This window comes from Argiope bruennichi, chromosome X2 (assembly GCF_947563725.1).
Source record: "Argiope bruennichi chromosome X2, qqArgBrue1.1, whole genome shotgun sequence".
Taxonomy (NCBI): Eukaryota; Metazoa; Arthropoda; class Arachnida; order Araneae; family Araneidae; genus Argiope; species Argiope bruennichi.
Window position 1 is genome coordinate 74,810,347 of NC_079163.1, and position 144,179 is coordinate 74,954,525.

General features: G+C 29.6%; 3 protein-coding genes across 4 annotated transcripts in view; 1 reads left to right on the top strand and 2 right to left on the bottom strand.

Moving 5' to 3' along the window:
* Positions 1-4,463: 4,463 nt before the first annotated feature.
* On the bottom strand, positions 4,464-80,476 carry LOC129960462 (diacylglycerol kinase theta-like). Its single transcript, XM_056073911.1, has 21 exons — positions 80,033-80,476; positions 67,220-67,299; positions 58,801-58,903; positions 57,967-58,055; positions 55,941-56,072; positions 55,470-55,635; positions 55,280-55,372; positions 55,073-55,167; positions 53,994-54,060; positions 47,793-47,937; positions 47,068-47,210; positions 40,172-40,236; positions 37,861-38,011; positions 35,619-35,803; positions 34,003-34,127; positions 31,622-31,879; positions 24,072-24,272; positions 23,310-23,465; positions 23,043-23,208; positions 8,296-8,394; positions 4,464-5,751 (listed from the first exon to the last, which is right to left on the bottom strand). Exons 1-21 carry the CDS (start codon positions 80,223-80,225, stop codon positions 5,662-5,664), a joined length of 2,802 nt encoding a protein of 933 aa, XP_055929886.1. The 5' UTR covers positions 80,226-80,476; the 3' UTR covers positions 4,464-5,661.
* A 23,962-nt stretch (positions 80,477-104,438) lies between these two features.
* On the top strand, positions 104,439-104,885 carry LOC129959801 (uncharacterized). The gene has a single exon (XM_056072692.1). The coding sequence runs from the start codon at positions 104,439-104,441 to the stop codon at positions 104,883-104,885; it is 447 nt and encodes a 148-aa protein (XP_055928667.1).
* Positions 104,886-124,419: 19,534 nt separating this feature from the next.
* Positions 124,420-144,179, bottom strand: part of LOC129960195 (mediator of RNA polymerase II transcription subunit 26-like) — a 22,042-nt gene continuing 2,282 nt past the window's right edge. Inside the window, exons 2-4 of one of the 2 annotated variants that reach the window (XM_056073417.1) lie at positions 133,833-133,907; positions 133,381-133,606; positions 124,420-129,914 (exon numbers count right to left, since the gene is read on the bottom strand). In XM_056073417.1, coding sequence (XP_055929392.1) covers positions 128,277-129,743 — 1,467 coding nt within the window. In that variant the 5' untranslated portion in view covers positions 129,744-129,914; positions 133,381-133,606; positions 133,833-133,907 and the 3' untranslated portion in view covers positions 124,420-128,276. The remainder of the gene's footprint in view (positions 129,915-133,380; positions 133,607-133,832; positions 133,908-144,179) is intronic. The other variant, XM_056073416.1, reaches the window with a different exon arrangement.

The window sequence follows — 144,179 nt, forward strand, 5'->3', positions numbered from 1 at the left end:
TACTCATTTTTATAAGAGACAATGTTTGTCTCATAATAAAAAGTGATGAACGCAACGCAGTGGCTTTCAGTAAGACAATACAATTAAATGGCAGCAACCATTCTAGTGATTCTAACTTATGTTAGTTAAACAATTAACCTGAATAGAATGGGTTCAACTATAATGAATTTATACCACAGACATATTATATACGACGCAATATTTGTTTAAACAGAACTTGAGTACAATATACTTATAAAAATCACGCATTCAAATCTACAAAAATTAAGAGATAGATAAATATGACATTACCATATTTAGGTATTGCAGTATTTTCCATCACTTGAAAATCAATTTGCATTTAAAATTAGCAATAAATGTTACTGACTGGAGAGATGAACAAAATGCAATTTGGAAATATAATAACAATAAACTTAATGAAATTTTGAAAAATAATAACAACAAACTTAATGCAATGCCAAAATATAATAACAATAAACTTAATGCAATTTCGAAATACAATAACAAAAAAAAAAAAAAAAAAAACATAAATGTTTAGTTTAAAAGTATTTCAAAACTAAGGCACATAATATGAATGCATCTTTCAGCTCAATTAGCATCAAATTTAAATTAGCCACAATTCCTCTAGTGGTGAAATATAATTTTCAGGAGAAACTAATTACATATAATATAATAGTGAATGACAAAAATAATTTCAAACGTTTTAAAGCATGGAAAAAACAGAGACGCTTGAAAAAAAAAAAAAAGAGTAATGATTGACTAGGCATGATTTGCACAAGTGAGAGCACGCCGCTTCACATATATGACAACAGACACAAGTGAATTCATCTAAAAATTTTTAAAAATACTCTAAATGCAGATATAAAATAAACCGTTTCCGGTTCAATATATGAACAAATTATGTAGGTCACTTATCTTAAGTTTTAATAATGAAAGGCTAGATAATCACACAATTACTTTCGCATTTGTGAAAAAATGGCACAACTTAATTGGAACATACATTGTTAGGTATGAACAAATTATGTAGGTCACTTATCTCAAGTTTCAATAATGCAACACTAGATAATCACACAGTTCCTTTTGTCTTTGTTAAAAAAAATAACACTTAACTGAACACATCCAGTTAAGTATGAACAAATTATGTAGGTCACTTATCTCAAGTTTTAATAGTTCAACAGTAGAAAATCACACAATTACTTTTGTTTTTGTCAAAAAATGACAAAATTGAAACACACACTGTCATGTATGAACAAACTATATAAATCACTTACCTCAAGTTCATTTCTGTAAATAATGTTAAGTTACTTACTGTCTGTATAGGTTAAGTAATCACGCAATTACTTTTGTTTCGTCAAAATATGACACACACACTGACAGGTATGAACAAATTATAAAGGTCACTTATTTCAAGTTTTAATAATGCAAGGCTAGAAAATCACAAACATTTTTGTTTCTGTCAAAATATGACAAAACTTATATGGAAAGCACACTATTTGGTATGAAAAAATTATGTAGGTCACTTATCTCACGCTTTATGTAAATATTGCAATGGTAGATAATTACATAATTACCTTTGTTTCGTCAAAATATGAAAATACTTAAATGGAACGGACACTGTTAGGTATGAACAAATTATATAGGTCACTTATTTCAAGTTTTAATAATGCAAGGCTAGAAAATCACGATCATTTTTGTTTCTGTCAAAATATGACAAAACTTATATTGAACGCACACTATTTGGTATGAACAAATTAGTTAAGTCACTTATCTCAAGTTTTAATGATGCAAGGCTAGAAAATCACAAACATTTTTGTTTCTGTCAAAATATGACAAAACTTATATGGAAAGCACACTATTTGGTATGAACAACTTATGTAGGTCACTTATTTCACATTTTATGTAAATATTGCAATGGTAGATAATTACATAATTACCTTTGTTTCGTCAAAATATGAAAATACTTAACTGGAACGGACTCTGTTAGGTATGAACAAATTATATAGGTCACTTATATCAAGTTTTAATAATGCAAGGCTAGAAAATCACAAACATTTGTGTTTCTGTCAAAATATGACAAAACTTATATTGAACGCACACTATTTGGTATGAACAAATTAGTTAAGTCACTTATCTCAAGTTTTAATAATGCAAGGCTAGAAAATCACAAACATTTTTGTTTCTGTCAAAATATGACAAAACTTATATGGAAAGCACACTATTTGGTATGAACAAATTATGTAGGTCACTTATCTCACGTTTTATGTAAATATTGCAACGGTAGATAATTACATTTGTTCCGTCAAAATATGAAAATACTTAACTGGAACGGACACTGTTAGGTATGAACAAATTATATAGGTCACTTATCTCAAGTTTTAATAATGCAAGGCTAGAAAATCACGAACATTTTTGTTTCTGTCAAAATATGACAAAACTTATATTGAACGCACACTATTTGGTATGAACCAATTAGTTAAGTCACTTATCTGAAGTTTTATGTAAAGATTGTAATGGTAGATAATCACATAATTACCTTTGTTCCGTCAAAATATGAAAATACTTAACTGGAACATACACTGTTAGGTATGAACAAATTATATAGGCCACTTATTTCAAGTTTTAACAATGCAAGGCTAGAAAATCACACAATTATTTTTGTTTCTGTCAAAAAATGACGAAACTTAAATGGAACACACACTATTAGGTATGAACAAATTATATAGGTCACTTATCCCAAGTTTTATGTAAATATTGTAATGCTAGATAATCACACAATACTTTAGTTTTCCTCAAAATATAACAATACTTAACTGGAACACACACTGTTAGGTATGAACAAATTATGTAGGTCACTTATCTCAAGTTTATGTAAATATTACAACGCTAGACAATCACACAAACACTTTTGTTTTCATCAAAATATGAAAACACTTAACTGGAACACACACTGTTAGGTATGAACAAATTATATAGGTCACTTATTTCCAAGTTTCAATAATGAAACGCTAGAAAATCACACAATTACTTTGGTTTTCGTCTAAAAATGAGAAAACATAAATGAAACACACATTGTTAGAAATGGACAAATTATGTGGGCCACTTATCTCAAGTGTTTTGCAAATAATAAAACACTAGAAAATCACACAATTACTTTTTTTTTTGTCAAAAAATGACAAAACGTAATTGAAATACACTGTTAGATAATAATATAGATTATTATGGTATCTTATTTTTAAAACAGAAAAAGCATTTGCAAATAAAATCCCTAACACACTTCAGTTTCATAAGATAAATTTCGTGATGTATACAAATCATAAGCATATACAACGCTTTTTAGATATATCTATGCAAGAAACAGTAACAAGCTAAATTCCCCTCCTTTGTAGTACAACAAATTTTCATAAGCAGAATTTCTTACATTAAAAATTCTGAATATTGCATATATACAAACCATAAAACTGAGCTACTATTTAAAATGATATTATGCAATACATATAATTTATGATTTTTCACTCAATTGAGCATCAAATACAAGAGCTATTTTAATGTTATTGAAATTGATAGATTATAGGGTAAAAAGCTTTCCTCATAATTACTAACTAGATAGTTTGAATTCTCAACTGGTTATAAATGTGTACAACAATTTAGAGACATTTTAACAAAAATCAATTTACTTCCATAATTTAAATATAAATTACTATGTGATTAAGAAGAAATAGTTACGAAAAACTATCAAAATCAAATTTCATACATACACAATAAAACGAACAAAGCTAATAACAGATGTATAAAATAAATATAATTTTACTTCAAAAATAAGAACTTATTCTAACAAAAATCTGAACAAGATTTCTCACAGCTAAACTATCTACATTTTAAACATCTAAGAGTAGATAAAGTTCATAATTTTTAGAATCCCTTTCATTAGAGATTTGACTAACGATGGCAATACTGAGGTTCACATGTTTATAAATAGATTTAAATAGACTTAAACAACTATATAAATAGTTTAAACACACAACAAAGACAAAAAAAAAATCTGTAAATTACATCTGTTCTCCTTTACACAAAAACGAGAAAGATGCACTACCAAAGAAATATGGCAGTTGACTAGTGCAAACATTTGGCATATTAGAACTTAATCTATAAAGTTCATAATATACAGTAAAAACTGTCAATTTACAATAAATATGTTAATTACAATATATGTGTGCATATTTGTATGCATATACATACATTTATATGATGTATATATACATTGAATATTAATATACATGCTTATGTAATGCAGTAGCTTACATAATACGTATATATACATACATATATTTATGTATGCATACATAGATATTGATAGATATACACTCACATACATACACAAAGAAATTTCATTGCAACTTCTCTTGCATGAGTAAAAAAATTTCTAGAATTTGCATACCAGTAAGTAAGCAATGCCACCAAATTAATTTTGTTCCTAGCTCAAATTCAAATTTTAATCAATGACATAGATAGAGAAGTGGAAATTTCTAACTTTGTATAACATGTGTATGTATAAATATAAATATATATACATATATATATAATGGGTGTATAAAAGCTTCAGAGTACTTTTCTATTAGTATTAAATTTGAGCAAGTAATATAAGTGCAAACAACATGTGAAACTTGTGGGATTAAAAAAAGAGGTTTTGTAACTTGAAAATATCAGCTGCATATCCTTCGGCATTTAAGCTAGAGAAATGCAATTTTCAGTAATATTACTCCAAAAACATAATTAAAACTGTTATATATAAGTACTTTAATTCCATCAAAGAATCGCCAAAATAAAAATACTTAAAATGGGTTGCTTTAATAATTTTCATAACTACTTTAATGTAACAGTTTGAACTAAAAATTATAGAATAATAATTTAAAAGGACTATACAAATTTAAAAACATGAGCATAAACAATTCCTTCTGGTTACTATATAAAATGTGTTGAAAGATTTCAATGAAATTATATCTGATGTACAATTTTATCAAGTGTAAAAATATATAGTTGACAAAGGATACTGACTTGATACTTTCAGGAAGCAGTACATCAGTACTGTTATGACGACTTTACATCCATTGCATAGCACAAAGAGAAAAGTAAACTGAGTTTTCCATACACCCACCATATATGCATGTACATTGTACCTTTTCATGAGCTAGTAGAACTAATATAACAATGCACTTCCAAAAAATTGCAATTACCAGCAGCACTTTAGCTGCAAAATATCACAAAAACTTTCAAAAAGCCTTCAAACACTTTTTAATGTAGAAAACTAATAGAGAACAAAATGATTCTCTGAGATAAAATAAAACATCATAGCATATATAACAGGATATTTTCTATTTGAGTTGAGTATTTGTAATTTGCAACTCGATTAACATTAAAATATCTTCTTAAATAAACATATATATGAACAGAGTAATAAACCACTAACTTTCATACTTGACGATGAGGTATGACTAGCATGGTATTCTTTAACCACTGTTGGCCTTCATCTTTTGTATATGAATGTTTATTTAAATAAAATCTTATACTATTTTCTGCAACCCATAAGATGCAGAAATGGGTTGAATGCTAAATAGGGAGCACTATACTTTGAACAGACATTAGAATAAAGTTCAGGATAAAACATTACTCTTCTGGCGCAGTTTTATCCGTTGTCGATGCTAAAACTGGTTCGGTATTTCTTCTCTTCATTTTGCTTTTCCGTAACATTGTGGCCTGAAAAAGAAATACGAATTTCATCGTATGCAAACAGCCATACAAAAAATGCTATCATAATAAATAACAGTTTCTTGTTAAGTTCAAACTCTTGAAAATTAACTTGGACAGATTCATAGATTCCATGTTATACTGGGTGAGTTTGTTTTACTCTGTCAAACGAAAGAGGGCAATAGAAGAACCCAAATGGATCATAAAATACTATAGCAACTATGCCATTTATCTAACAATTTGCGAGTTATGGTGGATAAATGAATATAAATGATTAGTATTTTTTACCAATCGGTAAAAAATACTAATTAAAAAAATTTCAACTCACTAAAACACAAAATAAGCATATAACTTGAAAAAGCAGGGAATATCTTATAAGATGACAGCATTTTCATAGGAATATTTGGATTTAAAACCGAGCTACATATGCCGAAACTTTGTCGAAATGCAAAATCGATTAGTCGCCAAACAGTCTAATACTGAATATCGCAAATATCTTTCTAAAACTACAATTTGTCAAATTTACCAAAAACTTGTCCATTCCATCATCTTTCGAGTGTACCTAGAATAAATCATATGAATGTTGAAGATCAGGAGAAATATAGTTTTTTAGTGCAATACACAACTAAAATCGGCGTTCGTCAAAAAGCAAATACGCATGGGGCCATTTTCACTCCTTGTTAATATCTCCTGTCCACCTAAAGCCTGTTGTTTTAATTATGGTCAAGAAAGAAATTTTTAAAACCAAATAAGAAAAGTGCCATTTTATTAAGTTATAAACACAATGGAAACAAACCGACGGCCATTTTCATATTTGAAAAATTTCTTATTAGCGAATCTGTAGACCTTCCATTTAGAACACATCCTACATTCATTTGCCTACTTTTCGAAGAGTGCTGATATCAGTAATGTATAGCATACTAAAGATTAAATTTCTCCTGAATTCGAATAACGACTCAGTAGTTTATTGTAGACTCATTCGAAAGCTAGTGGGATGTACAAGAATTCTGATATTAGCCCAGTCTCATGGCCTTTTATATGTTCCGGAATCAAGGCAAAGAAGATTTCAGAAATATCACCTTAAATCGCGCCTTAATGGATTTATCGCCAAAATTCCCGAAGATACTAAAATCATACATTTTGTCGCCAAATTGTCACCACGATCGGGGGGTCATTAATCCGGCATCCGTACAATAACTAACAGAACTATCTACGCTGGAAAGCAATTCGTGAAAATATTCTTAATCTATATCAGTTTTGTATACCTGATGCAAAGTATCATGTTGAAATAATATCACCCAATTTTAGCATGAAGTACCCTTTTTTGAAGGGTATTTTAAGCCAAAGAAGAAATCAAAATCGCAAATGAAAATCATATCAGTTGCATTCAATAAAGTAGTGCACCAAAGAAATTACCATAAGTAATTTTTGTTTTATGGTAAAAATGAAAGTAATTAGAATAAGTTTTCACTTTTTCAGATTGTTATGCATATAAATTTATTTCTGCTGTGATAATCTTAAAGCGAGAATACCGACGAAAAATTAAAAACTCAGACAATTATCCCCAGTGACATATTTTCATCAGTTATAAACTGAGTGTATTAAACTCATTTTTATAACTCTATGAAAAACAATGAATGAGTTATCATTAATTAGCTATTAGCAAAAAAATCCCACATTTTTTTTAATTAATTCATTCATTCTAACAATTTTAAAGTAACTTCAAAATTCTTTCGAAGATATTTTGTTCCAAAGTTTAGAAATCAAACAAGAGCATTTAAATTTCAATACTACAATCTAGTTATGATACATAAAAAATGAGCTATTAATTAACAACGAATTAGAATTTAATTTAAAAGGAAATGATGACCAAATAAAAAAAATTAATATTTAGTTTTGAAGCAATAAACTTGACCTCTTGAAATTATTACTATAAGTAAAATTATAGATCTGTTATTAGAATTATATTATAGCGAAAACAATCTTAAATAATGAAATTTTAATTAGAAAAAACAAATAGTAAAACTAAGAAAAGAAAGCAATTTTTTAATTGATGACCTCAATAACCTTTAAAAAGACTATACGGATAATATTTAATTTATGCCTCATTATATAAATTTTTAATGTCTGATTTAAAGTTGCAAGGTAATACGGAATTTTCAGCTTACTTTTACAGAGTGAAAACATAATACACTGCTATCTAAGGCATCTTCTTTTAAAAACCACTCTTTAAACTTATATAAATTTGTTATTTAGAAGTTTATTTTACTAAGAATTGAGAATTTTCATTTCTTGCACCACCTTTAATAAAATAACTTAAAATATTTATTAAACAGCGATATAAAATGTTTTCTCTTTTTAAGTATAAGGAGGCGTACAGATGATACAAAAATGTGCACACAGAATGTTACTAATTACATTTTAAAATTACCTTCTTAAAAAGCAAACAACAAATTTAAAAGTAGTCATTAAAACACTTTACATTACAAAGCATTTTATAACTAATAATATCTATTTTTATTCAAGGCAAACACAAAAACAAATAAAACAAACCTTGAGAGCAGATCTCAGAACAACTACTTCACATGGACTTTGTATCCATGGCTCACCATCAACTTGGATTGGTACTTCAGTATTTAGACGAATTCGTAACTAAAATTTTAAAATGACAGTCAAAATTCAAATAATGTATAATTCACAATACTAACACGAAAATTCACTTTATATATGCTTTTTTTATATATATATAATTGCATTAAATCCAGTTCAATTGCAGAAACCATATTAATAGGATAAGTATTAATATCTTTTTTTCGTAAGAAGCGTGAATTTGCCAAACAATAACCAGCAGTATTATTTTAAGATTCGGAATTAATTGCATTAAATACAGATTTATTTAACAGATTTAATTAACTAATCTAAAGATGGATGAAAATGGAGAATTAGGGTTCTCAGTAAACATCAATTTACACACACACACACACACACACACACACACACACACACACACACACACACACACACACACACACACACACACACACACACACACACACACACACACACACACACACACACACACACACACACCTTTCTGTTAATAATGCATACCTACATACATACATCTCTATTAATAAAGATGAACAATGTATGTGAGCGCTGATGAATGTTACAGGCCAGACCGCTTGACTTATAGCTACCAAATTTGACATATATATATTGGATAGTGTGAATAAGCAGTTATGAACGATTCTTTTTTTAATTTTAATTAATAAAAATTAAGCTGAATTTCGGTGTTTTCATCCGCGCGATAACTTTTGAAAATATTATTGCACAAAATAACGAATTTTATATCTTTTAAAAAATTAAATAATTATCTTTTTAATGATTACCAATTTAATACGCGCACAAAAATATATTACCCTGAAATTTAACCCGTTTTCATTGTTCCGTCATATATTTAACTGTGTGATTTTCTCCTATTGTTGAAAGCTAAAGGAGAAAGATTGTTTAATATCTGTGTAGGTGACAAAATAAATAAAAAAGTGACGTAACAATAGCGCGAAATTAATAAGATAGATGAACCAGACATTAAAAAAGATTTAAGTACAAAATAAAGTAATACAATTAGAATAATACGGTTTTAATGTTAGACAATTTGATAAAACCAGTGGATGTAAGTTATATCTAAACGATTTATCTGGACTTTAAAATAACTTCTATGCCCGCTGAACCAGCTGGTCGTCGGAGGCGACTAGTGTATATGTACAAGCATACACAAAAACACACACACCTAAAATATGTTCACACATGTATAAATAAAATGTATATATTTTTTTAATTATTTTTTCCCATTTATATTCAATTTAAAAATTTCTCTAGCCTTTCAATTACGCGGGTTTCCCATGCTTCTCACGATCTAACAGCTGTGACCTAAACTACTGTCGAAGCAAATCTTTTGAAAGCGAAATTAGAATTGAAACTAAACTCCATTTTAGAGGCTGTCATTTAATTTATCGCAACCTTTTTCTGCTTACATATTCTTAGAGGCGCCGCGTTTCTCTCGAATAGTCAAGGCATATAATTGTTCATAACAGTATTTGAAAACTACATTTAAGGTTCATCCTTAATTCAATTTTACAATAAACAGAGTTATGGCTTTTGATTTTAAAAACTGCTTGGCATTGCAGCAAAACAATCATTATCTAAAGTCTCCTATATATTTTTTCTATTTATCCGTGTTCTAAAATTAATCATTTTTTAATCGCTCGAACACAGGATTCGCATTAACTTCTAAGTTGTGTGGATGCTTATTTTTCCATATTGTGTCGAAAACGCATCTAAAGTAAATATTTTATATTACTTTACTTCTCTTTTAAAGTTAAACGAGTTTTGATTTCTTTCACACGTTTTCTACCTTCCTATTCGGACTACAACTGGTGTATGGTCATAGTTTGAACAAAAACTCTCAAAATTAATTTTTAAGATGAAACCCTTTCTGTAAAAATCATGAACGAATAAAATTTAGTATTTAAAAAATGACTATGTGTTCTTTCTCAAGGAAAAAGGTGTACATGTTCAACAAAAGGTCCACAGTGATTGTCTTTGCAAACCAAATACTCCAAACGATTTCGAATATCATCGAACAAGCTTGTTCGTTATTTTTGAATTTCTGTTTTACTAGTTTTGGATCTTTACGTCTGTAATTTCATCATCATGCGTTTTTTAAGGTAGATGAATACGTTAAAAAGTCGATTTTTGCAAAAATATGATTAATTTTTTTATTTAATACTCTTAATGTTTGAACAGTTTTCTTTATAAAACCATTTGTATTTTGCTTTTAAGTCCACTTTCAGAAAGTTACACGGACCTTTATATTTGTATTTATATACATTTTAATGCTGTTTTACGCCTTTAAATTATATTCTCTAAAGTTCTAATCTTAGGTAAAATTTTCTAAAAAGAAACTTCATAAATTAAAATCTAATGCATATTTTTTGTTGTTGTTCAAATTTGATATAATAATTTCTCAATATGTTCTGCAGTTCCTGAACTAGAGTATAAGTAATTCATTCGTTCAGAAATATCTTATAGTTATTTTAATGTTTCAAAATGCAAAAAACATTACTTGTCAGTCGAATATTTAAAGAATGTATAGAAATACAGCTTATTTTTTAATTCAAGAACTAAGTAATAAATTTCTTAAACTATTTGCAAAAATTTAAACAAATCATTTGATAAATCTCTAAATTAAGTGATTTTTACTTTATATCTCTTTTTAGTCAAAATAATAATAATAAATACATAATTAAATAAAATTAAATTAAAAGGCTTTTTTTTTTTTTTTAACTTTTGTCCAACTGATAAATTTTGGTTTCACAGATGTTTTTTCAATCTTTTTTATGCAAAAATTAAAAAAGAACTCAACCCGAACATAGTCCCATACCTCAATACAATGTACAACAGTAACATTAACAAAATGCAACTGCTACAAATAAATACCGGAATTTTAAAAATTTGTCCCGCCTTTTACGAGATGGGATTTTAAAAATTTCTGATTTGTTCAGCAGCTCTTTACCTTTCTTCGAAATTTTTTTTAAATTTAATTTTCACATTTGAATTTTTTTGTTTGAGTTTTTAGTTTCTAAGCAATGTTTCTAATTTCATTGTGCATTATAAATTTTTGAAATTGTAAAATAATTAATTTTGAGAAAATGAAAGTTAATAATATAGCATTTTTTATATTTAGAAATTGAGAACAAGACATTTAAAATTTTTGGTGATCTGTAAAGACCTAAAAAAAGTGTAATGCTGATAAACCAATTTAAATTAAAACGTTTTAAATTATTACTATTCTGAAAACTTCCATAATTAATTATTTGATATTATTATTAAGAATTACTATTTGTTTGAAAGATATATTAAGCCTTTGATTGGCAAATGGTGAAAAGTAGAAGTAAAAAAATAATTGCAGGTGCACATACTAAGGAAGATGAGATAACGGATTTATGTTTTCATAAAAATTTATTTTAGTCAACTAATTTTAATTCAATTATTACCCATAAATCTGCATAATAAAAGATATTCTTACAATATCCATACAAAGCATATGGAGGCGTAGATATCTAAAACTGTAATGTTTTCACTTTATCCGAGTTCTAAAAATTATTATTTTCTAGTCACTTGGACTCAGACTGCATTTAAGCTTTTGAGTTGCACCCACTCTTATTTTCCCTCACACGCGCTGAAGCCATATCCATTAAATTGCCTTCTTGAGTTATGTGATTAATTTTTCCGCGTTTTTTGTTTGTTGTTGCTCTATTCAAACTACGCTGATACATGGTCCTGTTTTAAAAAAAAAAAGAAAAAAAAAAAGCTCTTTTCTTGAAAATCAAGAATAAGCAAAAACTAATATTTAAAGAACGCCATAAGTGCTTTTCCTTTCGCAAGAAAATATGTCACACACACACAGATTCAGGCATGGATTAAGGGCTAGGGGCATTAAGCGTGCATCAAGGGCCCTAGGCTACATTGTGTGTGCGTGCGCGCGCGTACGTGCAATGACATATCATTAATCTGTTTTAAATTCTAAATAAATTTCTAGTTTTTTTTTCTCTCCTTGAATTAGCCCATAATACTTTATTCTAAATTTTCTGTTACATTCTGATTCAAACCCACTTTTTAAATTAATTATTTCCTCAAAAATTAATCCTCTCAAAAGTGGATGAGTAACAAAAAATTACTTAACTCAAAAGATAACTCAAGATTCAAAAGCAGGGATAAAAATCCTTTAGCAAGGTTTTTATAATATTGGTCCCTTATACTTTATATTGCTTTATAATTAAATATAATTTATATCTAATTAAAAATGTTATTTTAATTACTTTATAATCTGTACGAAAATTTAAAATTTATATTTTGAATTATTTTATAAGGAAGATATTGAAACCAAATCTCCAGAAAACGGCTCGTAATTGCAATTCTTTCAAATTTCAGTTTACCAAAATGTGCAATGTAAAACTGCTTATATAGAGATTTTTAAATTAATATTAATAAAATTATCTAGTTTTGGAAGTTAAGGAGGGGAAATAGAGACCAATTAATCCGACATTTCCAAGTTGATCATAACGTAATGTAAAAGCCCTTCACTCTGATGCGGCTATTATCCCTCTCTCTTTCAAGATTTCAGTTCTCTCTTTTCTTCCTTCTCTCTTATGATTCACAGAGAATGCGATTAGCACATAATCAAGCAAGGGAAAGATTTTAAGTAATCTGTAATACCGCATTTTCTTGCCAGTGATGTCGTCATATAAGTCGAAAATGACTGATTAGTGTTTGAGAAGAAAAAATTTCAGCAAGCACTTTCTGATATGCTTAAAATCAATGGCGTAGCTAGGGTTGGGCAGGCAGGATGAGTGCCCTGAGCACCATCAACAGGGGTGCAAAATTGTGGAATATATATATATATTATATATATATATATAAACTCTAATTTCAATTTAATTTATTTACAAAGTTATCTTAATTTAGCCCATAGTAAGTTCATTCCCTTATTTCTTGATCCAATTCCACTTTCTCTACTTAATTAATTCAAGAGAAGCTTTATAAAATTGCTGAATCGGCAAAATTCCGACACATTCTCCGCGTGAAGGGATAGAAAAATGCCCAGCAAGCACATTTTTTTAAAAGATCCCTGCGTTTCCCTTCCTTGTGATTGACATCCGTCAGAAATCCCCATCAGAATCTTAATATATTAGTACTGTAAAAAAATATTTTCCCTATCCATATCTCATGTTACATAAGACGAGGGATAATTTATCTCTCGCTTCTTCCCGACTACTGCTTTTGTGCCGCACTGTGACGGACATGCCATGTCCGCGCCTTCTTGTGAATAATCATGCGTGCTTCTCCTATATGAAATAAATCGACGTCACGAAATCAAAAGTCTTTTCACTGTCTTCAAAACTGCATTCTGCTTCACATAAAATAATGTTTACATATTAAAGAGTCGACCGGATAGTTTGCTGTGACAAATTGTCAAATGAACTAAAAGAATAAAAATTATATCCGCGAGAAAAGAAAATGAATCATGCAACAGCTCTTTGTCGACACTCTTCGTTGCGGCCAGCCGTCTACAGTCTCCCGTGGCATAGTTTCGCTGCGTCGTTATACGCCAGCCAATGTGATTTTGGAGCCAACGTTTGTGCTCCATATCGCCATGTGCATGCTCCTTATATCTTCAAGGAGTTGGGGCTCCTTGTCATCATAAAAAATTTTCTGGCTCCTTAACTGTGCTGAACAATTCCGAGCTCTACGTCATTTCCTTGTTATATTATCACTACAATATAATAATCGCCTAGTTTACTCACCAGTGGTCTATAGTGCCAAATTGAATCAACCAGATTTCCAAAATATCACTTGTGTTTTACATTATCACAAAACTCTCCAGTAGTCAACAGTGCCTTGCCCACGTCTCCGCTTGTAAATAATTATGCTTTCCCGATGGATTAAAATGAATTTTAAAAAGATAAATTTTATCTTTAATGTCTTCAAACCTGCATTCTGCTTCACATAAAATAATGCTTATATTATATATATATATATATATATATATATATATATATATATATATATATATATATATATATATATACATACAGTAGACTCCCGATTATCCGCGGGCGGGTTATCCGCGCCTGCCGCACAAAGTTTTTTTTTTTTTTTTTTTTTTTTTTTTACTGATTTTTTCAAAAAGGTGTAGTTTTACAGTTATGCTTTTGTAATTACATAATACATTACAGTATTAAAACAGTACATATGTATTAATTTTTCTGTGTATCCTTGACGCCTCTCGTAAATACAAAGCACTTTTCTGTTTTCATTAACAAAATGCATTTTAGGTTAGTTTTGAGTGATATACTAAAATATTAAGCGTTAGTTAAACATTTCCTGCTGTTTATTTTACGTTTTATTGCACATAAAACGATTTTTCAAAGTTGGAATGACTGTTTTCTCTTTTGCTATACCCGGTTTTAGCTTTTTTCGGATTATCCGCGATTTTTGTTATCCGCGGCGGCCGCGCCACCCAATTCCGCGGATAATCGGGAGTGTACTGTATATATATATATATATATATATAAAGCATTATTTTATGTGAAGCAGAATGCAGTTTCGAAGACAGTGAAGAGAGTTTAGATTTCGTGACGTCGTTTTATTTCATCTTGGAAAAGCACGCATTATTTACAAGCAAGAGCGACGAGTAACCACAAAACACAAAACGACACAGAAAGGAATGAGGGAAAAGATTTCTCCACAGTGCTTATAAACAATGAGATTTCGATAGGGATTTTCGCTACACGCGTCGAAGAGACAGGGGAAACACGGGGATCTTTTAACAAAGAATGTGCTTATTGGACATTTTTCTAGCCCTTCACGCGGAGTGTAGGAAAGTTAGGCTTTTAGTCGTTTCAGCAATTTTACAAAGCTCTCTTGAATTAATTAAGTAGAGAAAGTGGAATTAGATCCTGAAATAAGAGAATATTTTAGAATGGAGTTACTATGAACTAAATTAAGATAAAACCTTGGAAATTAATTAAATTGAAATTAGTTTAAAATATCATCACAATTTTCCCCCTACCGCAATACGTGGAAATGCGCCTGGACCCTCGACACACAGCCATACCTTACAGTGGTATTCAAGTAAGAATAATTAAAATTTAAAGGCATATTAAAAGTGATACCAAGCTTCCCTTGCCTTTACATTAATATAAAAATCATTTTGAACAAGATTATGTAAATCATAAAAAAGATAAAGTAATATCTGTGAAAATATTAGATGAACTTACATATTCAACAACACCAAAAATAATAATATTAAAATGTGCAATATGAAAATGATTTTCAGCAGAAACTCAGTCTATTGTCTCTCAGTCTGTAAGATTGTCTCTATATGGTGACGAATGACTCTAAAGAATACTTGCACACAGTGTCCTTTAAACAGCAGAAGGCTCACCAAAATTATCAAATTGAATGTAAAATAATGGAATAACAAATTGAACATATATAAAAATAATATATCATCATAGTTCTGATTTTTGTATGTAACACCTGAATCTGAAAATAATATGAGATTCAAAATACTCTTATTATAAACATTAATACTCAAAACAAATGACATAAAAATGTGTAATTTTAAAAGGATAAAAAACTTTTAACTCACTAGTTTGCCAATTAGTGGTGACTAGTTCAACCTTGTCCACCAATTTCTAGTAGTGGGTGAAACTTAATGACCCAAAATTAGAACATCAAGAAGGGGGACGTAATTCTTACTCTCTTTCTACTCTCATCCAGGAATATTTATTTCCACAGTGGAGAACAACATATCCAGGATAAAAATAGAAAGAGATAGAAATTAATTGTGAGGTTGACCCTATACTCACATCTCAATAAGACTGATGTATTTTAATTTATGTTGTGATGGCGCCTATTATATCATCATCATGAAGAAAAGAAAAACTGACTCTTACAAGTGGAGACAATGGGCCAACCTAAGTTGGGGATTATGTGGAAGAAACATGGGAAATAAAAGGATTTTTTTAAATTATTATTCATGACAATTTTAATTTTTCTGGTGGATAATATGCTTGATACATGGACAATATCAGTAGCTTTGTTTGTTAATGCATTTGGTTTAGTTATTTCATAATTTACATCTGAAATTTTAGTTACTATTTCATATGGACCTGAAAATACTGGAGATAATTTTCTATGATATGGGTAATTAAATTCCTCATACATTACAATGTCACCAGGTTTGAATGGAGAATCTATAAATCTAGCATCATATCTTATTTTATTTTATTTTTATCATGATGTTTTATTGTATTATCTTTAGCTAATTTTCTGGCTTCTTCTACTGGAGGATAGAATTGATTTTGAGTTAAGGGAGGAGAATAAGGTAAGGTGCCAAATAACAAATATGCAGAAGGAAATTTTGTAACTGAATGGGGTGTTAAATTATATTTATTGATTACTTGTTCTAAAAGTCTATTCCAATGAATTTTAGTAGGAGAATTGACCTTGCTCTTTAATTTAGTTACTATTGACTGGTTAACTTTTTCATATTTCCCATTAGTTTGTGGCTGATGTGAAGATGTTAACAGATGCTTGACACTGTAATTTCTGCGGAAATGTTTGAATTTAGATGAGGTAAAACCCCATTTCTATCGGTTAATAATTTGAAAGGAACCTGAATTTGGAAAACTTTCTTTAATACATTAATATAAGTTTCAGAATTTTCAGTTATGGAAGGAAAATCCCAAACATATCTAGTCGCATGATCAATTAATATATGAAGAAATTTTTTAGTTGAATTGTAATAGTTAAATCCACCAACAGTATCAACAGAAAGACATTCAAAAGGATGATCAGTGGGGGGCACAGCCTGTAAAAGGCCATTTTTTTGGTGCTTTTTTTTTATTTAATTGACAAATATCACAATGTTTAACAAAAAGTGCAATATCTTGAGTAATAAGGGGCCAATAATGCTGAGGAGTAATTAAATTTATCATTTTTTTTAGTGCCTGGATGCCCACATTGTTCATGAGCGTTTTGCAAAACTTTTCTCCTAAGAGAAAAAGGTACAACTATTTTAAACAAATTTTTCTTTTTAATTACAAGTACATCATTAATATTTTTATATTTAGTATCACCTAAATTGTTTACATTTTGACAGTGTTTTGTCTCATCTCATTCCAATAAATGCACAGAATGCTGGACATACTGAGCAGTAGGATGCCTTGATAACATATCAGCTTCAACATTAGCTGTCCCCTTTAAATATTTAACTTCATAATCAAACATGCTTAGTTTTAAAGACCAACGAAATAATCTTCCCCTTAATTTTTTTACATTTTAAAGCCACACAAGAGCAGCATGATCAGTACGAATTATGAATTTTTCCCACATAAATAGTAATAAAATTTATCAAGATCATCTGCTATTGCTAAACATTCCAACTCAGTTATACAATAATTTTTTTCATAAGAACGTAAAGTTCTTGAATGATAAGATAAAGGATGTAATTTATCAGAACAGTTAGGCTGTTTTAGAATAGGTCCAATGGCTACCTGAGATGCATCACAAAAAACATGAAGAGGTAAATTAGGGTTATATAGTTGTAACACTGGTTTAGTTACCAATTTATTTTTTTAATATTTCAAAAGCTTTTTGACAGTCTTCTGTCCATTGCCATGGTGTATCTTTTTTACGAAGATTATTTAAGGGTTCTCTAATTTTAGCATAAGAATCAATAAACTTATTATAAACATTTACAAAGCCAAGAAACCTTCAAGTTGTTTAACATCTTTTGGAGGTTGTAATTTTTTAATACTTGCACTATTATGATTATCAGGAGAAATGCATTTAATTTAATGTTTTCTTTTTCACATACTTGAAATCTTTTTTAAATGATCATAGTGTTTCTCTAATGAGTTAGAGAAAATTACTATGTCATCAAAATAGTGACATGCAAAATTTGAAAATTTATGTATATTTAAAATTATACGAATAGTTCTATTGAATATAGCAGGTGCATTTTTTAAAGCCAAAAGGTAGGACTTGAAATTCATATAAAAATTCAGTAGTTACAAATGCCAGTTTAAGTTTATCTTGTTCATGCAAGGGTATGTGCTAATATCCAGATGCAAGATCCAAAGTGAAAAAACTTTAGCAGTACTTAATTTATCTAATAAGGTATCTATTCTAGGGAGAGACTCTGCCTCAGATTTGCAAAGGGAATTAATTTTACAATAATCAATACAAAGACGGTTTTTTCTATTTTCATCTCTTATATGCTAATGTTACAGGGGAGGAACAATTACTAGTAGATTCTATTATTAAAGCTGCATCTAACAAATTTTTAATTTGCTTATTTATTTCAAATTCATCAGTAGCAGAGGTTCTATAAGCCCTTAGTGAAACTGGTAAATCAGATGTTAAATTTATTCTAGGGGGTTCCATTCTTATTTTACCAACATCATATTTATTTTTTGCAAACACATGAGAATATTCTGACACCAGAGATAACACATGTTCAGATACTTTATTTACAGTCAGAGGAGGGAAAAATTTTTCTGAGGTATTCATTACCTTGACCTTATTATCACTAGTGTTATTATTTTCAACAATGTGTAAAGACATATAATTATTATTGGTATGCAAGTTGGTAATAATTTTTTCCATTTTGAAATATTTTATTTTTGTTACAATCTATAATTAATTTATATAAACTACAATCTGGAAATCTTAAAATAATATATGGTAAAGGATTGTCCAGAATATATAATATGATTTTCTTATTTATTTGGCCAATTTTTAAATATATGTCACAAATTTGGGTTAATTTGAACATTCCATGTGCTTTTCTGATGTACATTTTTTCTTGTCAAGTTAAGTTTTTTTACAATATCTGAAGATATAATTGAAAGAGTGGATCCTGTGACAATAATAATATTTACATTACTATGAGGGTTATAAACATTGTCCAAGTTCGCTAGACTTGGTAAAGTTGAGATGTGTCCGGACACTAATAATTGTCATTGTAATGGGTCAGGGGCCTCATTAGAAGAAATTGGTCTCATTTTAGAATTTTCAAAACAACCAAGAGGGACTTCTGTGCACGGGGAAGTCAAATTGGCTGTTATTGGAGCATTGGTCATAAACTGAGGTTGATAAAAGGGACAAACTTGTGTCCAATGATAAACCTTTGGAATACCTATTTGAGTACAAATTCTACATGGAGAAGATGGTAATCTTTGTTGATAATGCAAATTATGATCATAGTTATTGAAATTATTGGGACGTGGCCTTATTGAATTATGATAATTTTGTCTCAAATTATTGTGAGCTCACGGAATAAAAGAATTTTGAAATCTATAATTAAAATTATACCTAGGTGTAAAAGGTGCTGGTTGCCTTACTCTGATTCTGGTTTCATTATACCTGCCTGGGTTTGGTTCTGAAGATTCTTCCATTTTTATAGTTTAGTTGTTATTGTAAACTATTCTGTAGGGGTACAAGGAGCTTTCATGCTTACCAATTGTTTTAGTTGAGTTGGCAGTCCATCAGAAAGACTTTCTAAAATCAGTTGTGGATTAAGGACTAACTATCTGCCATAATTTAATTTTTGATGACAATAATCAACTAATTTAGCATTTTTTTAATCAAATTTCAATTGTGAAAAGTCAGAAAAATTAACAATGTTGGGTTGAATAAACTGTTCAGTTAATACACAACATAACTCACCAAAATTATCAATATTTAAGCATTTATATAATGTGTTTAAGCTGACCCTTTTAGAAATTTAGCAATATTTTTAATTTTCCCCAAGTCATTTTTCTTATTCTCTTGACAAATTTTGTTAAAATATCCCAACCATAAATCCACTTTCATCCCATTTTTGGGATCAAAAGGGATTATGGAGGGTTCCTGGGCTATCTGATCATTTTCTTCCTAATCAATTTTATTTTCTGAACTTTGAGGGCTAGACACATTTGTTTTATCTTGGTCAGTCATTTTTCCAGATCTTAACAACATTAAAGTATATTTCAAATAAAAAACAAATTTATGCATAAAATTTAAAAAATAGATTTGATAAAAAAAGACTAAAAATTCAATACTTTAAATAAAGCTATAAAAATACTATAATACTATAAAAATTTAGTTTGCAATAATTCTAAAATTCAAAAAAGAAAATCAAAAGAAAAGAAAAAAACACAATATAAATCTTGATTTTCACCCATTGAGCCAGGAAACGTTAAACTTTTTTTAATAAATCATCACTTTAATTAATCACAAAAATGCAATTTTGTGTACTGGAACTGCCACTGAAGACTACGGCAGGTGACTATTATTTTGGTGATGATAATATAACAAGGAAATGACGTCGAGATTGGAATTATTCAGCAGAGCCAGAAAATTTTTTATGATGACAAGGAGCCCCAACTAATTGAAGATATAAGGAGCACGCACATGACGATATGGAGCACAAACACAAGGGTATCTATTGAACAACAAAGCGGGAATGAGGTCACATCGACAATGAGGTAACATGACGGAATGCAGGGGATATTGCATCGGTTGGCATGGAACTTCGTCACGGCAAGGGAGCTTCGTCACTGCAGTCAGCGTGACGGTCGAAGCAAATGGCCACACCAGTACGGAACCATCTTCGATGAATGGCGAGCTGCGGAGACGCAATGCAACGACGGTCTCACCCGTGGATTTAATTTTAATTCTTTTAGTTCATTTGACAATTTTTCACAGAAAACTATCCTTGTCGACTCTTTAATATGTAAGCATTATTTTAAGTGAAGCAAAATGCAGTTTCGAAGACAGTGAAGAGAGTTTCGATTTCGTGACGTCGTTTTATTTCATCTTGGAGAAGCACGCATTATTTACAAGCAAGAGCGACGAGCAACCACACAACACAGAACGACACAGAAAGGAATAAGGGAAAAGCTCTCGAACATTTTATCCCTGGTCTTATATAACCTGAGATATAGATAGGGAAAGTATTTCTTCATTGTGCTTATATACAATGAGATTTCGCAAGGGATTTTAGCTACACGCGTCGAAGAGACAGGAGAAACACGGGGATCTTTTACAAACGAATGTGCTTATTGGATATTTTTCTAGCCCTTTCATGAAAAGACCATAAATAAAAGAAAACATTCATAATAAAATTTCTTAGCATTGAAATTAAAAGCAAAATAAAAAATCTTTTATATGAGGGGTGAGGAGTGAATAGAGTAACAAGCTATTAATTGGATATATTTGCTACTCTTTTAGGCTGGAATGAATTTATTTCAATATGAATTCGAACCAGAAACTGACTTAAAAAGCAAAATTTTAAGTACATGAAACTGAATTAAGTTATCATGAATGGTTCAATCTAAGTAATTTAGTTCCAATTTTTGAAGTATGGAATGAGGATTTGACATAAATCTGTTAGACGCAAAGTATTTTATACGATACCTTTTTAAAACACATTCCTTTCATATATGATTTCAAACCTCGAAAAAGAAGAAAAAAATAATTTATAAATAGATTGTGATAATTCAAGCAGAAAAGGAAAAGTTGCTTCAATAATACTGATATGAACATTTAAATACAATACTTCATTTCTACCTGTAGTTAGAATCAAATTAATCAATAACTCGGTAGAGACAATAACTATTTATTTGATAATAATAATCGAAGCAATTTTGTTAGGAAAAAAAAAGTTATTTTTCATTTACACAATGAATTTTAATATATTTTGATAAAATTTAAAGTAAATATTTATATTCGTGAATTACAGATTCAATTTCAAAAATTCATTCTCTGAATTCAAGGCATATTAATTATGGACAAACATTCCTTACACTAATTAATTAGGTAAGTGAAATCAGAGAAATTATAAACCACAATTATTGTAAATAAAATTACAGCAAAAGCTTACAAAACACTGTAATTCTAAAACAACATGGTGAGTCCAAATTTACAAGTTTTTACATTGCCCTTGAGAGCTTCAACTCCAAGGAAAATCATTAAACTTAATTCTCCTCTCCCTATATTTGTATATATTGTAAGAGATCAGCATTATTGCTTTATTGCCATGATAGTTTCTTCGCTGGAAAGAGATTTATAATAATTCTTAATGCATACTGAATCGGTGTAAAGCTAATGAACCTCAACCATGATAATAAAAATTAAAGTTCTAGAAAATGCAAGAATCATTTCTATTGGGAACTGATACAGCAATCCCTTTACAGAATTCCAAGTGATACCATGCCCTATCAAAAAATCTAGCCAGGTTGAAGCGACCTAATATAAACCAGCAGATGATGAGCAGTATTAATGTTTTGTATTTAGTGATTTGTTATCTGCCTGTGTAGTTAAGTGTCTACATACATTTGATATACATTTCTCTCTTGATATACATTTTGACTGTACTTATGATGCCCATGATCTGTGCTTTCAGGAATATTCATGAAACATTGTTTGCCATTAACCAGATGTTGGATTTATTTCATCGTACATCCATCAGATGATTTTCATAACAATATATACTTATTTATATTGTAGAAAATTACAGCTCTTAATTTCATTAATTCAAGATAGACTAACAACGTATCATATACATCAAAAACTAAATGATGGTTTTATAAACTGAACAACTATTAATAACACGACATCTAGTGATAAATGCATTTTGAAAAAAAAAATACAATGAAAGGACTAACGAAAAATAGTCTTACATGGCCGCCTTGTGCAATGCGAATGGCACTTCTTAATCCACTTTGTATTTGGCCCATATGTACAACACCCATTACACCAACTACTTCCAGCATTCCATCATAATGTGTTGGTTTAGAAAAACTATCTTCTCTTTCCGGTCCCCATGGATTAGCACCAGATCCCCAACTGCAAGAAGCGTTTTTTTTTTATCGCAGTTTTCTTTCCTTTTTTTTTTTTTTTTTAAGAAAAGAAATACAATGCTTTCCTACAAATGTTCACATACATACCTCAAAATGTTAAGAATTATTATTCCCTCCACAGGAGGCAAGTCTATGACTTTACCATCAACTTCTAATCTGATTTCTTTATGCAGATCTTTCCATGTTTTTCGACTCACCATCTTTCTTAGACCCATTTTTACATAAACGCCTTTGTTATGCAATCTAAAAAAAAAAAAAAAATTTAATGTAACATAAAACAGTAGTACTATATATGATGGTGAACTTATAAATAAGTGATTACCTAATATGTAAGGCAGCCTTCAACATTTTTATTAAAAAATATCTTTTATGAAAAAATAAAATAATAAATTAAGATTTTTACTGATGAAACATATACATAATTGATTGTTTTTATTAAATATTCCATATGATGTGAACTTATTTTCATTTAAAAATGGGAAAACCAATATAAATTTAAGGGCTAGTGCAAAAACTGCTTGAAATGGAAGAATTTTTGCTTCCAAAAAAACAGAATTATAGCTCTTTTTACTCGTTTGAAAACGACTTCAACAGAAAATTGTTATTATTTAAATTTCTGCTACAATAAGCATTTGTTTTTGAGAACAATTCTTTGAACCAAGGATATAACATTGAACATATCCTTTATTTTATAATCATATTACTATGCTTTCAGAAAAATAATAATGAGCGACATTTTTTTTTTTTTTTTTGTTCAAACAAGTACAGAATTTTTTTTTCTTAATTATTAATTCAAATTAATGAAATCAATACAATTTTAATAAAAGCTTAAGTACTGTCTAAATTTACCTGCTATTAAACTTGTTTGGGTTTTCCTCTCTTGCATTGTGAAAATCCAGACATAAATCAGCATCTATGCCAATTCCAAAATAATTGTTCATCACAAAAATTGCCGTATTATCTTCAGATGTAGAGACTGAACTATTAGCCACAGCCGTGACACCACCTTTATCATCAGGTTTATCATCTGTGTGGAAAACAACTGTCCACCTTTAAAGTAAAATATGGTATGTTTGATAAATTATATCCAAAATTTGGTTCATTTTTTAATTTATCACTACTAATAGTCCAAAACCGAATACAATGTTAACAATAATATATAGAAAATATTTATAATTACTAGTCAAAAATGCTATATTATTAAAAAGGAATGATAATTTTTAAAAATAATATCCAAAAAATAAAATCTTGTACAAATCTGCAATATTTTTCTGGTTCTGGTCTCATGTGTTACCTCACAAGTGTCAAGGAATGCATTATCCTTGGTGTGTGTGTGTGTGTGTGTGTGTGTGTGAATGTGTGTGTGTGTGAACAAAACTGAATTAAAATAAAATCAAGATTCATTTCTGGATCATGAGAATAGCATTTTTGGACGACTTTACACCGCAGGAGGCTGATATGCAGGGAGTAAGATGAGCAAATTTCTAGAGTTCTTTGATAGACCAGACCTTCATCCAGTTAGATGCATGTTTATAAAGCTGTTTTCGATACCCTTTTAAAGCAGTTGACTGAGAAATTCTCTTCAAAAAACGATGTGAAGTGTTTTCAAGATTGTGAACTTTACTCAGTCAATAACGTTGAAGTAGGGAACCAAATAGTAGTGTGTCATATAGCACACCTCCTTTTAGAGGAAGTTCCTTCCTTTTCAAAAAAAAAAAAAAAAAAAAAGTGATGAAGCTTCTGCTGCATCAAAAGTTGTTGCATCTCCTTTGAAAGAATCCAAACTGACTATGCTTTCAACAATATCAACCCCAGCATTTCATGAATCAAAAACCGAACCTAAAAAATTTGAAAGGAGGAAAACATGTACATACAACAACAGATAAAATTCTGACAAGGGTTTGACGGTTTTCAAACCCGGTTTTAAAAAACCGGTTTTTTAAAGTAAATTTGTCACATTCGAAAACCGGTTTCTAAATTAAGAAAACCGGTTTTAAGAATTCATATTATTATGTAAAAATTAATTTTGAACTTATTTGATTTGCTATTCATTCTATGCAACGGGCAGCAACACACATTTTTTCAATGTTGCAAGTTGCGTTGGCCAGTGCTTGTGCACTGCACAGTTGCGCCTCGAATTCGTCAATTTATGTTTTTCATGAACATCACTTTTCCCTTTTTTTTCTAGGTGAAACAAATGTTTGATAAAGTTCATCTCGTCGGATGTTTTGTCTCTCGGTATGAAGTCGGTACTAATAGAAACGTCAGCAATTTGACTGGCTCGTTTCGAAGAACGGGTGAAAGGAATAAATAATTCACCGTTTTCTGCTTCTTGATCACAGTATTTAATGATGTAATGAGTAAGTCGGAAGTTTGTGATAGTTTCAAAAAGTCCGGGATAGACAAGGCAATCTGAAATCATTGTAATAAAATGTTGAGCTGCAAAGGATCATCTACGGGAAATCATTGTAATAAAATGTTGAGCTGCAAAGGATCATCTACGGGCAATCTACATAATCATTTGAAAGCAGTTCATAAAATAATTGTCGGAAATAATATAATTGTTTAGTTTCTTGAAGACCCTGAAGAAAAACTTACAAATCCAAAGACACTGAAAGCTGAATTTTCATTATTTGAACAAACGAATAAAAGAACAAAAAACTTAGATTTGTAATTTGATGCCAAACTCAGTAACTAGTGAAAGAGTATTTTCAATTTCAGGAATATTGTGTCCAAAATAAGAACGAGACTTAGCCACCATTCAGTGGATATTTTATGTTTTTTAAAATCCTATTTTCTTAGGAGAAATTAAAATTAGTGAAAATAATATAAATATTATTTGTAATTTTTTCAATTTTCATTATTTTGTGTAAATAATATGTATATGTAATCTTTAATTTCGTTTTTTATATTTTGACTTTGATATTGATTTTGTTTTTTGTTATTTTATATAAATTAAAATAAAATAAAAAAGAATAGGGAAAAATAATTATTTTTCTTATTCAAATTTTTTTTTTTTGGGGGGGGGGCAAAAATTCGAAAACCGGTTTTTTTTTTTGGAAATTTCGAATTTGAAAACCGGTTTTTCAAAAAGTCGGTTTTTGTATAAACCCTAGTTCTGACTGCAGATATATTTACAGTCCGTTTCCGTGAAGAGTATTCACGGTATAAAATGAAGAAAGCATTCGTTCTTTCAAAAACTGTGGTAGTACTATAAGTCAGAAGAAAAATTCAAAGAAAGAATGGAAAAATTCAAGTATCGGTGATAAAAAGTATCCGGACACGTGTAATTACTCGTAATTTATTATAATCATATTCAAGAAAAGTTCCATTCGTTTTGGACAAATATTCTTAGAAATATGTATATTGCATTCGCAAAAGGGGCTGTGAAATGCTACACCATTTTATCTAACCAACATATTAAAAAGTGATACATTTCATTTACTGATAAATGCAAGTCAATTTTTCCCCATGCTTTTTGGCAACTTAATGTTCAACACCAATGCTTTTTGAATATGAAAGATATCATTATAAGAGACACAGTCAGAATATAAGCGAGTTACCAGCATAGAACATAAATCAGAACATCGTTCTAAACATTTATTTATTTATTTTACATACATTAAATTTCTATTATTTTAACATTTTTTAAGTAGTTAAGCTACTGATGCATCACATACTTTACTGCTTACAGAGTTGAAAACAAAATTTGAAAGCAGATATAATTATAGGAACAATAATTAAATATATAACTACAAGAATAACTGTTCGATTGGATGCCTTTAAGTACCAGCTAAATAATCGAAAATTCCTATTCAAATCTTTTTTATTGAACGCAATAACATTAGTTCAAATTAATTAGCATTAAAAATACAGCATTTATCAACCACAAACACAATAAATAGAATAATAAATAAGAGTTAATAAATAAGAGAATAAAATTGATAAATAAGAGTACCAGAAACAACATAAGTATACTTAGAAGTTTAAGAATAGATACAGGTTTAATTTTTGGAATCATTGCTAAAAGTTTAAATTTCTATTTCAAAAGGTGTAAGAACTGCATTACAATTCATAACAGAATCCTTTGACAAATCACAATTTTCATTTAACTGAGGTGAAATAATAAAAATAATCCCAAATATTTTAAACGTTACTTATAATTTCTCGTTTTTCTCTTTAAGTATGAATTCTTAAAAAAAAAAAAAAATGAAAGTAACTTAAAAAGGAATTTCATCTGCAGTCTTATTTTGTAACAAAATGTTTTTGTTTTACTAAAAAAAAAAAAAAAAAAATTCTTACAAAACCTTATTTTTCAAGAAGTTTTTTCGTTTTGTCATTCAAGTAGATTGAAATTATTTTTAAATTTCATTTGAACTGCTTCGCCCTTTTATTTATATGTCAAGTAAGAAATGCATAATTATATACTGTGAAAATAGTGCTTATCTAAAATGCTTATCAATGCTTCATGAACCATTACTTTTCATCTAAAAAATATAACTAAATCTGCAATCGAATAATGTCTTGATACCTGAATTCAACTCCGTTTATGGCTACATACAATGCTATAATAATTACAATTACAGCAGATTAATTTTATGAAATTTCAATCTTCAGTAAGAAATCTTGAATATATAAAACAAATAGAAATGGCCCTTTTCTTGTAAATAAAACATGGAGTTCGTATGCATTAATTATAAAAAGAACAAATTTGGTCACAATGTTTGTAAAATTAAACATTTGCAATCCTACAAAGTATTTATTAGAAAATCAAATACACATTTTTTAGTTATTTCTAATACTCTGTAAATATTATAATATGAGCCAATGTGTAAAAATTCTGGTTTGCCACAAGGACAATTACTGCTGCTGAATTTTTTCATATTTTCTTACTTTACTGCAAGATGGAAAATATTTTATGCAAAAAAAATGCATGGCCAGTAGCTTTTAAATGCCAAATAAAAAGCTGTTGACATTTTGAAATACGTGAATGCACCCATAAATGTATCTTTTTAGAGGCAATACAGGAAACTTAATACAGGCTCATAAGAATGTGGTGAGATTTTACATGCTCTCATAAAATAGCTTTGTCCATTAATTCATGCCCTAATTTAGGTGTGTTACTATTTAAAAATTTTTAAACTCGTAATATTGAAAAATTATATCATATGTCAAACTACATTTTAAGGAAAAATATGTGTGTAAATTTATAGAATACATTATACTTTATAATTTAAAAAATTCAGATAAATAATTATTTCTCATAATATGAATATAATTCTTGAATTTTATTCTAAGAGTAAAGGGTAAAAATTGTGTTAGCTCATAATTAGTCTAAATCTATTATTTTCAAAATTAAGTTTGGTTTCTGGGAATAACTTTCGACATAATTCTGAAATAGCACAATGGAAATTGATGTTGCCGTTGTTAATTTTGAAGTTGCTTCTCTTTTGTTAGATGACCCCTTATGAAATTTTATTTCTAAAACCTTAAAGAATATGCAAATTCCATTCAAGAGATACCTTTTATAATAATCGTATAATCTGCTACACCAAAATAATGCTGTTGGTCCTTTGTTTTTCTGCAGCAATACAAGTAGTAAAATAATTCTGAATAATAGGATTTTATGCATCCACATTTCACAAGCAAATTCTCTTAAAAATTTAGAAATTCAATCTAAGCTGTTATATATTTCTGCTCAATCCTCTATTGTAATTGAGTTTTGATTTATATAAGAATACTTTTTCACATTTGAAATTGTGACTTATTTTTACTGAAGATTAAATTACTTTAATCCAAGGAACGTGTGCAATCGCTTCATGAGCGCGAGATGGAACGTCTCTTTCATAAGTGCAAGAATAATTAACACTGAGTATAAGAGCTTTAGTTAAATAAAAGTTTTAGCTTTACCTTTGGGAAAGTGAAAAACTAATTTTTAACAACAGTTTTAACTTTCTCATTTACAAAAAGAAGCTGTTGTATGAGATCTCAAGATTTTGTTAAATCAGTACATTTGACTTTTCAGACTCTGAAAAAAAAAACTCCCTTCTTTCTTTAGTTTTATTATTATTTTTTAGAATTAAGTGCATTTGTAAGGGAAAAATAATTCAGGAATAATACTAGCTAAATAGATAACATTTGAAACCTGTCCATAAACGAAAACTGTAGATTTGCAGCAAATTTTTGGCTGTCAAAAGGAAGTAAGTCAGAATGCATGTCTGCAAGATAACTAAAAAACGCTTCAAGTTAGATAAATAAAATTCAGCATATGTTTTTTTTTTTTTTTTTGTTTTTTTTTTGTTTTTTGTTTTTTTTTTTTTCAACTAAAATTCTAGATCTATAGCAAACTTTGGTCCAAATCTGTCAAAGAATGGAATGTTTGCCTATTTGCTCATACATGAGTACATTAATTCAGAGAGTCTAAAAAAGCATGCTCAGTAGAGTCTAAAAACGCATGCTCAGTTCTCTTCACTACATTATGAAACTGAACACACAACATATTGCATTTTGCTAGGAAAGAAAGAAGTTTAGGAGGGACAATTCTCTTTTGATCCGAATAGAGTTGCTGAGAGAATAAGTTTTCCGAAATATCTTTTGCAGCACTCTTAGATTTTGAGTTGAACAACTGCTGCTGGTTATGATCAATATTTAAAATAGAGTATTTAAATTGTGTTGTACAATATAAAATATTTAATTTGCTTACTGTGTTAGTAACCAAAAATTCCTTCCAATAATATAAGGATATTAAAAAATGCCAAATAATTCTTCATTTTAAATTTAATTGGTTAATCAAATTCAGGTGTTTAAATCAAGAATTTACAGTACAATCGATATATGTGTCTAAAAAAATGAATTATACAAAATTCGCTACCTCAGAAATGTTTCAAAGTTTACATGGGATATAATATCGATCACACTACATCTGTTATAAAGCTTCTACACTTGCATAATCCAATAATTTTTAGGGTTTTTTTTTTTTTTTTTTTGCATTATATTAACAGCTAATAACAGTATTATTCTTAATCTCATTAACATGTAATTCCTTTGAAACAATTAAAAATTTGCTGAAATAAATTCAAATGAAACTTGCATACATAAATTTTATAACGAAAATAATTACACAGAACCAGAAAGTACATATTTTGTTTTTAAAAAATGAAAGCACATAATTAGGAAGAATTTCTAAGTTCATACATCCCATCCTAAACTTTATTCAACTAAATGTTCATTTGATTTTTATACAATATATTCAGTGGTGGCTAATCAGCTCAGAAATTAGCTGAGCTGCAAAAAAATCTATCAAGAAATATCAATTTAAAAAACTACTTTACTCATAAGTAGTTTAACATTTTTAATTTAAAAGCTAGAAATAAAATGTTAAATTTCAAAAATACTTAATAACTAGTATATAATATAAGTTCATTTTAAATGTGTGAATACTGAGATGATGATTCAATATATGTATCACCTGTCATACATTTCCGTCTTCATCCAGTCAGCTCGATAATACTTGCCCCAAAATGAACGTAAAATAAATTGTGCAATAAATGATCTGCAAAGTTCAATGTTTTTTTACAAGTAATAATTAATAAATAGTTTAATGTTTTTTGTAAATAATGAATACATCCTTATGAGAATTTCCACCTAAATAACATATTTGAAAATAATCCACATATTTTTTTTCGAGGAGTGACACTACAATGGAGTGACCTTACAAAAGAAAATGAATATCCAATAAACCAGATGTATTCTGTCTATACAGGAAGAAGCAGAGCCAAAACTCATACATGGCCAACGAGAGATTGAAAATAAAACTCTGAGCACGAAGGGGAACTTTAGATGGGAATGAAAGAAAGAAGGAACCAGTTTGTCGCACTTCAGACTGTCATTCATCTAATTGCAGCTCTAGGGCCTCTAAATTTAAAGCAGCATAGAGTTGCTCTTGGTTGCCAAATCAATCAATGTGAGCAGTGGGCTTTAACAGACTGTTCGTCAACAGTTTCTACCTACTTTCATAATGCTTGTTGTTTCATTTTCTATCTTCTTTCCGTGTTTTTATTGCCCTTTTTCGATTTTTCTTTATCATTGAACTTTCGGAACGAAAAGTAAACAAAGAGCATCGAATTTTAAAGAGGAAACAGTAGCAAATTAGATTTTTAAAAATGAAAAAGCAATGTTTAAAAACGCTTTCAGGGAGGTTGCAGCTCAACAGACCTAATGGACGATTCACCACTGATTGCATTACAGTACTCTTTTAAGAAACAGGTTCATCCCGAATGTTGCTTTTACGCATTTAATTTTTCTGTCACATGCAAGCTTATTTCAGTAAGAATATGAATTATCATCCATAAACCAAAAATGTTAAAAACTAATCCTGCATAACAAAGAAAAAAATTTACCTGTCCAATCTTATCTCATCAGCTTCAATTATATCTTTTAGAAGTGTAAGAGGATCTTCTCCACCTGTGTATCCAGGACCCCAACGTAAAACTCGAGCAAGATCATTACCAGTTCCTAGAGGAACAATTGCACAAGGCGGAGACTGGCATTCTGAATCTTGTCCAACATTATCCAAACACTGCAGCACCCAGCCTACGGTACCATCTCCACCACATACCAAAATTTTATAATCTTTTACATGTCTAAATACGTACAATCTGCAAAACAAAATGCAATATAAATTGCGAAAATCAAGTTGAAACTTATTATCAATATAAAATTTAATCCTATAATTCATAATATACCTGCCTTGAAAGATACATATCAAGATGCAGCGGAAGTTAGGTTTCCCATTACTTTACACATATCCTTGTATCGATATATCATATTTATTACATACTAGTATATATGCTCAAAAACCAGATATTTCTCGAACAAAAATTAATACAATGAATGATTGTTATTAGCTTCTGCATAATTTATGACAGAACAAAATGCCTTTTCAATCCATTTATTTTTAATTTCTTTTCCATTTTCAATAAGTCCAATTTTCATAATTAGTTTTAGAATATTACTAGAGTAAATAGACTAGTTTTCACGATTAGTCTTATTTTCTACTTTAGTCACAGATTTAAATATATATATATATCTTCTGAATTTCTAATGTATTACTTTAAAATATAAGGATTACAGAATGAAGGAAGTTGAAATAATCTAACAACTGTTAGGAATAATTCAAGATTTTAAGCAAGTAAAAATATTAGAACAATTTTAAATGGTTATACAATTAAATTCTGAGTAATAAAACACATTAAGATTTATTGTTTAGATCCTTCACAACAAATATGTTAGTTCATTAATAAATTATCTTCCAAATAGTAAGCTGCACTTTGTTAGCAATGCCGGCACATTAAGAACGATTTCACTGTAACAGTAATTTTATTCCATTCATTATGCAAAATAAGCTATATTAACAGGACCAATGAAATTAAGACTACATGATGCAATTAAATCTAAAAACCATAAAAAAGCAAACACTTCAAAGTTTTAGATGCATTTGGTTTGATACCTTAATTTTAAAAAATGAGTTTTAATAGAGATTAATTAACAGTGGCATCTATGCACGCCATTATCCAGAATAAAATTTTCTAGCACTGAAATTATTATTCCTTACTATTTAGTTATTTGTTCTTTGGAATTTATAGAAAATGCTCATAATAAATACTGACAATAATTTTTTTTTTTAAAATGTAAGAGAAAATAGAGTTAAAGCATAAAGATCAATATAATTTAAATGTCTTGTTGTTGATGTTAAATTAACAAAATTCTCAAAATCAAGACACATCAGAAAACTCAATCATTCTGTTCTTGAAAAATTATTTAAATAAAGAAGAGACAAAAATCCACGTGATTTCAATTAAATCATACAATAAACAAAGATAAGATTTTAAAAAAGATTAAAAAAAAGCAAATAATCTTGTAGAATGGGAATTATAATGTTTTTCGCACATAATGTTTTTAAATCTTAATTTAATCATTTTCTTTTTAGGAGTTAAAAACTATTAGCAATAATCAAATATGTAACTGAAAATGAAAACACATTCTCATTAACTGTCTTGCAGCACTGAAATTAGATCGAAATTAATTTGAAATTATAAATAGAAAAATGTACTCTGTTGATAACACTACTGTTCAAGGGTCTGTTGTTTCATTACTTGTTGCGTGTACAGGCTATGCAGACAAGTGGCATCAATTCGCTTAAATGCTTGTTTTGTTAGAGGCAAATTAGGATATTTCTATAGAATATATTCATGAATGAATGAGTGTTAGAGAAATCTGTGAAATTATTAACAATAAAATAGTTCAATTTATAAGTTCAAGAGTAAGGAAAGAAATTTAAAGTGTGAGTGTGATGCTTTTTAAAAAATGACTTGATGCAACAAATAGAAATAACTGATTTCCAAGGAAAAATATATAATGACAAACACATTAAAAAAAGGCATAAAGACTTTCTCAATCAATTCAATTAAATTTGCTTTGCTTTTTATATAAAACAAAGCTTAGTTTGTAGGTTCAACAAATTATTTTAAAAATATATTATATCAAGAAAGATTCAAGTTTAATGTCAGATAAAGAATATTTTATATAAAGAGTTTCCTCTTTCTCTTCCCGTATTACCCGACAGTTTCAATTATTCGACATCAGCAATAATCGTTCATGATAAATAACTATCATATCTCATATTTGGAGAAAATTATAATATATAAACAGATTTTTTTCGCTTAAGTTAAATACAAAAATAATGAAAATGAATTACAATACCAATTAACTATAAACGTACCCAGGAAGTGGACCGCCATTATCCAAGTCATACACTTGATAAGGATTCAGAAGTTTTCGAAATGAGCAAATGAGTTCCAATCCTTGACAACCTCCACTTTTCACATTAACAAACACTAATAACGGCTGAAAAATAAGAATTATTACAACATTATCATATAAATGGAAACTGTAAAGAAATTCTTAATTCAATAATAATCATTTTGTCATATACACTTAAGCAACTAAAACTATGCAGTAAAAAAAAGAAGGCATAAAGAAGAGATAATTACACAAGTGTCTTGGCACTAGTAATTACACAAATGTCTTGGTATCATTTTTTCAACTAAATACCATGAAATACAGATATGCTTTTATTTATTCTTTGTTGTATAATCAAATTTTGAATACAGAAAACAATATACAAACAATATGTTTCAAAAAAGTACAACAAGCATTTACTTACTTAAATATTAAAATTAAACAATTTCAGCTGCAAAATTTCATCTAATATGGTAAGCAATTGCATGAAAAGATTTCGGCTTTTATAGAGGTTGATAATAAAAAGTTAATAAACAAAACGGAAAATATTTCTGAGATATTATTTTTTAGAAAATCCTTCTTCCCCCTCCTTTTTTAGAAAATCCTGTCAAGATTACACGCACTGCTTTCTTTCAACAGAATTAATTTAATTCAGGGAAGTTGAATCAGTCACTCCCTTATTTTTTTATACCACCCCATGGATGATGAATAAATTTATATTAAATAAGAAATGCAACAGCAAGTTAGTTCGTATATGACCAAAAGGGATAACAAACCTCATCTTCCAATGAATTGAAAAGGTGATAAGAACTCTCATGTTTTGCAAAACAAAATTCTTCTTAAAAGGATATGCAGATTTCATTCATCCATAATCGAAACACTAACAATATGAAAGTCTAAAATTCGTTATAACTGCTAATTTATAGAAAAGGCTTTTGAAAAAAGATCAGACTAACCTTAGCTTTTAATACTTTAATTGCATATATAGCATCACTTTACTTTTAAACTTTTCAAAGATTCACAGGACACGCGGTTAAACTGGTAGAAAGTGTAAAAAAGCAAGAATACACTTACTTTAATTAATACTAGAATTTAATATGGAAAGCCAAGCAAGAAGTGTTGAAAATGATGAAAAAATGTTCAAGACGGAAACGTAAATGCAAAACAATACTCAATTTTTAATTAAAAATAATAAAAAAGCAACTAATAAAAGACAATTTTCTGATTAAAATTACTATGAAATCTAACAAAGAGATTACTTTCTACTCTCACTGTAGAAGTACAGCATAATACTAAGAAGGATTGATTACAGCAAATTTCCTAATAATGATATGTGTACAAATATTAACATTTTTTTTCTACACAAAAATAAAACTGTTTGCAACTTTAAAGTTATTTCTTTACAGAACAAAACCTTTAATCACCCTTTTTTTCTGCCACTACAGCATTCTGTCAATACATTTAATCTAATCACATACTTTGAATGAAAAAAAAAATCTTCAAAATATGTATTACTTTTGTACATTTTAATTAATCACATGAATAAATATGATGAAAATTAATGTCAATTTATAATAATAATATAAAAATTCTTACTCTAGTTCCTTCTGGAATCATTTCTGGAATTATATTAGGCAACAGAAGAACTAACAGATTTTTATCTTCATAACTAGTTTCTCGCAACATATAAAATGCTTTCACAGCTATATCTGCATTATCATAGGTCATTATGAGAGATCCATATTCATAATATATGGGACCAATTTGACGAAATTTGTAAGCTGGAAAATAGATGACAGAAAAATAATTCTGGATAAATTCAATAAATAGAAAAGTTTGCATCAAATAATTCAACACAGAAATGTACACAAAATATCTCACAACTATTCAAGTACTATGAATTTTTCCTGGTGATTGAAAAAAAAAAGAAAGAAACAAATTAGTTAGATGCAAAGTAATCAGTGAAGTATGAAAAAAAATTAAATGATTGTACAATGAATTAATGCATAAATTTCTTTGAAAACTTATGAATCAAATACATATGAAAATTCTGCAAACACATATAAACATGCCATTTAATTTGCACAGTCAATAAAAATAAAAGACTAAACATTGTTGGTTATTCAGGAATTAGTACTCAAACGTTAACATTAAAACTCTCTGCAATCTTAGAAAAATTATCTCTAAAAGTTGAAACATTTTTTGTTTATGAAAGATGACATATTCGTATTGAATTTTTAACGTGAATCTAATGTCAGTATCCATTCTGAAATACTAATTTAAGTGTCCCAGATTAAATTAGCTCGTCTGAGCCCCTACAGGATCATTCGCTCAAACAATTGTTCAGATTTTTCAGATGCAGTTATGGCGATTTCAATTTTTATGCGAATTTTTAATGCGTTCTCACGATTGTGAATACAGTGATGACTCTTTCGAACTGGGAGGCAGTTTTGTTATGAATTTTGCGGAACTCCTTGAAACCATTCAGCAAAATCAGGTTTGACTTTTTTTTATTTTTTTATCGCCCGATTCGTTTTAAATACGGATTTTGAGTAACTCATTGTTTTAAAAAAATTCTCTAATCTATTTTAAAGACGCTGCCAGCGTCTCAAACAATTAACAACCCATTCAATGAACTCAAGTACAGTAAATTAAACACCATCTCGCAGCTTCAGAAGATTGAATGTTCCCGCCAGAGAAATGTATTCTATTCTTTCGCGCAATTACAGAAATCTCGCACATACTCATTAGCTTCAATTCGGAAATCTCATGGGGATAAAAAACAACTGTCTCTCAAAACGAAACTGGCATGATCTATAAAGAAAAAAGGGATGAGTTTCCACATTACAGTCTTGTTTACGGAAGCTATGAATGACTACGATCTTTTATTCTTCCCATCTTTAGATATCGGCATTTTTTTTTTTTTTTGATAGGGAAAAAATAACTAAAAAACTTAAAATTCCCAGCATTTTCCCAGTTTCTTCTGTCCATTTTTATATTCCCTGTGTTTTCCCGGTAGCGCGGCAATCCTGACAATGCAGGTTATCTTTCACACATGAGCATCTATTCCATAAAATTTATTACATCTACAGGTAACTGGATACATTACTTTGACTGCTTCTGGTCCTGTAAAGAAAGGATTCAAATTCTGTCCCTATCATGTTTGCACTTAGTGAATTATACAAAAGAAATGTTAACAACCGCAACACATTCGCTTGACCTACTAGCTTATTAAAAGTCATATTTCATCTCATACAAGTTTTCTTTATTCGTAGTGTTGTACAATGCAATGGTGGGTCTTTTTTTCTCGTTCGATATTTGACCACACACACATTATATAACTTTTTCTTCAATTTTGCCTAATTGCAATGGGCCAACTGGGATTTAAATAATTACATTTGAATAAGTATTTCAGAATTCTGTTGATGTTAATGATAACAATGATAATTCTTCATTGTTAAAAGTCAAGTACTTTTGTAGCAAAAAATTCTTCATTTATGTATTAGAACTTCTCATACAGAAATTATATGCAACTGAATGAAAGAATTATGTCAGATACAAAATGTGCCGGATTATACAAAAATAATAAATGAAATAATGGATTTACCTTTAAAAATGTTTAAAAAGAGCACATAAAAAGATTAACCACTGAAATGAATTTCTTTTTTCAAATAATAAGCAGTCTGTTAATTAGAGGAGAACTTCATATTTCAGCGGTTATTCTGTTTTATTTACTTAAATTTTGTTTCAGATATTTCCCAACAGAAAAATAAATGGGTTCCCTTATAGAAAGCAGCATATAGCATATTAAAAATAATAATAAATTTGTCATACTTACGTTTACCTAACTTGTCAACAAGTATCTTTTCATACTGTCGTTGATTTAAATTAGGAGGCAAATTACCAACGAAAAGAGCCACATTTGAACTAGAAACATTTTCTTTCTTTTGCAGATAAAATCTGGTTAATTCTTTCTGCCGTATAGATTCCTAAGAAAATAAATTTCTAATTATAAAATATAATTGAGCCAAAAAATAAAAAAGTGAGAGTTTCAAGAGTTAATTCTCAACCTGTTGTATCCAAGCATAAAAATAAAAGGACTGCTGATTGCATAAAACCAATGATCTAAAGGGTATGCTTTTTATAATGAAGCATATAGTCAAGAAGTATAAGTTTTTTTTTATCATAATATATCACATAATTTGTAGGCACAATTATTTAGGTAATAAAATGTCAATAAGTTCAGAACACTAGAATGTTTACTCACATCAATAAAATTTAAAGCAAAATTTCGTATTTATAACAAAGAGCAGCAAAATTCCAATTATGAACCATTCAAAGTTTGAACTTATAAATTAAATTAACATATTATGATGACAACAAGATTATCAGTTCCAAAGTAAACTAGTCAGAACTATGGTATTAAGTAGTTTTTGTCTTGAAAATACATAGTCCAGTCAGATTAATGTGATCACCTATCAAAATCCAGAATAACTACCTTTCGCAGAGCGGACAGCTGCGAGACGTGCAGGAAGAAAGTCAATTAGGTTCCTGAAGGTGTTCATTGGGATGTTGAGCCATGCCAAGTCCAGTGCCGTGGTCAACTGCGCTAGGTTACGTTTGTGAGGATCCATAGTGCGAACAACCCGATCGAGGTGATCCCACAAATTCTCGATTGGGTTCAAGTCCGGGGAATTTGCTTGCCAACTGAGTACGGTAAATTCAACCTGGTGCTCTTCGAACCACGCATGTGCAATGCGAGCTTTATGACACGTCGCATTGCCCTACTGGTAGATGCCATCATCCTGAAGAAATACAATTCGCATGTAGGGGTAAACGTGGCCCGCAAGGATAGATGCATACTTGTGTTGATCCATCGTGACTACCAGAGAATACCACAAAACATTCCCCAGACCATAATACTCCCTCCTCCAGTTTGGACCCTTCCAGCAATTGCAGCAGGGTGTTTGCTTTCAGATGTTTCCCGCCATATTCGCCAACGTCCATCAGTGCGATGGAGCATAAAACGAGATTCATCAGAAAAAGCCACCTGTCTATACTCAGTGGAAGTCCAGTTTCGATACTGGCGTGCAAATTCCCGCCTTCGTCGCCAATGAACAGCAGTCAGCATAGGTGCATTAACCAGGCATCTGCTGCGGAGGCCCATACGTTCACTAAACCATCGTTGTGTAGGCACTGCTGGTAGACCCTTGGTTCCTCTGGGCAGTCAATTGCTCAACGGTTACACTTCTATTCGCCCAAACCGTCATTCACCTTTGCCATATATGGCCAGTGGTGCACCACATTTGTCACGTCGCTATTTTTGGATAGTGCCATTTTGCCCTGCACGGTATACTTTAACCACGGCAGCCCGAAAACAGAAAAAGTGGAAGAAGTTGGTTGATGCAATTTTGGAACTTGCATACAAAGTTTAGAGACAATAACATATGTGAAAACAAGATTAGATTTTACTCTAAACGACGTAAGTAAAATTGAAGACTTAGTCAAACTGCATTCCAAGTGGTATTAATTTTTTAAATGAAATTTTTATCATGATATAAGTTCTGTATTTAAGAAAGAACCTCAAACACGTTTAGCATTAACATCACTATAAAGTAAGTAATCAAAAATAGCAAAAGTGTTTTATAGAAAGTTCAGAATAGAAGACAAAATATTTGTGAAAAAAGTTCAGATGATGAAGAAACTTTTACAGTGTCATGACTTAGGCGAAAATTACTTTAACCCATTATTATTAAGGCCTTGGGAGAATAAAAGAACAATTCAGATAACTTCATTTTGTTATTTAAAAAGTCCTTAGGAAAAAATCTGCCACCATAGCTCACACGTTTTACGATTTGAATTATGTAAAAATATATATGTGGCACAGGCAGCATGAAGAATTTAATGAAGATGAAGAATTTTGTTTTAATCTCAGGAACCTAACCTATTACACAAGTTTTTGTCACATAAAATATGAATTTGCATAGAAGCATTTTTTTAGGAACCTAACAACTATATTATACAGGCGTTATAGTGTTCTCAAATGTCGATTCACAAACCACACAAAATTATCGTTAGATCTGTGCAAAAAATAACTAAACCCTTAAGATGAAATTAATATAACTAGTTAAATAAATTTGAACTATTACCCTAGCTATATTCTTCAGTAATTCCCAAGGTCCTTCTTGATTGTCCATAGCTCTTTCGTGGACAGCTGAAAAATTATTATTTTTTGTATTAAAACAATTTAACAACAAATAAAAAAAATTGCATCACTAAGGTAACTCCAGAAAGTTTTATAGTCAGAAACATAAAGCAGAATACAAATAAAAAAAAAGTAAATCATGCCAAATTCTAAATTAGGACAGTAAAATTTTAACATATTTGTAGAATAAAGTTCAAAAACTTTTAAGGATACTTTCAGCTAACAAAACAGGATGAAACTCAGAATGCTATTTTTGGCAGAAATTAACTGATGATTGTGAATACAAAGTTCTTAACATGCTTTAGAATGAGAAGAAAAATCTGTAAATGTCTGAAAGAAAATCCTCACAATTATCAAATAAATGACAAAATTAGGTTTTTAAATAAATATAGAGTCCTGCACCTCTTCAGCATCAAAGGACAAGTGGTGATGGTTATGAAGTGTTACCATTACATGTAAGTTTAAAATATAATATATTAGTGTAGTTGATAAACTGAAAAATTGTTTCACTTCAGTAAGAAATTGTGCTCTTTTGAGAATAGAGTATATTTTCTGAAGAGACAGACAAAGCCTTAAGTTTTAGAGGCTTGGTTTATCTGATCAAATTCCCTTGCATTTTACCGGTTTTTTTAGACGATTTTTAAATTCCATGCGTTTTTCCGAATTTTCCTGTTCTCCCGGCGGCGTGACAACCCTGCCTTCTACAGTGCGGTAACAACAAACCATGTATGACATCCATTCCAGAGAAGAACAACTGTGTATTTGAACTTGGCACACATTAAATCAGACGAGGAATGTCTTCGCATGGTGTGTAACAGAAGTGTGGACAGAAGGATGATTGCTTAAATACTGTCTTCATCCTCTGAACACAGCTCACAATTAGAAGATTCCTCTCAAAAATCTCTTAGGTTGCTTTAAAACAGAATATAAATTATAAAAAAATCTAAAATAATTTATCACTTTATCTTTATTTTGATGATGTCATTACAAATCAACGCCATTAATCAGTAATCTATGAATTGGCTAGTTTTTCTCTCAGTAACTCAGATTAACCTTTCAGATTAGATAATAATAAACTTTGATAAAATAAATAATTAAAAACAAAAAGTCCCGGAACAAAATCACTGATCCTTATTTTGTGACGTCATTTTTAAACCAACGAGGATTCTTAAACTTGGGAGTATCCATTGTTTTACATTCAGTAAAAAGTGCAGTAATTATTCCTCAAAGGATAATAGTTGCCAAAAATAAAACCGTTTGAGCCTTCCGACAACATGCAGGTAATTATCCACGATGAATAAAATGAAAACACCAAGAAACAAACTGTTAAATAAGATATATTATATAATATAACTGTTATATAAGATATACTAATGAAAATTTGATTTTGAAAGGTATACGGGTATAAGACATTTCAATATAGCATCTCTAAAAGAAATCTTTGAACTCGCTTTTTTTTATTGCTGTCCGATATTCTTTTGTATACATGGAAAGCATGTTGGACAAAACATCCAAAACCAGGATAAATCTTGGCTGAAAAAGATTAATAATCCTCTCATGCTTACACAAAGATAATTTTACTCGTAAAAGTATTATTCATGAGGTATCACTGTCAATCTTCCAAGAATGAGTTAACAGATATTTTTTCAACTACATTTGTTTTATGGCTGTTTCCAATTTCTAAATGGTATTGAATGATTATTCTATTGTATAAATTTCAAGAATAAGAATGCCCCTTAAAAGTTTTCTATAGGACTAAGTAGCTCTGACACCAGTTGAGTACTTCAGCATGATTGGTTTCTAACTAAAAATTTGCTGAAAATCAAAAATAATCACATGCATGGTCTAAAATAATGAAACAGTCACCATAGAAAAAATGGGGTGCCTGGCATATTTTCAGTTTCTGGTATATTTCTTTGCAAACTCTCATCACACTATCACAATGAAATTTCATTTAGAAAAAGGATTTCTCCCTCTCCTATTGATGAAAATCATTACAGCCACCTAAGCTCTTTTCTATCCAAAATGATAATGTTTAGCCATTTTTCACCAACATTATTTATTAAGGAAGTTACAGTAGCAATTTACTCAACAGATATTTTAAATTTAGTCTCCTTACTGCACAAGTTTCACACAAACAAGAAAGTTGCAATTCATTCACAATTTGTCTTGACGATGCAATTTTGGTTGTTAGTGAAACAAATTAAAACTCATCAGTCAAGTAATGAGGGAAGATGGCCACCTTAATTTCTTATTTTTATTTATTTATTTTTGGTTCAATAAATCATTATCAATGGTTTTAGATCTACTTAATCCTTCCATTATATCATGTGAATTTACTGAATTTTAAAAGAAACAAATTGATATCGTTCCATCTCTATTTCATAAACATCAAATTTAACAATTCAAAAACATTAACCAATATCTTCATCTATAGTTTCTATATAGTTTCATAGAAAAAATTAGATTTCCACACAGATTCAATTTATGTAACACTTTGTCAAACATTCCTATTTCTTAACAAGGGTAAAATTTTAAAAATAAATGTAATTTGAGAAATATTTTTAAATACAAGACTATTTAGTTTACTTTATGTTTAAATAGCTATAAAAATTTCATTCTACCTTTAGCAATTTTCAACTTAGTTCTATGACTGTAAGGTTTCAAATTTTCTTATTTAATTAAATTTTCACTTATTGCTCTCAAGATCATGTTATTTGATTTTATTCATGTTTTCATTATTTTATGTGTTTTCATTTAACTAAGTTCCATTATTTTTATTAATATAGATTATATTCAAGCTGAATGGAGCACACATGCTAGTAATGCATGTACAGCATATTTTTCCCATAAAAAATTATATAAGCATACACACCCCAGGTTCATATCTGTTTTAAATATAAGTTTAAAAACGCTCAGGGTAAATTTTTAAAAATTTGTGTAAAAGAATAGAGAGACAACGACAGTTTGAAAAAAAAATGAAAAGTCTATGTTAAAAAAAAGAGAATACATGCATAGCCAGTAATTATGGTTTATATTTAGAAAATAACAGCAGCAACTCTTGACTGCATTAAAGTAATGCAGGTAAGAGACTAAAAACATTGAAATACATCAGAAAAAAGAAGGAAAATAGGGGGGATGAAAACACAAAAATTCAGAAGTAGGGTTTGACCTAGAGAAAGAAAAATGATGAATGGGGTCAATTCATGTGACGTAAAAGTCATATGTCATGGACTTCTGCGCATGGCATTTAAGTTTCATCCGCGCCGCTTTCGTCGATTAGTCTGCCATTAACGTTCTCCGCCAAGTATGAGGCGGATTTTTTTGTTTACATTTGAAGTTATAATTTTTGAGTTATTTTCTTTCCTCTTATTATGTGTTAAAAGGGAAAATGCTGGTGTGCTAATGGATGCATGCTTTAATGCGAAACACAAGAGTGATTGTCGTGATAAAATGTTTTCTTATTAACCTGACAACAATCCTGACTTGGATTGATAGCTTCGGTATAGATTTTTTCAAGCCTTCGAAGTCAGTGATATGCTCCGATCATTTTGAAGAATTCATTCAATGTGTGTCCATTTATTAAATGTAGCTGTTCCAGCAATTTGTTAGAAAAACTCTTGGAAGAAAAAGAAATCGGGAAGCGATTTGCCGTCAAAAACAATCAAACAAAATCGTGAGTGCATTTCTAATTTACTTTATTCAAATTTAATGAAATTTCTGATAATTTTGAATATGCTTAGAAGGTTTTAAAAAGTTACATGAATATTAGATTGCATTTTTCTACAAAATCTTATCTAAATTTAATTAATGTAAGTAAACAAACTCCTGTTGCAAAAATAACGACTGCTATAATGCTAAACTTAGGTGGAAGTGAATATAACTAGTTTTCTAATTACATTTGCAGATTTGTGATGGATTCAAAGTGAATTTATATCAAACAACTTTTCTATTGTTAAAAATGTCAATAGTTTATTGTATTTAAACTGAAATTGTCTATTATTATATCATCATGTTATACCATTGTGCACCTGAGTGATTTCTGTTTTAATAAATACAGGATTTTTCATTGAAAATCAATTTCCATATCGGCATTTATTATATAATTTTTATTCCCAACTTCATTGCTACATGCATGTTTTACTTTTTTCCCTATTTCTTTAATATATCAATTTTGAATTATAAAATTCTGTAAAAGCATAAAAGTGTTTCTTTCAATTCCTCTTTATATCCTATATAACTATATTATATATATATATATATATATATATATATATATATATATATATATATATATATATATATATATATATATATATATCATGACCTTATTTTTATTTATTAAATTTACTGTATTGTATGTTTTTGTTTTATTTTATGATATTCTTTCAATGTGATATTTATCAAATAGCATTAAAAAATTTATTTAGCATTACATTTCATGCTAAAATTACATTGTAGCATTAAAAAAATTTCATAAATGTTCTGCTTTAAAAGTATATTATTCAATGTTATATTTTTATTGGTATAAAAAAAACTGTTGTTAAGTGTCTAGGATGTTTCTGTTGAATAAAATTGATTTCATCATTTACATTGACATTCTTGTCATACTGTGTTTATATTATTTATAAGTGTCTAGAAAAATAAATGTTAATAAATAGTAAATAGTTTTTTGAGTTAGTGAGTACATTGAAACATCCATATGATCATATTTTTTCAAATAATTATCACACACATATATAATGTGTACATAAAAATTATGAAAGCGTGATTTTGTTTGTTTTCTACAAATTAAAATGAAATTATTGATTCATAAGTTGCATAGATTTAAAAAAAGGTATCTATACCTTTTATATTTCATAATTTGAAATTGTAAACATAATTTATTCAATATATACTAATTTGAGTTTCATGTTCTTTGAGCAAACTGAAAACATCAAAGTCTCAATATTTTTTAAAGTAATTACATAAGAAAAAAAATGTAATAATTTTATTAGTACACTTTAAAATATTAACTTATCTAAGAGTAATATTTATTTTTAAAAAGAACTCACTGGGGGAATTATATTCATAAGATTCAACATTCAATAATATTTAAAGAATATGGAAAAAAGAACATATGTAATTTTTCAAAAACACTGCCATAGTCATTTGTCAAAATGTAGCCTTCGGATAAAAAGAAGGGGGGGGGGGGAGGATATGGGAAAGGAAAGAATAAAGCGGCACCAAACGAATTAAAAAGCAATGTTAATTAATTATGCAAAAACAATAATTCCATTGAAAATACTAATTAAAATTTTAATATAATAAATAAAATTATATAACCAAGAAAATTTGGAGAAAATAATTCAAAATAATATCTTTAAAAAAATGAGAAGTTTTTAATAATTGATCGGTTTACGTAATATTTACTAAAAAATGGTTTCATCAACGTTATCGGCAGACATCACGACATGCGCAGAAGTGGTTTGTTTGGTACCTGACACGTGACCGTGAATTGACTCCATTAAATAAGAATTATACGGTTTGAAGTTTTTGAAAATTACTGCACTGGGTATAGTTACTAAAATTACAGCAAGTTTTATTAGTAACTAGCCGGCTCGCCAATCTTAATGCTCGTTAAAATTTTAATTAAATATTTTATGTAACTCCCATTTTAATAGCTTCTTCATCAATATATTTTAAAGCTTCAAATTTTGATAGTCACATCATTCATTCATAATATTATAAAGGCCTTCAGCCAATACGTAATATGTATCTCTCTAATTTTCTGTTAGCTACCGTAGAATTTATGCTTTAAATTATAGTGGAAATGGTTAAAAGAACATTTTTTACTGAAACGAAGCATTTTTTAAAAATATGAGTACTGAAAACAGAGTCGCTGAGTATTTAAACCTTAATGGACACTAAAGAATATCTTAATTCTTAATCTCAAGAATTTGCCAACGAAATTTTCTTAGATCATCATGAGCAGATCGATTAATTAACAATGTTTAATTTTAAATGCATCAAACATTAAGAAAATAAACAGAATCGTTTAAAATAATCGGTCGAAAACAGGTTAAAAAAACTACTTAAAAAACGACGTACTCAAAACTATAAGCATATGCAAAAAATATGTGACTAACATAAAAACAATTTAATTACAAAAGCATAAAACTACCTAAAAATAATTTAAATCAAGTCCGCATCCGTTGAAAATAGTTGACAACAATCAGAACACAATGCGCATGCCTAAATTTTCAACGCCAGTTATGGTAACGCAAATGCGTGAATTTTCTACGCCAGTTGGGATAACGCTACACAGATTAGAAATTTTTAATTTCCTTTATTCTGTTTTATTTTAATTGAAAAGTACTTCAGAATGAATCTGAAAAATCGATTAATTAACAATGTTTAATTTTAAATACATCAAACACTAAGAAAATAAACAATCGTTTGAAATAATCGGCCGAAAATATGTTAAGCCTATCCTTGTTAGCGTGGGGGGAAAACTGAAGCCTTACTCATTTGGCGGTGGGAAAATGAAAAGATTTTTTGGCGGGAAAGTTAGTTTTTAATTAATAATTAAAATTCTAATTAAAAATTCAAAAAAGGGACCCCAGGTGCACATTCCAGGCCTCCAAGGTATTCATGTGCCAAATTTGATAGCTGTAGGTCGAACGATCTGGCCTGTAGAGCGCCAACACACACACACACATTGAGCTTTATATAAGTATAGACAATTTCATATACTAAAGATGTATTCTTTCAGTAAATAACTACCAAATCTTCAAACAGAAAGTGCTTAATTATCACACTAAAAGTCTGTGGAACAAGATATTATGAAATAATACTTACAACCTCTGTCTAATGTAACTTCACTAAGTCTATATTTATTGATATCTGATGTATCCAACCCAAATTCAGTAAGAGTTGCTGCCATTACATCTTCAACAGTAGTATCACTAGTAACGGGAATTACTCTATGAGTATCTGTTGCCCTGGAAAAAAAAAATTCAAGTTTAATACACTTTTTTAACAGAAAGGTATAGATTTCATATTTTAAACCAGAAACAAAATTATTGTTATAGGAACATAAATTAGTCTGTATTTAATCTGCTTTCAAAGCATGATATTGCAAATATTTTCTTTTTATTTTATGGATTCAAGAATTTGGTAGAAATGAACTCCAAAATTGTGAAAAGAAAACAAGTTCACTAGCAATATCACTATGTTGAAATTTGGATTATTCACATGAAAAGGCATTTTGAGATAGAATTTGTTTTTTGTCTGAATATATTTCATTAGAAAAATGTTTTCAGGTTGAAGGGAATATAATTTTTAAAAAAATGAGTAGCAGTGTCCCTTATTAAAGAAAGTAAATTTTAACTAAAAAAATTAAATACAAAAAGGTTTTTCCAAAAAAAAAAAAAAAAGAGGTCTTTAAAAGAGTCGAAATCTCAAAATGTAACTTGATTACATGCTCAGAATTGCATAAATATAAAATAATAAACTGAGAAATTTAAAAAAAAAAAATTATAACAGCCGATAGTATTTTAATATAATTGAAATAAAAAAGATACCTAAATTTTCCCGGGTAAACTTTCACAGTACCAGAATCGGGATCAGGAGGTTTATATCTTAATAAAATAGCTGGTCTTTTTCCTTCTTTTCTAGTCAAACTTTGAACAGGCATAAATTCCTCGATTTCTTTTTCAGGAGGATCACCTATTTTCAAAGTAAAATTTTTGGGTGATGAATGCTAATAAAGACTTCATGAAAATTAAAAATGTTTAATTCCTTTTAAATTTGTGATCAATGCATCTTTCAATTACTACAATTACTATACAATAAACTTCTATTCTTCTATACTAGAATGAAAATAGTTTTTTTTTTTTTTTGAACAAGATTTGCACCAATTACATCCCTTACTTACTTCAAGGAACTTTTATATCAAATTAACTGCACATATACTGTTACTTTAAAATATTGACGAAGAAAAAAAATGATAGATCATTACTTGCATGAAAATATTTAGTTAAATTTAATGTTAACAGCAGTACTTCTCTATAATCATATAGTAAGTAATCTGTAACATATAGAACATATCGGGATATAAGCTAAAAATAACTAAAGGTTTTTAACCTCCCAAAACAACACTGATTAATGTCTAAATAAAAAAAAACTCCAGAGTATATTTCTATGAAAATTTCACCTAGAATTAATACATTGATACAAAGTGAAAACGATAATTTGAATTTGTGGTCTACATTTATTAAATTTTCATACTGCTTTTAGAAAATAATGAACTTACAAATCGATGCAAAATACATTTATACTGAGTTTGACATAAGTTCATGTAAACTTCAAAAAATCGTAATAAAAAAAATTAATGATCGAAGAAGTTGCAGATTGTGGGATTATGTTCAGAGAATCTTCGGATTTTTTTTTTCTCCCTCCACATTAAAAAAATTATTCAAAAAATGACCGATAGACAAAATACGACAAATAATCCAGTGAGCTTTACCAGAATCTTACTTTTCAGTTAAAAAGTTCTTTCGCGTTTGGAATCTTAATCTTGAAATTTGAAAAATGTTTTAAGTTAGTTCATTAAACGATCTCTCCTTACATCTTTGCAAAAAAAAAAAAAAAATATATTATAATAGATTATGATATTTACGTTAACATTACAATTGCATCTTAGTTTTCCCATCACAACATTTTTGTTATACGTAATTACTACATACATATCAGATAAAAGAAAAGTTTTGTTTAACAACTGACAATTTTTGCTTTCTATTCTTCCACACTGTGTGGGGAGTTTTTTGTTTTGTTCTTTTACGAGTTTGTAATTTTTACACAATGATACGTTCTGAAGTATGACGGGAAAATGTAAAATCGTTCTAAACCCATTTCACTTTCCATAAGATGTGTAGTAACTATTTAATATCGCAGCTAATCCTTGCAGAGTCAAAGTAAAAAGTGTGCTAAATTCGAGAGAGATTTTAGAGAGAAATTTCAGTACAGAATATTTATGTTTTCACACTAAGAATTTTCTACTGTTACCTTTTAACTTGCCAAACAGGAAAATAACCTTTAAAGCAACTAAAATGCAGTACTTGATTACCCCATGTTGTTCACTATAATTCATACATTTATATAATTTTTGCTTCAGTTGGAGAAATTGGAAAAATACAAACTACTACATTAAAGAACGATTTACATATAAAAATTTATCACAAGAGATATTCTCCCCAAAATTTATTCTGCTAAAAAAATTTTCTACTAATAATCTAACTTTTATTAAGAAGTAACTTTATTTGAAATAAGTATTTATTTACTTCACCAAAAATAACAGTAATAAATACAATTGTATTTTAAAACCTAATGAGTAACAACTACAGTTGAATTTTCAAATTTAATGAATAATTCAAATTTGATTTTGAAAAGTTGTTTAATATTTGATTTGATTGACTTCATTTTGTACACAGCTTGGCCAGTATTGACCCTTGCGCCATAAAAAAAAATCAACCAATCATTTTGGACAGCTTACATTTAATTAATATATTTTTGATTAAATTAATCTAATAGTCAAAATAATAATTGTTTAATATCAAGCTAATCATTATTCTTTCTTCTTTCGGTTATTATTCATTTCGATATGAGATTTCAGTAACAACGTACAAATATGTTTCCAGTTATTATTGAGGAACACTTTATTTGAAATCATGCTTTTTATTAATCCATTATTGCTTATTGTTCTGTTGGAAAATTCTCTTTACCCGATACCATACAAATAGTTTCTTACTGCGAATAATTATAGATTATAATTCAGTAAGCTAATAAACATTTAATTACCTTTAATCAATAAAATTAATTATTGTGTGTTAGTATGAAACATTTTGGTTGCCCCTTCTTTCAAAAAATTCTACCTCAGATTTTGGGTATAACTGCCAATGTTTGTATTGTTACAAACCTATAATATTGCTACCCGGCACGAATAGAGTCATCGTAAGAAAGACCGTTGTACGATCGGTCCTGTACGTGCTGAGATCAATGAACTTAGAGATTGGCGACAGACTTGGCGAGCATTTGGCGGCTTGGCGATAAATTTGGCGAGTTTGGCGACTAAATGGATAATACCAGAAAGTTCGAGAACTTTCACGATCCATCCACTAAGACACGAGGTACAGCCAGCTACGCCCTGATTGGTCTGAAGATTCTAGCCCCGCCTCCCGGAGCTATAAAAGACGGGAAATCTGAAGCTGCGAGGAAGTCGTGTCGTGTGTATCGGAAGAAGTTGTGTGGATCGTCAGAAGAAGTGGTGTGTGAGAGAGGAGTCGACACGTAGAGAAACTGAAGGATTAGCAAGCAAGCAAGTTGCTGAACTAATGATTAATTAATTGTGCTGCGTCATTACGATTAATTGACGGTATTTGTTGAAGAAGAAAAATTTTGTAACATTTGGTGTCAGAAGTGGGATTCGAACCCACGCCCACATTCGTGGACCAGAAAAATGGATGAAAAATTCGCATTGTTACTTGTCATGATGGCAGAGATAAAGAAAGGACAAGATGAATTGAGAGCCGGATATGAGAAAATGAAGAATGAATTCAAGATAGAAATTTTAGAAGATAAAAGTAACAAAACCGAAGACGTCCATGATATCACAGAAGAAATTGAAGGAAACAGCGAGAGCCAAGTGGAAGAAAAGACTGAAGATCGAATGGAGACCGGTGTCACCGAAATGGAGCTTAGCCATCCGGAGGATGAACCGAAGTTCAATGAGGAGATGCACGAACAGGGAGACTGTCAAATATCTGCAGGGCTGAAACAGGCTTCTCCGAACGAGTCCCCTGAAGTGGAATCGAAGGAGCAGACACTTGGGGATGGAGAAGATGAACTCTGTTTGGACGGGTCTGTTAGTAGCGACCCGTGCTCGATGCCTATGGATGCAGGTGTTAATGCGACCCTGTTCGGATTGGATTCATCCCAAAGATTGACTGGACAACCTCTTTTCAAGCCTCTTAGTAGCTCCTTGCAGAGTGATATGGATGAAGATTACATGCCTGGTATCGCTGATCCTTGTGGTCTCCACCTGGACTTCCCTCGAGAATCCGGCCTTGCTGCGGATTTGCAAAAGAGTGTGATGCGGGAAGAGACCGACGGATCTTCTGTGTATCCGGACAAATTACGTCGTCGCAGAGGAAGCCTTCCGGCAGGGGCAGATGCACTCTTCAGTGGATCCTGCGTTGAGAGCTACGGACAATTCTCGAGTGTCGAGAAGGGACCGGGAAGAGGTGGACGTATTCCCGTGAGAGCTCTGCCGACAAAGTTGAATCCCTGGCTTTCAAGTGGACTCCAGTGGGCACTGTTGGACCTTCCTGATATTCTGTTGGTTCGATGGAGAAAGTTCAAAATGACCAACCTACCATCCTGGCATGAGTTCGTTTCGGATAGTCATGTTGCGATATTATGTTTGGCTCCATGGGACATCCTGCATTTTAAAGAGCGGAATCAAGTCTGGATGTACCATCCGAAACGACGAAGAGATCCGTGTCAAAAGCATTGAGAAGGTTCGGATGGATCGTTAGTCGCCGCCAAATTAGCGAATGATGTCATCTTCGAAAGTGCGGAAGTCGCCAAATGAATCAACATCATCACATCGTTCGGAAGCCTACGCCAGCTGCTGGATTGAAGTGGACTGCCGGGACGTCAGTCTTTAAAGAGGGGAGCAATGTTACAAACCTATAATATTGCTACCCGGCACGAATAGAGTCATCGTAAGAAAGACCGTTGTACGATCGGTCCTGTACGTGCTGAGATCAATGAACTTAGAGCTTGGCGACAGACTTGGCGAGCATTTGGCGGCTTGGCGATAAATTTGGCGAGTTTGGCGACTAAATGGATAATACCAGAAAGTTCGAGAACTTTCACGATCCATCCACTAAGACACGAGGTACAGCCAGCTACGTCCTGATTGGTCTGAAGATTCTAGCCCCGCCTCCCGGAGCTATAAAAGACGGGAAATCTGAAGCTGCGAGGAAGTCGTGTCGTGTGTATCGGAAGAAGTTGTGTGGATCGTCAGAAGAAGTGGTGTGTGAGAGAGGAGTCGACACGTAGAGAAACTGAAGGATTAGCAAGCAAGCAAGTTGCTGAACTAATGATTAATTAATTGTGCTGCGTCATTACGATTAATTGACGGTATTTGTTGAAGAAGAAAAATTTTGTAACAGTATCATCACTTGACATGTGATGATTGGTAGTTCATCCCTTTCCTGTGGTTCATTGTGAAAATAATTTCAACGTATGACTCGTGAAATTTCAGTTTGCACACCTTTGAAATTAAGACAGTAAACTGCATTTTTTCAACTGAGATACTTTGTCACGAGGCCACCGACATTTTTTAAAAAAGTAACATTTTGAAAAATTAATATTACTCTGCTGAAGATAAAACATCAATAACTAACAATTAACATCTTTTTTTTTTAGTTCAGGGAGTTATCAAGTATGAAAACCCCCTAGTACTCTTCCTGTTGCAAGACGGTCAATTCATTTGTTTCACTAACTGTTATAATAGTTCTCAAGTAACTTTTGTTTACATAGAAACGTGCAAAATTTGCATATGTATTTAATTTACTTAGTTTCAAAAATCTATTAGATAATACAATTCAAATGATAGTCTTTTTAGCTTCAATTACATTGATGAAAAATTAATTAGCAGCTGAAGAAATATTTTCAAGCAGTTTCAAAATAAAGTAGAGTACTTTAACCCAAAGGTGGGGGGGGGTGGTAAAATACTTTCAAAAAATCAAATAAAAAATTAATTCTATTAATAAATAACCTCTTAGTTAAATATAAGAGATAAATTAACAGCACATTCTCAAATTTGAGTTAAACCCAGTAGACTCTGAGGGTATTAAATAGAAACAGCGATGTTGCAATTTCTGATCATTTCTTTTAAGGAATTTATGCAATGAAAATATTATCAAAATCTTATAAAATTTTACTACATAAACAGTCACAGCATTTGTAAGTTAAGTAAAATAGCAATAAAATAAGATTTAAATAAGACAGATTTCGGCAATGAAAAAGAAAACATATTATTTTCAGTATTTGCACATGCAATAATGTTAGTCAATACCTTGAGAAGAAAAGCAACAGAAAATTGTTCTCAGTTTCTGGCTACGTAAATAATTGCCACATGTTATTTGAAAAAATTTTCAATCTGGCCTCATGCATTAGGGTTTGTTCACACATAGAAATTTTAACTTAAATACTGATCTGATTAAATAAATTTTTAAGTCAGTAAAATACAGAAAGTGGTTCAACTTTTTCAATGGTGTATCGTTGTTTTTACTCTCCGATTACTCTCAATCCAAGACATGAGAATTTTCCAAAAGAAACTTTGCCATCTTCAGATGAACTCTTGCTCTTCAGGATAAATTTTGGAACTGCTTATTCTGCAAAGTCTGAACTTCTCAATAATCATGGTTAGTGCATATCATTTTTCTATACCAGTACATTTAAAATACAAAGCGAAATATGATATAGGTTATTCAAATGGATTCCCTGTGTACTTTTTACATATTAATTTTTGATTTTACATTTCAAAAGATGCAAGTATTGTCATAAGGAATTTCTCATTTTCGTAAGGCATTTAAAGTAAGTTAACATAATACAATGACTTTCAAACGGGCTAAAGATTAAGAAAACTTATGTCAACAAATTGCCGTACATTAACAATGACATTACATCAGTATTTGACTATTAGCAATACATACCATAAACATCAGTCAAATAATAGTGCTTTGGGTCATCCGATATATGGAAAGCTCTTAAAGCGGCACACTGAAAGAAAAGAATGGCATAATTAAAAAAAAAGATTGAAATATCTGATTATAATTCTCAAATAATATGCACTATGTATTTCGAATATTTAACTCAAGTAAAACCTACTAGTAAATAAGACATATGCTGACATTTTTGTGACACTCGTTGATATACTTGCATTATATTATATATGATGAAATAAATATTAATATTCTTATAAAATGATTACATTATTAAAATACAGTACACTAACTTTGAATTCTCAAATAACACGCCACATTTAATTCATTAATCTGTATTATGCCAACAAAATTATTCCTGGTATAATATGAATTTTTAAGACAGTTCTGTGTTCAAACGAGATTATGTATGAGACACAGCAAAATGCTTTGTTAAAAATGGGCAAGCATCACATATTAAAACATGATGTGGTAAACTGAATATTCATAGACAATATGAATTCATACAAATTGATTCAGTACATAAAGAGTCTTAGCAAAGTAAATGATACCAAAAGAATAATGATTTTTTTATCCCCTGTTGTCATTAGTTGTTTAAAAAGTGCAAATGGTACCTAGGATATGAAATTTTTCTTTAACTTCTTCGGGATATTTCTCTATGAAAAGTGACAAACACTTAAATGTTTTGTCCTCATACTGTTTCCTACGACTGATACCCGAGGCATCTATACTCCTTTGCCCCCTAGTTACTATGCCACTAATTAGTTGATATAACAGTTTAAATAAAAAATATTGTTGAGATCAAAATTTATAGCATTGCAAAATAATGGACAATTCAACAGTATTTTTCTAAACATAGAATATACGGAGATTCATGAGCTGTTGCGGCTTTCATATTTACGATAACAATTCCATAAATTTAGTAACACAAAAATATCTAATTTAAAAAGCACAAATAATTGCTGTCAGCTAATGGATAAACTCAAATTAAGCATGAAATAGAAAATTATATATACTTTAAAAAGCATTTTTTGGGAAGGGAATTCTAAACAAAAATATTTTATACATACCACCATCTCTTCTCTTGTAGCATTGCGAAGTATTGTGATTGTCCTAAACATTCTTCTTTTCAATGATGCATTACCATCATAAACCTTGATAACTTCTGCAAAAATATATTTCAGATGCAAAAAAAATTGATATAAATCTAAGCAAGAGGATAATTTAAAGTAAAAATATATTAATGCCATTTAAAATATTAACGGACATAATCGTACCATCCTCTTTATCCTTCTCCTTTGGCGAAGGATAATCATCAAATTCCTTATTTCGGCATTCACCAGGTGAGAACTCTTCCGAAATACTCCTTGCTATATTTAAAAAAAAAAATGATTTTTTTTTTATAAGAGCTATAAATAAGAAATTCAAGAACTTAAACATGAAAAAAATACAATTGAATAATCTTACTTATGCATATTTTTAGAACATCCCTTTTTTTAATTTCAACACCAATAATTGTTTCCAAGGGAACATCAGTCCTAGGAATGCTAACAGAACTAGGTGGAAGCATTATACTTTCTAGGCACCCAAAATTGCATTCATTTGTTAAACTTTTACTACATAAAGGATGAGCCTAAAAGGTACAGACAAAAAAAAGTAAACATAAGAATTCAAGTAAATTAACACAATTTTAAATCTCAGAAGATAAACTTTACACAGCATTAAAAATCATATCTTGAGTTTTTCAAGAATAAATAATCAGTGAGTATGTAATAAAATGTCAAAAGTTAATTAGATCCGAAATATGTGTAGTAAAAAATTATGTACAGTAATGAAAACCATTAAAGTACATAATCGGTTTGAATAAAAAATATTAAATATTAATTCATTTAAATTAAGCCAAATTAGAAAGAAAAATTTTATATAAATATAACTTACGGTCATTCCACACCATTCACATCTCATTCCAGCAAGGCACTCTGATGACCAACAAGTCTTCTTACAAAGCTGGCATTTAGAGTTACCAGGTAAATTTCCTTCTCTCCAATGGTGATATTGAGTAACTTTTGCCTATATTAAAATTTTAAAAACTAATATTGCATATGCAAAAAAATGGTTTTTAATGGAGGAGGGGGATTGGTCAGGCTAACTAATCTAATCAGTGTAAAAATTATTGCAGTTATGTTAACTTCAAAACATATAAAGCTTAATTAGAAGAGAGAAATGTTTCACAGTAGCTCATTAGTTGTTTGCTTGCATCTTACGGAAAATTTTACTGCTCCAGAGGATGTTATTTCAGTTGCCCAGGTCAGTCAGTCACAGCAATTACCAATTCCACCTTCTAGCTCTGTGACTTTGGAACTAAGTGGAATTGAGCAGTTAAACTGCCAATGTCCCTAGGAGTCATTTGCTGTGGAGGATTCTTTTATTTCATTTTTTAAATCAATTATGGTGATGTAAACAATATCATGTCCCAAAAAATATTAATCTTTATTATCCTACTAATTGTGTCAAATATTAACTATAAAGCTAAAATAAATGCTTTTTAACCCTGGTAACTCAACTTTTGCATGCTTAAAATTTTATATCCCAGGTAAAAATGATTCTTTCTGCAATAATCCATGTAAAACTAAGATTTATTTACCCAATAGAAAATGAAGTCTGATCTCCGGAGCTCATATACCCACTACAGATGAAAAGGTTACGGATGAAAATTTATTTCAATATTTCCCAATTTAAAAAAGAATAAGTAATACATAAAGTAAAAATTACTAATTACTAGAAAATTAAACCTAATTTCATACCTAATAATTCTTTTTAAACTTTCCCATGGAAAATCTAACAGTAAACACTTTTTTCTGCACTTTTCTTTAGACAAGTTATAACAAATGCAGCGCATTTTCTCTCTCTTTGATTTTAAAGCCATTAAACAAATATATGAATTTAAATATTTAATGCTACCATGATGCCTATAACATTTCCTCCTTTGTCAATAAACGAATATTTTTATATAAATGTAAGTTAATTTAATCAGCAGTTTATAGCACTAAAATTAACCTTGCCTTATTATTTTTATTTTAATTTAAAGACATTATTTATAAACTGCCAATTTTCGACAAATATTCCGAAGCCAAAATTCACTTCCATCTAAAAAAATGACAAACCATTTAAAGTTTTAATTTTATTCAAGTGAATTAAAGCTAATGACCCTTTGAGTACAAAAAAATACAATATTAGCAAGAAATAAATAAATGAATGAATAAAATTCCAATATTAGAGAAGCCTTACTTGAGGGATTTACAAATGTTAAAGTTTCTTCTAGCCTACCTGAATCATATAAGGTTTAATAATTATTTTTATAGGGATGTAAAGCCCAAGTGAACATGCAATGGGCACGAGATCTGCCAAAATCACGAAATGAGACGAGATTGATATATATTGTGTGAATAGAGTCCTCTGCTATTATTAAAATGCCTTTGAACATGAATCAGCAATTCTATTCATGAATTATTCTGATTTAGCAATCAGAATAATTCATCAGTGAAGTTTTTCAGTCATACCAGATGCAAACTAAAGTGCACGTAGGAGTGTCAATATTGCAAAGAGTTTATCATAATCTTCAAACACTAAATGGGTAGATGTCAGTCATGTCTAAAGGCAGCTTCACAACAATTATTATTTTTCTTTAAAATAAAATGCAGAAAGCATGGATAGCTTCTGCAAATAATGACAAAAGTATGATTGGATGACAGTGCTTGAATCCCTTCATACAAGTTACTAGGATGCAGTTTCATCTTATTTTACATTTCTCTATTCATGTACTCTTTCACCAATATTCTTAAAATTGTTATCACTTTTATACATCATTATATTCACTTTCACTATCTTTGATTTAATCCCTTAATGTTATTATGATTTCTACTAATACACCATAATTCCTCATTGTAAATATAATATCACTTACTTGATCTCTACTTGGGACATAGGTTGCACATTCTTTACAATCAGCAACACTAAAATCTTGGCATTCAGCATGGACACAATACTCACAAACTGTAACAGAATATTAAACAATGAAATAAAAAAATATATATTATTCCATTAAAGCTCACTAAAATAATACTGCATAGAGACCCAAAGTGAACAAATACTCTATATCAATTACGACTGCTGATTTGATGATTCAATGGCTTTAATTAACTGCAGCAATTTAAAAGGATCAGCATAGTCTGATTGAATTAAAAACCAATACAAAGTTTATTGAAGTATTCTGAAGATTGTTCATATAATAATCGAATACTAAAATTCTAAAAATTTTATCGTCTGTATATATACAGCATGAAAAGACATTTTTAGTTTCTTGTATATAAATGATGCCTCCTGGGATTGACGCATTCAGATAAATGGATGGCTTGTACTCAATAAATGAGAAAATACGTATCATAACAGTGAATTTTGGAATAAAAAAGTTGTCTTCCGGTATTGGTGAGCAAAAAAATAAGTTCATAGAACTATGGCCTATCCGGCTTTTTTGTTATCTGACCAACCGGTCCGCCACATTAATCCGGACACTCGGGAATGTATTGCATATATATTGCATTTTGGCAAAGCTATAAAAAATAACTAATAACAAAAATGGGAAAAAATCATTAAACAGGGAATGCTGCAAAAACAAAGCACTCAATAAAAACTAATATTTATAAAATACAAAATTGGAAAACTTCAGAAGATAAGAACAAAAGATAAAAATTTGTTGAACTGATCAGAAAATCTTTGAGCTGAATTCAAAATAATTTACCTTCACAACGAACAGCACAACTATCTTCAATTCTTTTACGACAAACACTGCAAAATTTTCGTTTTAAATGCCCTCTTTCTGACCAACAGTGGGGAACAGGTTTCTAAAAATAAATTGAACATTTGAAAAAAGTTCATAACTTGCAGTTCAAAAAATAAAGACTTCTCATTGCTGTGTTACCGTTACTTAGCATGCAAACAACTAATTTATTTTTGACATAAGGATTTTAAACAGTACATGTAGCTTACACAACTCTAATTTTTTTTTCCAAGTTAATATGATAGGAATACATAGAAAAATCTCCCGCACCCCCATGTGGTAGTTAATGTATTCAGGAGCATTCTCAGTCTTCTTTAATAAATTGCATTTTTCCCCCTTTTTCCATCCTAATGCTGAGAATGTTAAATTTATTAGTTATTTCTGCTGGGAGGAAAAACAAACTGTATATTTTCATTTGCCGATTGTATATCAAAGAAAAAAATTAAGTTTCTACATATTGAAAACAACATAAAGTACAAAGTGGGTTAAAAGAAAACACAAAAATAGTCATTACTCGGAACTTAAGTCCTGATAGGCAGAGGATAAAACGACATCAACATAATATGTTTCAGCTGTTTGGGATAATATAAAATTGGGATATTTCATCAGTTGTATTTGAAATTATGTAAGATTGAATGCATTTCACCTTTCATTTTCATTACTGTGGCATTCAAAACATAAACCTCTTTTAAATTTAATTCCTATCAGTACACCTTTACTAGAAGCATTTACCAAGAATTTCATGCTACATGTTATTAATTAAAAAGCCTTTCAATACAGATGTAAAGTTGCAATAAACACAAAATTACTTTTCTTCAGACTATAAATACTTATCATGCAACAGTTAAGAAGATAGCTAATTACACAAAAAGACAAGTTTTAAAAGTTAAGTTCTTTTTAATATTCTTTAAACTGATCTACTACTACATACTTTTTTCTTATAAATCAAGCAAAGTTAAGATAGTGTTCTTAAATACTTCCTATTGTTCTTAAATAGTTTACAACTCAACCTTCTTAATTTAAAATCAAACAATTAACTTCAAACTTTTAACTAGAATTGGATTTCCTTTTTTTTTTTTTTTTCTTGGTATGTATATATGTAATGATATCTTTTAATTTAATTATAGCTTAATTGTTTTCCTATTTTTCATGTTATTTTATATTATTATTATATTTTATGTTATTATTATGTTATTTTCCAAAGTTACTCTATTCTAAAATTTTCTAATCCAAATTCCACTTTTTTATTCAATTATTTCTAAGAAACATACTAAAAAATTGCTGACGTTTTAATTCTCGCACTCCAAGCCATAGGGATAAAAATCTCTAACGCACCATTCATCCCCTTCAAAGACACTTAAGATTACCTTTCCTGAATCGACACAAAGAAATGTCTATAAGAAACTCTTAGTAAAAGTACTAAGCGAAAAATGTCTGACTTTCGCTCTTATGTTCTAATATGAACAGTCGTGTTCCTCCTTTGGTGACCGTGTACAAACCATGTGCTCACACAGACAAATAAATTTGAACACACACACACACACACACACACACACACACAGGTATATATATTGCTATAGAAAATTTAATCCAAAAATCAAACTCCGATACAGGGGTGTATGGCAAAACAGTCCAACAGCTTCAGTACCAAACAACGACATTTTATTCAATAAGAAAACACGAACGAACACACACACACACACACAAAAAAAAAAAAAGTCGAAGTGTACATAAGAACAGAACTTCCAATAAACAGCAGCACACACGCAACAAACCGGTAATAAATAACAATTTAACAGCACAAAGGATTCAGAGAGAATCCACAGAAAAGAAATTTCATACGACTTTTCAGACCTTTCGGAGAGATTTCGCACAGCTATTCAAACTTCTAAAATTATTTACTAAAATCCACTGACTATGCCAACTATGACTCTTTGATTGAATATGATAGGGCAATAAACTTTATATACAATATAATCTTGCAGTTTGAAGTCAATTAAGGTTTATTATAACTCACAGTACATGACCAGAATTGCAAATCAGACACCACAAAAAAGTTTTTTTTAATTAATAACATTCATCTCAAAGGTCAACCTTTTTTTACCGCTCTCCCCACCTCACCACTCAAAAGTAAGGTACTTGCCAAGTCCCTGATTACTATTAATATTTCACTAACATTCAAAAAGAAAGCAAGATAAAGATTCTTTCCTTGATTCAGAACTGCCATATCAAACAGGCAAAATCGATCATTGCCTGGAGTATCAAGACATAGGACGGTCATCAAGATTCTTTTGCAGCATTTTTAAGGGTCTAGCACAAGTGTGAAAGTTTTTGAGACAACCAAAGACAAATCAAACTTTTGCTCTTCAAAACCAATTTTTGATTGTTGAAATGGAAGAAGGGAAATTTCACAGAAGTCGGAAAGTACTCCTTTAAGAGTAAACCAATCATTTTCAATTTGGATGGGGACATTATTGGCACAGAAAGGCAGGGGAACTGCTTTTTTTTAAAAAAATCTAGTTTTGCAATAAAAACCAAACAATATGAATGGTATACGAATAATCCACAAACATCTCTTTTGGCTTAACTTCAAAATGCATGAAAAAAAAAAAGATAGCAAAACTAAATTGCACATAATAAAAGTTATAAATAAATAAACACATAATAATAATAAAAGCACAAAAAAATTTATCCGAAATGTGTTTTTATGTGACAAAGTCATTTTGGATAAAGTTTATTGCTTGCTTCGGGTAATTCATGTAATTAAAAACGTACTAAAATTTAGTTATCTTCTTTTTTTCACATTTTTTTATTTGAGATTAGAAAGAATTCAGTTAAGAAAATGAGAAATCCTTCAGTGAAATTATTAGAAGCTTAAATTCTTAGAAATTTACTAACTTCAGATACAAATGGGGGGGAAAAAAACGCTATCCAATCAACAAAAAGAAAAATATAGCTATATAGTAGCACTTCAGATATTTTTACTAACTACATTTAAAGCATTTAATGGGGGAAATATTAAAAATTAAAAAATTAAGTTTGCAACTCTCAAAATTCAATTCGATTATTCATAAAGAAGCAGAAAGGGTCCATCGTTGGAACCCTACTAGAATGAAAACTATCAAGTATATATAAACATTAAATTATCGCATGTTTGAAAACCAATTTCTTCTGAAGTAAGCATAATGTAGCACCCATACAACTAGGGCTGTATTAAACTTTTTAATAATAATTTGGAAATGCAAGCCTTGGGTGCCATTTTTTCCTTTCTAACTTCTAAAACTAAATGTTTTTATCAATTTTAATTTAATCTCTGTATGTTTAGTTTTAGGCTGCAAATTTTGAACTTTTAATCATAAGCCATTTTCTGCAAAGTTAATACAATATTTGCACGCAAAAGAATTAAAAATGCATAGAATTTTTTTTACAATTTTACTTAAAAGCAATTTTATGCAAACCTGTAACAAAAAATAATAACTTTTTTAATATAATCTGAATTATACTTAATTATAAGATCAGGCAATTTTTAAATCAAAAAGCAACATTCTTTAAGGATAATAAAACTTTCAAAAAATAATTAATTAGGAACATTGATAGAATAGTACTCCAAAATTTAAATAATACTTGATTCTACACTCATGTCCATAAAGTAAGGATAATTCAGAGTCACGAATTCAGAGAATCGAACTCTAAAATACATATATCACCCGTAAAATGACTACACACATCAAAAATCATATGCAAATTGCAACAAGCCACCAGATGACACCGACAGTACGTCACACAGACGAGAGTGTAAGAGAGTGATGTGCAAGGAATACAAGTAAAATTGTTTGCAAGCGCTTTATAAGCCTTTCAGTGCAATAACCGCATAGTTATGACACAAAGGACGCATTTGGATGATTTTTTACGTGGTAGAATTATCGGCTGTCTGGAATGTGGGCATACTCACCTGGAAGTATCCGAGGAATTTGGAATCGCCCAGAGTGTCATCTCCAGGCTTTGGCAACGATTCCAAGATTACGGTAATGTGAGTAGACGTTACAGCACAGGTCGCTCCCGAGTGACAACGCCGAATGAGGACCGGTATTTGGCAGTTACTGTCAAAAGAAACAGACAGACCTGTCTCGTAAGCTCTCTTCAGCCACTGGTACAACAGTTTCAAGGCAGACCGTGTACAGATGCTTAGCGCAGATTGGTCTATATGCTAGTAGGCCTGTCAGATGTGTTGCACTTACTGTAACTCTATGTTTCCTGCGGTTAGCCTCGAGTAGAGAGCATGCATTGCGGACACCGCAACAGTGGGCTTGTGTGATGTTTTCCGACGAGTCCCGGTTTAGCTTGCAGTCTGATTCTCGGCGGACTTTCATATGGAGAGCGCCAGGTACCCATTACCACCAAGACAACATCATTGAACGACACCGTTACGGTGGTGCAGGATTGCTCGTTTGGGGAGGAATTATTCTGGGTTCCAGAACTGACCTGCATGTTCACATCGGAACCATGACAGGCCAAATCTATCGGGACGTCATTCTGGAACAACATGTATGTTTGTTTCGGGGCGCCATGGGTGCAGAATTCGTGTTTATGGATGACAAAGCCTATTCTCATCGTGCAAACATCGTAAACGAATGCCTTCGATCGGAGTTTATCACCCGTATGGACTGGTCGGCATTCTTACCGGACTTGAATCCAGTAGAACATGAGTGGGACATGTTTGGCCGACGAGTTCCAGTCCATCAAGCACCTCCTACATGTCTACCGGAACTTCGGAGAGCATTGCTTGATGAATGGTATAATATTCTCCAAGATCAGATCGATAATTTGATACTCAGCATGCCTGGGCGTTGTACAGACTGTATTGCATCGTCTGGGAGACATACTGTGTATTAACCATCATACCAACCATGTAATATTGGTTTTTGTAAACAGGGGTGGTTTTTTTTTTTTTTTTTTTTTTTTTGTAATTTGCTCCAGGGAGCAAAACATCGCAATTTTTATTAATGATATCAAACATATAGCGTCTTTTTTGCTCTTTACCTTTTGTTTAATAAATAGGCTTTACAAATAAGTCACATTTCTTTTGCTTCTGACTTTTTCTTTTCCTAAACTTGCATTATCTTTCATTTATGGACATGACTATAATTTGAAGAATATTGGGGCAGAAGGCTGTTATAGTTTAAAGAACATGCCAAATTATATTTCTTTGAAAATGCTGAAAAAAAGGTTACAGAAGTTATAAAAGTAAACAGATCAAATATTTCTTGATCTGCAGTTCAATTAAGCTTCAGAACCTTGTTTAGCATTCAGTAATCAGTCCACTGATAATGACAGAAAAAAAACTCAAGTCTCCGTGAATTCTTCCTATAATATTTTTCATCCAAGCACAAAAATTTAATTGTTGATCGTAATATACTTGCATATCTTTTATACAATGAAAATTTGTTTCAATTCAAAACTCTAGCTTTGACTGTACAAATAATTAAATACTTTAAAAGTTACTGATAGGTGAAAGGCCTAATTTCAAATGCAGTAACAAAAAGTACAAATTTCAGAAGTGGAAAAGAAAAATCTGTATAAATACAAATGCAAAAAAAGAGAGAGAGAGGGAGAAAGTGAATATAAGACTGACAAAAAACACCATATAAACACTTTGGGTTTGTCAGATTGTAATTGCTATTTCCTCCTCTTATGCTGCACGAAAAAAAAAATACTGTACCTCATATGCATTAAAATGATACTGTATGAAGAATACTGCTCCTCTCTTGATGTCTTCATGAAATTTAGCTAGTGTGCTAGATCCTCTAGGGTAACTACATTTCCAGTATTCATTTGAATGGATCATGTAGAAAGCAATGTTTTGTAACTCTTGAAAGATACTTCTATCACTGAAGTTATTATTGTGAATGGATGTGATGAGATCATGTGCATGTATCAGTGAACATACATCTCTCATTGGGAGAACATTTTATTAGTGAAATCTGCAATGGTGATTTTTACTTTTAACAAAAGCATTCTGTGTGTTGTATGAAGAGAATTATTAAACACTAAAAATGAATCTTATTTCAAGAGTTATTGAAATAACAGAACAAACTTGTACTTTTTCAAATTAAAATCAAATACTATTTTAAAATCATATTCCATGCACTTTTTTTCATTTCAGAATTCAATTGCACATCAGTCTGCTCCATTATTTTTATAGATGACTCACCAAATGTAAACAGCCAGATAAATTTTTACTATCATAAAATAAAGGGAAAAAACTGCAAAAACGATAAGATAAGATAAGATATATTAAATTATTAAGGTTTGCAACTTTAATGTTCACATATACAAGAGTTGCAGACATTCTCACATCCTCTCCAACATTACACCACATAATGGCATTGAAAGGTAATATGTTTTCACAGCCTAACAATTAGTAACACAATAATGCACAGAAAGTTTACTGAATAAGACAGTTGTGACTTTCACATGAAACTACATTTTTTTAAACCAATTGTCGTTTGAAGTGTTGAGACACATAATTGTAGTTTTCTTTTTAATTAAGAATATAATTATTTTCAGCTAATATAAGTCCTCCTTATTTTTCTTTCAGTTGAACATGAAATTTAGAGAGAAATCATCAACAGCACATTTTATGTGCTTTTCAAAAATTATTTTTCCTAAAATAATCAGAAAAATTGTATAATAATAATAAATCATCCAACAGTTACAATTTTGATGCTTACTGCTAACTTATTTTCCAAATCCTTTTTATATGTTTGAGAATAAGAAAATATCTAAGAATACTTTAAAATAATTTGCCATCACATTTAAAAAAAGGTTAAAATTCTTTGAGAATGAAATTTGTTACACATACAAGAAACCTTCAATTTATGAAAGATTTTTTGTTAAAATTCATTTTGTATGTTTTAATCAAATTAATTTTTCAAAAAAAATTTATTTCCTAACAATAACTTTATTATTATGGAATAAGAACCATATGAATGATGTTTTCTATAAAAGAGAAACAAATATTTTCTTAGTCTGAAGGAATTCCTTCAGTCATTAGAAGTGAACATGTGTATCAATTACATGGTTAATAAAATTTATTACAGTCGACTGTATAACACTTAAAAGCTGCACCTTTTAACTTCTTTTCAGTTGAATATATTTCAAAAAGTTAATATTTTTCCAACTAAATTATAACATTTTTTAAGTGATGAAATTACAAGATCTTGGTGAATAAGAAAACTAATCCTCAACACAATGCTGAAAGCAATACAATGATTGGAAGATCTACACAAATGAGTAAAAAACCAATATATATTTATCTGTTGGATATGATATGCATAAAACTTTCATGGTGCTTAGATGAAATTCATAAAAATAATTCCTACTTTGGATTCTTTTTTCTTTTTTAGTGATTTTCCATAGGAGAAACTTCTGATAAATTTAAAGAGCATTCATTATTTTGAATAAATTGAAGATAAGTTAATAGACAAAATATAACATTTTAAGTATTGCATATCACTATAACATGAAGCAAGTGAAGAAATATTTGTGCCTTCATATAAGGTCATACATGATATTCATGTAAATGATTAAATTCATATAAAGTAATATGTGATAATATAGTACAATCAACATTTTTTTAATAAATTTAGATACAGATTTTTGAAAATGAATCTACTAAATTTTTATTATTATTATTAATAATAATAATAATAATAATAATAGCCAACCAGCCATTAATATCTAAACTGACCAATAAATATAAAATAGAAAAAAAAATCAATTTTCTAGAAATTCAAAAAAAAAATCTGCAATAAAAAAATGAGGAGTTACTACTTGAAACTTTCTTATTAATTTTTTTTCCTAATTATCTTTGCTAGATTTATACTACAATATCATCATGCATTTATGTACCTGTTTTTGATATTTTCCTATTATTTAAACAAAACGTTTTGTTGTCCTGTCAGTGTAAGTGGTAATTAATGTAAGTGGCTTCTCACAATTCTAGTTTTAGAGGTTGAGAAGGAGGAGAAGAAATCAAGGCATGTATTACTATGGACTCCACCTAATCAAGATTATTTCTACACTTCTCTAAGCTCTGACTACACATATGAAACTTTCATATCTAAAGTAATAACTTAAAGGCTACAAAGATTTAAAGTTGATATGTTTAAACCATAAAAAGCTGGTATGCCTATTATATTAAAATAGAAAATTGTATTTAATTTAAATAATATGCCAACTTCCTAATTTCATTTTTTTTTTTTGGTAATGAATAAGTTTGTTAAAATTTTGATAAGTTTTCAGTTTACATCATTTTAATTAAAGCATTTAACTAATCACTCAAACATTTCAACAATAAAAGAAAATAGAGAGAACTTACCTTAATTACATGTGTTGCTATAGTTGAACAGGGAGAAACTACAGTTTTCAAACATCTATCATGAACTACAAAGTTGCACACTAAAAAAAATAAGTATATATAAATCTAAATAAAGGTTTAAAAAATGGTGTAAATTAATTGTATATGTTAGAAAAGATAATTTTTTATAGTAACATTATCTAAAAATATATCATGCAACACACATTCAAGTTTAAAAAAGAATCAAAACTATTTTATGCTTCTGTAAATTTTTCCATATACGAAATACAAAACAACTAGCAATATCATTCCACCATAATAATATAAAAAAATGAATAAACTAAAATAGCAATTCAGTTCATCAAAGTGATAATGTATCATGTATAATTTATTAATTAAACAATGAAATATTTCAGTGGCACTGATACACTAATCACAGTTATTGACATAAAGGCAATGCTTAAGCTAAACTGCATCAAACATATGGTTTCAATATATTTAATATTAATTACAAGACAAAGGTAAATAAAAAGAAAAATTGATTGTATCTAATGTTTTATAAAAACAACAACAGATTATTACACAGATTAATATAAAGGCAACAAAATAAGTAACTGAAGTAATTAAAAAATATATGAACAATCAAATCAAAGATGTCTTTGAAAGAAGACAGAATAAACTATCCATTATTCTTGGCAGATTAGATTAATTTAATCTTGTCTGAAAGAGACACCAGCAATCATACAGGGGAAAAAATTTCTTTCCAACTAGGCACTGCTGAACATGATACAAACTTCCAAATTTTCTTATTGTAACTGTATAGCATTAGTTCGCTTTCATTTAAATTATTTTTGCCACTTCATATAGATCATGCAGAACAACTAAGATATCACATCAAATTTTTCATGCCATCTTTAGCAAGATTTTTTTAACATCAGTTTGAAAGAAAAAGGGTAAAAGTTAAAAAATATTTGCAACATATCTTGTTGAAATTTCAAAAATAATCCATTTAAATTGATTTTGTGAAAAGTGTTATCAATTACTAATACTTTATTTTCTTATTTCCAAATTTTGTAGTCATTAGAATTCTTTCTGTTTGGAAAAATGTATGAGGAGAAAAAACTTAAGATGTACCATTTAAAAAGTACTATTGAATCTACAGCAAAATTTATAGTGGAATTAAGATTTAAATTGTAACCCCTTCAAAAGAAGAAGCAACTGCATACAAAAAAAACAAAGTGGAATTTCTATTATATACAAATTTAAAGATTACACTGAGTTAATGCAATTACAGAAATGAATCATGTTAATAAATACTTCACACTTAAAAAAAAAACACTTTAAATATATTACAGGAAAGATAAAACAAAGATGTTCTTTCAATGAATGTAATTTAAAAAAAATTAATACTAGATGGATTGGCATAGCGACCAAAGCAGGAGGAGAGAATGTTTATAACCTGGGCTCCAGTCTCATAGGGTGCCTTTAGAACAAAATAATTATGCGCATTTAACATTTTATGAAATGATAAATGAAGGGGCAAAAAGGTAATGTCATGTGCCTAGAAGTTATCTATATTTAATAAACCGCTGATAAAGATGGGGAGCACAAAATTTATATTATGCCTCAGTCACTTGATATCCTTGCTACATTACTGGCTAGATGCTGAAAACTCATCTATAAATGAAGGTGCAGAAAGATAATGCTGTGCCTGGAAGTCATCTACATTTAATAAACTGCTGATAAAGGTAGAAGGGACACAAAAATTATATTACGCCTTAGGCACTCAGTATCCTTGCTACAGCACTACAATAGATGCGGAAAATTTTATTTTGAGATTTCCAAGCAAGTGATGAGAAATAGTTATTGATAAGATAAAATAAAATATACTTTAAAACCTTAAGACAAAATATGAGGACGAGAATGAAAGCTTTTGGCATGGTAGTTGGTTCTTGTCATCCAAGTGGGTACAGAAATGATAGGAGTCAGCTACCTCCTATTGATGATGGGTCATGTTCCCCATGGGAAGTGTTATACTGTGGCTGTTGATGGCCCTTAGGACTCATCTTTAGTTCCTGCCAATGCTGTCGTGGCGGTCCAGTCATTCAAATTTAATCCAAATGCCTTTAATTAGGCATGGCAGTGTAGCTTTGTAGGGTTACCTACAGAGTTTGCTAGCAATAAAATCTCATAATTTAAGTTTCATTTTTTTTAAAAACTGAAATTCTGAGCCTTTAAAGGTTTTTATTTTTCTGTTGATCCCATTTCTATTTAAAAAAATTTCCAATGACCACAAATTTGGAAGAAGAAAAAAATTATACAAAAATGAAGCATTAAATGATAAAAATTTCATTAAACACAATCATTTAGCAAATTGGAAAAATTTTTTTGCCAAGATGATTTTCTTAGTTATTTTTCCTGAAGAATTGGAACAAAGATGCAGCAAAATATCATGTGATGTATACTTCAAAGTGGTTCCAATTAAAAATCCATCCATCATCTTACAATGATAATGGGTACATCTGATATGTTAAATTTAAACAAATAATTTCATTCTTCATATTTAAAAGATTCATATAATTCAAACAAAAACAAAATAAGTAACATGAAATTTTAGATAAGATGAACTTGAATAATAACTGCATAACATTTATGTTTTATTTTATAGATAAAAACAATAATTAATAATTGGGACAGCCATAGATTCAAAACAACCTGGATTAAAAAGAACAAATTGGGAATTTTCAAAACTGTCCAAGTTTTTGAGAGTTTCAAGAAGGAATTAATATATCTCAGTATAATACCAGACTTTTGGGGAGATGGTTAGTTACACTGGTTTTGGACACAAAAGCCAAATTTGATGCAACAAACATCCCCTACTTAAAATTTCAATTTAAAATTAGAAACAAAAAGTAGAAAAGTGGCTTAATGAAATGTGCATTGTCAAATGTTGTAATACTTAAATGAAATGTACTTAATGCAAATTAGTCAAAAAAAAAAAAAAAATACATGCATATATATACAAGTGCTGACATGAGCAAGATAAAACCCATATGTTTCAGATCCAAACATCAGATCTCTGAAAGCTGGTGGATAAGCAATCTTCAACAATATCAAGAAGTAATGGGCCAAAGAAAACACTAGGAAAATGCATTGTTCTTGGTATAAAACACATTAAATGTACTTTTATCCAGACCTACAACTACTGGGGCAGGGTGGTGCATCTAAATGAAAAAGACTGTAGGTGAAGGTAACAATTCCTAATCAAAACTCAAAATGCAATAATGAAAAAAGATATGTTCATGACATAACATTTCATTCAATAGCAAGTAAGCTCACAGTAAGAAATCTAACAGCTAATCATCTTAATTTACCTAATGGCCTCAAAGACTAAACAATGTTTTCCCTAAAAAAAAAACTATTCTATAATACTTCACAGGAGGAAAAAAGCCATTAAATTTTTAAAAAATTGATATGCTTTTATCAAATTTTTCCTTTTCCCCAGTAGAAAAGATTCTGTCTCCATGTTGCAATAAAAAATATAAAATTCGACCTAAAATTTAAACCTAGAAATTTTGAAGCCAATTTACTTATTCTGTAAAGAGATGATAAAATTCAAGGTGTAAGCATAATATAAATTAATGAGGTTCAAAATACTTTTACAGGATATTATAATTTGGAAATGTGTAGGAGAGTACAAAGAAGCAATTTTTTTAGAATATAGCGTACTGATTTCAATACTGAAGCAGTTAAATTACATATTAATTTATATCTTAAAATCTCAATTGCTCCTCCACTCATTAGAATAGCTGCATTACTTAATTTTATAAAAATCTGCTATATTTGTTACATATATATTAAATGTTTTTTTGTAAATACCTAATTTACATGCAGTGGCATATTACACATAACGGTTGAACTATAGTTTGTCCAAAAATTATTTTTTTAAGTTGCATTTTCTTACTTTCCCTCTTGGAGAATCTGATGTTCCTAGCTTGCTTTATCACCCTGAGAGTTCAATAATCAACAAAAATGGGGGAGGAAGTATAAAAGACATCAACAAGCATGAAAATCACAGGCTGACTATCTTTCATGTAGCTCACAAAAGCCCACGGCACAAACAATAGATTGTTTGATTCAACGATCAATGTAAACCTCTCTACCACTAATTTAGAGAAATGACAAATGCAGAAGTAAACAGACCCAATTTGGAAGCAGAGCCAATCTTTCTCTCTCTCTCTCTTTTTTTCTTTTTTTTTTAACACCAAAAACTTTGCTTTTTTAAAAAAAAACTTTTTTCATTAGCTTTCTGACTTTGATTCTTACTTACTTGGTAAAAACACATCTAGTTTATTGAATATTCACTTTTCTTTTGTCAGAGATTTCTCTCTGTTAAAAATGTTATTCACAGACTTAAAATGATATTCAGATTAAAAATTTGAGGAATAATTTATTATCAATTAATTATGTGTGAAAGCAATTGAACATTGCATCAATTATTGCATCTCACTTGATATTCATTTTTAGACAAGATTTATTAAGCTGACTGGACAAAGTATGCGAGGGAGGGAAGCTCTGGTAATTTTATCTACAGAATTATCACTTCAACATTCACAATTTAAAAAATGATAAAAATACAAGGAATTTATATCATTGTGACTGAAATGCAACATATGTCATATGTGGCTTTGAAATTAAAATTTTATGTTACTTGTAGGTTAGGCAGCTTTATTTGAAAAATTGTAATATCTTAATAAATATATTTCGCAGCTCTGTTAATTCCTGAGCTGATGAGCTATTAATGTATATGTCAAAAATTCAAGGTTTGATAAAAATTTATAACTTTGAAAACATAAAAAATTGATATTAAAAATATAAATAAATTGACATAAAAAATATATATAAAAATTGATAATGAAGATCAGAACACAGTCTATTAAGGAACTGTGGCATAAAATTTTACATTCCTTAACTATATTAAACACAACTTTTTAAAATTTTACAATAATTTTTATAAAAAGAAATTTTTTAGGCAACTTCTGAATTTAACTATTTTCAGTTTGGAGTGACATATAATTATTCATGAAAAAAATCTTTTCTTTTGGAAAAGAATATCTAATAAATTTTACATATAATTTTATTGACAAATAAAATGTTTCTCATAAAAAGTGGGGGAGGGCAAATAACCACTATCTAACCAAATAAATTCATTTTAATTGCCAACTAAAATGCAACAGCATAGAATAAATTATCTCAGATTATGCCCCTAAGTGGTTAAATTGGTTTCAAAACCATAACATTTCTGAGATGCATTATTATATTAATCAAAATGAATTGTAAAATCCACTATGAACTGACAAAGCATTTCTAAGATGTCTTTTTTCCTATTCTTACTGATCTCTGAATTTGTTTATGTTGCATATTTTAACTAACTCCACACAAAATTTAAAAAAAAAAAAAAAAAACATTTGTTTGTATTTTAATTTTAAAAATACTGTAAAGAAATAAAAACATTTTAAATAAACTTTGTGTTCAGTGAATTCCGAGAGCTCATAGGATTGTTATGCCATATTTATTATTATTATTATTTGCCAATTGAGTCAAAATCTGAAATGAAATTTAAAGTTTGAAATTACATTTGATTTTATTTTAGATTTGAAAAACAAAATTTAAGAAATACCTTCTTTTAAGGAATAAATATCTTTATCCTACAGTCAGTGCAGAGTTTACGGTAGAAACATATGTAATATTTATTATGGCTTTATTTTAATTACTTTTCAACAAAATTTAACTAAAAAAAAACATTCTTGTAGCAAAGTTATGTAAAATAATACTAATTAAGAACAAGTGTTGTGTTCATTTCAAACAGAATAAATTTGTGATGGAAACATTAGGTGTTGGAATTCCTCTAGACTTTTATACAAGTTAAATTTTTGTACATTTTACTTTTGTCTTGAATTTTTCTTTTGTATTTTAAAGAAATTTATAGTTGAAATTTATTTTATCCTCACACAAGATGGAAAAACAAAATATAAGAACTTTTATCGTCCCATCACTACATTCCAAATATTTAGCTTTTGGACTAGACATGATTGCAATAATCAAATATTAAAAATTAAAGAATTGCACAAGAAATAGAAATTTAGGGCATTTAGTGTAAAACAATCTATCATCAGGAACAGCACCAAGTAACAATACAGCTGTTCATATGTGGTAAAGGGGAAAAGTAATATTTTCTTAGTATTCACATATTGTTTTCACTTCTGCATCCTGGGCTAAATTTACTTTATATTTTATGTTTATTAACAGTATTTTTTTGAAAATAATCAAGAAAATGATTTTTCTCTATTCTTCAGTATATTTATTTATTATTTTATTTCAATATGAATATGATAAATTATTTAACATTTTTCATGCTTTAAGAGTACCAGTTTCTTTTTGAAGTTATAGATTTATTGAACAGTTTTATACCAATCTCTTCTTCCAGAACACAAATATGACTTTTAGTAACAAATATGCACCTAAGAATAATAAACATTAGAATGGTAGTAGTTTTCCCAGTATATGTAGGATATACCATCAATTTAATTCATAGGGCAAGAGGCTAGGCCAATATTGACAATCCAGTAAGATCACATATGTGCAGAAAGAGCAGACTATAGCAAGCACTTATCCCAATGGAATATCTACAAGCTATTGTGCAATACTGGCTTACAGTAAATCCACTTTTAGAATGAAACAAGAAATTGTACAAGAAAGTCAATTTCTGAAGAGTATAATAAATCAATATCTCCTAGTAGACATTCAGTTCATGTTTTAACAAGTAAAATTCAAAATCTTAATAAATCACATAACTTAATTACTTTATTTGTTAATTAAAAAAACTACCAACATTAACCCTCTGTTAGGAACGAGCAATCTTTAAGGATCACTTTTGAATTTGTTCTTGAAGTCAACTGCAATTATTTTTAGTTTTTATAGTTAACTTCATGGAAATTAAAGGCATGTGAAAAATGAAATTCCTCTGTCAGACATAATTTAAATGCATGAAAATGTAAATGTGATCTGACAGTTTGACACACCATATGTGGCAACTTTTTTCACTTTGTCTTTTTTATTTATATAATTTATATTGTGTAATGTCAATTATTTAAATTTGCTTGAATTGGAAGTGCTTCCCTTCCCCAATGTGAGTGGAATTTGTGACTAAAATTGCGGCAACTGATATTAGTACTAGCAGGGTTGATACTAGCATAAAAAAATATAAGAGCTGGAAATAAATTTTAGTATAAGACCAATGGAGGAGTCAATTATATAGTCAAAATGTATGCATTCTACAATGTTACCAAAGCAATCTTAAAATTGAAATGGTGATATTTTTACATAATACTAGACACTACTACTGGAATAAGAGCAAAATTGTATTTACTAAAACATATAAATACAGAATGAAAATCTACCCTTTCTTTGAAAGTTGGCTCACTGCTGGTAAAGTATTGATGAAAATATATAAACCAGAATGCTGGCTTGCCATTTTGTACTTGAAAAAGGTCATTCATTGAAAGTTTACCTCATTAGATCTTTACTTCACTGACAGGCATACCGACCCTGTCAAAACACCAAGACAAGATTGCTGAAATGTACATGTCATGGTTATAGCGCTTATTTATGTCTAGAACATTGTAATAAAAAAATGCAAAAATTTTTCCATCAGAATGCAATGAATTGCGAAAACAATGAATCTAAGCAAACTTTTTATAACTGAATATGTTTTTTATTATTTAATTTTATTCTTTAATGCCTGAACCTATATATAGGCTTAATATATACCACAGTCAATTGTTACTAATTTCTGATTATTTTAACAATCTGTGATGAATTTGCAATTTTAATAGCATGATAAATAAAATTGCTTTATTTTTCTTATTTGTAGTTGATTAATTTATAAATTTTTAAAAAAATATTATGAATATTATATATACAAAAATGAATATATCATAGGTGATTTATTATAAGTATGAAACTTAGTAGATGAAAAAATAAGCATTCTATCCCCCCCATTTCTAATATGAGACATAAAACAGTCCTGCCTAATGAGGGTTAAATAAAAGTTAACCCATTAACCAGCAACTATCCAGTAAGTGAATGCTTCTAAAATGTCAATACCTCATTGCAGAAAAAATATCAGAATTGAAGAAACTCGTTAAGATGGATTTCTATATTTTGGTTGATTGAAGGGTTAAATAAAAATACAAAAATATGAATTTATAATATCTTTAAGGATTTTTTTTTTTTTTTTTGGCTTGTTAGTTTAAAATAGATTTCAAATTTGAACTGCAGAAAAGAAAGATTTTCTAAAGAATAATTCTGACCAAGTCATCAAATTAAAAACTTTATTTTTTTTTACACAATTTTGATTAAAATTCTACAATTCAATGCACAAAATGATTTAGGAAACTTATGTACAAATTTTCCTAAAAAGACAAACACACATTGATTTGATTACAATAAAAAAGTTAACTATAACATTTTTCATAATAATTCCTAGTCGTCAACTGTTTCCTATTTCATGATTCATTCTGAGAAGAAAAAACCTCTGACTATTTCCATCAAAAAACTTATGATATAATCCCTCAAAAAAAAATGAGAAAATATTAAAAAATGATGACAAGGATGCACTCAAGATTACGAATCTGAATTTCAGCCCCTCAATTGAACATATTTTTTGCAAATTCAACAGTTATTCCACAAATTACCCTACCAAATTAGAAAATTGACCTTACATTGATCACATTTTATTTTACATGGGCTCAACTTTCAACTATTAACTGCTCATAATAAAAAAATTAGGGGGGAAAGTGTGTGTTTGTGGCATGCACAGAAATTTTAAAAAAAAATTAGGTGCAGGATAGAATACTTTAAAATGAGAAAGCACTTAGATCTTGATGTATGGTACAAAAAAAGTATTTAGAACTACTTGGCAATAGTATTTTTTTAAAGAGTAGCAAAGAAACCATAAGCTGAAAAGAAAAGAAAATATGGTTATTTTAAAATAAAATTTATCATTTTCCCATTTGTGAATGATACCAAAAATAGGGATTTTCTTCCATGTCTCTGTACAAGTATTTACACAAAAGAAGCAGACTTTCTGGACTATTCATAAATATGAAATAGAACAAAATACTCATAAAATTAAAGGATAAATAATTAAAGAGTAGTTTATATTACTTAATTATATTATTATGTCAAAAATATTAACTAGGCTTCAATAAAAAAACTAAGTCATAAATGCATACTGAAAAAACATCCTTTCAAAATAAGAAGCTAGCTATTAAGATCTTTCCTTGTATCAAATGTAACTTTATTCAAATATTTGAAAACATATACAAAGAATAGGAACAAACATTTTGCTTTTCATAACTCCAACTTGTGTGTGTGTGTGAAACATATTGAAGGAGTTCCAAATGATTTTTCATAATTTCAATGCAATAATCAATTTTTTAGTTTTTGTGTCCAAGTCATGTGCAAGAGAAAAAATCAAATAGGAAGGCAGAAAGCAAGAAAGAGAATGGGCAAGGTCATATTTAAAACTTTAATAGTTTTTAGAAAAAAAACTACAGACTCAGTATTTTGGTACAGTGGGAAAAACAAAAGTCTGTGTAACTTAGAAGTTACAGTGAAGGGAGAATTTAGGCAAATAGAAAATTTTTAGAATGTATATTAATTAGAAATAATGGCAAACAAGTTCAAATTTTCATTTCATTTAAGTTTTGCAACTTGCAAAACTGAATGATATGTTGAACTAAAATTCTTTATTAACCATTAACACAGTGAAAAATTCAATCTATTCAATTATTACTTTGCTTAATAAAGGTATGCCTGAAGAGTTAATTGAATGTATATATATTCCAAACCTTCATTCCAATTTTAAAAGCTTAGTGATTAATCGTAAAATAAATAAAATTATCTGTGGCTAAGTAAACACCTAAATAGCAGGACCAATTTCAAAAAACCTTCACATACTTATTCTTTAGCACAAGAGAATTAATACTATCAACTTTCCAAAGTAAAAAAATTAAATTAATAATTAAAAATTAACAAAATTAATGATTTGACAACATTAACTTCAGAGAAATTTATTTTGCAATATATATTTTAATGCCATTTTAAAATTGCAAATATCACCTTTTCAATGTCAAATTCCTTTTTATAAAATTTTATTAATTCTTTAAAGAATAATACAGAGGATTTTGAAATATAGTAAGAGTGGTCTATCCTGCGCCTATTTTTTGAAATTATTAGTTCATATATTTTGGAATTTTTTTACTAATTTAATTATTTAAAAGTGCCTAGAAGAAATGTCATACCTTTCAGCTAAACATATTAAAAATCACTAAAGCTTAAAGGTAGCCAATCAAGGGATGTGAAAAAAGGATTACATGTTTTGTAATAATTTATACCTAATCAGTTTCTACATTAAAAATATTATACATGAAATTATTTAAATTCTGGGCAACACCAGGTACAACAACATAATAGAAGTAAACCTATTCTATATTCTATAATTTATAAGTGAAATATACATGTTCTATACTTTTAACTAGATAAACACATTTGAAAACAGTTGAAATTTCACTTGTACAGTTGAAATTAATTACAATCCATTGTTTCTTTTTAGCTCTGTGTACAAGTCAATAGGTACTACAAAACAGGTTTTAACTGTTATCCACTCATTAGCCAGATTTGAAGCAAAAATGACATTTAAGTTTTTAGTTTCATTTGTTAGTTTTTTAGCTTGATTTATTTTCTAGGCAATGCAGATTATCTTCATTGTTTAATATTTTACTATATCAGAAAAACATTTCAATGTATGATAAAAAAATGTTTAAAAAGAATTTTTATTGATTTTTTTCAATAATTTTCTTACATTTGAAATTTAATTTTATTTCAGTTATTTTAACATGATTTACATGAAATTCAATAAAATTTATGCTTTCAATTAATTTCAGAATTAATAGGTTACAATAAGCACAGTTCTAACATTATAAAGCAATTACTCGAATATAAGGCTGGCTTTATTCAGAAACAGTATTTACTCATTTATATTATTGTAAGATGATATAACTACAAAATCATTTACATCCATTATAAAATAGAAATTTTAGATCTGCTTAATAAGATTTGCAATCATACCAAAAAAAGATGTACAGTTAAAAAACCTTGCTTTGAAATAATTCAAACAAGTTCTTCGAGCTCTTAAGAAAATTTAAGCATAACTTCATTAAATTAGAACAAAGCTTATAATATATCAACCCTTAACAAGAATAACCTAATCTCTTCATAATAATCTAAGTGATATTTTATACAGACCACTAAATTAGTAATGATTTGAAAAGGAAGTATTTTAAAAAATCAAACATTACTGATTTTATACAAAATTTGTATATATTAAATAAATTAAAATAGCCTGAAGAACATCAAACAAAATTTATTTTACAAGTCAGCACATTTATAAAACTAACTGCTCTGAATTTTTAAAATAAAAGTTATCCTTTCAAATAAAGATTTCCAAAAACATGCTGCATGTTACTTTCAAGAATAAACAACTTTACTAACAGATGAAAATTTTCTACCTTCCTTCCAATAGTAAGAAAGAAATTAGAAATCAAAATTTATAACATTTGCTAATGCTCACCAATAATGGATGTTAATTTTCAATTAGAGTTTTTGACTTCGCATCAAATTAAAAATATTTATCCAGACTATGAAGAAGTTTGTTATATTATATAGCAACTACAAAAGTATTTGGCTTTAAACAATAAAATTGTAAAATTAAAAACAAAATCATATGCATTAGGTGATATTAATATTCAATTTTTTCACAGCAGTACAACTAAATTAAACATTAAATTTGCAATCCTAAAAATATACAGAAATTTAATATCACATTCACAAAATATCTGTAAATTTCATTTAGATCTTCCATTTTTGGACAAATTATTTAAAAGAAGCTAAATAACAAGAAATATATTTTTCTTCAAAAATTTTTCTTAAAGGTATAATTGAAATTATAAATAAAAGCATTTTTAAGTTTTATTAGAAATTCTGATGTACTACTATATAACTTCCATTAAGTGCAGTGGAAATAAGTTTGGCTGACTATTTGACATTTCACTGAAAGAATAAACAAAGCCCTTGATAATAATAGTGCTTCTGTAGGCATTCTTTAATGTAAATTACAAATTTATGTTAATTCAAAAATGGCTTATTTTGTGAAAAAAAATTTCGATATGTAACTACACATCTGACAGTTAAGAAAATGCATTTGTTGCTTTTCCTACTGCTGCATTAAGAACGAAATAAACTATATCGCATTTCCATAACAATTAATAACCAAGCAATTTACTCGAAAAGTCAGTTTTCCAGAGTATGTAATTCTTTTTTCCCTGCAGTGCACAAACCGGTTCCAACAAGTAAACCCCTTCTACAAAATACCGGGCTTCATTCTACCAATAATACTCATCCAGGTAGGATACGTTTTGACTGGCTGCGATTACTCACTCCCCTTTAATGCTTGGATTCCTGCACTTTCGTATGAAATGACTTTTTTTAATATAACCTATTCAATACTATTTCATTTCGCATTTTTTTTTTATCTTTGTAAATGCATGTGTGTAAATATCTTGAATAATTTCCAAACAGACAATTGAATGTAAATATCAGGTTAGAATGTATTTACTCTTGGTTTTCTACGCTTAATGAGTCACAATTCAGGAGAGGAACTAAATTACCATGCAGACTAGAGGGTCTAGGACGTAGATTTTAATCACTAACCTTCACAGACGTAGCCTTGGCCTATTAAGCCCCAGAGCATATCAGTGCAATGGTGACAGTACGTTGGTTTATGAAAAGTTTTTTTCGTAAAATAGTGTCCGTGTCCATGCTCAAAATCTTGAACTGTATCTGTAGATGGGCTTGTCTGATCACAGGTTCTGTCAGCTGTATTAGGCCTACCGGCAGCAGCCATATTGTTCCACCGGCGGAATAAACTCCTAAACGCTTGGAAAGCCAGTGGTTCTAAGCAAATTAGATCAGCTCAAATCAAATATGTGAAGGCATCTAGTTGTTGATTATTTTCGGAAAAATGTTTGAAAATTCCACTATGTAGTATTATTATGCATCACCCCGTGGATTGTAGAATTATTTCCATTCCTGTTCCCCATTCCAAACTACACTTATTGTGCGCCATGATGGTCGTAAAAATCGAATCGAGTGGCAGTAAGCTGGCGATGCGATACGATACAATTCGATTGGAAATAAAACAGAGATAACAAGGTTTTGAATACAGTTTAAAATATAAATATGTTTTATTAATGTCGCTCTAGAACTAAATATTTTATTTCTGATGTGATATTTCTATACAGTCTTGAAGAATCGGGAAAACAAATAATCAGTCTTTATCCGAATCTAGTTTGCATGTTATGGTATAGGCACGTAGATTTCAGAAGACCAGAGAAGTGCATAACTCATTACTCGTGTCAAAAAATGGTAAAACTAAGGAACACGGAACAGACTTTTCGCCAACCCCTATCAAACAGTGGAAAAATCCCTGAATTTAACTAATAATTAGTAAAGAATACAGTTAGATTACCATATGTGGCAATTTAGTATATCCTTTCCGAGTTCTTTAATTATATATTTTTGACCCCTTAATGGTTAGATGTATATATATTCTTATATGTACCAAATTAAAACCCACTTGAGTTTTTTTAATACCATAAACTACTTTAGAATGTGAAATAAAAAATAAAGTTTTACTGAAAATTCACTTCTGAGCATTTAACATTTTCATATGTGTCAGGGTTAATTTTATAATAAAATTTTTTTTTTAACATTTAATGCATATGTAGATAATGTAATCGTGAAATAATATAATGAAATAATGCATGTTTTGAAATCATTACTATACATTTTATTTTTGATCATAAAATTTACTGCTATTCAAGACATGAATGTCATGAAAATGTTAAATTCGTTTCTTTTCTTTTCATTTCATATTGATTCCTTTCAAGTAATGTTCCTTTCCATTATTTCTTGTGACTGGCTTATAACTTTTATTTATTTGAAACACCGGTCAAATGTTCGAATGAATAGATTAGACAAAGATTATGCTATATTAAGGAGATATCTTACTTTTTATATTTCTAACGTTAATGAATAAACAAAAGCAGCGCCGGAACAACGTTTCGGCTATATTACAGTGTATACTCTTGGATAGATAATTTAAATTTTATATGTTTAGCCATTATAAAAATAAATATATACTATTTTCTAACTAGAAAGTCGATCCTAGTTGCTGTTATATAAATTCCTTCATTTATTCCTGAAATAACAATTCAATTAATGTTAATGTTGAATTTTAGTATTTATTTTTCTACAAGTATTAACGGTGAGTAGTGAACAGAATTTGCAAAAGTACGTGTATAACAGTGTTTTGAATCACTGATATTTTCTGACTTCTTGAAAAAATATACACTGATGCTTAAATAAATAGGAAGTTTTCACGTTTACCAAAATTTTAAACTTATGATTGAGTTTATTATACTTCAAAACAAACCTGCCTCACTATACTCTGTTTCACCCTAACTTGGCAGTATTGTAAAAGGTAGAAAATGTGACGCTCCGCGTTGGGAAAGAGTTCCCCATCAATTCCGACTTTAAAATAGTTAAAATGCGCAGAAATTTATCAAATAATATCATAAATTACAGAAATCCTTTTTCTATCAATATGTATTTAAAATTATTCTCAAGTTAGAAGTGCTTATGTTAAGTATTTTGTAAATAAAGCGAACGAATAAAACTAAAAGATTGACATAATGAATTCTACTTTGGCTAGAACCGGTCTTCAAGGTCAAATATTTGGCGCGCTTTTCTTTTACGTCTCCGCCAACTCAACTTCATTCAGTTCGCAACCATTATCATCTTTCGTACTTTTTTATTCTCGCTTTTTTAGCAGCTGATATTTTTGATACTATTAATCGCATTAGTAGTTATTAGTTCTGTTTGGTGAATATTTATTCGATCCATCATTTCTATTAACTTCTAAAATGTTTGAAAAAGAGAAAATGTTTTCACCGACTACGCTGTGCACACTTCAAGACGAGTGAAACCAACAAAAAGTGCAACATGTAAAAACATATTAAATGTTTATTCTCGACTCCGAGAAAACCCTTAAGATTCCATCAATAAAATCGTCGATAAAGTTTCGCATCTTACAGATGTTTCGCAATGAACGGTTTTCCTTTTGAGAAAAGAAATAAAGGCATCCTTTAAGTACCCTGGAAAGAAGCGACCAGGCTCAGCAGATAAACATTCAGGTCTTGTAAAATATGATGATTTTACATTATTCTGTATTTGACGAAAAATCCATGCATTTTTTTTCGCAGAAATGAGATCTCAACATTAGATAAAGTTTTAAAAGATGTGAACGATGATACAGATATCTTTTCGAAAAACATTAGCCGAACTACGCTTTACAGAATATTGAAAGATATATTGTTTTCTTTTGAGAAACGGTGAAACGAAAGGAAATAACTTTAATGATTTATTAAAATAATGTGTCAATAATATTGAAAAAATAATGAAAATAAGGAAACAACTAATTATCCGATAAAGTGATAATATGATAAAGTAAATAAATATTTACTATTTGGCGAAAAATTTGCGAGATAAAGTTTCGCCAGCGATCTGCATTTCTAGTAACTTTGTACTTTAAAGTAACCCTGTTCCCCTGACGACGACTGCGATTCGGCATGCCTAGAATATACACTACTGCCAAGTTAGGGTGAAACAGAGTATAACAAAGGCTATATGATTTATAATTATTGTTCCGTAACCAATGACAAACGCTGTTGCAGCAGCGCCATCTTCAAGAACGAGAGTGATGTGTTTAGCGACGTTGTGTTCGCATCATGATTTATAGTGTAAAAGTGTGAAAATCAAATAAACAGAGAGAAAATTTACAATCCTTGAGAATGAGTTTGTAAATAACTTTCCGTCGTTTTAACAATTATAAATTTACAAGTAAATATTTTAAACTCCCTCCGCAGAGGAAAAATGATCCTCACTTCTTCCAAGTATATATATATACATGTGTTCATAAAGAAACAAAACTTTCTTTAACTTAACACTCTGTTATAGTGACAGTTTGCACTTGCTCTTTTTCCGAGAACACTTCCTCATTTTGTAACTATTTTATGCGTGATAGAGTTGCTCACTATATTGCGAACTTAATGATTGTTTTGTTGTTGTTGTTGTTGTTTGTTTGTTTGTTTTCCCGAAAACGAAGAATATTATTAAAACGAGTTTTGAGAAATTATGTTCAAAATCGACAAAGTACTTTATATAAATATTGACACAGGTTTACGGAGAGAAGTGTTTTAGCCAGCCGTAGGACTGTAAAAATGCTGGCGTTCCAAATTGGGCAGAACAGCCCCCAATGATGATCGGAAAAACTAGTTGCACTTCTTCAAGTCAAGGAAATATGTATTCCAGCATGGAAAGTTTCTTAAATAATAACATTATGTAATTTGAATAATCTTCGTAATTTCACTATTGAATGTTAGAAAGCTAAGTCAGAACGATTCATGAGATGATTTTAGAAACTTTAAAAAAATTCACAACACACGTAATAAAGGGAAAAACATTGTAAAATATAGTATTAAATCAATCACACGATCATCAAGAGAATGTTTTGTTTGTACCAAAATCCAATGGTGTTGTTTTTCAAAATCAGTTGCGGGCATGTGCTTTTCTTCATTTTAGTTCGTTGAGATTTGCAATATTCTTCACACCTTCTATTAGCCAGTAGTAGTGGAAAAAGGAGAGTTCTGGCACAGTTTGACCTCAGTTGACCCCGGCTGAATTGGAGATAGCGAAACCCCTTCTCTGCAACTCCCCCTCCCCCTCCACAACCCCTTCCAAGACAGATAAGGCTTATCTATCTTTTAGGACTTTGAAGATTTTTGGAGTGTTTTTTATTTTTGAAACTTAGAATTTTTTCGGAATAAAATAATTACTAATTAATTTTTGTTACTTCTCGAATTTAAATTCTGCTTTTCAGGAATACCTTTAGATTTTATTCATTGAATGAAAATCTTTGATTAATTCTCATGAAAGCTGTTTTATTGATTATATAAGGCATTATTTTCCTTTATTTTTTTTTTATTTTAATGCTGTGATAAAATTTGAATTTAATAGGATTGAATATAAGTATTATTCAATAGAATAGAAATTTTAAATAATAAAATTTCGTTATTATTTTTTTTTCTTAATCTGTTTTAAAGAAAATGTTAATATTTTGTCCATTTGATATACATAATATATATTTCAAAATATATTAGCTTTAATTAATTTTTCTAATCTGATTCAATTGACTCGTCATGTTGAATATAAATTTTCCAATGACAAAGGTGGTGATGAAATATTCCTTCAATAAAATATAGAAGTGATCTTTTAAGAAATTCTTTTAATGGCTAAGCATTTCTTAGATATTGAAATTCAACCCGAAATATTAATTTTCTAATGATTTAGAAATATTCTAAATTGAATTTTTTTAAAGCTTAAAATTGTCCAAATCATTTTATCAAATAAATCTTAAAAGCGATACCTCTCACATTTTAATTTCTTAAATGAAGATTAATGTGCTTATAGATATATAAGTCTACCTTCAATCATAGAAGTATATTCTAGATGTAATGCCTATATTAGCCAAGACACATAGAGACTATCTTTCGAAATGTTATGATAAAAGAGTTGTATTTTATCTCGTGCACATAGTTTTCTGCGTCACTGAATATTTTATCGTAAAAATTTAGTGAATCTTCGACAGTACACACTTTTAACCTAGATAATTCAATTTTATAAGGATTTTTTTTTTCCTGACTTCGAATTTTTACAGCAGTATGAAAAGATTTCTAGAAATAGAGTTAACGTTTCATATATTTAAATTCCATTTTCTCCCCTTTATGATCGTGAATATTTTTAATGTTTTTTTTTTTTTAAATATTATAATTGAATTAATTTTTTTCCACTTCTATGAAAAGTTTGCCTAGAAAAATAATCATAAAAGCTATTTTTTTTTAAATTTCAAATCAGTTTTATAAGGAATTTTTCTTTCAATTTATCAGCTTTGATTGAATTTTAAGTTCTGTTTCAAATTTACTCTTTGCATTGAACATAATTTTTCCAATGAAAAGGCGTTGAGTGAGTATTTCTTCAATAAAATAAAAGACTTATCATGAAAAGAAATATCTTAGATGTGAATAAGTTTTACTTAGATAATGAAAGTAAACTCGAATTCTTAATTTTCTATCGATTTCAGTATGAACACAACACGAAATTAATTTAAACTTCACCGCTGCAAGTGAAAAAAAAAAATTAGTTAGAGAAATAGATTTCATTTTAGCGATTTTTCAAGAATTAGTTTTTTTATGAGGATTTATTCTTCTAATTTGTTAGCTTTGACTAATTTTTCTTGCAAGTCTCAAATTCTCTCTATTGTATTAACATAATCTTTCAGTAACAAAACTGATGCCAGCCTAAATCGTCAATAAAATATAAAAGTAATTATATTATAACTTCTTGCGTATGAATAAGTGTTTTCTTGCATAATGAAATTTGTTGAAATTAAAATAAGAATTTCATCCTTTTATTAATTCAAGCATAACAAAACTGTGCACTATTTTTAAAGTTCAAGGCTGTTGATGAAAAATTCTTTCGACTTAGAGAAACAGACTTCACTCTTTCGTTACAAGATTGCGTTATTATCTTAATCTTTAAAAATTTTAAACATTTCTAGCGGAAATGCTAAAAGTTAAATATATTACTAATCGAGTTTTAATTCCTTAAAATAGATCAATGCGCTAACAGATACATCGATTTATCTTCAGTAATAGCAACCATCAAACCATTTATTTTATATTCAATGCATATTTTGTCCACGCACTTGCACTGGAAGCAGATTACTTACAATTTTTGCAAAAATTAACAATAAAAGGATTGTATTTTAATCCGTGTCCGCGTTTACTGGAGTACTTCTTTGCCGATTATTTTATCTTCAAAAGTTAATCTTTATGCCAAAGAAGTCAAAATGTCTTATCGAACACTGGTCTTGGCGATTACGAAGTCGCTGACCATAGTATTAAATTATAACAACTTAGAATTAGGTTGGAAAGACAAAATTTATAAAATATTACTCGTGGTGAAATATATCAAAATAAACGAATTAGAAATTTAATATATTTTATGTTTAATTTCATTTAGTTTTAGTTTATTAGTTTTCACATTTAGTTTTATTAGTTTCTAGATATTTGTTTCAGCATTAAAAAAATGATTATTTCCGATTTTTTTTTCTTTTCTGTAACATTTTCTTTTCTTTCTTTTTTTCTTTTTTAAATTTTTGATATCTAATCCGAGAAATGAAAGTCTATTTCTCGGAGATTTTTTCTTCTTATTTTTAACAGGAATCTGTTTTTCCCAGTAATCTGTAATGTCCCAGTTTTCCTATTCTGTAAAATTTCGTTTTAGAAAAGTAAGATCAATCTGAAAAGAGATTCTTCTAGCTTTAAAGAAAAAACGGAGTAGAAAGAATTTGTTATTAATTTTCGATGTTTAATTCTTTTCTGAAAAATCGATCAGTATCATTTTGATGTATAACGAAATTTACCAACTTTATCTCAGTATATTCTCATCCATACACTTCTAAAACTTTCAATTGCTTTCACAAAAGTTCATTAATTTCCGCTAATATTAATGATCATTCGCCTAAATATAATCGCACAAACCAAAAATTAGAGATTTTCTTAAGTCTTTGATTATTTAATTTCGTTTTAAGTTGAAACTTTTAACGATATTTTAAAAATATAATGCATTAATTGAATCTCATCTGTTCTCAGGTTTTAATTCTATATGCATATATTAGATCTATGAATTTACTATCATTCATGCTTCCCATAAAAGAATATTTTATATATGATGAGGATATTAATTCTTTTCATAAGCTGAAAATTTATAAGTTATATTCATAAGTCAAAGAACTTCTCAATATCCATACATACTTTTTCAAAATATCTGTATCTTTTGGTTTCGAACATTAAAAGTTCTCATCGTTGAATGTTAAAAACTAACAATTACAACCCCTCAGCCATGAAGACTTAGACAGACAGCTTAAAATTTGCTTCAAATATGATAGAAAAGATTTTTAAAAAAATGCATGTTACAACTCTTTCCGGTGATTATTTGTTTACTTTAGTGTTTCACCGTTTATTTTCATCAAAATAGAATATTCGATCATATATTACTAGTCATCATGATAATTTTTATCATGCATTCTTTCACATGAATAATGCGTTGAAATCCCGACATCTTACTAATGTATAGATGTCAACTTAACGAAAGAGGAACAAAGATCCCAGCACATTCAATATATGAAAAAAAAAAAAAAAAAAAAAAAACCCAAATCACTTATGTTTGGTGATTTTTTTCAAAAACGTTTTATTCGAATCTCGAAATGCTCCTCATTTTCCTTGGGAAATGGGATTCGCCGACATATCTACGGTTTTGTCAACCTTATTGGCGAAATTTCTATCCTTCAAAAGAAAGATCTTCTCAAAGATGTCTTTTGATATGTCTACATATAAAAACAGACAAATTGAGTCATGAACTAGGAAACAAACATAGTCTTTAAGGAAACTTTGCCATTCTATTTATTGAATTAAATTTTTGGTAACAGACCTTATTCAGAAAAATGTGCAGATGCTAAACAAATGATCCATTTCTTTTTAATAATATTATTTTGAATATGTTAGCAAATACATCCGAGATGTGTATTGTCTAGGGTTCAATGCCCTGGTCAGTAAATAAAAGTTGTTTCTTATAAATACGACTATGTTTAGCGATAGATAATATATACATATATATATAAATTATCTATCTTAAAAAGTTTGTAGTAGAAAAATATATATATATATATTCACTCTGCTATACGTTTTTCATCATGAAAAATTAGTTAGTGTTTATGCATTTATTACTTTATATAAATACAAGAAACTTGCTTTATCATCCTTTTAACCTTAATGGAAAATGAATGTGGAAACAATTTCTATAATTTCAGAAATTCCTGAATATTTAATCGGTTTTATAGAAAAAGTTAACATTGTTTGTGTCAAATAATTGCATTCGTATATTTTCTACAAAACCGACGAATGGAAAAGAAAACACTAAGTTTTTGGTAATCACACATAATTATTTGGAAAAATACGCATACATTCTTTCCAAATACGCTATACCTTTGAAAGATGAACTTAACGAAAAAAAAAAATTACGGAAGCATTAAGAGTAGAATGATATATTTGAATATTCAAATTCAAAAGAGACCATATGTTTTACTAGAAAGTATTCAGTCCGCTTGAATATTCCTCAGTATAAGTTTGTAAAATGTGATGTGTATACAAGACATTTAGGTTGTCAGAATTCGAATATTTCGCAGGTAATAATTAATGGTAATGGGCAGTTACATGATACCAACATAAAAAATTCTTATTATCTAAAACACTTGAAAGATTTTAGTGGAGAAGTAATGAAAGTACGTTTTAAGAATAAGAACTTCAAGATACGATGGACAACAAAGGAAAAAAATGGGAAAAAATATTTCATACATATATATATATATATAATTTTTTTCAGAAATGTTCCGTACAAAATTTATGCTTTTGCTTCATTTTTTGTTAAATTATAAAAGAATATAAGAATGTGAAAAATTAATTCTTTAAAATTAATAATACAATAAAAGCGTAAATTTTCTACTGAACATTTCTGAAAAAAAATTATATATATATATATATATATATATATGTATGAAATATTTTTTCCCATTTTTTTCCTTTGTTGTCCATCGTATCTTGAAGTTCTTATTCTTAAAACGTACTTTCATTACTTCTCCACTAAAATCTTTCAAGTGTTTTAGATAATAAGAATTTTTTATGTTGGTATCATGTAACTGCCCATTACCATTAATTATTACCTGCGAAATATTCGAATTCTGACAACCTAAATGTCTTGTATACACATCACATTTTACAAACTTATACTGAGGAATATTCAAGCGGACTGAATACTTTCTAGTAAAACATATGGTCTCTTTTGAATTTGAATATTCAAATATATCATTCTACTCTTAATGCTTCCGTAATTTTTTTTTTCGTTAAGTTCATCTTTCAAAGGTATAGCGTATTTGGAAAGAATGTATGCGTATTTTTCCAAATAATTATGTGTGATTACCAAAAACTTAGTGTTTTCTTTTCCATTCGTCGGTTTTGTAGAAAATATACGAATGCAATTATTTGACACAAACAATGTTAACTTTTTCTATAAAACCGATTAAATATTCAGGAATTTCTGAAATTATAGAAATTGTTTCCACATTCATTTTCCATTAAGGTTAAAAGGATGATAAAGCAAGTTTCTTGTATTTATATAAAGTAATAAATGCATAAACACTAACTAATTTTTCATGATGAAAAACGTATAGCAGAGTGAATATATATATATATATTTTTCTACTACAAACTTTTTAAGATAGATAATTTATATATATATGTATATATTATCTATCGCTAAACATAGTCGTATTTATAAGAAACAACTTTTATTTACTGACCAGGGCATTGAACCCTAGACAATACACATCTCGGATGTATTTGCTAACATATTCAAAATAATATTATTAAAAAGAAATGGATCATTTGTTTAGCATCTGCACATTTTTCTGAATAAGGTCTGTTACCAAAAATTTAATTCAATAAATAGAATGGCAAAGTTTCCTTAAAGACTATGTTTGTTTCCTAGTTCATGACTCAATTTGTCTGTTTTTATATGTAGACATATCAAAAGACATCTTTGATAAGATCTTTCTTTTGAAGGATAGAAATTTCGCCAATAAGGTTGACAAAACCGTAGATATGTCGGCGAATCCCATTTCCCAAGGAAAATGAGGAGCATTTCGAGATTCGAATAAAACGTTTTTGAAAAAAATCACCAAACATAAGTGATTTGGTTTTTTTTTTTTTTTTTTTTCATATATTGAATGTGCTGGGATCTTTGTTCCTCTTTCGTTAAGTTGGCATCTATACATTAGTAAGATGTCGGGATTTCAACGCATTATTCATGTGAAAGAATGCATGATAAAAATTATCATGATGACTAGTAATATATGATCGAATATTCTATTTTGATGAAAATAAACGGTGAAACACTAAAGTAAACAAATAATCACCGGAAAGAGTTGTAACATGCATTTTTTTAAAAATCGTTTCTATCATATTTGAAGCAAATTTTAAGCTGTCTGTCTAAGTCTTCATGGCTGAGGGGTTGTAATTGTTAGTTTTTAACATTCAACGATGAGAACTTTTAATGTTCGAAACCAAAAGATACAGATATTTTGAAAAAGTATGTATGGATATTGAGAAGTTCTTTGACTTATGAATATAACTTATAAATTTTCAGCTTATGAAAAGAATTAATATCCTCATCATATATAAAATATTCTTTTATGGGAAGCATGAATGATAGTAAATTCATAGATCTAATATATGCATATAGAATTAAAACCTGAGAACAGATGAGATTCAATTAATGCATTATATTTTTAAAATATCGTTAAAAGTTTCAACTTAAAACGAAATTAAATAATCAAAGACTTAAGAAAATCTCTAATTTTTGGTTTGTGCGATTATATTTAGGCGAATAATCATTAATATTAGCGGAAATTAATGAACTTTTGTGAAAGCAATTGAAAGTTTTAGAAGTGTATGGATGAGAATATACTGAGATAAAGTTGGTAAATTTCGTTATACATCAAAATGATACTGATCGATTTTTCAGAAAAGAATTAAACATCGAAAATTAATAACAAATTCTTTCTACTCCGTTTTTTCTTTAAAGCTAGAAGAATCTCTTTTCAGATTGATCTTACTTTTCTAAAACGAAATTTTACAGAATAGGAAAACTGGGACATTACAGATTACTGGGAAAAACAGATTCCTGTTAAAAATAAGAAGAAAAAATCTCCGAGAAATAGACTTTCATTTCTCGGATTAGATATCAAAAATTTAAAAAAGAAAAAAAGAAAGAAAAGAAAATGTTACAGAAAAGAAAAAAAAATCGGAAATAATCATTTTTTTAATGCTGAAACAAATATCTAGAAATTAATAAAACTAAATGTGAAAACTAATAAACTAAAACTAAATGAAATTAAACATAAAATATATTAAATTTCTAATTCGTTTATTTTGATATATTTCACCACGAGTAATATTTTATAAATTTTGTCTTTCCAACCTAATTCTAAGTTGTTATAATTTAATACTATGGTCAGCGACTTCGTAATCGCCAAGACCAGTGTTCGATAAGACATTTTGACTTCTTTGGCATAAAGATTAACTTTTGAAGATAAAATAATCGGCAAAGAAGTACTCCAGTAAACGCGGACACGGATTAAAATACAATCCTTTTATTGTTAATTTTTGCAAAAATTGTAAGTAATCTGCTTCCAGTGCAAGTGCGTGGACAAAATATGCATTGAATATAAAATAAATGGTTTGATGGTTGCTATTACTGAAGATAAATCGATGTATCTGTTAGCGCATTGATCTATTTTAAGGAATTAAAACTCGATTAGTAATATATTTAACTTTTAGCATTTCCGCTAGAAATGTTTAAAATTTTTAAAGATTAAGATAATAACGCAATCTTGTAACGAAAGAGTGAAGTCTGTTTCTCTAAGTCGAAAGAATTTTTCATCAACAGCCTTGAACTTTAAAAATAGTGCACAGTTTTGTTATGCTTGAATTAATAAAAGGATGAAATTCTTATTTTAATTTCAACAAATTTCATTATGCAAGAAAACACTTATTCATACGCAAGAAGTTATAATATAATTACTTTTATATTTTATTGACGATTTAGGCTGGCATCAGTTTTGTTACTGAAAGATTATGTTAATACAATAGAGAGAATTTGAGACTTGCAAGAAAAATTAGTCAAAGCTAACAAATTAGAAGAATAAATCCTCATAAAAAAACTAATTCTTGAAAAATCGCTAAAATGAAATCTATTTCTCTAACTAATTTTTTTTTTTTTTCACTTGCAGCGGTGAAGTTTAAATTAATTTCGTGTTGTGTTCATACTGAAATCGATAGAAAATTAAGAATTCGAGTTTACTTTCATTATCTAAGTAAAACTTATTCACATCTAAGATATTTCTTTTCATGATAAGTCTTTTATTTTATTGAAGAAATACTCACTCAACGCCTTTTCATTGGAAAAATTATGTTCAATGCAAAGAGTAAATTTGAAACAGAACTTAAAATTCAATCAAAGCTGATAAATTGAAAGAAAAATTCCTTATAAAACTGATTTGAAATTTAAAAAAAAATAGCTTTTATGATTATTTTTCTAGGCAAACTTTTCATAGAAGTGGAAAAAAATTAATTCAGTTATAATATTTAAAAAAAAACATTAAAAATATTCACGATCATAAAGGGGAAAAAATGGAATTTAAATATATGAAACGTTAACTCTATTTCTAGAAATCTTTTCATACTGCTGTAAAAATTCGAAGTCAGGAAAAAAAAAATCCTTATAAAATTGAATTATCTAGGTTAAAAGTGTGTACTGTCGAAGATTCACTAAATTTTTACGATAAAATATTCAGTGACGCAGAAAACTATGTGCACGAGATAAAATACAACTCTTTTATCATAACATTTCGAAAGATAGTCTCTATGTGTCTTGGCTAATATAGGCATTACATCTAGAATATACTTCTATGATTGAAGGTAGACTTATATATCTATAAGCACATTAATCTTCATTTAAGAAATTAAAATGTGAGAGGTATCGCTTTTAAGATTTATTTGATAAAATGATTTGGACAATTTTAAGCTTTAAAAAAATTCAATTTAGAATATTTCTAAATCATTAGAAAATTAATATTTCGGGTTGAATTTCAATATCTAAGAAATGCTTAGCCATTAAAAGAATTTCTTAAAAGATCACTTCTATATTTTATTGAAGGAATATTTCATCACCACCTTTGTCATTGGAAAATTTATATTCAACATGACGAGTCAATTGAATCAGATTAGAAAAATTAATTAAAACTAATATATTTTGAAATATATATTATGTATATCAAATGGACAAAATATTAACATTTTCTTTAAAACAGATTAAGAAAAAAATAATAATAACGAAATTTTATTATTTAAAATTTCTATTCTATTGAATAATACTTATATTCAATCCTATTAAATTCAAATTTTATCACAGCATTAAAATAAAAAAAAATAAAGGAAAATAATGCCTTATATAATCAATAAAACAGCTTTCATGAGAATTAATCAAAGATTTTCATTCAATGAATAAAATCTAAAGGTATTCCTGAAAAGCAGAATTTAAATTCGAGAAGTAACAAAAATTAATTAGTAATTATTTTATTCCGAAAAAATTCTAAGTTTCAAAAATAAAAAACACTCCAAAAATCTTCAAAGTCCTAAAAGATAGATAAGCCTTATCTGTCTTGGAAGGGGTTGTGGAGGGGGAGGGGGAGTTGCAGAGAAGGGGTTTCGCTATCTCCAATTCAGCCGGGGTCAACTGAGGTCAAACTGTGCCAGAACTCTCCTTTTTCCACTACTGCCAGTGAAAGGATTCAATTCAGCAACTCGCAAGTTTTTTTTTTTTTTTTTTTTTTTTTTTTACTGTTTCGTTTATTGTCTTTAATAAGTAGTTACGTTTCGTTGACAGTTCTTAGCTTCAGGAGATGTATTTGATTTCTTCCTACTGATTCTTCTTACTTCGTTTTTAACTAGAATTTTTATAGTTCTCTGAAATCTTCAATTAGCGAGTCGGAAAATCTATCTCGATATCTATTTCTTTCTTTTGAGGTGATTTCTAACAAGTACAGCTGTTGGATAGGCCGTATCCTCTCTCCAAACCGTGCTTTGGCTTTGGCCTCTAATTAAACCACCCTTTCCAAGAAATGCGTTAAAAACGTTAGTAAGAGGCCAATAAGAGTATTTTTCCATTAACACACCCCACTATTACTATAATATATCACCAAGTGATATAGTAATAGTAGCTAGCTGATTTATTCTTTACAAATCCATGGCAATTTAATTGTCCTAGGTACTCTGATCCAAAAAGTTTTTTTTTTCTTTTTTTTTTCAAATTTAGACGTATTTTGTAAGATGGTTGCATCTTTTATCCAGATTTGTTTTTATCTATGGAGTAAGATTACCAACTGAGTTAGAAATTCCCTTTAAATCATGCAAGAACATATCTGGTGTTAAAGCAATCAGATCTTGCACATCTTCAAATAAACTTGTCAATGAATAAGAATTGAGCAAACTTTCAACGTCATATAATACTGTATATAATTCTAAATATTTCAAAGAAACTCGTTTTAAAGCTTTTTACAAAATTTGCTTGCTTAAAACAAAGTCTTTTCCTCTAGCCGTCCCACGAAGCAGATTTTGTGTATATGAATTTTCCCATTATGTTTGTGTATGTAGTTTGATTTGAGGACTTAAAAATTTTGATATGATTAACCGATTGATTACAATAACTGAATTGGGTAAAGTTAATCTTATTTTTATCACATCAAGGGAAAAGGAAATAAAAAAAAATACTTATCACAGGACTATCTATAATTTATTTCAAAATGAGCAATTAAAAAAATTCATTAATTGTTACTTATTGACAATTATTCTTTCAACAGTTTACTTAAATACTAATCATACTTTTATTGTTTTTTTAAAAGTTTGTTGATCTATGTTAGCCGGGTTAAAAAATATCAAGTGTCTGACTGATTTTGACTTTCACTGGAGGATTTCCTTCAACATATACGTGCCCATCAGAATAATCAAAGCTTATTGCTTGGTCTTAGTTACAAAAAGCAAACGATTTTTCAAAATTTCGCAAAGAAGAAACTATGAAATTTTTACCTTAACCGCGCCGCTACGTTGGCTCATTTTTAGTAAACTTCCGTACTTGTTAAGAATTTCAAATTTGTATTTAGCACTCAAATCACCTCCTTTTTTACATCTATTTTGCTTTCATAATGCATTCGCAAGTAACAGCGGTTTATAATTGCACAAGATTCAAATCGGATTTGACAGCTTAGCTCTCCGTTAAAACCAATTTAGATCGCTCTAGTCAGAGCAAAAGAATATGAACCTTATTCTATGGGAAAAAGTACACCCGGATGTTTTCTTACAAATGAAGCAAGAAATCCATGAATGTAAATCGTTAACACTGGTTAAAAATAAAGGATCGATCATTTCTCTGTCTTAAACCAGACAGCATTTAACGATATATTGATCTCACTAAACGAATATTTTTACATGTATTTTAATACATCGAATAAGAATCAGAGAATTTTGATAGTATAAAGAGAATGTTAACATTAACCATGGTGCCCATCGTAATATCGATGCTCATTCCTTCTTATTTAACGGAATATTCATTGTAGGCAAATAATTTGTTCTATTTATAGGTATTGCTTTTATGACGAAATCATATGAGCTACTTATTTCCATATGATTTTAGCATTAAAATTTTGCCAATAGATAGCGTTTTAAACTTTTTTCCAAAGTAAATCTTGAGCGCATGACTTATATAACACATATTTGAAGTTTTATTCTGATTCGCTTATTAGAACCGGAGTTACAGATTCTTAAATGCCGTCAGTTTAATTTCAACCGCTATGTATATCATCCTTCCCAAAACGTGATTATAAAAGCAGAGGCATACCTGCAGTAAACAGCGCCCAGGATAAACACTGGAATTGCGCCTCCCTACAAACTTTTCCATTTCATTTTAGGAAAAAGTCTATGCATATTTTAAGAAGTTATAAAGTCAGGGATCTGGAATTTTGACTTCAGTTTATTTGTTGAATTTCTTGCCCACTTAAAAATTTCAATTCATAAATAAATGTAAAAAAATTACAAAAAAATTGTGTGCAAAATTTAAACAAAAAAGTAACTTTTCATCACTTGTAGAAAAACGCTGTTTGCGATTATTACAATGAAAAGCCAAAGCAGCAGAAAGGTAATGGATACGCAGTTATTAAAATCATAACAATACAGGTGGTACGCAAAGGTCTCGAGTCAGCGCGTATAGTGCAAGACAAAATAGAAAGGAGGAATGTTACATTCTTAGCCCTCCAAGCACGGAGACCTGTTTTCTCGCAAATCAAATCCACTTCCAGATGGGCAAAAACGTCTTCTTTCGTCCTCTTCGGTTATTTTGAAGACGAGTTAAACCGGTTTCTTCCTACTTTGATTTTTGCTGTTGAAAACGGCGAAGACGTCTTTTTTCGCCCTTACTAGCTCCCTCCACTAATGACAGTGGACAGTTCTTTGACAGTGACAGATTAGAAAGAGAGGCAGGTGGTCGGAATAGAATTAATTAGCGCTGACCACGAATTCTTTATCTTGAAAATGATTTAAATAGAAAAGGTGTTATGTAGCTTTGGGAATGAAAGAAAAATCTTTCTTAAATTCTTATGAAGGCGTACAAAATTTTATAATATAAGTACTTATCTTTAAAAATAAAATAAAATGTTTTTTAAAATTTTATTATAAAAAGGTATGCTTAAACATTCTTAAAATACATCAATTGCAATCAAAGTAAAAACAAAATAAATAAATAAATTGAAGTGGTTTTTTTTTCTATTTTATGTAATAAAAAACTCTACTTTGCTTCAAAGTTCATTCATAACACAAATATTTGGGGAGGACTTTCATTGCGCAAAATAGAAATGTGCATCTGTTAAGAAGTCAAGAAGGTTTTGTTACTTTTATGTTTTGGCATAATAATGCCAAATTTTCTCATATCATAAATTCTTCATTGCTTTTCAATATTAAAAATCTTGAAAGAAATTTCGTGGTTCATTAATTAAGAATTTGGGTTTTATTTGAAATTTAAAATACATTAAAATATAAGTGCGTTTCAAAATTGAATTTGGGAAGAAATTCATTTCCAATAAACCTTTAAACAAAATGTTAATATTTCTTTTTCTCTGTAGTTTCAAAATATTTTTATTCTCGCATAATTCATGAGACGATAAATTCAATTCAATGAGAATATTTTATGAAGAGATATAAGAAATCTATTCTTATATGTTTTCTATAAAACAACATTCATATTTCATTGTATTTTTTCAATAATGTTTGTGACACACATATTCATTCTGAAACACTTTGAAAAAAATTGTAAAGAAATCTGGTTTTAACGGGAAAATGTATAATTATTCCATAACCAATTACATAAAAATAGCATATTATGAACTCGTTGTATAGTTTTGAAAGAAATAAAGCAAGGTAAAAAAAATAACTGTTCTAGCATAATATACTTGTGTTGCTCGCAAACATCGCTTAATAAATTTTCTTAATGATTTAACACTTTTTTTTATTTTACATATTACAAAAAATGTTAAGAAGCAGACGAAAATTTCATTGAAAAATTCTTGATGTAAATATTTTAATGTTTTTAGATTGGCGTTTTTTCTGTGAATTGTGAGATGCAAAAATCGGTTAAAACGCTATATAGGACAATTGAATTTAGAGCTATCAAATTTGTATCTTAGTTACTACTCGCACAATAGATATTAAATAAGGATTTTTTTAATGAATTCTTAATTAAATAAAACTTTTTGAAATGTTGGTCAATAAAAAATAATTAACTTTCTTTTTCTTTTTATTTCTTTCCCTATTTACTATCAAAAAGGTGTAAAAGGTTTAATAAAAAAAAATATTAAATCTTGCAGTGCCACTTTAAAATAGTTTACAAAATTATTTAAAAAATGTGAACAGCTGATATATTTAAGTATGAAATTTATTAAAAATAAATTCTCATTCCAGTGTGATAGGATGGAAGTGGGAATGATTCCTCAAAAGCAGAACATGAAACTATTTAATTTTATAATTTTTAATGCTGTTACAATGTACTATTTTTAATGACTTATTAACTGTCATATTGTTAAAATAGTTCAATAAAAAAATTTCATCAAAATCAAATAATTTTATGTATAATTTCATTCACCTACCTATTATTATGTTCAGGATATTTTTAGGTATTCCGTTTTGGCAAACATGTCGGTTTGTTTGGAAAACCAAGCAGACAAGGAAAGTCATGTTCAAAATTTGTAGAAATACTAAGTGATCAAAATTAAAACACCCCTACTCTGAGCTCTCTATATAGCGAACTACTAAGTGTAAAGGCTCCAAAATTGGTGAATATACTATTTAAGACATGGGGAGACGGATTTCGAGAAAAAATTAGCTCCTTAAACACCAATAGATGGTGCTGTACAATAAAAAATAGGCTGAAAAGACTCAAAATACACATTTGTTCGAACGTATCAAACATTCAATCACAAGGACCTTATCGATGCTTACCACCTTGTTCAACTGCGGATTCTAATTGGTCGAGTGAGATGCTTCTCACATGCAGTGTGGTACTGTCTTTCAAATCTGCCAAGGTTACCAGACGTCCTTGATAAAATTAGATTTTTTAAGTGTCGCCAACGCTAAAAATCGCAGGGATTAAGATGTGTAGAACAAGATGGTTTGGTTGCCGGCAATACCCGATTAATTACTCTATCATTAGTAAAATGTTGCCGAAGAAACTCCTGTACACAGAGTCCAATGTGCGGAGGCTCTTCAGCTTGCAGAAAGGTAATTAAATCAAGATATTGGCACTGTTCCATTTGGGGTATAGCAAAATTTTCAAACATGTTTTGGTACCTGTTGGTCCTTTACTTAAATTCTCAAGTCGACGAAACTCTCGAAGTATAGCTGCAGCATTTCCTTTGTTTTCATAAAACAACTTCAAAGCAAAGCGCGAAGCTATCGCTGATAAGAATGACATTTTCCCAGCTTTATCCCTTTTATACCTAGAGCAGTAGCAGCAAACCAATTATCTATGCAAATTTTTGTGCTTACAGTGCGAAATTGCAGTTATGATGAGAGTTTCCGTTTTTTTCAGTTTTTTTATCTTCTTTTTTTCCCATTTCATCAATAAAAACTAGAAAGGAAAAATTCCATACCGCATTTTTTTTGTCATTACTTGTATCTTTCTAGCATGTTTTCTGTTGTACAGCGCCATCTATCGGTGTTACTTGAATTGTATTTTTTTCGCGCAATCCGTCTCCCCTGGTCTTGGATAGCATGTTCACCAATTTTGGAGACTTTACATTGAGTAGTTCTCTGTATAGGGAGCTCAGAGTAGGGGCGTTTTAATTTTGATTACCTTGTACATCTGTAGTAAAGTATCTGATAACGAATATACATTTGTGAGAACGTTCTTATAAAAAAATATCTTTTCATTGTATATATTGCATTCCATTGTATAATGTTATGTTGAATACCGGTACGGAGTGGAGAGGATGGGTGAGAAACACATGGGCGCGGAACATGTGATTCACGCAAATAAGCAGTGCTGCATATGGTTTTCCTTGATAGGAGTATTAACTGATGTCTCTATCAAAGATAACAATGAAATGGGGAATCACGGTAGCAGCAGAGTGAACATGCGCTATTTAAACTAAATATTCAAATTAAGATTTAAGTAAAGCTAAGATTTACAGTAATTTTAATTAAAAGGGATTGAATTTTAGCATTTCATTTCAAATAAGATTTTGGAAAAATCACACTGAGGAAATTGGGTTAAGATATTAAACACATATATATTCATAAAAACTGCTTGTATAAAGGTATTCTTTTCACAATGATAGCCTAAAATATACATATAAAAAAGTAGAAGTTTCTTAAATATTAGCACCATAAGAATAATCAATTGCGTTAATCATATTTAACAAAAAATAAAAAAAAAAGTTTTTTAAAAATCAGGAATTAAACTCTTTTTAAAGTTTTTTCGATTCAAATAATCCAACTGAATTGTACCTTTTTTCTGGGAAAAAGAATGTAACGGTAACTTTATTAGTTTAAACGGTTGAGCAATCTATCCAAAACTGGTCTCTGAGTTTTAACCTAAGCATTATAAGATAAGGATTATATCAATTTTTCGAGTTTAAATCAAACGCTATTAAACTTAGAGGAAAAGTATATAACAGCCCTATAAAATGAGTCCTATATTGTAAAAAATCTATGAAATGAGTTGTAAAATGCAATAATAATTTATTGAGATCAAAGGCGAATTTGAAACAAACAAAAATATGGAAAAGGCATTTTTTTTTTCTTTTTAACTGAAGAAAAAATTTTGAAATTTCATTTAACTATGTGATATAAAGAAGGGAAGAACTGGTAAAAGTTTAAGATCGATATTTGCATTTTTTTTAATTCGATTGTATTAGGAATAAAAACAAGGCTGTTGAAAAATGTTTACAAATACTTTTCTATCAATCGGAATCCGGGGAAAGAAAAAAAAAAAAAAAAAAAAGAGAAACATCTATCCGAAAAGAGAGATTTTCTATAATTTCAAAAGGCATAACAGATTTTTAAAAGAAAAAAGGTCTTACATTTTAAGGACTGATTCTTGAAACACGTGAAAAAGTAGAGATTGTGAACGTACGATAATAGTAAAAGAATTCTGCTTAATAATTGTGACAAAATCCTAACTACAAATTAAATTTTCAACGCCTTTTTTTTGTGAAATAGGATTTATACCAGATTATAATCTTTACATGATTAATGTACAGAATATGATATACACATAAAGCTTTAAACATTTGAACAAAATATAAATCAAACAATCTATATCAATATGTATGGAAATCATCCTAAAATCGGTACTTTACCTTCATCTAAACAGATTTCTTTGAATTAGTAAATGATTAAAAAAAAACTAGTATAAAGAATTAAAACTAAAAAAAAGCTTTATGCAAATTAGTGCAAATTTTGAAAGTTGCTTAGTGATACAAATATGTTCTTGTTATCATCCCCTATAGCATTAATCTTGATTTATATTCTAATTTCCCTTGGCCCCATTGATAAATATGAAACCATTCCATTTGGAACATTCGATTGATACACCTTTCGACGCTCATAATAAAGAAGAATGCACCTTTCTGTTAATCTATTTATAATTTAATCAAAATGATTTTAAACGATAAATTGCGTTGAAGCACTGAAAAGTGTTTTTCCCGCCTTCCAAAAAATTATCCAAAACAGATAGAAAAATGTTAGGAAACAATCTTTAATGATGCAATTTAAACTATAGAAAAATAATAAGCGAACAATACATTTTTTCTAATAGTATTTTGCTTTATTTCACAGCAAGATATAGATGACTTAGACACTTAAATATAAAATAAACAGCGAAAAGTGTTATGGTCAGAATAAAGTTAATATTATTTCGTATCTCACTAAAAATTTATTCTATCAGTTTGAAATTTTCTAAAAAATTTAGAACTAAAAACTGAAAGATCCTTCTGTTATCAATTGTAGGAATGCCTTTAAATGATATTTTAAAACCTGTAGCGGCTCACCACTAGTGCGGAAAAAATGCCAATGTGGCGAGAAGAGAAACCGGTTCCAGCGGAGATAAGAGGAAGAACACGACCTTCGACCCTTCACTTGATCTCTGGAAAGCGAGCGGTGAGCAACTTCCTGCATCCCGGTATTGGTGACTAGGGATTGCAATACCGGACAAAAATTTCAATACCGATATTCGGTATTTTTTAAATCTTTATACCGGTATTAGAAATTTTAGAAAAAGAAAGAAAACACAGGTGTTTCTTTGTTTTATTTGCCATTTTTGTTAGAGAGTGTAAATATCACAAAAAATAATCTGTAACTTATAAATTATAACAGTATATAATCACAAAAAAGTAAAGAAACATCTTATTTATTTAAATCCTAAAAAAAGTGTAAATATCACTATTCAGTCTGTGGTACTTTTACAAATTTTTGAAATATGATCTTAAAAAAACATAATGCATCAATTGTAGTGTCATTAAGACTGAAAAGTAATTTTGTGTAAAAATTACCAGCTGTCGAAAACGATGTTTCGGCATCTACACTAGTTGGTGGTATTGTTAGCAATACGCGATATACTTTTTCCAAGTATTTACCTCTAAATCCCTCATCTTCAAAGGGCCGTGGTGGCCTGGTGGTAAGGTCTCGGCTTCGGAACTGGAGGGTTTCAGGTTCTTGACCTGATTCCACCGAAGAACCGTCGTGTAAGGGGGTCTGTTGCACGTTAAATCCGTCATGGCCAAACGTCCTCCCGCTGGTATGGTGTGGTGTGGTGTGGAGAGGAGGGTGCCAGCTCAGGTGTCGTCCTCGTCATCTGACCGTGGTTCAAAATTACGAGGTCCGTCCCAAACTAGCCCTAGTGTTGCTTTAAAACGGGACGTTAATATAACTAAACTAAACCCTCATCTTCAAATAAATCGATTTCTCGTCAGATGGTTTTGGATATAGCTGATTTCTGTATTGTAATTTGGTTCGTTGAATTTTTTTTTATTTATCGCTAATTCTAATTTTTGTTCAAGTGACAATTCCTTTTCATTATCGACAGTAGTGATATCATAATCTTCGATAATTGAACCGAATTCTACTGAATGTGAATAGGTTAGTGGGTAAAAAATTTTAAGAAAATTTACTCTAAGCTTAATCAGATTTGAATTGGTTATTTCCTTTTCTTCTTTTTAATTTTCATTTTTAAAATCATTATAATTATGTAAATACCATAAGACATTTTCTGTTTCGGTATGCCTTTCTTCTGTGCGATTTTTCAATGTAATATATAATTCTTCAGATAGTGATGTGTGCTGTTCTTTCAGTGACTGCAACATGAAATTTATTGTTGCATTAGCTGTTAATAAATTAGAATCTCTCCGACATAATGTCTCAATAGTCAGTTTTATTGGAAGTAGAGCTGATATAGTTCTGGATATTAAGTCGAATTCACTATCTGAAAAATCAATTTACAGGTTTAAGTCGATTATTGCTTTTTGGATTGGATTTCTCAGTTTCAAAAATCGTTCCATCATTAGGAGTAAACTGTTCCAACGTGTTTTAGAATCTAATATTAACATGTATTCTGTTTCATTTTCAGTTAGTATATATTTTAGTAATATATCCTTTTTATAGGGGAACTTTGAAATATCTGAACAATTTTTCGAACTTTATAAATTATAGGAAGCAATTCTTGATAGGTTAATATTTCATCCTCATTAGCAATATCTTCTTCAACAATTACATTGTCATTATCTTCATTGTTAATATCACTCTCACTCTTACTCTTTTCAAAGTTGGAATCCGAAGTTTCTATATCCACAGTATTTGGATTCTTCTGTTCTTTATTTTTTTGGTATAATACATCTATTACTCCTAATTGAATTTCATGATTCCTTCCTCCTAATTGAATCATTTTTCATAATTGTTGCTCCATCAGTCGTTATGGATACAATATCTTCTTTCAGGGATAATCCATGCTTCGCTAATTTAGATTTAAGCAATTAATTAAGCCATTAATTAGCTAATTAATTTCGCCCGTTATGGAGATATAAAAACAAAAACGTATACTATTTTGCTATGTTCGCGATATCTGAACATATAGTGGAGACAATTTTAAAAATTTCTAGTAAATACCGAAAAACCGGTATTTAAACTTGTGAATACCGGTATTACAATATTGTACAAATTGCTCAAAATACCGGTATTCGGTATCCCGGTATACCGGTATTGCAATCCCTATTGGTGACCTTTGGACTTGAACGAACCATGCGCTTGTGAAAAATCCATCACTATCGGAACGATTTTAACAGAAACGTGATTAAAGTTTTGTGTAGCGATCTCCTTGAACTGTGCTCGTACAAAATTCCTCGTTATTTTTATTGTTTATCGTGATTAATTATGCAGAACGAAGCAAGTGGAAATATAGCACGTGTCACCATCAAAACCCCTCCATTTTGGCGTGCTAATCCGGAACTATGGTTCAAGCAAATAGAGAGCCAATTCAGTCTCGCCGGTGTGACAACTGAAATTACGAAATTTCAACATATTGTGTCGGTTTTGCAACCGAAGAATTGGAGGTCGTCGGCGACATTATGCAAGATCGGCCGGCAGAAAGACCCTACGAAGCACTGTGAAGAAAATTGTGTTCTCAGTACGCGCAAAGTGAGGAGAAAAAGTTAAAGGACGTTATTTCCGGGATGCAGCTCGGGGATAGAAAACCTTCCGACTTGTTGGTAGAAATGAGGAATAAGGCCGGCAATAAGATCAGCGAAGAGGTATTGAAGTCCTTGTTTCTGCAACGGCTGTCTAGCCACATGCAGCAGATCTTGGCTATCACCAACGATAAATTGGAGTGGTTAGCGGAGATGGCCGACGGAATCATGGCAGCAGCAACCGATACTATTTCGATTCAGGCTGTGTCATCAGAGGAAGCATCCATGCAAGCCACTCTGATGGAGATTTCATCCCGCCTATCTCGCCTAGAGGCACGTTCTAGGTCCCGTTCCCGAGAATCTGGTAGACGATTTCGCCAGAGAGAGACTAACAGAGAAGAGGGAAATCTTTCTCACTGCTGGTATCACCAGCGTTTCATGCGTATAACTCAGCAGTGCAGACCACCTTGCTCTTTCTCGGCGGAAAACTAAAACGGCCGTCACTCGGACCATCGGGTGACGGCTCAACTGAAATTCAACGTTTGTACCTGTCTGATAGATCAACATCTTCATACTTCCTGATTGATACATGTGCAGATATATCAGTTATTCCACCCTCGTCGTCCAAACAACGCTCTAAAAGGGCGAAACTTCAACTTTTTGCAGCAAATGGCACTGAAATACCTACCTTTGGTCAGCTTCTCCTCTAGATTTAGGTCTGCGTAGAGCTTTCCATCCGCCTTTTGTAATTGCAGCAGTTTCACAACCAATTATTGGTTCAGATTTTCTTCACCACTTTGGACTGTTAGTCGATGTTCGATAAGGATGCTTAATCGACCCTCTTACAAAACTTCAGTCACGAGGAATAGTGAAGAGTGGTCAGAGTGCCAACATCAAAACAATCAAGGGAGATACAGAATTCCATCAACTGCTGTCTGAGTTTCCTTCTCTTACTGAAGCTGGCTCGATGCACCAGGCTAAACATGATGTCAAGCACTGCATTCAAACTACGGGACCCCCAGTATTCTCAAGACCACGAAGACTCCCCCCCCTGACTAGCTAAGGGCTGCGAAGCAGGAGTTTGAATTTCTGGTGGCAACAGGGGTTTGTAGGCCTTCGAAAAGCTGCTGGGCCTCACCTCTTCACATGGTTCCCAAAAGCAACGGAGACTGGCGTCCGTATGGAGATTTCAGGAAGCTGAATAGTGTGACAATTCCAGATCGCTATCCAGTGCCACATATACAAGACTGCTTGCAGGTGCACGAAGGGAGGAGGATTTTCTCAACTCTGGACCTTGCAAAGGCCTATCATCAGATTCCAGTGCAAGAGGACGTACCAAAGACAGCCGTTGCTACGCCCTTTGGACTTTTTGAATTTCTGTATATGCCGTTTGGACTTTCCAATGCTGCTGCCATGTTACAAAGATTCATTCATCATGTCTTGAGTGGTATGGACTTTTGTGTGCCATATTTCGACGACGTCCTGGTCGCATCAGAAAGCAACCGCCAGCATTTGGAACACCTGAAGAAAGTATTCCGGCGCTTAGAGGAGTACGGCGTGCGGCTAAATGCTTCCAAGTATGTCGTGGGGAAATCATCCATGAAATTTCTGGGCCACATTGTTACGCCTGATGGCACTATCCCAGTCCCAGGAAAGGTATCAGCTATTACGGAATTCCCAGAACCAAGTACGGTGAAAGAGCTCCGGAGATTCTTGGCACTCATTAATTTCTATCGGCGTTTCGTGCCACAGGCAGCTAGAACGCAGGTGGTTCTGAATGCCTTCTTAAAGGGAGCCAAGAAGAATGACAAAACACCCATCCTCTGGACGGGGGAATCCACAAGTTCATTAAAAAGGTGTAAACAGGACTTGGCGCAGGCAACGGTTTAGTTCTACCCTTCTTCTAATGCCACGCTTGCTATAGTAGTGGATGTCTCAGACAATGCCGTGGGTGCTGCTCTCCAACAGAAGGTTAGTACTGGATGGCAACCCCTTGCATTTTATTCCAAGTCCTTTTCTCCTGCCCAAAAGAAATACAGCGAGTACGACAGAGAGCTTCTAACGGCCTACATGGCCATTAAATTTTTTCGTCACATGGTGGAAGGTCGAAATTTCATCCTATTTACCAACCACAAACCGTTGACGTTTTCCTTTCGGCAAAAAGAAGACAAATGCTCACCTCGACAGCTGAGGCAGCTAGATTTCATTGACCAATTCACAACTGACGTCCGTCACTTAAAAGGAGCTGACAATGTGGTTGCAGATGCACTTTCAAGGATAAACATCTCTACAATTGAAATGTCAACTGCAATTGATTTCCAAAAGATGGCTGAGGAGCAACAGACAGATCCCGAGTTGCGAGAGATTCTGTCTTCAAACGCAACTTCATTGGTGTTGTAACCTCTTCCTGTAGGTGAGCCTCCAGTGACCTTGCATTGTGATGTGTCGCTTGGTCGTATCCGCCCATTCGTACCAGAGAATTTTAGGCGTGATATTTTTAGATATTTACATGCACTGTCACATCCAGGTATAAGCGCATCGGTAAAGATGATCAGCGAAAGATATGTTTGGTCTTACATGAGAGCCGACGTGACGCTGTGGGCTCGTACGTGCTTACAATTTCAACAAGCAAAAGTATCATGGCATACTAGAAGCAAACATGGTGGTTTTGTATCTCCCAGTGCTAGGTTTGAGCATGTTCACATTGATATAGAGGGACCTCTTCCCTCTTCTGAAAACTTTAGATATTGCTTTACCTGCGTCGATCGCTTTTCTAAATGGCCAGAGGCATTCCCTTCGGTGGATATATCGGCTCACACGATAGCAACAGTTTTTTATTCGGGATGGATAGCCAGATTTGGACCACCAACTCAGATTAACAACGGACCAAGGTACACAATTTGAGTCTGCACTTTTTCAAGCCCTAACCAAGTTCCTGGTTCCTTCTCAGCAGCGCACAACACCATACCATCTAGCTGCGAATGGACAAGTCGAAAGATTCCACCGGCAACTAAGAGCAGCCATCATAGCACATGGAAAAGTACAATGGTCCTTAGCATTGCCGACAATCCTCTTGGGATTCAGAGCAACATGGAAGGAGGATCTGGAAGCGACAGCTGCAGAGATGTTATATGGTGCTCCCATTAGACTTCCAGGGGAATTTTTGAATCCAATAGTCATTGTGGCGAGAAGAAGAGAAACCAGTACCAGCGGAGATAAAAGGGAGAACACGACCTTCGACCCTTCACTTGATCTCTGAAAAGCGAGCGGTGAGCTACTTTCTGCATCCCGATAAACCTATATACAAATGTTTGAATATTTTTTTTAAAGTTTGTATAAGAATGATGAATGTATACACTTCCCTCTGCAAATGATAATGATAAAAATTGGCTAGGTTTTATCTTTAAGATAAAAAATGTTCACCTTTCAACGCAAAAGATATCTTAAAGTAAATGTCTAAGAAAAAATAAAGCATAGGAGACACATATTTTGAAAATTAATATGTATTCGAAAACAATTATTTATTTGCCCTAGACATTACTTCTAAACTTTGTAGAAAATTGTAAATTTATAACCTGATTTTGGCGCATTTATATTTCTAGATTTTTTTCCTTCGTTTTTGTATTATAAATTTTTAATTGTCTTTTATAAAAATGTCGAAATAAAGGAATGTATGTAATAATAAATTAAATTATAGAAAAAATTTTTAAGTTGGTTGTGGCAGTTGCATTACTCTATCTTCACTTTTGGATAATAGATGGCGATGCCTGATTAGGTACGCATCCCACAGTGCATTGCGATTGTAAATAATGAGATGATATGCTGTTCTATGAAGGTGCGCGCGTTAATATCTTGTCTTGTCTTCGTGTTTGTTTTGTGTGAAATGTGATCATTAAAGAAATGTTGACGAAAACATGGGTCCTTTTGCTTCCACTGCACGGATCATAAGGATCTTCATTCCACCACCAAGTTTTATTTTGAAAAATTAAGAACGCCAATGGGAAATATTTTTTCCCCTTTCGAGTTGTAATAGGTTTCCAAAAAATGAATTCACATCAGAAAGTTTAATTAGGAATAAAAAATCGTTAACATGAGAGAAAAGTTGGGAGGCCATCGATCAGTGACAAGAACCTAGTCTCCTCGATGTGATAATTGGACGCTCCCCGGACGGAAAAAAAAGGGGGAGAAAAAAACACGCCTGGTTTTCGAGCACTTTTTTGTGAGAAGCTGATATTTTTTTAAATAATCCTTTGTCGAATAGAGAGAGATAAATTTTAGAGAAGTCATGCTCAGAATAATTAGCTGCTAGAAAGGTTAGACATTCACTGTACGTAAAAATGATATGGTTAGTTCAAAATGGCATCAAGAAATCATCAAAACGCTTTTAAACAGATAGAATAATCAGATTATTGGAAGAAATGCGTAGCCTGACGAGTATTGCCGATGAGTTTGGAATTAGCAAGTGTTGGTTCACGTGCTTGGAAAGCATTCCAGGACACCTGAACAGCTGTAAAAAGTCTTGGTGGGTGATGACCAAAGAAAACAATGGCAATAGATGACCGATATATCGACTTGACGAAAAGACACCGATAGCTGAAAGCTAGCAACATTGCTTATCATTTGCTAATGATAAACAGGCGTCTCGGTTTTAAAACATCCCCCGAAACGTTTAAAAACATCCCCCGAAAAAAAAACTAATTTCATAATTAAATCACACTAAATATATTAAATTATAATACATTTTTAAACAAACTCAATAAAATAATTCTACTTTTATAGAAAGAAAAAGTAGCCACAAGACCAACGTTGACAGTTCATGGTGTTGGCGAAAGAAGTTGCAATCGCTGACATTTTATTAGTGTCGGCAAGCTTCCACTCTCTTCTATGCTCCACATATAGCAGTTTGGTCATCCGATATCTTGCCGATAATGAGATCTTTCAAATTATTTTGCAAGAAAAGGGGAGGAGTATTTAGCTGGAAATTGAATTTAAATATTATCTTTCAAATCTTTCACATTTTAAATGTAAATTCTTACAGAAAAGCCGTATTTACTTAAAAGACTTTAGAGAGCAAATACTTAAACAGCGCTCCTCCCTCTTTCATCTAAAAAAAAAAATAAATTAAATAAGTATGATTCACATTTTACAAATTAGCCGCTTTCATCGACTCGTCGCATCACCCACCAAATCGATAGTATTAATATCGAAATGTCAATCAAATTAACTTGGCCATTGGACTTATTTTTGACAGAATGAAAGCACTAATTGCTAAAAAAAACAAAGGAAATAAACTGGAAAATATGGCGAAAAATGTATTAATTAAATTTCGAAGACTAACAAAATGGAAATGTATTGAATATTTTGTAGCTGGCGAAATTCACGAATAAAGCTTTACAGTTAACTGTTAAATAAAAGTCTTGGCAGGATGACTTTCTAAAAAGCGCAAAATTTTATGATTTTTTTTATTTGGTCAAACGTGAATTCAGTTTAAATTGAAATAATTCACTCTAATTAACTCATTATGAAATAGACATTTAAGCAGATTATAGAGAAAAATTGAATACCAAATCAATTGCTGCAGGTTATTATACCTTGAATTAAAGCAACCATCATATGAAATGCACGACTAAATAGATCTAAAATAAAAAATAAAAAGGCATAGAGACCATTTAAATTATTTATTTGCATAAACAATGAATCGCACGTCGAATATAAATTCTCATATGTTCATAAAAAAAGTGTAATTAAAGTAAAAAAAACAATAGCATACATAAGTTGAAAAATATCTAAACAGATTAATTATATTAAAAAATTTTATTTGATATATATAAAACGCTTTATTAGTCATTAAAATCATATATAATTCTAATGATTATAATATTCATTGATATAAGTTAATATAAATTAATAGCTGCAGGCACATTTTAATTAAATTAAAAAAAATTCATTATCTAAGGAAATGCACAGTTAAAAATATCTGTAGTTTTTGAAGATATGAAAATCTCATAAATATTTCCTATGCATTTAACATCAGATTGCCCAAAGAAGTCATTTTGACTGCTTTTTAATTTGAATTAGAAAAAAAAAAATATTTATAATGATACAATTTCTTGGGATTTTGAGACTTTTTATACATGATATAAATGCACTTATTAATGATTGTATTTACACCACCACCCCTCTTCTTTATTCCTGATATATGAATGTGTTACACCTATATTGCCCAAAAGCAGTCATTTTGACTGCTTGGGAAATTTAAAATAATTAAATGACTTTTATTACTTAATTCGGTAAATTTCTTATATGACCAATCCGGCCTCCTATTGCAACATTTCTCAGTTTTTCTATTTCCATTAAGCGATAACATGTCGGTACATGATATTGATTTGAACGGGCACTAAATAAGCTGCAGCTGCTCAGTAAGTTAAAAGTAGTACTTTTTATTTTAGGTTAGGTGCAGACTTACGCAGTATATGCCTAATAAACCCAATAAATTTGGCCTCAAATTCTGGCTTGCATCAGATGTCAAAGGCAAATATGTTTTGAATGGTTTCCTTATTTGGGGAAAAATGAACAACGCCCATCGTCAACGCTTCTGAGTGAATATGTTGTCCTGAAATTTGTCCAGTCATATACAGTACGTTGAAGAAACATTACGACTGATAACTTTTTCACTAGCTAGCGACAAAATTATTGGCTGAAAAAACAACTCTAGTTGGAATTATTAGAAGAAACAAAAAGGAATTACCAAAAGCAGCCGAACAAAAGAAGGACAATATTGCTTCGTTTTTCCACTATGCTATATAAATCAAAGACTTGTGTTCTTAAAATATATAAAAGCAAACTAAATAAAAGAGTGGCTGTTCTAAGTTCAAAGCATTTTTTCTGAAAATTGATAAAAGCAATAAAAATCTTTTACCAGAAATTATTAAATTTTATATTAGCAATTTTATATTAAAATTTGGAGTTGATATGGCTGATCAAACGGCTAGAAAATATACAGTAAAAGCTAGTTCTCGTAGATGACACCTACAAATATTTTTCAATGTTTTACATTTTGCTGCTATAAATGCTTAGATACTTTGCAAAGAAACGACAGGAATAAAAATACAACGAAGAGTTTTTATTTCAATTCTCAGAACAGATTCCCATCGAATATATAAATGCAGGGCAAAAAATTTCACCAGACCCTGAAGACCCACAAAGGTCAGCTGCAACATCCTCAAATACAAACCATCCTAACAAATGCAGAATTTTTCAAGTATGACTTTGCCACAATAACAAAACAAATAATATTCGTGAAAAATGCAAAAAAGTATGCCTGTGGAAAATGCCCCCATGAAAAAATTTTCACTTTAATTTGCAAAAAATGTTCAAATAATAAAGCATAAAGTATTTTTTTTTCTTGTTTTCCAAGTGCAGTAATCTTTTTTCATTATTTGATATTTACTAATAACATATTATATAACTTTAAATAATATAAAAGAATATTAAAAATTAATTTTAAATAAATTATTTTACGCATTAGTTTTTCTTTCACCAAGAAGTAACTTTGATTGTTTTGGGGCAATACTAGTATAAACTAAGTTTCAGTCTTTCTAATGTTAATAAATATTATGTGACAAATCCAAAGGCAGATTGCAGACAAGGCAGCTGCTTTAGGATCGATAAGCTAAGAGGTGCCACAGGCAGGCCTTTAAACAATTTTATTAGCTTGGTTACCCGATAAAACTTATTTGAATTATAAAATATTAGGATTATTTATCATGATCTACATAATAAAAATTTGTTTAAACGGTTAATATTGTAATGATTTATTTTAGTAACTAAATTAAAAATGTACTGAAATGCGGAATTAAATTTACAGTAATCAAAAGAGGAGCATCATAATTAGTAAAATGCCTTAATCCGCTACTGGACAAATATAATCTTGCAAAAAAAAAAAAAAAAAAAATCTCATGAAAGAAAGGGAGAGCGAGTACAAAAATCTCTATTATTCGTAAACTATAAGATCACTAACGACATTTTCATAGTTTAAGAGTAAAATAATATTCTTAATTAAAAAAGTCATCTGAGAAGTAACAATATTTTTCAATAAAAGAAAAGCACCCAATGTAATGATTTGAAGCATCGTCGTGATGTTTCAGAGATCCGCGGAGTGACTACAGGGTGCGTAGTGAGAAATCGTTGCAAAAATACTTTTAATCAATCACCTTTGCACATGTATGCAAATGTAAACCTGATGATTTTCTAAGCATAGGATATACTCTGGTTTATAATAATGCAGTTTTTATTGAAAATTTTAAAAAAATAAATTAATAATTTAAATGTGTACTTTAAATTTGAATATTTATTTCTGTATTTGCACAAGCTTTTTATTGCAAAAAAAAAAAAAAAAAATCATGTCTTTTTTATTTTTACAAAAACTAAAAAGGATCATAAAAATGAAGAAACGATCAATATCAAAAAATTAAGTCAATTTTTATAAGACTAAAAGATTTGTGATCTTTTTTTAATATTTCTTAAAATAACAAATTACCAGTTTATTTAATTAGATACTTCCTTTTTTAAATTGCTGACATTGATATAGAAGCATAGAATGACCAAACAACACAATGGAATGTTCTAAATGAATTTTTAAGTCACTTTTTTTTTAATAGAAAGGATAGCAACGTTCAGAAATGGCCAGATTATAAAAAAAAATGTCTTATCGCTTTTTACTCCTGAAGTTTAGTAATGGCATTTTTTGTTAACGTTCCCCATTTCGAAAATTTAATAAAAATTTGTTTTTTAACTTATATATATGTGTGTGTGTGATTCCATATTTTGCGAAGAAATGAAAATGCTTTAACAATTTCTAGTTTCCATAAGTAACAGAACAAATTCGTGATTTTAAGAAGAGCAGTTCTGTAGTTAGAAGCAAAATGAAACTAAAAAATGCTAGTTGAAGCATTTTTAAAACATATTTTTTAAAGTCAACGCGATACGATATATCGCATTGTTCCAACATTTAAAACTCATCAATGAATTGAAGAATTTTATTCAATAAACTGCTTTAAAAACTTTTCAATTTATATTAAAGCAAAGAAAGCCCCCTCCCCCTTCTTTTATCACGACTTAAAAGTGGTAAAATAAAGTGAATCAAAGACTCGAAGAAGCAATGATATTGTTTTTGAATTTCACTATAATAAAAATCATTGTTACAAATTAGGTCCAAAATCAATTTCTCAAAAACTAAAGGGGGAAAATGCATTCATTCAAACAAAACTGGTATAACTAAAAAGATATATATATATATATATATATATATATATATATATATATATATATATATATATAAAAACCTTTAAACCGGTGTAAAAATAATTTTTGAGCGATGATGATCAGCGACAACACGTTAAAATTCTATTTTTAAAATAACGAACATTTTGAAAAATCCAGTCTCAGTAAGCCTTTAATGTCCAACTTTCTAAATTTGATGCTAACAACTTCAATGATTTATGCTGCACTCTGTCAGTTACAATAAACTTTTATATGTAAAAGAGAGATTTTATTAGCGAAAAAATTCTATAAAAGGAAAAAGAAAAAAATGGTTATAAAATGATATAATCTATAACCCTAAAAAATAAAAGTTTTGAAAATTTTTATTTCTTTAAAAATTTCAAATTTTAGAACTAGCATTTTTCTTTTGCTTTGTTTTCCAAGTAAAAACTAAAATTTGACAAGATTGGTCCAACAAATAATAATTTTTAAATGGATGGGGTCATTTAAAAAGTACACCGTGAAAGAAATCACGATCATTGAAAATTTACGGCTTCAAGTTAAAATCACATCACACCAGATTTTATGCGATAAACATAATTACATGCCGCAGTAAATTACAATACAATATAGTATACTCAAAACTCTCTAATATGTCGTTCAAGAGATTGCTTAAAAACAACTTATTAATATGAATGATGGTCGAATGTATAACGTACTAAACAGGCTTCACTACAAATGTTTTTACAGCAGCTTCTACCATGTTTGATATATCTCCTTGAAGCATCAAATTCATCCTAATGTTTTATTATTGGTTGTGTGGTACTTGCGCACAATAAATTTTCCCCTACCTCATTAAAAGGGATCTTTTCCACTCAAGCCTTAAAAATGGCTACCACATTATAAACTTTATCTTTGCATGTAAGATTTGGCGATTTCACAATGTACGCCAAATGGTAATCAAATCACTATGAGAGCGAGAATGATACTCCTTGTCTCTGATAACGAAACGAAACTTCCGTGAGAAAATTGCTGATGACCCTTACCACATTTCAGACGAGTGTTGAAAATAATGAATATAAAGTGTGAGAAATTTGCTTTAAAAATGTATTTATTAAAAAAGAACACGTTTATAATTTTCCCACACCGAAGACATTTATAAAAATTATAATTCTGATGTGCATAATATAAATTTAATCTAATAAAATGAATTACAACTTTTAGTTTTATGAGGATTTAATCTTTATATCTCTTACGGTTTAACTTTATTTAACAAAATGAAAAAAAAAAAAAAAAATCATAGAAAGGGCTTTAAATTCAAACATAAAAATGTTAAATATAAAAGGGCTTAAAATCAAAAAAGCAATAATGTTTAGTTCTTTCTATATGTATGTATGCTTTTATGTATATACATTCTACAAGCTGATACTTGAAATGAGCAGCTAATATATTTTTTACGTTAAAGCTATTCAAATAAGTTTTTTTTTTTTTTTTTTTTTTTTTTGCAAAATAATAGGCGTTTTGGTTAAAATAAATGATAGGAATCATATTAATAATTTTAAAAACAGCTGCTGGTTAATTCTCAGGAGAAAAAAACAAACATGTTTTTAATAAGAAAATGTTGATAATTACTGAAATTCCTTCAAATCTGAAATATATAATTTCATTTTCTAGCTTATTTACTGTCAGAATTCACTATACATACTCCAATGAGCCGCAAACGACATTTAAATGCAACATCTAAACGTGCAACATAAAAAAATAATATGAAAATAATAAAAAGGCTTTAGAAATTTTTAAAAAATGAATATAATTTTTAAATAATTCTTTTTTAATATTTCACAATATGCATAATATGGTCACTCACATTTACAAAAAACTGCAAACATTTCTCTCTCTGACATTCAGCATAGTCAAGATTGTTCCGCATTTCTGAAAGCTTATTAGCAATTTTTGTTCATTTGTATGTAACTAAAATTAAATAAAAAACGTTTTGAGAAATTCAATTAAATACCTTGGTAGGAATGTTGCTTTTTTCAAAATAGAAATTATGATTACTCCTATATAACCATGAATTGAAGAAAAATAGTTGTAAAATATATTGTTACACAAATGCTAAAACACATTAAAAAGCATTTTTTTCAACGTTTTTATGAAAGCAGTGACCAATTTAATTTTATAATTCAGATTTATGGCTGCTAAAATTTACTTAGCTTGTTCTTGATCGCTTACTCACAAGAGCATATTGAACGTCAAATTCTATTGGACATGTAACATTTACTACTGTACTAAAACCCTTATACCATTCCGCTTTTTGTGCAATGCATCTCTTTTAATTTTCAGTAATTTCAACAAAAATGGGAACTTGAAAAACGAAAGTGTTTAAATTTAAACTAATACAAAAACTTCTCATTCAGCTTGTTTATGCGCATTACAGATAATATTCTTATCTAATATTAATTAATTTCACTAACATTGATCCTTATACATCCAATAATTTATTACATTAAGGAGTAACAGGATTTAAAAATGGATACACTTCCTAAAAATTACAACGCTAAAACTTCCGAAAAACTTACAGCACAAAATTAATTTTTGCTTCAAGATAAAGCTCAAAAAATTATCTTTTTAATGATACCAATGCTTTAATCTACAAATTAAGTTTCGATTTTTAACGAGTTTTTAAAGAAATATTTTAATCATATTTTTCAACAATATATTTCGCACAAAATAAAAATAAAATTTAATATGCACGAGCAAATCAATGGGAAAAAATTAGCTTTTTTCAACCTTTTGCCATCACATGGACAGAAGTTCAAATTAAAAAAATAAATCAACTATTATTGTAAATTAAATATATAAAAATGTAAATTTCAGCAAATGTCTGTATGAAGCGAAAGAATTTGAAATGTATTTTCTAAAAAGTAAATGGAGGAAAAGATTTCTATGACCTTTTACAATATCTATATTATAAATTAAATCAAAAATTAAATTTAAAGCAAACATGGTTTAATATATCTATAGGATAATCACTGTAATCGGCCCATCAGTTAATTTTAATAAGGGGCACGCATCTACTAACACAATCGTCTAAATGAACTAAACAATTATATTTTATGTTACTTGAGTCAATAAATGCTTCGATGAATTAAGAATTTTAAATTTTTACATAGGTCCTTTATATTACCCTTTGTAATCCTTTTACATGTTTACTCTTTTACATTAACCTTTGAATCATATTTAACTAATTTTTTGAGACATCAATATTTTAACCCTTAGCACTCCGATCTCTCCTCTCAGGCTCCATTCAAGGCAGTGCATCATTTTGGCGTTTTATTTAATTATTTTCTTAAATTTTGACTGGTCAAAATACTTAAGAGTGGTAAAAATGTGTAGATTAATTTTCCGGGAAAATTCGACTTAAAAAAATTCATATATATTAAGTTTTCGGAGCAATGAACAAGGCCACTTATTCGGCAAATATTTATGCATCTAATCACTTTTCGGAGCCCTAAGGGTTAAATAATCTTTGAACTTCAATCAACTAAATCATTCACTAAAACTAAATAATTTAGGAAATTTGAATATCGGTCATCTATAAAAATTGGCGATTTTAGAACACTTCATAGACCGTTTCAAAGCAGATGCGCCAATCTTTTACCAGGGTTTCTCAACAGTGATCGGCCTATGATTATGAAAATATTGATTGTACTAATATTGATATGTAAAAACTGACAGATTTAATGGCAGAAGATAGAAAGTTTATTTATTGAACTTGAATTAAAAGTTTAAACTTCATAATTTTTTCATAAGAACATTTATTGACTGAAGTCAAATAAAATATTTTCATTTGCATCATTTAAATGTTTTGATAGTAAAACTAAAAACTGAATTTTACGATGAATTAGAGAAATTTTTGTAGAATACTTCTTTAAGATATTATATAAATTACGAAAATTATTCTGCATTGCATATACAACTTCAAGGCTGAGCGATTCTGCATTCAATTTTCATTTTCAAAAAAAGATGTGTTTGGTTTCAGTAAAAAATGTTTTTATATTAATTACAGTTTAACATTTCCACTCTAATTTAACGTGCAAATTTTATGAGCTCTGACAGAAATTAGTAAGTAATACAATGATCAGAACTGTATAAGGCCTACATAATAGTATGACTGAATTATATAACTATCAAAATCTGAAACTTTGATAGCTAAATATTTTGCAGAAAAAGCTATTAAGAGAGAAAGTTACATAAAATATATAATTGAAAATTTTAGAGATCTTTTATACTGGCGAACTGCTGGTCACCAAAGGCGGTTAGTTTCTTAATAAAGATATTGCTTAGTGAACTATTGTAATATATATGCACACACATACATTTTTTTCCCTTTTATGAGTATAGATAATAGCGATTTTCAAAAAAATTCATTCAGAAATATGAGTTTGTTCAAATATTAGTAAATAAAACAGCTACATATTCTCTTATATCTTACTTCTTTTTAAATGAATTTAATTCCGCTGTTTATTTTTCTGATAAAAACAGTCTTACTTTTCTATTAATAATAGAATTAATTATTATTTATTGCAAGATATATGAATAAGATAAATGTATTTACAAGATCTCATAAATGCAAGATCAAATAAAAATTTTACAAAAAAAAAAAAAAAAAAAAAAAACAGACAAAATACCATCGATTTTTGAATTATATGCATATTTAAAAAATACAGTTATAAAAATATCCAGAGGGAAAAAAGCTACGAAAACATTCTTATTGTGTGTGTGTGTTTTCTGGCCCTGCACTTGAAAATAATATTTGTGATTTTTATTTATTTTTGTATTTCCACCTTCATTTAATTTCCAAAATGGAAATTTTATTAAATGCTGCTAAATATGCAAAACTGGTTTACGAATAAACCATCACCCCTCTAGATGCGCATCAAGTTTTCTTGCCAAAGGTCAAAATCCCAGTAAATCTACAATGCCACAGGGGTAGGGGATAATTTATTGAGCGCAAGTTCCCCATTCCCTTATTATTTTCCGTTGATAGGACCAATCTCCGCATTGTTCTTTAACAACACATAAAAGGTTAGGCATACATTTACCAGACATAACATAAATGAATACTTTAACATCTCAAACAATAAAATTTTTTTAGTGCTTGAGAAATGGAAAAGAAAAAATAAAAGTTTTTCAAGCCACAACAAGTATGGCACAGTACGTATTTCGGACTGCCTCTTCTGGATAACTATTACAATATGTCAATAAACGGCAATGCATATTGTTGAAAATAAAGAGAACGGAAAAAAAAAAAAAAAAAAAGGCTCATTAAATGTAATCTTAATGTGTGTTGGAACCCCTGGATTCTTTCCTTTTTTTTTGGGGGGGGGGGTCTTTCTTGATACATCTGATAAAAAAGTCTTTATGACTGTACTATCGAATTATTGTATTCAAGGAGTGTGGAAAAAAAATGTTGTCTTTACACTGCTCGAGAATATTAATCACTTTTTAAGGGCCTTTTTTGAAAATTAAGTACTTTTAGGTGCTTAAAAATGGTTTTTAAATTTAAGCACTTTTCATGACGCTATGCACCTTAGGCAAAGTGGTCACGAGCATCTCACATCATAATTTGGAATAGCAATTATAAATTTAAGGGAAAATTAAAATTAACTGATGTAGTTTAAATGAGAGCGCATGAAGCTCTAACTTCGTGAAATTTTGTGTAATTATCTATTTAATTGTTATGATCGCATTATTAATAAAGAAATAATATTTTGATGGAATTATGGGGGGATTTAAGTTGCACGTGCGAAAATCTTATTTATAAAGGTTTTATAAAAATCATGGAAATATCGTGTAAGACGCTGCTATGTTTCGGCAACCATTCATGACAGTTTAACGAGGAAATTAAAATGCTAAGTGGGTAAGAGGTTTATGAGAAGGGAGAAACGAAAAGAGAGAGCTGTCACGCACAGAAATGGATGACCATGTGTTGGTTATATGTTTGTTGCGCCTGTTTACAAAATATGTAAAATAAAAATATTGGTCTAAAATCGTCATTCCTTGTCTCTGATAAGTAAAAGAATCTTCTTATATATTGCAAGATATATAATTTTACATCCCCAAAAAGATTATTTTTTAAAAATAACTCTTGTATTATATCATAAAATTTGAAAAATTAATTAAATAAAATCGCAAGATAGTTCATGATTTTTTCAGAAAGTTTAATACATTACTTTAGCCAATTAGAAGAGGCTTAAATAAGGAATTCAAAGAGTTGTTTGTGTGAAAATTTTGATATCTAAAATATTAAATATTTATTTCATTGATTAAAAAAAAATAAGGATAAAATGTATACAAATAAACTTAATGTCCCGAGAAAAAAATTATACATATTACTTTTTTTTTTTTTTTCATGAAGAAACTTTAAATATTGATAGTCTGGAATGGATTACCTTTACCATGCAAGTAGAAGTAATTCTTTGAAAATAGGAATAACACTTCATTCCTAATTATTAGTCATGAACTTCAGAAAAATCGATATCCATTCGGTATGAATATATGGAGGCTATAACATTTTATCTACATGTGTATCGTAAAAAATCTTGCGATACCCTATGGAGTTCATCGATATATTATTTTCCCTTTTTTAAAAACATAGAATAGTAATACAGTAGACTCCCGATTATCCGCGCCTGCCGCACAAAGTTTTTTTGACTGATTTCTTCAAAAGAGTGCAGTTTTACAGTTATGCTTTTGTAATTATATAATATAATACATTACAGTATTAAAACAGTACATATGTATTAATTTTTCTATGTATCCTTGACGCCTCTCGTAAGTACAAAGCACTTTTGTTTTGATTAACAAAATGCATTTTAGGTTAGTTTTGAGTGATATACTAAAATATTAAGCGTTAGTTAAACATTTCCTGCTGTTGATTTTACGTTTTATTGTACATAAAACGATTTTTCAAAGTTGGAATGACTGTTTTCTCTTTTGCTATACCTATTTTTAGCTTTTTTCGGATTATCCGCGGCGGCCGCGCCACCCAATTCTGCGGATAATCGGGAGTGTACTGTACACATTTCTTATGCCCAACGAGAGACAAATCTTTAAATGAACCTGAAAATACCTGTCAAAGTCGGGGGTTTTCGACCGTGAAGTTTCTCCAATATACAATTATCTGTTACTTTGTTTTGAGAAACCTAAGTTGAATTGGTTCTCATTTTGTAAAAAGGACTGTATGCAATTAGTTTCCTTATACTTAATTAAATCCTTAAAAAAATTCTGGGGAACACGAATTAAAACATATATATATACATATTTCTCTCAAATGTACCTAACTCATTCAATTTTGCACCCCCTGGTAATGGCATCCAGAACACTTGTCCTGCCTGTTGCACCCTTGTTGCGCCGCTGACTGTGTTCGAAGGTCTCTCCTCTCCTTTAAATAATAGTATCTAAAATAATATTTTCTTATTTTTAAATTATTTTAAAGTTAATATTTAACAAATCAGATAAAACAATTTGAATGAATTACAAATGTTCAGAATGAATATTCTTCAAGGTATAATTATTAAATCATTGACTAGGGACTGAATGTTCTTCAATGTTTCAAATTATTCGCTAACTAAACGAGTGTTCGCATGGAACTATGTTATATATATATATTGCGAGGGGGGGAGTTAGATTTCTCTTAACCCCCCTTCCCCAAAAATTAACCCTTTAATATGGGATCATCGCAGATTTTTAGCTCATCCTCTAGATCCAATTATAAACAAGGAATATACCGAAATCCAGGAAGACATTTTACACAGAATTTTTGTTATTGTGTGTACTTTAAAAAAATTAAAATTTATAAAACAAAAATGTTTTACAACTGGACCCCACTTCAAACGGAATCAAAGCTTTCTATCTTCAGAAATGTAGCTTGGACAGACGGACGTCGTTTTATTCGAGATTCTGTTCACTTTTCAAAATTTAATAAATGCATCCTTATTCAGATGTGTTACGATTCCGCCCTTTTAATATGTATATTAGACTACGAAGGACTAACACCTTATGAAAAAATGGTCACAAATTTACCTTTTAATATAGCAGCTTATTTTAGAGACAGAAAAATGAAATTTTGTGTACTCATAGATGAGTGCCAGAATAACATTTAATCTGTTGGCATTTTTTCGCTGTGTGGACGGTGTAAAAATTAAATTACTGTAACTTTTCCTTCTCAGTTTTTAAGGAACCAAAATATTTCCACACACTTACGTATTTCATTTGATGAAACTTTGCAATTGGAAGTGTATATTCTTAATTGCAATAGTTAAGGAAATAAACGCTTATTCCATTTTATGGGACACTTTATACATATTCTTTTAACAAATCGATCATTTGTTAAATACATTTGTTACACATTTATTATTTGAATATATTTTTTTTTATTTGTTCCATAAATGTGTAGAAATATAACAAACTCTTATCGTTTCCAAAATAAATTACATTGCTTTATCTGAATTCCATGAAACACTATGCTGAGGCGTAATGATCAAAAGTTTCAGGTAACATGCGACGGCACTAGATATCTGCATCACAGGTCTTCTTGCAGTGTCCCAGTTTACCATGCAACGATAAGTTTTTTCATAGCAAAAAACAACTTTTGCAATAAGTTTCGGTCAATAAATTTTTAATTTTAATGTTTTACACTTCCAATCAAAATATAAACGTTGTATAAAAACATCTGCGAAAAAGTAAATTTTATTTCAAACCTGCAGTATAGCAGCGACACCACAAAGTGGCTACGAAACGGGTGGTGCTAGTACACCATCAGCTGCAAGAGATACAGCATGCTCCTGCTATACTTTTCGATAGCTCTAAAATGCCACACGACATATTTACAAAAACACTATTACTGGAAAATATTTAGCTAAAGTCTCAACGATGAAAATAGTAAACCTTGGCGGAGCGCCAGAAGAACGATTTCAGACATTATCACAGAGTAAACGAGCGACTTATAAATCGTTAGTGATATCTGGAACTGCTTAGCATTGCTGGTGGTTTTAGCAGAATTCACGGACGCTAAAGCTTAAAGCATGGTAACAAGCAACTTCATCTAATGAATCCATATTCAGTGTGATAACAAATCCTTCCAAGATACCCACTTACATGATATTTGGTGAAGATCCAAAAAAACGCTTAGTCACGATTGCATTAACCTACTTGTTTAACATGAAGACGCATACACATAAACATATCGTGGTCTTCAAGTTATTCCGCGAAGAAAACTCAAAACCAATCATTCTCAGAACAGCATAGATTATATTTATCTCTTTGTTCAGATTTTATCTCTCGGGCAGCAACGGCTTTCACAAAATAAACACTCCCATCCGTAGTTAGTTGTGTCCCTCTCAATACAAAAGTTTTCTCGAAATTTGTTTAAGTCTTTTTCCTTTGAAGGTAGAAACTGCTCTAAACTGGAATGACTTCATATCTCCTTAAATGTTGCGCATTCCCTTTATTGACCCATCCCTTGTCATATACAATGCATATTTCAGTCAACAGATGGTTAAACCTCTAATAAGTGAAATTTTCCTGATTGACATCAGTAAATTACACATTCAAAGGTTGATAATGATATTAAAGCTCAGCAGAACAGGACATATAAAACATAGTTGAAATATGGTTAATCGGCAAAATATGGAACATTTTGTAAGGGCTAAATAAATTCAATTTTTTAAGTTATATTAGTAATGAACAATATTATACTGAAAAAGAAAAATACTTGATGCCAATACTTTAAGTTCAATTGTCTTGAACATCACTGCTACTTAATGATCAACTATCAACATCTTTCCAGAATTGAATACGATTACAAAAGACATTCATTTAAAATGTTAAGTGGAATATAACTCAATGTACTATAGTAAAACAATTTTGGAGAAAGGCAACTTTACAGAATGTTTTTCCCGACACTCTCAATCAAGGAGACTATCAGCTCTTATAAATACACATTAAACTTCCGGGAAAAAAATAGTTCTTTTGTAACAATTTCACTAGCAACAATCCTAATTCTAGAAGTAGCTTAGATTCCATAGATGCAATGCTTCCAAAATGACATCAGGTTGATAACTTTTTCATAATGACATGGGAAGCGATGCACATAACGATAAAGGTTCTCTGGTGTACTTGAAGATTCACCTTTTTAAAAACTATCACCACAAGCAAAACTTTAAGGGACATGTCTAGTTTAACAGATTCAGCATCAAAACCGCCCCTTTCTACAGCGTCTAACTATACAGGGTGGGTTTGGAAAGTATTCTAGAATACATTGGCCATTACAGTTGTCAAACATAAAAAATACATTTGCTCTTTAATAATGAAGCAAATATAAATGCCAATATAGTTTATGTCTTCAACAGCCTTCAATTAGTGTATAATAGCTCTTTGGAATAGGTTACTACACTTCACAGGACCAATTCTCAAAATAGTACATAACATATTTGATATTCCATTATATAGCAAATACATATTAAATGAGTTTCTGAAGTAGGGTCAGTTAACAATTCCGTTTGAAAGATTTAAAAATTCTGATAAGATTAGAAAAAATTCTAAAGAAACTTGGCATATAATTAGACATTTTCTTCATATCTCAAAAATGTATATATGTAAAAATCAAATTTGTGTGTTTTTTTCTTAAAATGTATATAAAATTCTTTGAGACTCATAGTGCAGTAATGAATTTATATTTGTTTTTAAGACATTACAAATGTGAAACAAAATAAATCTCTCATTTATTTGAGCAAATTGGATAAAATTTGTATTTTAAGTTACCTTTACAGAGAACTAAAAGCCAGAAATAAATTCTACAGAAATGAAAACGAGAAAATAACACTAAAATTCTTATTACTCATATCATGTTTAAATTTTTGCACTCATTCACTCACTATTATTTACATGATGTTGAATGACCAAAAAAAAAACTAGAATGTTTAGATAAGATTTGATATTTTTATTGTCTGGAAAAGTGTTTCCAAGGAAACTTTTGAGGAAGTTGCATGATTAGGAGGCCTTCAATTCACATGGAGCTGCTTCTTTAGCTGTCATTCCATTTATAATAAGACAATAATTGCAGAACATTCTTACACTAAATCATTTCCCTGTTTTACAGAAATACATAAGACGATCACAGAATCACATTTATCAGAAAGTTAATGTATTATTTCACATTAGCAGAGGCACTAAATAGAACTTATTGCTGAATAGAATTTAAGTACTAGACTGATTAGAGGCGATTAATCCTGAGGGCCTGGTCTTACACAGAATCTCAGAAAACTTTCACTAAAATTTTGACAAAGGCTGTAATGCATGAAAATCATATTCAACCATTACAATAATTTTCGTTAATTGACGAATGGGAAGAAACAATGAGCCAACTTATGCAATACAATTTTGAGTACAAGATTCTTCAACTGATTCATTTTCCAATTTTACAGAAATATATAAGATCACAGAATCACATTTATCAAAAAGATAATGCTTTATTTCACATTAGCTGAGGCACTAAATAGAACTTATTGCCCAATAGAATTTAAGTACCAGACTGATCAGAAGACAAACCCTGAGGGCCCAGCCTTTCACAACAATTTTTAAAAAGGCCATAATGATATACAGCACGTTCACCTTTTACACATTACTTTTCGTTGATTGGGAATGGGAAGAAGCAACGAGTCACCTTACCCAGTATAAAATGTCTTAAATTTAAGATTACAAAGATTCTTTAACCAAATCATTTTGCTATTTTACAGAAATATATAAGATCACAGAATCACATTTATCAAAAAGATATTGCATTATTTCACACTAGCAAAGGCACTAAATAAAAGTTATTGCCCAACAGAATTTAAGTACTAGACTGATCAGAGGACAAACCCTGAGGGCCCGGTCTTTTACAAAATCTGACAAAATTTTCACTACATTTATGAAAAGGCCATAAAGCATGCACAGCATATTCAACTCTTACAATGATTTTCGTTGATTGGGAACTGGGAGAGAGCAGTAAGTCATCTTACCCGATACAAAATGTCTTAAATTTAGAGTACAGAGATTACTGCACATTATAAGTTTAAAAAATAAGTTTTCCAAAAATTTCTACGTTTTATATAAAATAACATTAAGATGGACCTATATTATTGTAATTATTTGTAGTTACACATTGTATACATTTGAAATATTGCATAGTTATACATTTTGATTATTAATTTAATAATATGGCACTGCATCTGACTGAATTTTACATAGTGGTCAAGAAATAACGAAAAGTGTGTAGAAAGAATTAGTTAACTACTTGCATCTTCGTAAATTTCATCTTAGCAAAGATGGAATTTTGTAATCGATTTTCCATTCACCTTTGATGTGCCGAGTTTCTTCACAGCTGTATATTCCTGATGACAAGATAATGTTTTAAGATTTGCAGAAATTAATTACCAATGAATATTAATTTTGATTTTATGTAACAAGCACCACCTGGTAGTGAATTTGAGAAAAATTGATTACATGATTCCATACTAATAATAAAATATATATTTTTTACTCATCAATGCTTAGTCTTTAACCCCTTGACCGTTTTATTTTTTAAAATCTAATTAGTTAAGACCTACCATTATGGAAATGTGCTACCTTATCGATTCAATCAAGAATCCAAAGAATTCTTAAGCATTTATGGATTAAATGTAATTTTGTGTTAAATTATAGCCTGTTTGAATGATTTATTTTCAGCTATAAGTTTCACAGGCGACAATTTGAAGAACATATGATGGATAGGCACAACGATTAAGAGGTTAAAGAATGCTTTTAGTTTATTATTCAACAAAAATTTTTTAAACAAAAATCTGAAGTTCAAAGCAGAAAAAGAGCGTAAATGGCTGAAAACATTGCAATAAAGAAATTAAGCCATAATAAATATCACAAGAAAGACAATATATTATGATATGATTAAAATTCTAATCTACTAAGGGAATCTATATCAGCACATCATGCTCACAATTTTGCTTTAAATTCCAGATTTTTGATAAAAATCATTTTTCAACATTTAAGTACAATAATAAAAGTGCACTTTTAAAATCATTTTAATTTCATTGTCTCATTGGAATAGAAATTATCTTTAATAGGGAGCCAAAATAAAATGCAGAAAATCACAGTTAAGCCACAATTATTTCAATACCTTAACAAAGTTTATGAACTTTCAGATATTCTGTGATAAAACTTCCACATTAATACATAGAAATGCGTTGTTTAAAATGAAAACTCATCTTTTACGAGTATACAAATATTTATAACCACATTGGATATACATGCATATCAACAAATATGGATGTAATCCAATGAAGGAAGTCAGTGAGCAAGTTTGTTATGTTTCTTGGAAATAAAAGGGAAGGGAACCAAAGAGATTTCTCAAAATTGAATTAAGGGCAGTGGGAAAATAACATTTCCAGTCTTGCTTGTGCATTGAAGGAATATTAAAAACAACGAATAAAAATGTTCAAGGCCAACTCATAAATGTTATATTTATACATAAAATTCTCTTATGTATAACCTTTTATAATTGAGTATTTCATTTTCTCTAAAAAGGAGTGAAAAACTAACAATGAGTATTAAACAAGATCAACAAAGTAGATTCGGTCACATTAGCTGCGAGCGAGGGAAAAAGTGCCCGCAATTTGATTAATGAAACTTTATACATGTCTTAACACTGAGTATTATAATAACTTTTAAATGCTAAACCAATATTTTACTTTAACAAAACATCTACAGAAAGTGACTGAACAATCCCAAATTTAACACTTTTGTAAGATTTTGTGAATTCAATGAGTATATCCATAACAAATAATCTGGATTTGAGTAATAACCATGAATAGAATCAACATTATATCAATTTTATCAAATATTTAAAATGCAATATTACAGTGTCTAACATTCACACTGACAGCAAGATTAGGCTCCAAGGTAATCAAAGAACCTAAACTAGAAAATGAATCTTGGAAATGTAATTATACTTTGCAAACAACAGCAACAAAAGAAAACATTAAAAAAACAAGAAGTTCTTTATAGTGTTGCACATTGATAAGTTTTTTTTTTTTTTATCTTAACAGGAAAACACAGCCATCAAAATGAATAAAATATAAAAAACAAACTGATTAAATAAATAAAGCTAATCTATAACTGACATTTTAATGCCAACTATAAATGAAATGACTTAGAATGATACATGAATTTCCATATCTTTAATTCAATATGTCAATTCTTCATGTACTAAAATATTTTAGCAAAGCAAAACTTAAGTTTTTTTTCCCAAATATCTTTTTGTTCTATATTTAGAATTAAATTTAATTTCAATTGAAATATTTTTACAATTCATTAAATTTTCTGTAAAAAATAAATAAAAGAAATAGAGGCAAAAAAATATCTGTATGCATTTCTGTAACAAAAAATATATATAAAAATTAATTTCGTTATCACATTCTTCAAATTGATTAAATATATATTCTTTACCAGAAAGCTTCCTTTACACTGTACTGTATTTAAAAAAAAGGAAATGATTTCCTTAATGCATTGTGTACAATTTAATATCTAATCAATATTTACATAAGGCAATATTTGAAAGCTTTCCTCCATATAAGATTTTTGTTCAGTACATTCCTGCCATGGTCTCCAAGTACCATTGCAATCATATACACCATTTACATATTCCCAACGAGTATTCAACCTATTTAAGTCACCATCTGTGACAGATGTTCGTCGCCTAGGTGGTGGAGAAGAATCATCAAGGTTTATTTCAGCTGGATTTATGGGGGGTAGAACTGAGAGAATCTTGTTTACTTCCTCATCAGCAGGATCAGGATGAGGATGAGAAATGCTAGAGGAAACATCCAAGTTCGTATTTATCACAGAAGAAACATCTGGAACAGAACGGGAACCATAATCACTTACTGAAACGCTAGATTCATCGACTGGGCTTTCTCGATTGTTTTCACTTCTGACAGACTGTGAAGATATTAAGAATTTTTTTAACAATTCAGATTTTGTTCGCGAGACTTCAGCCTCAGAACTGTGAAGACTATCAACAGAAGTCAAACTTTCTGATGACAGAACAGTACTGAAACCTTTTTTAGCTTGTAAATCGGCAATAAGTTGTTGTGTTGTTTTGACTTTTGGAAGCTTTGCACCAGATGGCAAGGAAGCTATCATATCTCCCAACCGATTTTCTTGAAGCTCATTTTTGTTATCAAAGCTCCTTTTTCTCTTTGGATTTCTTGTGGGAGTATTTAAAAGTGTCTTATCACCATCAACAGAATTGGAATGGCATGAAGTAACACTGTCGAATGCTGAACTCTCACTAGGTAAATTATTTTCAGTGGCGTCACTCATTCCATTACCAATTTTAGTCTTTGCATCACTTGCAGTTAGTTCTGTAGTTGTTGCATAGTTCGTTAAAGCTTTTTCTTTTCGTAACCGCTTATTTGCAGCATTTGTTTTAGACAGGTCCAGACTGGAATGGGTGACTGAAAATGCTGACACTGGGGAAACATTTTGAGAACACACATTCACAGTTGCAATTAATAAAGGACTACTAGAATTTGAATTGCTCCTAAGCCCCGGGCTTGTGCTAAGAGAAGTCCGAGAAGGCAAAATACAAGTTCCACTGGATGTCACTATGTCTTGTTTCAGAACAGATGGACTAACAGGCTTGAAGTTTTGACTGGAAGTCAGGTTTTTACTTTGATTACTAGTGTTAAGTAAGGTTTTGTTTACAGAATTAGCATCTGTCCTTGAAGTCGGGCATGTTCCCGATTTAACAGGAGCATAGTTAGATGGCATTGATGGTAAGCTTGATCCCTGAAATACAGTAGAATTTAATAATGGGCTATTTGAGGCACTAGAGAAATAGGGACTAGAAGATCGTTCTATCATCACTGATGGACTTGAAGTTTTGTATCTTGGAGTTCCAGGCACTGAAACATATGCTTTAATTGTTCGATTTCCTGGTCCAGGTCCTGGTCCAATGCCTGGACCAGGACCTGGACCTAATACAGTCATACCACCATGTGATGATACAATACTGTTGTGGGTTTCTTCTCCATTAACTCTCTGAGATGTCTGAGGTAAAAGTTTTCTCCAACTTTTAACCAACTCTTTTGCTCTCCGAGCCAACTGTTCATTTTTAGTCCTTTTCCTCAATTCATTTATATACTTTCCAATTCTAGTTTTCTGAAAGAAAATGGGAGGAAAATCAATAGAACAAAAACTTGGTAGCAAAGAAAAAATTCAAATAAATCTTAAATCAAAACAAACTTTTGTTTATTTATGAAAATTAGAATAAACATTTTTTACAAAGTAAAATATTATTTCTACTGTATTTTTTCCAAAGGAAATGCAAATTCTTTTAAAAACAATTACTATAAGCATTCCTTGCATTTATTAACTGTTAATTCACAAAGTGAATAATAAAACTTTTACAATTCAAGGCGGGAAAAAAAAAATAATCTAGAAATCTATATCCTGTTGTCCAATCTTGACGCGGAAAGGCACAAATCAAGTAACTTGATCAAATATTTTCCCATACTATTGTTTTATGAAGGTGAGGTCTTGAGCAAAAATAAAGTTAGCCTTTGCATTTTCATTTAAAGATAATTGAAATAAACTCCATTAACGCAAATGGATCAAGACGTCTATCAGGGTTGTCATTCAAATCTAGAAAAAATATTCCCTGTACATATATTCAAGATATAAGGCAAAAGTAGCACACATGTGCTGGTTATAATGTAATATGATTTTAAGGAGAAGAAAAAGCAAGGAAAGAAAGCAACAATTTAACATTATTTGAATAAAGATTAAAGATAATAGTATATTAAAAGAATTTTGATAATATTTACATTAAACAATCTCTCTTTGTTTATTATATAGAATTTAGCAACACAAGATTTATATATTAAGGGGGAGGGATATCTGACCTTTCAACTCTAGCTATACGATACAAAATTAAAGGACTCGGGTGAAATAAAACAATTTTTTTGTTACGATACAAATCACTAATGATTACTTAAAAAACATTGCAAAGCAAAATTATTTTATTTTATTCATTTTTGCCAATTCTAAATTTGAGTATCAATTCCTGCAGATTTTTCAGCTATCAGTTTGATGGAGCTAATGCCTAATAAATAAGGTATAGCATTTTTGAACAGCCTCATGTACATATTTTAGCTAATTTACTTTCAGTAAACATATGTGAAAATATTTCCGATATATCATTGAATGCATTCAAGGACGAATATGACAAGTTTTAATGCCCATAAAAATTCAGTTTTAAATTACTGTTATTGAATTAAAAAGTTCGAAATTTATTTTTCGGACATTAAATTTGATGTTTTCGGACTTGATATACTACCTTCTTCATTCTTTCGATACAAAGTCTAATATTAATGTCTTTTTTGAACTGACACACAATTTTGTTTCCCTTCTTTGGCATGGCTAATAAGACCCTATTTTCCCATATTACTTAGGCTTATTCTTTTTTTACAAGGCGAACAAGTTTTGAGAGATTTCTCGAACTTTTTTGAGCAAAATCAGGATTGATTTTTTTTTTTTTTTAATCCGCTCAATTCGTATTAAATACAGATTTTGAGCAGCTGATTACTTTTTTAAAAAATTCTACTCTACTCTAAATAAGCTCACAATTTCTCAAATGATAAAACAAACTAATGTGTGACTGACTAAATACCACCGGGAAGTGTCCGCAGATTGAATGGCGCTATTCCTGTCAGAGAAATATATTCTAATCTTTCGCACAATCACAGAAGTCTCGTGCATGCTCATTAGCTGCAATTCAGGAATCTTACGGAAAAAGATAAACTATCTCACAAACCGAAACTGGATTGATCTATACAGAAAAAAAAGGGGAGACAGTAGAAAAGGCGAGTTTCTGCATTATGGAATTGCCAATTGCATTGATTTGTTTTTGGAAGCGATGACTAGGATATTTTATTTTTGTAATCTTTAGGGATAAGCATTTTTTTTTTTTTTTTAGATAGTAAAAAATAAGTAAGAAACTCAGAATTCCCTAAAATTTTCCAGTTTTTATGAAAATTTTCAAATTTCCCCGGTTTTTTTCAGTCGATTTTCCTGTTCGATTCTCGGTTCATTCAATGAAATGCTGATTCACAAAAAAAATGCTGAATAATTTTATTCCACTTTCATGTAGCAGATCTACGATTCAAAAATAACTGAGCAGCTTAAAAGCAGTATGGGGAGACCAAGGCTGTTTGGTAACAGAGGCAAGTTGGCACATGGATAATGGCACGGTTAAAAGTTGCAAGATGGCAGTAGAAGTAGGAAAAAAGTAATCAGGAAATATGTTCAGTCATATTTTATTTACTTTGTTATCTTGCAATGAAGTTTTTGGATCCTGTTAAAACTTGCTATAGACACTACAGGTCAAATTGTGCTTCTTGCTTTGAAAAGTAAGTATTTATCCCTCACTTGACTTTCTTTTAGAGTAGACACTATAAGCAATGAAGATTATTGTGGTTTAATTTTGTATTATGATGTTTATGAATGGATTTAAATAAATTGGCAAGATGACTTTGACAAAAGAAGGATGTTTCACAACAGCTGTTGCTGTGTATGCAACAGGAAACAAGCCCCCCCCCCTTCCCGGCACGTACATTTCAAGGATCACTTCCACAAAGGGGCACTTATAGGTGGCACTGGATGTTGTAATCCATCAAGATAGAAGAAAGAGGAATGTCTTGTACACTTTGTGTGCTGGACAAAATGTTCAGCAAAGTCAAAAAAAGAAAGGTTGACACTTCTGCTACTAGACAATAACACCCACCAATTTCAGCATTCAATTACCTGAAGCCAAAAGGAGTATTTTGACTGACTAAAGCTGCAACATCTGGATTGCATGACCTGCTAAAGAAATGTAAACAGTGTGTGCACACAGAAACAATCAGAACACAGAAAAATCTTGGAGAAATTGTATTGCATTGTCATATTTATTGCATATCTTTACTGTATGTTACCCACTAATAGCACGATATAAAAAAAATCTGCAATCTTAAAAAATAAACGCACTAAACTGAGGAAAATGCAAGATGCAACAGAAAACAGACTGCCTGCCTGCCTGCCTGCCACTCCATGGAAATCGTTGGAGGGTTAATGGTTAAGCATGTTAAAATAACCCTTAGGCATCTACAATCTTATTAATATATGTTTCTTTTATAAACTGAAATAAGTACACTTATAAATATAAATATCTGCTAACATAATTAAAACAATGTTCATTATAAAAAATGAAATATTCATAAAAAATTAATATAAAACTACAAAGAAGTTTTATCATGTCAAAGAAACAGCATCATGGAAAGGAGATTTATAGGCTTAACGGATAGGCTACTAATGTCCCACTAATGCTGGTATTTTGGCCTTTAAACAATTTCTAATATATACAAAGTATCTTTTTAAAAATTATGAAAAGAAAGTAAGATGCACAGAAATAATAGGGTTGAAATAAATCAGAATGTGTTGAACTCTGAACATTCCCTTCTTCCATTTCTCATTACTGATATATCTTCGAACATGTGTCAAAAAAGAAAATGTCAAACTTTTATTCACAGTAATTTTTTTAACTTAATAAAATATACTTATCCAATAATGCACAATTCTTATGTCATACCTGTTGAAACCAGGCTATAGAAAAGCAGTACAAAATAACACAGGAAGTTAATTCAAATTGACACTGCTCTTAATAAAAATTGCTTGAAAAGTATAAAAGTCAATACAATGTCAAGAAGGTCATCAGTGAAAATTAATCGCTTTCAAAGCACCAGACAAATATCTATTAGAAGGAAAAGAACATCTTCCAAAATCTAATAATGACGGGTTTTGAGGCTTCAACAAGTCTGAAAAATAATGCAGTTAATTAGATTTCGATCTTTATCCACAGAGAATTAAACAAAATTTTTCTTAAAATAACGGAAATAGAATATTTACAAAACTTCAAATTGGAACTATTTAATAGTTTAGCAATTTAATTATTTTTTAAAATTGATAAAATGCTACCACAATTACTGAAGACATATCTACAAAAGTGCTACAATTCCCAATTGAAGCAATTATTATTCTTACTTCTAATGCTTCTTTTGTTATAATGGCTTTTTCCAATGCAGTAATAACTTCCAAAACTGCATCCATGTCCACAACCTAAAATTATTTAAAAAATTTTAAAAAATACAATTATTAAAAGTTTTAAAAAATACACAATAAATAACTAATGAGCAAATAATTTTTTTCAATGTTCTCAATAAAAGATTCATTCCACATTTTCTTAAATTTTAAAGCAGCTTCATAATTACCAAATATTAAGCGCAATATAGCTATTATTAGCTCTTGCATCATAAAACCTCACATCCGTAACATAATCGGATGCTATCCAATCATTTGAATTTAATTAAATTCATTATTCTTTTTTAAAAATGATTGAAATTTTATGATAGTAATAACATTTTTTAATCTAGATACCACCATTTTTCTTAGGTGGGGTGGGAGACAACTGTACATAAGAGCTTCAAAATAGTTCCTTAAAATAGCTTCAAGATATTTTGTCAACAAATGTTTTACTTCTGTACTGTTGTGTGAATGATTTGATATAAATTATATTTTACAATTCTGAAACTATAAAAATTTGAAACTTTGCTTTCTTTAACTAATTGTAAGCATATGTACTTCTTTTTTCCCTCTTAATTATACTTTCAACATAAATTAGAAAAAAAAAAAAAGAAAAAAAAAGTCAGACAAAACATTCAATTCTAGGAGTGTTATTAATCTTCTGTTATGCTACGATTCAAAATAAGAGATATTTAAAACTTTTTCTGCAGCTGTTATAATGGATACCTGATCTTTTGTCACCAAAACATTATATGTCCCAAGATAACTTTTCTTTTCAACAGATGAAAAATGTAGCAAACCGATCATAATCTAACCTTAGGAAATATTGCTAAAATTTGCCACAATGGTCGAAATGTTAAATTTTGGTAAAAATAGAAATATCAATAAGAAATTAAATACAGCAATGAGCGTATTGATTATAAACATCAAGACATATACCATAAGGCTGCAAAAGAATACCAAACCAATATTTTGATTTGAAACAAAAGAAAAAAAAAAAGAAAACTTAAAATTCAGCAGAATATTATTTTTATTTATCCATTTTAATATATACAACATAAGAACTAAAAAAATTACAATGCAAATCAGTAATAAAATGACAATAAGTATACGATTTTCTGGTCATGATATAATTCTATTTCCAAAAGTTTTTGGTCAGATACAAATTCGACAGCATGAACATAATTTTATAAAGAAGGGATAACTAGCAATATTCCAAATTTTAAAAATGCTTTAAACACAACATAAAATTAATAACACAGAGGAAGTGTGAAGGATTTTTTTTTTTTTGAAAAAAATACTATTGTGCATTTTATTGAAATAAAATATCCTGACTTGAAATAAAAATAAATGCATTTTCGAAGGTTCGATATATTCACATAAGCGATTTTACAACCAATAATAAAATACAAGAACATACATTAATAGATGCAAAACTAACACCACATATAAACAGAATAAATGATTAATACTATTTAAGTATGATGCTTTATAGAGTTAATATATTTTTAAAGCAAAGGCCCAGGACTAATTTGCAACCATTGTGGCAATTTACTGGCCATTCATTGCATTTTAACTTATCACTTTTTTCTAATTTTAAAGTCGGTACAAGTTTTACACATGCAAGAAAACTAAAGTCATAATGCTCACATCTCATCTAATTCAGTTCTTATTCATAAATAATTTCTAAACAGTAATAATATCTTATCTTGCACTAAGAATAAAATATTGTACATTAAAATTGGGACTTAATTTTACATCAAGAATTATCAGATATTATATAAAAATCCAGAATATTTTCACATCATTCTATAATACTGCAAACATTTAAAAGAAGACTTCAAGTTATAACAGAAATATTTCTAAAACTTACGGCCAATAAAATATTTAAAAGCGGCTTTAGGCTGACAATTATGAATTCACAGCCATTAATGCCTTGGCAACACGTATCACAATTATTAAATAAATCAGCAGCATGAACGCCTAACGTAAGTCATATCATGTTGACTAGAAAGTGATTTTAGTATGCCAAAAGTTTAGCACATAAGTAATGTAATATTGTAATGTGTTTCTTATATTAGATTTTATAATTTTTGTAATCTTGAGCTCGTTTCTCTCCCTTCCAAGGGATTTCATTTAAACATATTTGTTTGGATAAAAATTCTCACGATATCTGCCACACAGATTTTATGAATTTGCTTTGCATGAAATGGCATTAGAATCAATTTGGAAGATTTGTTCTTTTATTCAAATATTATCCAAGAATAACAATGCAGAAAAATAGTTAAGAAGTGTCTTCAATGAATACTCAAGTTTTGATAAAGTATCTAGATATGGATGATCCTAGACAACTTGAAGGCAAGTTTAAGAAAATCTATGCATTTCCTGGAAATAGCTAAGTGGCTGCACTGTGCACAATCAATGTCAGTTGATAATAATGACATCAGTATAATCTAATTAGTTTTGATACTGCTCCTGCAAACAGCACTAAACCAATTTAACAAATAAGAAACTTTGTACTGATATTGTTTTCTCGCTTAAACTCTCAGCTCAAAATCCTCAATGCCAAATATCACTTTGCACTTCACTATTACAAGAAATGAATTAAAGCCTTCTCTTTAAAGCACATTTTTGAATGGTGATCAAAAGTTAATCTTTTTAGCTACTGTTAGGTGCGGGGAGGAGTGGTTATAGAGAGAAGTACATGTACAACTTAACACTCTACAAAAGGATATTTTTGATATTAAGTTTTTTCATTTCCCAATATAAACAAATGCATTGAAAACATCCATCAATTTATTTGGCGAGGCATAGTCGTATTTTAACTATCAATTGGAATAGATATTTTGGGCAATTCTGCTTTTATAAGCTAAATATATTGCTATTTCAGATATCTGTTTTGAGAAGTTCTTACAAATATTTGTAGCCGATATTTGAATTTCCAAAATATCGATGACACATTTGACTTTTCAATAGATTCCATATAAAACTGCCAATTCTGTATCTTAATCCCTTTTGAGCAAATGTAAACTTTTATTTAAAAACAAGCACTTACAATTATAAATCTTTAAAAAAATGTATTATACTAGTTAAAAGTCTTGCAGTTTGGGATGATGAATGACCAAGCCACCAAATTATTGTTGCGAATGCAAAATAGCCCCCTATTATGGCACAATCCATAGGTACACTCTTCAAAAAGTATAACTTATCATTGGGAGAATGAAGATAATTTGGCTTATGCAATAACATCAAAAATTTGTTATGGCCTTATCTGCTTTAGACTAGACAAGTTCCATAATGAATGAAATGGTATTTTCCAATACTATCAATAAAATTCTTGATAATAATTGATGATGATGCAGGTATTATTCTGGCTTAAGTTCCTTTTCTAGGATAAACTGCATTGATGCTCAAGGTTCATAACATAACTAATTTTATTCCAAATATAAAATTAAAATTAGAAATGTTTAGAAGCTAAAAGAAAAATATACCAAGAGGTTAAAAGTCAATCATCATATAAAATACCCACTTCTTTTTAAAATGCAAACATACTGCAATGTGGTTTTTATCCAATTAAGAAAGGTAAATCGCAAATGTGAGAACTAAAGTGATTAAGTTGTAAAAAATTTACAGACATATTTTAATTATAAAACAATAAAATATGTCTTAATTAAAACATTTTCACTATGACAGCAAGTTGGAAATTCTGAGAAAAGTAAATATTTGTGAATAAACCATGAATGACCAATCCTTAAATGGGTTAAAATAACATCATGGATTTCCCTCGAAACTGCAAATGTGATGCTGTTAAAAAGGTTTTGCAATGTAAAATTTATTTCCTCAATTAAATTTAACTGGTTTAGCCAATTTTTGAATATATGCCCTCCAATTCTAGTCTGTATTTCCTACAGGTGGTTCATGGTCACATTTTCTACCATATTACTGGTACCAGACAACCAATAACGAGATAGAAAATGTGACCTTGAACCGTCTATAGAAAATACACAGACTATAGTATAAAGAAAAGGCTGCAGATTTTGCAGTACCAATGTCAGTCTCATTTCATCAGATATCAAAATGGGCAGGAATCCAAGTAAATAACATGTCAAAACCATTCAGGAGTAAAGTATGCTACAAGAATTGAATCTGAAGTATAAACAGATGATCCGAGATTGAGCTAGTAAAAGCTTGCAAAGCACTCCAAGAATCAAAAAATAATTTATCTTCAAAACCCTTATTCTTAACATACTGAAAAGCAAGATGGATGGCACTTAACTGAGGTAAATACAGAGGAAAGTGCATGAAGCTTCTGCCTTACAATTTCATTATCAGGAATAAAGGCAAAACCTACATAACTGCCAGATGCGAATTATTTACAAAAACTGGCATGTACTGACAACATTTTTTGTCCATGACAAAAAAGCATTTCTGGAAAGTTTGCCCTTCAAAAATTTTGAAAAAGATGTAGTTATGTTATATTTTAATTAATGAGATGTATGAAGGAAGTCAGATATATCACTGTTATGGGAGATATCTGGAAGCAAATCATGCGTGTTTCCAAAGGAGGAATACGGAAGGATGAGGACTGTATAAAAACATATATAACTATTTTAAATTATTTTCTGCAAATGAATCATTAAACTGCTTAGAATTTCGGAGGGAAAAAGAAAGAAAAAAAAAAAAGCCAATAGAGAACATTCTACTTATATGGACTGCAATTTTCAATATTTAAATTGTGGACTGGAGAAGTATTAAAAGGTATCATAATAAATCAAAGGGTTTAAAATACATGTAATTCAAATACAATAGATAGGAAGACCCTGAGGAACTATACATAATATACAAATTAAATTCACAGATGCAATTTAGACACGATGCTGCTGCGTAAATACGTAAAAGATTGTTGTAATCATCTCCCCAAGTAGTAACGGATAAAACATGAATACTAAGTAAGCACAAACGCTCCTTCCAAAAATAAGAAATGTGAGGAATAAAAATCAGATGTTTGCCAAATATGACTCCAAGGAATTTGTGTCGATCTCGGACGGTCAGCGACACCATTGAAAGTCTTCTGGCTCTGGGTGAAAAAAATTTCTGTAGAAATGTACACACACAGTTTTCCCAAGTAGAAAATGAAAACCTGTTGTGGTTAGAGAAATACATTATTGGTCTAATCACAACAGGTTGCTAATTGTAATTGCCTTTTAACCCCTTTGCATGCAACAATGCACCTAAACATGCCCATTGAATTATAGAATTTTTAGTTCCAAGTCTGTAATTAAAAGGCAGAATTAAGTATTTAAAAATGTAAAAATCATTCTTCAATACCAAAAATGCTTCTTATATTATTATAAGAATCAAAATAACAAAAAAATATCAAAAATAGGATGAGTCATAGATGTTGATTCAATTCGTATGTCAAGGGTGTTAAATGAAATATACATCTCTTGTAGAGTAAAAAATTTATATGTTGTCTTTATTCACGGTAAGTGGCATGACCCATAGGATTAGATACATTTTAAAAATAAACAAGGCAATGCACTAGATAATACCTTGTGGCAATCCCTCTTTGTGACATACATTGGAATAAGAATACTCCAAATATACTTGAAAACATCTACGAGCTATAAAGTTAAACAAGTAAATTTACACATAAGGTAAAACCATAAATGTTTTAAAATACCATAACTCTAGAGTATATTAATAGGATTCAGTTATAACAAGTAGCATTTGGCAGCTCAATTTCAAAAACAAAATCAAAAGCTTCTTAATATAAAACAGTTTAAAACAAATGAGCCAGCCTTTTTTTACTAAATGAATACTTTTTCTTTAAGTAAATAGTTAACAAATTCATAGCATTTTAATTTATTGTATATCATAGCAGAAAAGTTGCTAAAGTTAAAATTAATAGCTAAGAAATGTAAACATTTAATAGCAAAGTTAACAAAATGAACATATCATTAAAACCAGAATCTAAGTAATATAGACATGAATTTTTAACAATTTTTATTAATAGAGATTTTGAAATTTTAAGATACTTATTCTAATAGCAAGAAGCTCTGCTAAATTGTTCTTGAATAAAAAAAATAACTCCTTTAAAAAGTATAAAAATTTACCAATATCAACTTCCTTCCTCCCAATATTATGAATTTTATTCATAATAGTACCTTAATATAATCCATACTGTTTTTAGATATGATTATTCTTAATCCCTTTACCTATTTTATTTAAAAAACAAACCTTTATCTAAAACCATAGCAATATACATTTTAAAATTTATGAAATAACCGACCAAGATGCCCTTCAATTATTTTGGGTAAAATATATTGTTTGTACATTTTTATTTTATTAAATACTATTTCTTGTGTTTCTTTCAATTTTGATGAAGGAAGATCTTGAAATAGTAAACAGAAGTATGCTATATGAATCCCCCCCCCCCGGGCTTTATGTTACGTAGACACATTTATGTTTGGAACATTGATAACATATGGATGAAATAATGTTCAATTATTTCATCCATATGTTATCAATCATATAATAACTCTTTAATTTTATTGGTTTTTAAACAAGAAAAAAAGTTACACCAAACAAATCCGATTTTCAGAACCTAAGTGACCATTACTTTCACCATATTTGGAAACACAAGCTCTTTTAACCTCTGCATTCTATCAAATCTACAGAGTAAAATTAATCTGAAATGTTCGCAAACACAAGCAGGGCAAATCTGGCTTCAATCCCCTATTAACCTTAACAGCAGAAGTAGCTCTCTTAGGTTACATATCAACCATTAATTTTTTAATTAAATAACCAAAAAATAATTTTATAAATATAATTTCCACAATATTGTAAAGCCAAATTAAGATTTCTTACAAATTATTTTCTAAATACAGATTGTACTTTTTAGGTACAATTAAAATAATCCTAAAGCAAGATCAAATAATAAGGTAAATTCAAGTACAATTTTTTCACTATACAACTAAATAATAAATTTTTAACTCAAACTGTAAAATTTTATTATAATACATTGTGACCAAATTATAAGTAAATAAAAGCAATGCTTGCATGTTTCAGAATAAAATATTCTAGTATTTAAATGTAAATAATAGGATAATTTTTCTGGTTAGACACTTACAAAAAAAAAATTTTTTTTAACACTGTTTATGCTACATTAAAAAGACTGCCTTTTAGGACTACTAATAATTGATAACATAAGAGAAGAAAGTTTGTTATAGACACAATTCACTTTGCAGTAGAAATTTTAAATCCACTGGAAGGTAAATGATTTGGAACCATCTAACTTTCTTGCTGATTCAGCTTTAATTGAACAATTGAAATTAGATGGTATTCAGGTGAAAATGACTCTTATGTATTAAAAAGGAGTAAAAAATTAAGCTTTCTTTTTAAAAAATTGGGAAATACGAATCCATCACTATGGTAGAGGAGTTTATGTAACATTAGTATTACAATTAAAGTCTCTTTGCACATTTTAAATTTACCTGCTACATTTGCTGTAACTAAAAAATTATTCAATGCTTAAAAATCGGATTCAAAAGGGGGGTGGGGGTGGGAGCATTTCAAAGAGCAGCTAAACTTGCATACACATCATTAACTGAAAGTTTTTACCCTTTACGATATGGAAACAAAATTAAAAAAGCTATAATGTATAAAATGCCACACAAGAAAAAGAAAACATACATTTCATTTACAACTAAACAATATAATATAAACAGATAACTTGTGCAATTCATCAGAGAATTCAAACTCTTAAGTCCAGTTCTAAAATAACAAATTCAGATTAATGTTTAAACCACAACATAAGAATTCAAAAATAATTATAAACAATTTTATCTTTCAATTTAGTTTCCATTATCAGATCTCTATCATTTTAAAGACAAACTTTCCCTCTCCATTATTTCGTGGAATTACTTTATATATATATAAAAAAAAAACAATATTCACTGCAATTCAAAAGGGTTTATATTTAAAGTATTTTATGTAAAATACTTGATCTAGTATAAGGGTTTATTATTATTAAAAAGTTGTAAAAAGGCGAGCATTTCATTTCCTTATATATTTTTATCTTACACTTTATATATTAACTACCAATGTAGATATTTTATATGAACAGAATCAACTGAAAAATAAGTATCCGTTTTGAGTATTTACATTTAAAAAAATAAATACATGGGTATTTATTAAACCAAATTGTGGCCAAATCCTTTGAATGATGGATGGTTGTAATCAAAACCTTGTTAATCCCTACTCTTAGAAAATTAAGAATAGCAAAATGGCCAGTCTTCCCATTGTCAACCGATTTTGAGAAGAAACGAAACATGCCCAAACAATCTTCTATGATTAATGAAAGATTATAAAAAGTACATTAATTAATACTCAAATTTCCTCCTTCAGGATCATTAATAAAATTGCAGGAAGTAACAATTGCAGATTTTGGGAAATTCCTTTAATTTATTTATTATTCCTTTTAATTTTTTAAATTTATTTATAAGGTCAAAATTACTTCTCATATATGCTTGCAATTAGATAACAAAAATTGCTGCTACTTCATCTTACAATTTTGAAATGTTCATCTATAAATTCCCCACCTTCTCTTCTCCATAAAATCGGAAGCGAGACAGAGGAGTTTGAAATAGAACTAAATAGTGAAACAACAAAATTCATAATCCTTCCTTACAACAGCATAAATTAAACAGAGCATAAAATAGAATTAAAAAGACAAATTTTATTGGCCGATACACATATATATTGCAGAATATGCATTTCAAAGTAAAGTTTAAATACAAGTCCAATTTTTATCTTCATGCTTTAAGCATAAAATTTATACAACAGCACTGACATTCTATTAAGCTTTGATAGCAATTTTGGTTAGCTCTAAAATTTCACTGCTAAAAATATAAATGCTATTGCTTTATGCAAAATTTCATTTTAAGTTACTAAAAAGTTTCAAATCTAGATTGGATCTATTGAACAGAATTAAAAAGCCTTTAAGAATTTAAAATACAAAATCTAAGTGTTGTCATTTAAACAACATAAAAAAAAAAATTACTTTGCATATACCATTTATATGCTATGTCTTGACAATATACAGAAGAAATACTTTGTTCCTCTTAATGATGGAATTTTGGAAAAACAACTGAATAAGAAATAAAAATAGAAACTAATACTACTTTCAAAACAACAAGTAATAAAAATATTTGTTTTAATTCCCTACGACAAAATTAATATCTATTCGAATTCATTATAAGATTTCATCTCACTCAGATCTTTAACCCTTGCTTTCTTTCTGTAGAAAATTTACACCATTTTGATACAACAGAATTGGCCATATTCTGTTCTACAAAACTGTTATTATGGGAATCTTGACAAATTCGTAATTGTTAATTTCATAATTTTCCATTTTAAATATCTTTGCTGTGCATCTCCATTTGTTTTACAACTGTGTTGATTTTTTTTCAAATGCTTATTCGCTTGCCAATGCTTGTATAACCATTTTAGTATTCTTAAAAATATAATTATAAAATCTTACATTCTTAAGTTATTTAGAAATATTTTTGGACATATGGCTTCTTATGTTTTTATATTTTTAGCATTGTTTTTTTCAACACTTTATAAAATTGAAAAGGATAAGCATTACATACTATATTAGCAACATACAGATATTTTAATGATAATTGCATCTTTTAACAGAAGTAACAACCAAAAATGGCTTTTACACACACACACAAAAAAAAAATCAAACTTGTTTCCATTACAAAAGACGCATTTAACTTCCAATTTTATGTCAATGTCAGAAAACGTAAATATCATTGAACTTAAATTTAACACATTATAAGGGAATATTCAAACGGTATTTCTTAGCTGATAAATCCCAAAGGAATGTTTAAATATTATTAAAAATGTCAGTTTTTTTTTAAAAATGGCATTAAGAAATACTTACATTTCCTAAAGGACAGTGTGCCATAACCACACAAAAAATGCAAGTCAGAGATGCTTACATTTTTAAATCAAAATAATATTAGACAAAACTGAAGACTGATAAGGTTTTTATTACACAGCTTTGTTATAGTTAAATTCAGATACAATTTTTTTTTCTTCATTTTGTAAACAAATATTATGTAACATAAATACATAATATCCGTAATTATTGACATTTTATATTTTAATGTATAATTATTGAGTAATCGTGTATACAATAACAGAGTGGAAAACTAAAGCCACACCCAAAATTAATGTTCATAAAATCAGAAGAGCATTTTAAGAAATTAAGTTAAAAAACAAATTAAAAATGGG

What these genes read in the sequence shown, in the direction of transcription:
- LOC129959801 (XM_056072692.1), top strand. Translation starts at nt 104,439, where the DNA reads ATGCAGCTCGGGGATAGAAAACCTTCCGACTTGTTGGTAGAAATGAGG.
- LOC129960462 (XM_056073911.1), bottom strand. Translation starts at nt 80,225, where the DNA reads ATGGCTGCTGCCGGTAGGCCTAATACAGCTGACAGAACCTGTGATCAG. An exon ending in CCAAGGCTACGTCTGTGAAG is followed by an intron (nt 67,300 to 80,032) that starts GTTAGTGATTAA and finishes TATTTTTTTTAG; the next exon opens with TGTGCAACTTTGTAGTTCAT. An exon ending in TGATTCCAGAAGGAACTAGA is followed by an intron (nt 34,128 to 35,618) that starts GTAAGAATTTTT and finishes CTTATTTTTCAG; the next exon opens with CCGTTATTAGTGTTTGTTAA.